General features: G+C 46.5%; 4 protein-coding genes and 1 non-coding gene across 5 annotated transcripts; 4 read left to right on the top strand and 1 right to left on the bottom strand.

Moving 5' to 3' along the window:
* Nucleotides 1-44322: 44322 nt before the first annotated feature.
* On the bottom strand, nt 44323-44429 carry LOC125997660 (U6 spliceosomal RNA). Its single transcript, XR_007491699.1, has one exon. It is a non-coding gene; the product is annotated as a U6 spliceosomal RNA (small nuclear RNA).
* A 1216-nt stretch (nt 44430-45645) lies between these two features.
* Nucleotides 45646-56770, top strand: THEM5 (thioesterase superfamily member 5). Its single transcript, XM_049765950.1, has 6 exons — nt 45646-45768; nt 48461-48668; nt 52210-52348; nt 55302-55412; nt 56489-56613; nt 56727-56770. The coding sequence occupies exons 1-6, from the start codon at nt 45646-45648 to the stop codon at nt 56768-56770; spliced, it is 750 nt and encodes a 249-aa protein (XP_049621907.1).
* A 14633-nt stretch (nt 56771-71403) lies between these two features.
* On the top strand, nt 71404-72314 carry C2CD4D (C2 calcium dependent domain containing 4D). The gene has a single exon (XM_049766001.1). It carries the CDS (start codon nt 71418-71420, stop codon nt 72312-72314), a length of 897 nt encoding a protein of 298 aa, XP_049621958.1. The 5' UTR covers nt 71404-71417.
* Nucleotides 72315-78009: 5695 nt separating this feature from the next.
* Nucleotides 78010-111061, top strand: RORC (RAR related orphan receptor C). Its single transcript, XM_049766000.1, has 17 exons — nt 78010-78163; nt 79041-79142; nt 83499-83528; nt 87997-88061; nt 88126-88238; nt 91892-92043; nt 93106-93162; nt 95538-95560; nt 97409-97522; nt 97796-97937; nt 98860-99360; nt 99494-99615; nt 101520-101652; nt 101806-101913; nt 102049-102159; nt 104935-105044; nt 110533-111061. The coding sequence occupies exons 1-17, from the start codon at nt 78010-78012 to the stop codon at nt 110707-110709; spliced, it is 2214 nt and encodes a 737-aa protein (XP_049621957.1). The 3' UTR covers nt 110710-111061.
* Nucleotides 111062-112379: 1318 nt separating this feature from the next.
* On the top strand, nt 112380-117156 carry LINGO4 (leucine rich repeat and Ig domain containing 4). Its single transcript, XM_049765917.1, has 2 exons — nt 112380-112708; nt 115371-117156. Exon 2 carries the CDS (start codon nt 115384-115386, stop codon nt 117154-117156), a length of 1773 nt encoding a protein of 590 aa, XP_049621874.1. The 5' UTR covers nt 112380-112708; nt 115371-115383.
* Nucleotides 117157-126951: the final 9795 nt, after the last annotated feature.

Here is a 126951-nt window from a genome sequence, read left to right as displayed (position 1 = left end):
ATGCCAGGGATAGAACCCAGGTCTGTCCTGGATCAGCATGTGCAAGGTAAATGCCCTACCACTGTGCTATCACTCTGGCCCCAAGAGTGATAAGTTCTAACTATCATTGTCATAATGGACCTTTCTCTACTCTAATGACACCTCTCTCTTTTTTTTTTTTTTGTTTGTTTGTTTTTCGGGCCACACCCATTTGATGCTCAGGGGTTACTCCTGGCTAAGTGCTCAGAAATTGTCCCTGGCTTGGGGGGACCATATGGGACGCCGGGGGAATCCAACCACGGTCCTGATCCTTGGCTAGCGCTTGCAAGGCAGACTCCTTACCTCTAGCGCCACCTCGCCGGCCCCAAATGATGACACCTCTCTTTATGGCAAGCTTCCTACCATGGGTTGGTCCTACTGTCCCCCATCACTATTGTCTCTGGGTATTATTATCATTCTGCTTCTTATTTTAAAAGTTTTTATTTCTACGGTAAGAAATACAGTTAGATCCTATAGCAATGGACACGCCAAATATGTTGTGCTGAATGCCAGGTCTTAAATCCCAGTGCCATTTTGACTTTTTTTTTTTTGGTAGGGTTGCTGGTGATAGAACCTAGTACCTAATACGTGAAGTTTGTTCTTTACACTGAACCACACCCCCAGGTTGAGCCCTGCACTGTTTCCATTTGTGTATATGTATATTTATTTACCATTTTAAACATAGGTCCAACTGTTATTTCTTACAGCAAGGTTTGTCATCATGGGAAAGAATCTATATTCACTTCCTAGCTATCTTATCCTTTTGGGGTACTATAACAACCTACCACAACCAGAGAAGCTTTTTTGTTTGTTTGTTTTGATTTGGGGGGGCCCACACCCAGTGATACTCAGGGGTTACTCCTGGCTAGGCACTCAGAAATCACTCCTAGCTTGGGCGACCATATGGGATGGCAGGGGAGTCAAATCGCGGGCTGCCCTATGCCAGCGTGTGCAAGGCAAACACCCTACCACTTGCACCACCACTCCGGCCGCAGCTTTTTTAATTTTTTTTTTTTAATGAAGTTGGAGAGATAGTACAGGAGGACCTATGTCCCTTGGTGCAGATGGGTAAGGTGCTTGCCTTTCAAGCAGCCAGCCCAGGTTTAATCTCTGGCACCCACATGGTACCAGGTGCCACACCAGAAGTGATCCCTAACTACAGAGCCAGAAGTAAACCCTGAGCACTTTTGGGCATTCCCCCTCAAAAAACAAAGGCACTTGTTGACCCAGGTTTTTCTTTAAAAAAAAAATTGATTAATTGATCAATTGGTTGTTGGGTCACACCCAGCAGAGCTGAGAGCTACTCCTGGCTCTGCACTCAAAAATCAACCCTTGCAGGCTGGGGGACCATATGGGATGCTGGGAATTGAACCGGGTCCCTCCCAGGTCAGCCACATGCAAGGCAAAGGCCCCACTGCTGTGCTATCTCTCTGCCCCTTCTGACCCAGGTTTGACTCCCCCAACACCACATCTGGTTCCATGAGAACTGCCAAGAGGCCTTCTAGAAAAGCACAGCCAGAAATAGCCCTTGAGCATCTGTGGATGTATTGCATAAACAACAACAACAACAACAACAACGAAAAGTTATTGATCAGTTATGAAGCTATAAAGCCCAAAATCAAGGAGTCTGTGTGGTCATCGTACTACCTACTAACTGGTACCTTCTCAGTGTATATTTACCTGAGAGAAGGGTTTATAGTTTTACCTGGAACGTCTTTTATAAAGGTGATAATAGGGATTTTCTCACTATTAAACACTTTCCAGAGATCTATGTACTAGAATCACATTGAACTCTGAATTTTAACATAGAAATCTTGGTCAAACATTGAGACCACTTCTATAAGGCTTCATACACAACGTTCCACCCACTAGAACTCACTGACTCAAGAATTGTAAAAGCCAAAAGACCAAAAGATCCCTCTGAAGACACCAGGAAACCGTCTGCCTTCCCCCCTCCGAGTGCCACAGAGACTCCTGGCCCTTTAGATGTGTCGCACATGGCATGGCTTTATGAGTTTCCTATCAACTCTCCGCATTGCATATTAAGTACGCCAGTCCTATTGGTAGGATTTGCCTTGATAACCTCATTTTAAACTTAATTACAAGTATAAAGATCCTTTTCCCGGGGCCGGGAGAGATAGCACAGTGGCGTTTGCCTTGCAAGCAGCCGATCAGGACCAAAGGTGGTTGGTTCGAATCCCGGTGTCCCATATGGTCCCCCGTGCCTGCCAGGAGCTATTTCTGAGCAGACAGCCAGGAGTAACCCTGAGCATCGCCGGGTGTGGCCCAAAAACCAAAAAAAAAAAAAAAATCCTTTTCCCAAATAAAGTCCTGTAGATGGGTGTGAGGGCATAAAGGCTTTAGAATTACTTTTGTAGGGGGACATAATTGAATGCATAGTAAGAACCTTAGAGCTGACAGGGATATGGCTCAGTTATGAGCATTTGCCTTGCATGTATAGAGCCATGGATTCAGTTCCCGGCACTGCATACATGCACAGTTCAAATTTATTCACACATACGCATGAAAGTTAGACTATGAAAAATGCTTTAAAAGAAGAATGTTCTAGGGGCCGGAGAGATAGCATGGAAGTAGGACGGTGGTTGGAATCCTGGCATCCCATATGGTCCCCGGAACCTGCCAGAAGTAATTTCTGAGCCTAGAGCCAGGAGTAATCCTTGAGCACTGCCAGGTGTGACCCAAAAACCAATTAAAAAAAAAAAGAAAAATGTTCTAGAACCGAACTTTAGAAACTGTGATTCCTTCATAGGTTTTTGAAAGTGACTGGGGTTCATGAAAAATTTTTTCAAATAAAAAAAAATAATAAGTTTAGGGGACTGGAGTGTAATAATACAGCAAATAAGGTCTTTGCTTTGTATGCAGCTAATAGGTTTGATCCCCAACATCCCATATGGCCCCCCAAGCTTAAAAGGGATTCCTGAGTACAGAGCCAGGAGTAAACCTTAGTGTACAGCCAAAGATTTAAAAATTATTTAGGTGCTAAAGAGAAAATATAGCAGATAATGTGCTTGTCTTACATGTGGCTGGCTCAGGTTCAATACCTGACACTCCATATGGTCCCCCAACCCCCTCCTTTGAGAGTGATCCCCCCCCCCGAAAAAAAAAATAAAAAAGTGATCCCCGAGTGTAGAGCCAAAAGGAAGTCTGAGGATTGCCAAATGAATGATCCCAAAACCAAAAATTATAACAATTTAATAATTAAAATAAATGTATGTTTCCTATTATTTGGTTTGTTATCATTAAATATTATTTGTCTTGTAGACCTATTTTATATACTTGAGCTCACATTAAAATTTCTCAGGGACAGAGCCCGAAAGATAGGTAGGGCATTTGCTTTGCATGTGACCAACCCAGGAAGGGACCTGGTTTAATTCCTGGTATCCCATATGGTCCCCCAGCCTGCCAGGGGCAATTTCTGAGTGCAGAGCCAGGAGGTAACCCCTGAGAGCCGTTAGTGAGGCCCAGACACCAAACCATCAATCAATCAAAGTTTAAAAAAAAAATAGTTCTTAGGGTCAGAGCGGTGGCACAGCGGTAGGGCATTTGCCTTGCACGCAGCTGACCTAGGGTAGACTGAGGTTCAATACCCCGGCATCCCATATGATCCCCCAAGCCAGGAGCAATTTCTGAGCGCATAGCCTGGAGTAACCCCTGAGCGTCACCGGGTGTGGCCCCAAAAGAAAAACAAGCAAAAAATTCTCAGGGAAGAGAGGGTCATGCATGGAACAAGTTGAAATTCAAGCCTGTGCTTGACAGCAGGCTGCTTGCCAAAAGTGGACCGTCAAGTCAGACTCTTTGGGCTTCAGGTTCTTGCTTTCCTTTCCCTATGTCACAAATGTGTCTGAATCATATGACACTGGAAGGTCATAATTGAAGCATGCTGACAGTTTCCTACAACACAATCTGATGACTCTGGGATAGTCTGTGGTACCCTGCACCAGCTGTTTTCTGAAGCCAGATCAGCTAGATTTCACTGCCACAGCAGTGAAGACTTATTTCTAGAAAGTTTTGTTTCAAGCCCACCTGTATTTCCTAGATAGGAAGACAGGCCCCAGCTGATGGACCACTGCAGCAGTGAGATTCGAAGGCCCTCCCTGGAAACTTGGAACAGTTGAATGTAGCCGACACACAGCTCTGCAGTTATTCATGTAGCAACCAGTCTTATTTCCACAGATCCTGAAACTATGGATCTCACAGCTTGCTTTTCATAGGCACTAAGTGTGTGTGTGTGTGTGTGTGTGTGTGTGTGTGTGTGTGTGTGTGTGTGTATGTGTGTGTGTGTGTGTGTGTGTGTGACCAAAAGGTTAAATAAAACAGTGCAAAGTAATAGTACAGTAGGTAGGATGCTTGCCTTGCATGTGGCCAACCCAGGTTTCATCCCCAGCATCCTATATGATATATGATCCCCCCCAAGCACTGCCTGGAGTAATTTCTAATTGCAGAGCCAGGAGTAAGCCCTGAGCATCAGCAAGTATAGCTCTCCCAACTCAAGAAAAAAATGTGTTAAAAAAAAAAACAACACTCCTGCATGGATAAAGAAGAGAACCTTTTCCTCTAAAGATTAAAGTTTAGAACTCTGGAAGATCAGCTACCAGACTTCAGCTTAGCTTCTGTCCTCTTCCACACCTTTCATGCAAACTCCAGTTTGTTTATCATTCCTACAGGTAGGCCCTACTTCACCAAGGAAACCTCATATTTCAGATAACACAGGGGAGAGGAAGAGAGGGTCAAAAATGTTGCCTGGCCTATTGTATGCCTCAGTTGGATCCCCAAGAGCCATATAAGGATTCTTGAGTACTTATGGATGTGACTCCCCCAAAAATAATAAAATTAAAATAAATTCATCAGGGCCCGGAGAGATAGCACAGCGGTGTTTGCCTTGCAAGCAGCCGATCCAGGACCAAAGGTGGTTGGTTCGAATCCCGGTGTCCCATATGGTACCCCGTGCCTGCCAGGAGCTATTTCTGAGCAGACAGCCAGGAATAACCCCTGAGCACCGCCAGGTGTGGCCCAAAAACAAAAACAAAAACAAAACAAAACAAAAATTCATCCATGATTAGAGGGGGATAACTTATATGTTTTTTGATGGACTACCTGGTGGTAGTTCTTTGCTTCCTGAGTGTACCAAAAATTTTAAAATGTATTTCAAATTTTGAGATTATTATCTGAGGCAGGGAACATTCTAGGTGTGTGGAAATGCAGTTGAGCAATGACAATTTGTGGTCAGGGACTTTGGGCGAGTTTTTGGCCATGTCTCAGTCTTTCTGTGGTCCCAGAGAGAGGCTGGATGTCATGGGCAGAAGCTGCTCTGGGGCTGACTAATATTACAAGTTTTCCTCCATAATTTCTCTCTATGGTCAGATATTTAAGTTAGTAGGCAGGAATAACCTACACTCATTATACCTTTTATCCTTTTCTTTATTTGGCCATTTTCCCCCTTGGGTCACACTCGGCAGCGCTCAGAAGTTACTCCTGGCTCTGTGCTCAGAAATCACTCCTGGAAGACTCATGGAACCATATGGAATGCCTGGAATCGAACCAGGGTCCATCCTGTGTTGGCCACATATAAGGCAAGTGCCCTACCACTGTGCTATCTCTCCAGCCCCATTTTTTAATTTGGGCTTTTTGCTAGTGTGGGATACCAGCCTAGCAGGAGAGGAACCCAGGAAGGAAGGTGTCCGCTTCCTCCTGCTTGGCCCACTGGAATCTCTTCTGTGAAATGTCTGAGTAGGTCAGGACTGTAAAATGCCACATAAGTTCCTGAGAGGTGCAGACCTCACAGGCCAGATCCTAGTTTATCAGGTTAATTATCCATTCTCACAGAAAAGAATATCCAAAGTTAGTGGTGCAAAATACCTTTATTTAGTAGCTAGAGGCAAAGGGAGAATCCTCTCAAGTAAAAAGAGTTATGGTAAGTGTGAATACAGATAACCACTAGTTGGAAATCTGTGCCATAAAGTACAGAAAGTACCCAGCCCTTATGGAAAACAATATGGAGCCTGAAAATTGAGTTCCCATCTGATCCAGCTATACCACTCCTAGGGATATACCCTAGGAACACAAAATCACAATACAAAATCCCTTCCTCACACCTATATTCATTGCAGCACTATTCACAATGGTGAATAGTTCTGGAAACAACCGAGATGCCTTTCAACAGATGAATGACTAAAGAAACTGTGGCACATATACACAATGGAATAGTATGCAGCTGTCAGGAGAGAGGAAGTCATGAAATTTTCCTATACATAGATGAACGTGGAAACTATTATGCTGAGTGAAATAAGTCAGAGGGAGAGAGATAAACGCAGAATAGTCTCACTCATCTATGGGTTTTGTTTTTTTTTTTAAAGACATTGAAATAACTCCCAGAGATGAGGGCTGGAAGGACGGGCTCAAGAGAGTGGTAAGTGCAGATGGAGAAAGAACTACACGGAAAACTACCATAACAATGTCATTTAGTGAGGGATGTAGAAAGCCTGTCTCGAATACAGGCTGAAGTGGGGGAGAGAGGAGTTGGGGGCATTGGTGATGGAAAGGTTGCACTGGTGAAGGGGGGTGTTCTTTTGATGACTGAAGCCCAACTACAATCATATTTGTAATCACAGTGTTTAAATAAAGGTATTATTTTTTAAAAAAGTATAGGAAGAGGTTGTATACCCAGAGTCTGGGATATGAGAATTTCCCAGGAGAGAGCGTACCCACGTGCCTTTGTGAAGCTTTTTTTGAGGGACAATCCCTATCTCTGGAGCTTAGGGATCGCTCCTAGTGGGGCTTAGGGGACCATAGAGGGTCCCACAGACCATGTTAGCTGTAAGTGAGTCAAGTATAGCTGCAAGTGAGGCAAGTAACCTACCTACTATACACTATCACTCTGGCCCTTTGCAAAGCTGGGTTCCTACACCTTTTCCAAGTTGCCCTGGCTGGGGGCTTTCCATGAGTATGACAATCTGGGTATAGCTGTGCTAGGGCATTGTTGAAAGTACCTTTCTCCTTTTGGCACTCATCTTTCAGGCTTGTCAGGGCATTTTATGCCTGAGGGATTATGCTTCTAGACTGTCCAACCCTCTTAGGGTGGACTGCTCCCATTCAGAGTCTTCTCAGGCATGGATTCCCTGGAATCATCTGCAAAGGCCATCTAGCCTTGGGACTCCTTCAGGTCATGTTTTCTGCCTTCTTTTCTAAAGTCTTTGCCAATGGGGCACACACACACACACACACACACACACACACACACACACATACACACACACCTGCTATTTACTTCAATAGGATACACAAAATTATGAATATAACTTAAATCTTATCAGAGATATGGTGCAGATTTTAACCAACAATCAGAAAGTTAATTTTCTAATATTTCTCCCAGAAAAGCTAGAAGGTCATCTATAGAAATAATTTGATGGGGCTGGCGCAATAGCGCAGCCTTAGGGTGCACATGGCTGACCCAGGACAGACTGGGTTTGATCCCAGACATCCCATATGGTCCCCCAAGCCAGGAGCTATTTCTGAGCACAGAGCCAGGAGTAACCCCTGAACATCACCAGGTTTGACACAAAAAACAAAAACAAAAACTTGGTTTCTCCTATGATTCATTAGATCATACTAAAAGAAGATTATGGTATGCATGTATATATGTATTTATAGTGGCCCATGTTTCATCCGGGGAACCTGTAAGTATATTTAAGTTAATACAGTCATACAGTGTCCCACACCCACTAGTGCATATTTGCCACCACCAATATCTCCTATTTTCTTAGAAGCACAGAAACTTCTGAATTTAATGTAGTCCCATTTGTTTATCTTTGCTTCCACTTACTTGGTCAGTGGTATTTCAACCTTGTAGATGCCTTTAGTCTCATTGTAATGGAAAGTTCTACCTATGTTTTTCTTGGGTACCTTATGGTTTCTGGTTTGATATGGGCTTTTCTGTTTTGTTTTGTTTTTGTTTTGGGGTCACACCCAGCAGCGCTCAGGGTTATTCCTGCTCTATGTGAAATCACTCCTGGCAGGCTCGGGAGACAATATGGGATGCTGGGATTCGAACCTCCATCCTTCTGCATGCAAGGCAAACACCCTACCTCCATGCTATCTCTCCGGTCCCTGATATGGGCTTTTTTATACATTTTTGGTCCTTTTTTCTTTTTAAAATCTTTGTGTCAAGGGTTATTCATTTGTTTATGTGTGGGTTTTGGGTCACACCCTGCAGTGCTCAGGGGTTCCTCCTGGCTTTATGCTCAGAAATCACTCCTGGCAGGCACAGGGGACCCTATGGGATGCTGGGATTTGAACCACCGACCTTCTGCATGAAAGGCAAACACCTTACCTCCATGCTACCTCTCCGGCCCCGGGTTATTCATTTTTATTTGACTTTTGTGCGTAGCATTAAAAAGAGGTCTGAGTTCATTTATTTGCATGATCTGTTTTCCCAACACCACTTGTTGAAGAGGCTTTCCTTGCTCCATCCACTTGGTATTACTTGCTCCTTTATCAAAAGTTAATAGATCATATACTTGAGGTTAAAGTTAGTAGAAGTGATACCACCCATTTTCTTTTCCCAAGAAGGTTTATTGCTTCATCTGGATTTCAGGAGTGCTTGATCTATTTGTTTGAAAATGTCACGGGTATCCTAGAGGCATTGCATTAAATCTGCACAATGCTTTGGTGAGTATTGGCATTTTAATGAAGTTAGTCCTCTCAACCCATGAGCAAGGGATGGATTTCCATTTCCATGTCCCTTTCTTTCTTTCTTTCTTTCTTTCTTTCTTTCTTTCTTTCTTTCTTTCTTTCTTTCTTTCTTTCTTTCTTTCTTTCTTTCTTTTCTTTCTTTCTTTCTTTCTTTTCTTTCTTTCTTTTTTTTTCTTTCTTTCTTTCTTTCTTTTCTTTCTTCTTTCTTTCTTTCTTCTTTCTTTCTTTCTTTCTTTCTTTCTTTCTTTTTCTTTCTTCTTCTTTCTTTCTTTTTCCCTCTTTCTCTTTCTTTTTCTCTTTCTCTTTCTTTCTTTCTTTCTTTCTTTTTCTTTCTTCTTTTCTTTCTTCTTTTTCTTTCTTTCTTTCTTTCTTCTTTTCTTTCCTTTCTTTCTTTCTTTCTTTCTTTCTTTCTTTCTTTCTTTCTTTCTTTCTTCTTTTCTTTCTTTCTTTCTTTCTTTCTTTTCTTTCTTTCTTAACTATCATTCTTTCTTTCTTTCTTTCTTTCTTTCTTTCTTTATTTCTTACTTTCTTTCTTTCTTACATTTCTTTCCTTACTTTCTCAATTTATTTATTTTTGGGCCACACCCGGTGTCGCTCAGGGGTTACTCCGGGCTATGTGCTTAGAAATCGCTCCTGGCTTGGGGAACCTTATGGGACACCAGAGATTGAACTGTGGTCCATCCTAAGTTAGTGCATGCAAGGTATACGTCTTACCGCTTGTGCCACTTCTCCGGCCCCATGTGTCCTCTTATTTCTTGATTCAGTTCCATAGTTTTCTTCGTATAGGTATTTCACCTCTTTAGTAAGTTGATTGTGAGGCATTTGTTTTTCTGAGGCACAATTGTAAATATGATTTTTTAATACCTCTTTCTTCCCTTTCATTATTTGTATATAGGAAAGTCATGGAATTTTGCACATTAATTTTTTTATACAAATTTCTACTTTCCTATACAAACCTGATAATTAGTATCCTCATTCTCATTTGGTTCTTTTTGTTTTAATAATATTTTTATTTAAGCACCATGATTACAAGCATGATTGAAGTTGCGTTTCAATTCTAAAAAGAATACCTCCCTTCACCAGTGCAACCTTTCCATCATCAATGCCCTGATCTCCTCCCTCCCCCACCCCCTGCCTGTATTCGAGACAGGCATTCTACTTCTCTCACTCATTAACATTGTCATGATAGTTGTCAGTGTAGTTATTTCTCTAACTGCACTCACCACTCTTTGTCATGAGCTTCATATCTTGGATCAGTCCTTCTAGCCCTCATCTCTGTTGTCTCTGGGCATTATTACAATAATGTCTTTTATTTTTCTTAAAACCCATAGATGAGTGAGACTATTCTGTGTCTATCTCTCTCCTCTGACTTATTTCACTCAGCATAACAGTTTCTATGACCATCCAAGTATAGGAAAATTTCATGACTTCATCTCTCCTGATGGCTGCATAATATTCCATTATGTATATGTACCACAGTTTCTTTAGCCATTCATCTGTTGAAGGGCATCTTGGTTGTTTCTAGAGTCTGGCTATAGTAAATAGCGCTGCAATGAATGCAGGTGCCTCATTCTCATTTGTTTCTGAGAATTTTTTGGTTTTCTCTTTGATTTTCTCTCTGACCCATTGGTTGTTCTTTAGTGAGTTATTTCTTTTCCAGGTGGTCCCCTGAACAACACCAGGTGTAACTCCTGAGTGCAGAGTAACTCCTGAACATCACTGAGTTAGACCAAAAACACAGAAAAAAAATTATATTATGTAACATATACTGAAAACAAGGTAGGAAGAGATATGTGATGATAGGGGGGAAATTATCTTCTAGGAACCAGAGAGATAAATACATTTGTTTTACACGCAGCAGAACACAGTTTGATCTTAGCACTGTATCTAATACCCTGATCAGGAACGATCCTTGAACACAATGCCAAGAGTAACCCCTGAGCACCAACATGTGTGACCCCAAACCTAACATATATACGCTCTGTCATGAGAAACTTAATTTTTAAATAAATAATATCTTTATTTAAATACCGTGTTTACAAACATGGTTGTAGTTGGGTTTCAGTCATAAAAAGAACACCCCCCTTCACCAGTGCAACATTCCCATCACAATGTCCCCATCTCCCTCTCCCCCCACCACCTGTATTCGAGACAGGCTTTCTCCTTCCCTCACACATTGACATTGTTATGATAGTTCTCCGTGTAGTGTCATGAGAAACTTTATTGGCAGAAGAAAGCCAATATGTTGAGAAAGTGCTTAACCCAACCTATGAGTTGTAACTCTAAGGAGCTAGTGTCATCATTCCCAATTTTTATTCCCCTAAAATGGCTCAAGAGAACAAAAGTTCTGGGGCCAGGGAACCTACCATAAGCTACCTCATACCTGGGTGGATGAGATCCCAATCTAATAAAAATTTGCTGCATGGCTACTCAGTGTCACATGTCTGCTTTTTCAACAGGCTCAACCAGAAATCAAGTGCCAGTTGCCAGCTAGGTTTGCTCCCCCTGGACCAGCCAAGGCTAATAACAATGTTTGTAGTTCCCTAGGACTCCACTTTCTCTCAAGGACTCCACCCTCCACATCTACAGTTGGCAGTTACCTGGCATCAGCAGTGCCAACAAAGAAGCTGGCTTCACTCCTCTTCAGTCCTTCAAGACTAGCCATCACATTTTTAAACCTCTTTATTGAGGTACTGTAATTTATATTCTTTTAATTATGCTGTTGTGCATACATCCTTGCAACACCACACCCATCACCACCAGTGCCTCATGAACCCATCCCAAACATTCCCCTCCTATGTAAGCTCAATTCTAGAGGCAAAAATCTTCCTTTCTTCTGGGCACTTGCCTTGTTCATGGCCAACCTCACTATGATCACCAGCATCCCATCAGGTCCCCTAGCCTACCAGGACTGATCCCTGAGCTCAGAGGTAGGGGAAAGCCTGAGTACCAGTGGGTTTGGCTCTCTCAGAAAACAATCTTCAGGGGCTAAAGAGATGGCACAGCAGTAGGAAATTTGCCTTGAATGCAGCCAACCCAGGAGGGACCTGGTTTGATTCCCGGCATCCTATATGGTCCCCCAGCCTGCCAGGGGTGATTTCTGAGTGCAGGGCCAGGAGGAACCCCTGAGTGCCGCTGAGTGTCAGCCAGAAACCAATCAATTTATAAATAAGTTAATAAATAATTTTTAACAAAAAAACAACCTTCAGTTCTGATGACTTTGAGCATTTGCTGTTCCTCTACTGTATTTCTTTATATCTCTTATATGAGAAGTGTGTGTATAGATGGTGAAAACCTATACACATACCAATGACTCTCGCTAAAATACTGAAATTCCCAAAATTCCAAGTCAACTAAAAGTTGGTAAAGGAAAAAATCTTTCAAAAACTATATATCTTTTTATAAGTCTAAAAAAAAAAGTAATAGTATAAAAATTTCTATGTTGATGCATCTTAACAGGTTTTATTTGAAAGTATTGAGGAAGGGGAGGCGAGGATAAGAAAGGAAGAAAATAAGAAAGCTCTGTAGTGTACCTATCTGAGACCCTGGATCTAGGTGTAGCTACCTGAGACCCACCCATTTCTGGGAGGGGTCTTGGGAACTGAATATTAGGTGTTACCTTACCTGCAAGACCCCGTCCATTCCTGGGTGGGGTCTTGGAAAAGTTAGATAAGCCTTGGACCGAGGGGATTCGGGCTTTTTCTGCGCTGCTGGGCGTTCTGGCTTTTGGGTCTCTGCGTTCTGGTCTTGGACCAGCATGGAGCCCAAAGGGAAGATGGCTGAAAGAAGTTTAGATGCAGGGCCAAGAATAACTAGTGCTTGAAAGGTTATGAGTAGGCCACACACATGTGGTAAATAGGGCATGAATAAAGTTAATGCTTCCTGATGCCTGCCTGTGAGTGAGTTCAATACCCGTCGCTTTCCTGGACCCCAGACCCGCTGGTTGATGGGGGTTGCGGAATCACGTGGCCTGGGATGGCAAAGAGAAAGATCCATCAATCCAGCACCTTCTTTATTTATTTAATTCAACAAGCTCAAGAGAGAATATGAGTTTCTCCCAATATATGAGAATACGAGTAGAAACTACAGCCTAGCAAGAGAGTAGAAATGTCATCTCTGAAAGGGCGATATGAATAATAGGTGCGTGTGAGCACTATGGGTAGAGGCCCAAGGAGCATATGTGTATTCTAATGCATATTTAAATCAACATGAAATAGATAAATCTTACTAGTATACAATTTGGTAAGAGTTAGGCAGGCAGAACTAAGAAAATCTCAAGAGAAAACTTGAATAGGCCTGTAAAAGTATTCAAGTTTATTTTTAGGGGCCTGAGCAATAGGACAGAGGGTAAGGCACTTGCCTTGCATGTGGCCAAACTGGGTTCGATCTCTGGCATCTCATATGGTCCCCTGAGTACCACCAGAAGTGATTCCAAGGTGCAGACCAAGGAATAACCCCTGAGTATCCTTGGGTGCCACACACACACACACACACACACACACACACACACACACACACACATACACACACACGTTTTATAGTAAAAGGGGAATATTGACTTTATGTTAGAAACTCTCATACATAAAGCTTAAATATCTGCTTACTAGTTAAAAGCCTGTAATAAAAATATAAAGATACCAAAAATCATCTGAATACACCACTAAATATATATGGAACATTAATTCATGATTGGAGAATTATAAAATCCCTTAGCAAGCTATAGAGATATTTCTTTTGTATATAAGTTAAAAGTCTAATTAACTTATTATATGAGGTTATGAATAAACAAAATGAAGGGAACAGCTATGAGAGTAGTGAGTTACAATTTGGGGGAACTCCTAAGCAGTGCACAGAAAGCCTGGGTACCCAACAATTCGTAGTTGAAGGGGTCCTAAGATTCTGTATTCCTCAGGTCTTGGGGGGACTGAGAATAATCTTGACCGTTTTGACAGTGCTGAGAATACTCCAGGGGCTGTTCAAAAAGATCTTTCTTAATCTGGTAACCATAAGAGGCAACTACAAGTACCAAGAGCGAGTGCCTTACTCAATGGCGAAGTATCCAGAAGTTTGTCTTCTCTTTTAAGAACTCCTTTAATAGTCTTGCAGAACTGGTTTCAAGACTTCGAGTCCCCTAAGTTGCTGCCTGTTTTTCAGATATGATAATCTAACTAGATAGCATATTCTTGGGGAGGTGTACATTTCATTGAGTTTTTGTATGCCACCCATCCATTCTATTCTGGCTTGTTAAGACTCATTGTATAGATCTACTGTGAATCTTACAGGCTTTCCTTTGTATGCAAAGTTCCCTTTCTGATCTTGCTGTGTTCAATATTCTATTTTTGGTTTTATCGCTCTGATCATATGTGGCTTGGCATTTTTCTATATAAGTAAGTCAATTTTTTTTTCTGGGTCTCTTCTGCCTTTTGGGTCTCAGTGTCTGTATTCTGAAAAATCGTTCTTTATCAATTTTACCTTCCTGTTCTTTGGGGACTCCAGTGATTCTCTTTTTGTTTTTTTGTTTTTTTTTATGATTCTCTTTTTAGGGTGTGGGGGTTACTCCTGGGTTTCTTCTGGCTCTGCACTCAGGATCACATCTGGCAGGGCTCCAAGGACCATATGGAATCTGGGGATCAAACTTGGCACTCCAGCCAGCCCCTCCAGTTATTCTTTTTGTTTTGTTTTGGGGCCACACCCGGTGATGCTCATGGGTTTCTCCCTGCTATGTGCTCAGAAATCACTCCTGGCTTGGGGGACCATATGGGACACCGGGGATCAAATCCAGGTCCATCCTGGGTCAGCCATGTGCAAAGCAAATGGCCTACCACTGCACTATGGCTGCGGCCCTCCAGTGATTCTTATATTGTTTCTTTAACCTCATCCATAGCTCTCTAACATGCTGTTGATTTCCTATCAAAAAATTTTCCATCTTCTGTTGTTTCTAGAGTTTCCTGAATCTCATCTTGGAGCACCTCAATATTTTTCTCAGCTGCTATTACTCTGCTGCTTAGAACTTCTATTGCAAAATTTTGGGTTGGGCCATACCTGGCTACGCCCATAATTCTAGCAGGGCTCAAGGACCATACAGAAAGCTAGGGGTCCAAGGGATGGGGGACAGGGTAGCAGGGAAACTGGGGAATTTTGTTGGTGGGAAATGTGAACTGGTGAATAGAATTATACCTTGCATGAATGAAACTCAATCATGGACAACTTTATCTGTGAAAAAAATAAAACCAACTGTATTATAAACCTTGCATCTACATTTTTAATGAAATCATCTATTTAAAAATAGAAAACAATGATATCTAATTATGAATAACTATGAATATGAGTAAATATAAATCATGGTGATTTAATCAGATTTTTAGAAAGAGAAAAAATAAAATAAAATCATGGGGGTGCTACATAGCCACATCTGAGGATCTGTGGAGCTGGTTTGATAAGCTCAGCTGGTGACAAGTGGTCGGTAAGCCTGACTACCAGGACTTCTGGAAGTATAGAGACACAGGGAGGTGGTAGGAGGTAGAAGAAGGGCCACCGTTAGAGATGCCAGCCACAAAATCAACATACTTGGAAGTTTGGGCGACTAAGAGTCTGCCCAGATTAGTGGAAAAGCAATGAAGCTGGACCACTGGTGTGACTGCAGTTGTAGGGTCCTAACCCTCATTTAAAAAATTTTATTCTTGCTGAAATCTCTAATAATTTCAGAAAGAGAAAACAATAGCTTATACACCTATCAGTCCCCCCTTTCTGATTTTCCTTTGACTTTTTTATTGGAGAAAAACTGTTAAGCTCCACACGCTATGATCCAACCCAGGGGAAAAACAGGTCTGAAGCAGGGGAGCACCAATAATTAATAATTCAAGCCAAGGGCCAGTGATAGCAATGGGGTAGGGTGTATGCCTTGCATGCAGCCAACCCGGAAGGGACCCAGGTTTGATCCCCAGCATCCCATAAGGTTCCCCAAGCCTGCCAGGAGTAACCCTTGGCCACAGATAGGTGCAGCCCAAAAACAAACAAACAAACAAAACAAAACATTTCAAAAGCCTTGGGTTAAGGGCAGAGGAAGTAGGGGCGGAAGTCTTTGTATTATTGGAAGAAAATAAGGTGTGACCTAACAGGAAACTTTTCTGAGTCCTCTCACTCAAGGCATATCAGCATGTGTTGGTCTTGTTGGTATTTATGGCCAGCCTGAGATAATTTAAGCAGTAAAAAACAGAAACCTCCTTGTTTTGTGATATCCCATTGTTCCCCTTACCTCAAGGAAATGGGGAAAACTTGGGTGGGGGCCTAGAGGCCCAGTCACACGATGTGTCAATGAGAAAAACAAAAATAGGAGAGTCAGAAATCTGCATTACTGGTCACTGAAGAGGAAATATAGAGAAAGACAAGTTCTCTGAAAATTAGTGTTCCAAATCTTATCTCAGAGTTGGATGATTCAACAGAGACCACTGACAAGCCATTGAGAGTTTCAGAGATGTCAAATACCTCTCATCTTGAGTTAGCTGTTACCAGGTTTTGAATTGTGCACTTCCTGGTGCAGGGATTGGGTGACCTTCCTGATTCTTTCATGGTCGCCATACTGTTCACTAAAATAAAATTCCACTGCATGAGAGGGAAATCTATTTCTGAAGTTACTTCTCACTGAGAAAGAAATGAAAGGAGTTCAATTTGATTGTAACACACACACACACACACACACACACACATTCTATGCAAACTTTGACTTAATACCATTTTGACAGGTGGGCCATTCTGTATAGAGAAAACTTTTTCTTTTTTTTAAGGAATAGAAGGAGATAATGTATTTATCAGTTGGTGAGTATTTTCTAGTTCTCAGCTTCCTGGTTCAACAACAACAGACGCATTTTGAACTTTGGGTTTAATACAAATAATACACTTTCAACGTATGTGGAAAGGGAGATGAGAGATAAGTTTGTCATTAGGGACTTTAGGTGGACATTTGGCCAGCTCTCAGCCTTCCTGCTGAGGGGAAGGGCAAAGGCTGCCTTGGGGCTCATTAATAAGATATTTGGGGCCCAGAGAGATAGCACAGCGGTGTTTGCCTTGCAAGCAGCCGATCCAGGACCAAAGGTGGTTGGTTTGAATCCCGGTGTCCCATATGGTCCCCCGTGCCTGCCAGGAGCAATTTCTGAGCAGACAGCCAGGAGTAACCCCTGAACATTGTCGGGTGTGGCCCAAAAAAACAAAAATAAAAAAAAAACAAGATATTTGAAAAATTCACCTATTCCCAAGTTTTACTGCACAGAAGAAACAAGCCAGTACTGCAGTCCAGATTCACTTGACAGGTAGAAAGAAGCTTAGGTGGTTTTTCTTTTTCTTTTTTTTTTTGGGTTTTTTGGATCATACTCAGCGTTACTCAGGTGTTACTCCTGAATGTGCCATCAGGAATTACTCCTGGTAATGTTTTGGGGATCGTATGAGATACTGGGTATTGTACCTGAGTTGGCCACATGCAAGGCAAGTACCCTCTGCACTCTATTACTCTGACTCTGGGAAAAGAGAGGTTTAAATGGTGAAGGAACTTTTCCAAACTTTTCCGAACAGGCTTGAAAAGACTGAAGTGATAGCACAGCAGGTAAGAGGTGTAGTGTTAAATAAATAACGATGGGGCTGGATGGCGATGGATGGAGGCCTTTGTGCTTAGGCCCCAGCCACGTGGCTTCATCCCCCATGCAGCCGGCGAGTTCCAGGCCCAGGTGAAACGCGAAATGACTCACTCACAGGCAGGCTTCAGGAAGAATCATCTTTATTTAGGCCCTAGCCACCACATGTGTGTGGCCTACTCATAACCTTTCAAGCATACAGCCATTCTAGGCTTGCCCTGCGTCTTATCCTCTTTCAGCCATCTCCCTCAGAGAGCCCAGCAGGGCCAAAAGGCAAAAGCCCCTAATCCCCTGGCTTCCGGGTTTATCTACCTATTCCAAGACCCCTCCCAGGAATGGGCCGGGCTTTGCAGGTAAAGTCACACCTATTATCCGGTTCCCAAGACCCCTCCCAGAAATGGGTGGGTCTCAGATAAGTACCCTACAAGAGGGTTGCCTTGCATGTGGCCATAACCAACCTGAGCTTGATCCCCGACATCCCGTATGGTCCCCTGAGCCTCCCAGGAGTAATTTCTGAGTGCAGAGCCAACAGTAACTCCTGAGCACTGCTGGTGTGGCCCATAAATCACACAGACACACAAACAGCATATATAGATACACACTATATATATTTGTGTGCATATATGTTTATATATATATATATATGTTTATATATATATTCAGAGGGGGGTTATTCTAGGCTCTGTGCTTCTGAGATGCTCCCAGAGATTTTTTTATCATTACCTAGAAAATAAAACTTGCTAAATTTTTGGTATCTGTTGGCCAGAGCTGGACTCCATACTCATGTCAGAAGATGCATAAACCATGAACCCCACTGCTGATCATAGAGGTTGATAGTGATCGGACTTTCTCAGTTACCCAAGAGGGAAGTGATCGAACAGCCTGAGATCTGCTGTAGAGCCACAGGGAAGCAAACAGAGCCTAAAGAACCTCAAAACTAGAACTGGGCGCAGCCCCAGTTGTATAGTGGCCTCAGAGCACCCCATGTCTTTATCTGTGAAATGGAAGTGTCACTTATTGAAAATCACCCCCACGCGCCATATCCCTAAACCCAGGTGAATTAGGGCCTGAATTAGGGTCATGCATGAAATAATCCAAACCAGATGAGGATGAAACGTGTATAGTCTGGCAGTCTTCTACCTTGTGTCTCCTCCAGCTGCCTGCCAGAATTGCCACTTTTATTGAGTCCAGAGACCACCCTTGGTTGGGGGTAGTAGTAAGGACAGAGTAAGGACAGAGAGCTCAGCTATCCTGAGCTAGTCCCACCTAGGTTTATAAGTAAGATAATCTCTGTTTTGGGGTCAATCCAAGCTGTAAACAAACATACAAAGAAACCAGGGATGATCTTGGTTTTGGGTAAAATAAGGTGTGACCTAACTTCCTCAGTGATCTTGGGTGCAGGAAACAAAGGGAGAAACTCAGCTTTGCTCTTAAAACTCTTCACTTTGCCCACTCTGGCTGGAACTCTGCCTGCTCACTTGAACTCAAAAGACTCAGAGATGTGCCAAGAACCTAAAGCATAAATATTAAAGAAGCAGAACAGGCGTCCAGGAACTTATAAACCAACAGGAAATATGCTCTACACCCTGACAAAGAAGTGCCAGGAAGGAGTTAATACAGTGAAACTCTTTCCCAAGAGAACTGGCCTCTTGGGTCTATTGGGGGCCCCTTTTGTCTTGCAGAGTGGAATCTTGCCTAACGGGTAGAGGCACAGGCACAGGGGAGGTGCATGTAGCCCCATAATTAATAATTACTGCCTTGTGGAGCTGAATCTGTGAATGCACAGGTGGAGATAAGCTGAAAAGATTTTGGGGGGCTTTTTATGACAAAGCCATTTCTGAAATGTTTTATAGGACCACACCTGAGCAGCAGCATTAGGGATTGAATTCAGGCTCTCTCTCTCTCACACTTACCTAGTATCTGGGCTATCTCCAGACTATCTCTCAAGCTCTAATTATTGATTTTGGGGGTCACTCCCAGTGTTGCTCAGGACTTCCTCCTCATTCTCTGCTCAGGGGACTTTCCTGGTGGTGTTTGGGAACCATAATTGGTGGCAGAAATTGGGGTCAGTCACATGCAAGGCAATGCCTTACCCTCTGTATTGTCTCTCTGTCAATGACCAAACTTTTCATTGGTGGCTGACGTGCCCCATGGCCCTAATGGGATGCAGTGGAGGTAGGCTGGAGTTGGAGAGAAAGATGTTTGTGCAGGCAAGACCAGGAAATGACTGGAACCCCAAATTGGGCCCTTTTGTTTCTTGTATCTGCCATCCCAGAAGGAACACAAGGGAATAGTGCACCATCATAAAGAGCAGATGGGGAGAGGCATGTCTCACTTTAGGAGGAATAATTTCCTCCTGACCTCTCCAGAACTCAGTGAGTTGCTGGAGAGAGAGTACAGAGGTTAAGATACTTGCCTTGTAGATTTAATTTCTCCCAACATACATAGTCCCCTAAGAATGATTCCTGAGCAACAGTCAGGTGTAAAACTTGAGCTCCACCATTGTAATCCAAAAATCAGAAACAAACAAACCAAAGGGGAAAAAATAACCCACTGATGTCATTCATTACTTCCAAAAATCAAGGGGCATCTAGGTAGCCACAATGAGGGAGGAAGTCAGGGTCAATGAAGGCAAACTCAGTACTCAAAGAGAACTAAAAGTATGTGGGTGTAGCAAGAGTGACCTTGCACCCCTTCCTGCAGTTGTCCATCTTCTAGCTCAACCTCCTTGGGGCTAGAAGTCTTGTTTCTTGGGCTTCCCAAGATACGGTTGTGGGTGGAGGAGGACAGGCGGAGAGAGACCCTGGGTTGGGTGAGTTGTAACTTTTTTGCCTGCACAGCTTAGGGGGACTGTTACCACTGTCATATTCGACCCATATGCACGTGCTAAATACGCACCACCCCCTCAACATTAACTCCCTCCATAAGCTCCTTGGCACTCTTGGCAAGGTGCCTACCAAGTCTGGCATTCTGGCCAAGTTCAGAGGTTGGGAAGAGGAGATCAAAAGCTGAGGACTGTCAGCTTCCAATGGCCATGATTTGGCATTCTTAGAATCTTCTTGACTTGGGGCCAGAGAGATAGCACAGCAGTAGGGCATCTGCCTTGGATGTGGCCAACCTAGGAGGGACCTGGTTTGATTCCTGGCATCCCATATGGTCCCCAGCCTGCCAGGGCTGATTTCTGAGTGCAGAGCCAGGATTGACCACTATGCACTTCTGGGTGTGGCCCCCAAACCAATCAATTAATGAATAAATAAATAAAGTTGAATAAAATAAGAATCTTCTAGACTTGAGCACACTGCAAGGAGCTCTTCAGCTAGGAAGGTTTTATGTGCTGAGTTGGCTCAGGGAGGAAACAGCCTGCAGATGAGTTATAAGGGCCTTGTGCATTTTTGTGTAAAAAGAAGATAAAAAAAAGGGGCCCCTAATCCTTCACTTGAAAATTTGAAGCCTGTTGAAGTACAGGTATTGTGAAAACTATTGCTCAACGTAGCAACTGCTGTAGACGCTCCTTTTCCAGACATTATATAAACACTAATTGCCTCACCTTAAAAGAGGTGAGGCCCCCCAAAATATAATCTTCCTTTTTTGGTTTCTGGGTCACACCCAGCAGCGCTCAGGGGTTCCTCCTGGCTCTACACTCAGAAATTGCTCCTGGCAGGCTCGGGGGACCATATGGGATGCCGGGATTTGAACCACCATCCTTCTGCATGCAAGGCAAATGCCCTACCTCCATGCTATCTCTCTGGCCCCCCCAAAATATAATCTTTAGTTCTTTGGGGGGAAGTCATACTGAGCTATTCTCAGCTCAGGGTTTTGGGTGCTCACTATGATGCTCAGGGATGGAATTCGAGCTACATAGAAGTTGTGCTCAGGTCTCTTAAATATCTCAGTTTACAAGTGTTCAAAATGGGTGATATTAAGTTTTCCAAAATCACACTGCCACCTTAGGAATTATGGGGTACCTTTTCATTCCATTTGACAGGCAAGGAAGCCTTGAACCCCAGTTTTCAGCATCAGGACTCATTGTTTTCCTGTGATTATAAAGTAGGCAGAGAAGAGCATAAAGAACATGAAGCCTGAAGTGTTGAACTTGTCTCTGGCTTACGGCCATACTTTTCAAACTCAGATTTTGGAAACTTCCTTTTATAAAGAGTAATTTCCTGGGGTCTGAGAGATAGCACAATGGGAGGGCGGTTGCTTTGCATGCAGCCAACCTCGGATGGACAGTGGTTCAATTCCCAGCATCCCATATGGTCCCCAAGCCTGCCAGGAGCGATTTCTGAGTGTAGAGCCAGGAGTAGTCCCTGAGCGTCACCAGATGTGGCCCAAATACTAAAAAATTAAAAAAAAGAAAGAAAGAAATCCTCCAAGCTCAAACAATATTACATAAGACCCAACTAACACTAACAATTTTTTAAAAATTTAATTAACTTAAAAAATTAATAAAAAATTTAATTTAAAAAATTTAAAATTAAATAATTAAATTATTTTTTTAGAAGTTCAATTAATTTTATTTTTTTTATTTTAATTATGACAACAAAGATGCAAAGAAAGAGGACAGGGTAAAGTTACAGTGGAACGACAATCACCCATAACATAATTCTCAGAAGTCCCCTTGCTGATATCTTAACTTTGAACTTTCAGCCAAAGAACATTAAGAAAAACAAAACTGAACCCATGTACAATACAATTACTTTGTCCCTCAAATCCCCAGTTGTAGTACATACTATTTCTTAGCAGCACACCATATAATCTAAAGACATTAGCCTTATGTAACTCCTTAAACATTGAGGGCAAAGTACATTTATCTAGTTCCATGCACATGCTTACTAGTTTAAGTTAACCTCAAAAGTCTTAGTGGGTTGTTTTTCTTAAGGATTGGAGTCAAGGGAACATAGTAAAAAACGGTATTAAAGTGGCATTTGTTTGCATAGGCCCACCAAAACATAAGGACATGGAAAGAAAAAGTATGGTCTAAATACAAGGAGACCCTACCCCTGAAGTTTCCTGGCACAGGACTGACTCTAGGCTCCAGGCAAACTAGTTTGTCCAATTCAAGTCATCGTCTGTAGTGGCAATACACCTCCATTCCTCACATAGTCTCTGTTGTTGGTATCATGCTTCTGTATTAAAGATCCTGGAGTCTGCATATCCCATATTGCAGTCAGGATGGTGCAGAGCATCCTCTCGTTTCACCTCACACTTAAGGGGCAATAGAGAGAACCATGTCCTGTAGAGCAGGTCATTGTGTGGCCCAAAAAAAACAAAACAAAAAAAATTAATTAATTAATTAAATAAAATAAAATAAAACTGCTTCCACGAGATCACCCAAGTCCTTGGTACAATTTTCCTCCAAGCAGGCTCAAGCTTCTGTCTGAAATGTTTAAAATTCCCAATAGAAGCCAGAGCAATAACAGATAGAGCATTAGCCTTGCAATGTAGCCAACCCCACTTCAATTCCCAGAATCCCATCTGGTTTCTCCAGCACTGCCAGGTGTGATTCCTGAGTTTATTGCCAGGTATCACCTCTGAGCATTGTCAGGTTAGGTCCCATCTCTCCTCCCAAACCAGAACATCAAATAAGGGCTTCGAGCCACAATATGTAAGTCACTCACAAAGCTCAGCAACCAAAAAAAAAAAAAAAAAATCCTAAAACCCCATCAAAAGGAGGGGAAGGATAAAACTAGACTCTTCCCCTAAGAAGACTTATGAATAGCTAGCAGACATCTGAAGCTCATCTTCACTTATTATTATTTTTAAACTTGATTGATTGTTTGATTGATTGATTAGTTTCTGGGCCACAGTGCTCATGGATCACTCCTGGCTTTGCACTCAGAAATCGCTCCTGGCAAGTTAGGGGACCATGAGATGATGGGAATCGAACTGTGTCCCTCCTGGGTTGGCCCCATGCAAGGCCAATGTCCTACTGCTGTGCTATCTGTCCAGCCCCATCTTCACTTAGGATTAAGAAAGTGAAATCAAGACAACAATGAGACATCACCTCATACCAGTGAGAATAGGATGTGAAAAAAAGACAATAAGTGTTGGCAAGCTTGTGGTGCTAAAGGAACCATCATTCACATGTGAGTTCCAATGTCATCTGGTTCAGGCTCTATGGAGCACAGTATAAAGACCCTCTGACTCTTAGCACCTACCCACAAGGTACAAAAACATTCATTCAAAAGGATATAGATAGATAGATAGATAGATAGATAGATAGATAGATAGATAGATAGATAGATAGATGATAGATAGATAGAGATAGATAGATAGATAGATAGATAGATAGATAGATAGATAGATAGATAGATAGATAGATAGATAGATAGATAGATAGATAGATAGATAGATAGATAGATAGATAGATGATAGATAGATAGATAGATAGATGATAGATAGATATATCTCTACATATATACCCCTATATTCATTGCAGCACTTATTACAATACTATAATTTATTATAGGACCAATGTAATACATAAGAGATCAATGGACAAAGAAGTTGTGGTACATATATACAATAAAATGACAAACACTTGTGACATTTATTTATTGTAACCAAGTAGATTCAAGCATTTAAACAGTTAAATTTTCTGAATTCTATTCAGAAACATCTCAGGATCACCCATGAAATGGGAGAAACTATTCACACAACACCCACCAGATATGGGACTAATATCTAAGATATACAAGGTACTGACAGAACTTAACAAGAAAAAAATCTTACCCCATCGAAAAATGGGGAGAAGAAATGAACAGACACTTCCACAAAGAAGAAATATAAATGGCCAAAAGGCACATGAAAAAATGTTCCATACATGATACCAACAACAGAGACTGTGTGAAAAATAAAAGTGTGTTGGCACTACAGAGAATGTCTTGGATTGGACGATCTAGCTTGCCTGGAGCCTAGAGTTGGTCTTATGCCAGGAAACTTCAGGGGTAAGGTCTCTTTGTATTTAGGCCAAGGTTATTTCTTTCCATGCCCCTCATATTTTGGTGGGCCTATGCAAACAACAATTGCCACTCTAACACCGTTTTTACTGTGCTCCTTTGACTCTAATCCTTAAAAAAAAAACTCACTTAAAATTTGAGGTTAACTTAAGCTAATATGCATGTACATGGAAATGTAAAAAATACTATGCCTCTAATGTTTTTTTTATTGTTGACAATAATATTTTAGGTACATATTTACATAAAATCAGGGGGGATTCCCATCACCAAATTGTCTTCCCTACACCTCCGTTTTTGTCCTACCTCCCATATCCTCTTCCCTCACCCCCAGGGTTGCTAGAATATGTGGTCTCCTCTGTATCTAGCCTATTGCTTAGTAGTCTTGCACCTGTTTGGTCCTGGTGCCTCCCTTATTTCCCCCTCTAACTGGGGGGGGGGGGCAGGACTAGCTAGTTCAAGTTACGTGGTTTTGTTTGAAGGAGAGAAAAGTAATAAACTGGGGTAAAAGTCTAATACGCAGAAAATAAGCAGAATTCTTCTAGAGTATGCCTCTAATGTTTAAGGAATTACGTAAGTTTTATGGCTTTAGATTGCCTTGTGTGCTGTTAAGAAATATTATAATGTGTTACAATCTGGGGACTTGAGGGACAAAGTAATTGTACATGGATTCTGTTTTATTTATCTTAATGTTCTTTGGCTGAAAGTTCAAAGTTAAGATATCAGCAAGGGGACTTCTTCTGAGAATTATGTTATGGGTGATTGTCCTTCCACTGTAACTTTACCTTGTCCTCTTTCTTTGCATCTTTGTTCTCATAATTAAAAAAAAAAAAATTAAGAAAGGGGCTCCCTGTGTGTGACACCAGGCGGGGAAAATCCGCGAAAGTACACCGGCCCAGTGGGGCTCAGCTGTGAAAGACTGTGAGTGTGACCTGTCTATGTCTGTCTACTGTCCTCTTGCGTGAAACTCTTGCGAGTGGGGCAAAAAGAGCCTCCAGAAACCTCGCTCGCCCAGACGCCATTTTCAGGGAGGGACTTCAGAGCATAAAAACCGGCTATCCTTTGCAAAAGCTGGCTCCCTGTGTGTGACACCAGGCGGGGAAAATCCGCGAAAGTACACCGGCCCAGTGGGGCTCAGCTGTGAAAGACTGTGAGTGTGACCTGTCTATGTCTGTCTACTGTCCTCTTGCGTGAAACTCTTGTGAGTGGGGCAAAAAGAGGCTCAGAGGAACACGGCCGCTCCGCTTCGCTACGCGGCCGTGCACTCTTTCTAAGGAAAGAACTCCATTGCAACAAGAAGGAAAAATCACACTAAGAACGGCGCTATATCACAGAAGCAAACATTTCTCTCTGGACTGTCTTCTCTGTTGCATGCTCGGGCCTAAGATTTGACCCAGTGTGAGGCTTCATCCACGGAGGACTCCCCTCCCTTAGAGGCAAGTCAGCCCATCCAGAAAGGGAGGAGCCAGAGGAGTGTGCTGCCTACATCATATAGACAATGAATACCACCACAACACGTAGAAAAACCCACAATACAAGTGTGACAATGGGGAAACAACGCAGGCCAGCATCAGACATAGAGAATGAAGATGACAATTCTGAGGACCAGATAATGACTGAACAACTAATCAACCACTCAGATAAGGACTTTAGACTAGCAATATGGAAGGTGCTCAACAGACTCCAAGAAACCATGGATCGAGTTGAACAGAACACTAATAAGAACCAAGAAAATATGAAGGCAGAAATGACAAAACTCCAAACTGAAATAACATGTCAACTAACAGGACTGAAAAAGTCAGTAAACGAAGTGAATGACAAAATGGATAAGCTCTGGGACAGGGTATCAGAAGCTGAGAATAGACTTGGTGCTGTGGAAGATGAGATACATAACAATTCCATACAGCAGGAGAGATTGGACAAAAAACTTAAAGCAAATGAGCAGACAATGGAAAAATTAGTCAAAGAATGGGAACAGACGAAAATAGAAGTCTATGATAAGATCAACAGAAACAACTTAAGAATCATTGGAGTCCCAGAGACCCAGGAAGAAAATTTCCAGGAAGAATCAATGGTCAAGAACATCATTAAAGAGAAACTTCCAGAGCTAAAGAATATATGTGATCAAATCCTGCATGCCCGAAGAGTACCAACCAAAAGAGACCCCAGAAAAACCACCCCAAGACACATCCTAGTCACAATGACAAATCCCACAGATAGAGACAGAATTCTGAAAACAGCAAGATCAAAAGGGGAAATCATGTTCAAGCAAGCTTCCCTGAGATTTACAGCAGACCTGTCACCAGAAACGCTCAATGCCAGAAAGCAGTGGTGGGATATTGTGACAAGACTGAATGAAATGAATGCTTCACCCAGAATACTATACCCAGCAAAACTCACTTTCCGGTTTGATGGAAGAATACATGGTTTCACAGACAAAAAACAGCTCAGAAACTTCACAGACACAAAACCAGTCTTAAGAGAAAAACTGAAAGACCTAATCTAAGACAAGACTACCCAAAAGACACACCAAATTTTGAAATAAAGATGGCGTTAAATCCCAGGACAATTCTTTCTCTCAACGTCAATGGACTAAATGCACCAGTTAAGAGACACAGAGTGGCTAAATGGATCAAAAAACTCAATCCAACCTTCTGCTGCCTACAAGAAACGCACCTGAATAGTCAGAACAAACATAGACTCAAAATAAAAGGCTGGAGAAAAGTTATCCAAGCAAACAACACCCATAAAAAAGCTGGAGTGGCCATACTAATATCAGATAATGCAAACTTTATACTCAGGAAGGTTGTAAGGGACAAAGACGGACATTTTATATTAATCAAGGGGTACGTAGAGCAGGAAGAATTCACTCTCCTAAACATATATGCACCGAATGAGGGGCCAGCAAAATATTTAATACAACTGTTGACAAATCTGAAAAATAATATCAACAACAACACAATAATTGTGGGGGACCTTAACACGGCTTTGTCAACACTGGACAGGTCAACCAGACTGAAACCCAACAAGAATATACTAGACCTGAGGAGAGAAATGGAAGAAAGAGGCCTAGTGGATATATATAGGACACTCCATCCCCAGAAACCTGGATACACATTCTTCTCCAATGTACATGGGACATTCTCCAGGATAGACTACATGCTGGCACATAAAACATACCTCCATAAGATCAAGAGGATATAAATTTTGCAGGCTACCTTCGCTGACCACAAGGCTCTGAAATTATTTGTGAACTCCAAAGGGACTCAGAAGAAACACTTTAACACCTGGAAGTCAAACAGCCTCATGCTCAATAACCAGTGGGTCCGAGATGAAATCAAGGAGGAAATCAAAAGGTTCCTGGAAACAAATGACAATAAAGACACAAACTCTCAGAACTTATGGGACACAGCAAAAGCAGTACTGAGAGGAAAATTTATAGCTTTGCAAGCACACATCAGGAAGGAAGAAGGAGCTTACCTGAGTAGCTTAATGACACAGCTAATAGAACTAGAAAATGCTCAACAAAAGGACCCAAGAATAGGAAGACAGAAGAAAATAACAAAGCTGAGAGCAGAAATCAACGAAGTGGAAACTCAAAAAACAATCCGAAAGATCAACGAAAGCAGAAGTTGGTTCTTTGAAAAAATAAACAAGATTGATAGACCACTGGCAAACCTAACAAAGAAAGAGAGAGAGAGAAACTTGATAACTCGTATCAGGAATGAAAAAGGAGAGATCACTACTGATATGACAGAGATTCAAAGGGTAATCAGAAACTACTTTGAAAAACTCTACGCCACTAAAAATGAGAACCTGGAAGAAATGGATAAATTCTTGGACTCTTATAATCTTCCACGGTTGAAGGAAGAGGATGTAGCATATCTAAACACCCCCATCACCATTGATGAAATTAAAACAGTAATCAAATGTCTGCCGAAAAACAAAAGCCCAGGTCCAGATGGATTCACTAATGAATTCTATCAAACTTTCCAAGAGGAACTACTGCCAATCTTGGCAAGACTCTTTCATGAAATTGAACAAACAGAAACACTTCCAAATAGCTTTTATGAAGCCAACATCACCTTGATACCTAAACCAGACAGAGACGCTACCAAAAAAGAAAATTACAGACCAATATCACTGATGAATGCAGATGCAAAGATCCTCAACAAAATCCTGGCAAATAGGATTCAATGCCTCGTTAAGAAGATCATCCACTACGATCAAGTAGGTTTCATCCCAGGAATGCAAGGCTGGTTTAACATCCGAAAATCTATCAACATAATACACAACATCAATAACAAGAAAAATAAAAACCACATGATCATATCAATAGATGCAGAGAAAGCATTTGATAAGGTCCAACACCCATTCTTGATCAAAACTCTCAGCAAGATGGGAATGGAGGGAACCTTTCTCAATATAGTGAAGGCCATCTACCACAAGCCAGTGGCAAATATTATCCTCAATGGAGAAAAACTGAAAGCCTTCCCTCTAAATTCTGGCACAAGACAAGGCTGTCCTCTCTCACCACTCCTATTCAACATAGCACTGGAAGTACTTGCTATAGCGATTAGGCAAGAAAAGGATATCAAGGGAATCCAGATAGGAAAGGAAGAAGTCAAGCTCTCACTGTTTGCAGATGACATGATACTCTACTTAGAAAACCCTAAAGACTCTATCAAAAAGCTTCTAGAAACAATAGACTCATATAGCAAGGTGGCAGGCTACAAAATTAACACACAAAAATCAATGGCCTTTCTATATACCAATAGTAATAAGGATGAAATGGACATTAAGAAAACAACCCCATTCACAATAGTACCACACAAACTCAAATATCTTGGAATCAACTTGACTAAATATGTGAAGGACCTATACAAAGAAAACTATAAAACTCTGCTCCAAGAAATAAGAGAGGACACACGGAAATGGAAACACATACCCTGCTCATGGATTGGCAGGATTAACATCATCAAAATGGCAATACTCCCCAAGGCATTATACAGATTTAATGCCATCCCTCTAAAGATACCCATGACATTCTTCAAAGAAGTGGATCAGACACTTTTGAAATTCATTTGGAACAATAAACACCCTCGAATAGCTAAAGCAATCATTGGGAAAAAGAATATGGGAGGAATTACTTTTCCCAACTTTAAACTGTACTACAAAGCAACAGTTATCAAAACAGCATGGTATTGGAATAAGGATAGGTCCTCAGATCAGTGGAATAGGCTTGAATACTCAGAAAATGTTCCCCAGAGATACAACCATCTAATTTTTGATAAAGGAGCAGGAAATCCTAAATGGAGCAGGGAAAGCCTCTTCAACAAGTGGTGTTGGCACAATTGGATAGCCACTTGCAAAAAATTAAACTTAGACCCCCAGCTAACATCATGTACAAAGGTAAAATCCAAATGGATTAAAGACCTCGATATCAGCCCCAAAACCATAAGATATATAGAACAGCACATAGGCAAAACACTACAGGACATTACAGGCATCTTCAAGGAGGAAACTGCACTCTTCAAGCAAGTGAAAGCAGAGATTAACAGATGGGACTATATTAAGCTGAGAAGCTTCTGCACCTCAAAGGAAATAGTGCCCAGGATACAAGAGCCACCCACTGAGTGGGAGAAACTATTCACCCAATACCCATCAGATAAGGGGCTAATCTCCAAAATATACAAGGCACTGACAGAACTTTACAAGAAAAAAACATCTAACCCCATCAAAAAATGGGGAGAAGAAATGAACAGACACTTTGACAAAGAAGAAATACAAATGGCCAAAAGACACATGAAAAAATGTTCCACATCACTAATCATCAGGGAGATGCAAATCAAAACAACGATGAGATACCACCTCACACCCCAGAGAATGGCACACATCACAAAGAATGAGAATAAACAGTGTTGGCGGGGATGTGGAGAGAAAGGAACTCTTATCCACTGCTGGTGGGAATGCTGTCTAGTTCAACCTTTATGGAAAGCGATATGGAGATTCCTCCAAAAACTGGAAATCGAGCTCCCATACGATCCAGCTATACCACTCCTAGGAATATACCCTAGGAACACAAAAATACAATACAAAAACCCCTTCCTTACACCTATATTCATTGCAGCTCTATTTACCATAGCAAGACTCTGGAAACAACCAAGATGCCCTTCAACAGATGAATGGCTGAAGAAACTGTGGTACATATACACAATGGAATATTATGCAGCTGTCAGGAGAGATGAAGTCATGAAATTTTCCTATACATGGATGTACATGGAATCTATTATGCTGAGTGAAATAAGTCAGAGAGAGAGAGAGAAAAACGCAGAATGGTCTCACTCATCTATGGGTTTTAAGAAAAATGAAAGACACCCTTGTAATAATAATTTTCAGACACAAAAGAGAAAAGAGCTGGAAGTTCCAGCTCACCTCAGGAAGCTCACCACAAAGAGTGATGAGTTTAGTTAGAGAAATAACTACATTTTGAACTGTCCTAATATTGAGAATGTATGAGGGAAATGTTGAGCCTGTTTAGGGTACAGGCGGGGGTTGGGTGGGGAGGAGGGAGATTTGGGACTTGGGTGATGGGAATGTTGCACTGGTGATGGGTGGTGTTCCTTTTATGACTGAAACCCAAACACAATCATGTATGTAATCAAGGTGTTTAAATAAAAAAAAATTAAAAAAAAAATAAATAAAAAAAAAGAAATAAAAAAAAATTAAGAAAGAAAAAGAAAAAATGTTCCATATCACTAATCATCAGGGAGATGCAAATCCAAACAACTATGAGGTACCATCTCACACCACAGAGCCTGGCACACATCACAGAGAACAAGAACAATTAGTGCTGGCATGGATGCAGGGAGAAATGGACTCTCATTCACTGCAGATGGGAATGTCATCTAGTCCAGCCTTTCTGGAAAACAATATAAAGAATCCTCAAAAAACTTGAAATTGAGCTCCCATATGATCCAGCTATACCACTCCTAAGGATATCCCTAGGACCACAAAACAGAACACAAAAAATGCCTCTGGACACCTATATTTATTGCAGTGCTATTTACAATAGCCAGAATATGGAAACAACCCAGATGCACCTGACAACAGATGTATGGCTAAAGAAACTGTGGCACTATGCAGCAGTTAGAAAAAATAAAGTCACAAAATTTGCTTATACATGGATAGATATGGAGATTACTATGTTGAGTGAAATAAATCAGAGGGAGAGAGATAGACACAAAATAGTATCACTCATTTGTGGGATTTAAGAAAAATAAAAGACAGTATAATAATAATACCCAGAGACAATAGAGATGAGGCCTGGAAGGACCAGCCCATGATAAGAAGCTTATCTCAAAGAGTGGTAAGTGAAGTTAGAGAAATAATTATACTAACAGCTTCTGTGATAGAGAAAGAAATAGAATGCCTGTCTTGAAGACAGGTAAGGGATGAGAGAGGAAGGAAATGAGGGACAATGGTGGAGGGAAAGTTGCACTAGTGAAGGAGGGGTGTACGTTTTGTGGCTGAAACCCAATTATGAACATGTTTGCAATTATGGTGCATAAATAAACGATATATAATAATTATACATTAGAAAAGAAAGATCTCGGTATTAAAATGATGAAGGGAGCAGCTAAGCACTGCAGTACCCCCATTTTGCACCTACACATCAATCTCACCCTCATAGTCAGTGGGAGACAGAACCATAAAAGGAGGAAATGTGGGCCAGAGCGATGGCACAGCAGTAGGGCATTTGCCTTGCACATGGATGACCCAGGACGGACCTTGGTTCGATCCCCCAATGTCTCATATGGTTCCCCAAGCCAGGAGCGTTTCTGAGTGCATAGCCAGAAGTAACCCTTGAACATCATCGGGTGTGGCCCCAAAATTAAAAAAAAAATAAATGAAATGTTTCTGTCATTGGCTTCAAGAGTTCACATCAAGGGGCCAGAACAGGTAGGGTGTTTGCCTTGAATACAGCCAATCTGGGTTTGATCCCTGTTATCCCATGCTCCACTGAGCCTGCTAGAGTAATACAGAGCCCAGAGTAAGTCCTGAATATTTCTGGATGTGACCCCCAAAAACAAACAAACAAACAAACAAAAGAAAAAGGATCCATACATGTTACCTCTCCCCCAACTTGTTGTCTATCTTACCTGATGGTCAGACCAGCCCATTGCTGGGTGGGGTCTGTTTTTGGTAATTAAGGCCTGGGGGAGGAGGAAGAGAACAAACGCCTAAACAGGAGGATGGAAGATAGAGAGAGGAGAGACAGGATAGGTGCAGAGAGGCTGGTTAGCTTAGGAGCCATGTAAGATATGCACATGGCAGTTAGGGCCTTAGAGTAAAGCTTCATGTCTCCTGACTTCTACTGACTGACTGTGGCTCATTTTCTTGCCATTTTCCTTAACCCTTAAACCCACTTGCCTAAAGGGACATCAGGTGCCAAGCCAACTCCATACAACACCAAGGACTATATAATTAATATTTAATACAACAATACCAGACTTGGATACTCAATCAATGACAAGGACCCCCACACATCTGTAAATGGCATGAACTTTATAACCTTCTTGGCAGGTAGATATATGAAGGTTGTGCCTTGGAGATCTTTTGCAAAATAACCACTCACTGTGGGATCCTGTCTTTGAAGCGGTATATAATGTACAAGTATTGCAATATCATATCACCCATTGCAATTGAGAAACATACAAAAGCAAAAAAAAGATTCCAGGAATGAATCAAGGCTTGGAATATTAACCAGCCTCCACTCTCCCCCATATAATTTCCACATGCACAGAGCAAGGCCAACTTCAGTGGATGCAAGAGAATACTTGCTACGTGTCAATCTTCCAGCTCCAAGTATATAGAGAGGCATGTTTCACAGAAATCGGCTTCATGTGGCAAGGCTGTGATGAGTCTTGTGGAAAGGGCTGCTTCATCCACATGTATACTATGGAAATGAAGCTTTTAGGGAGACTATCAGCAACTCAAATGCACAGTGCTTTCTTCTGCTGTAAAGGCAGTTCAGGGAGCTCCCATGGGGGAAAGGGGTACAGGAGGTATGGAGGTACCTCCATAATGAAACCTCAGAGTGAGCTGCCCTGAGTAAGACATCTTCACAGGGGGGGATCCCCCAGAGCTATATCTGTCTATTCCTCCAAGACAAAGCAGGCCAGTCTGGTCTCAAAGCAGCCTGCCTCTATTGGGGTTCTGCCCCCATGCCAACCTCTGTGTTCCCCCATCTCTCTTTAAAGTGATGCAATTTCTTTCCATCTCTCTGCCAGATCCTGTGAAAGATAGGACATGGAAACTCCAGTTACAGCCACTGGAATCATTCGCCATGGCCAAACCCTGGATTTGCTTTGATTTGATTTTGAGTGAAGCAAGGTCATTTTTCATGGAAATTTCTTTAGAAAGTTAGGAGAGAGCGTGGGAGAAGTGTATACTCAGGAAAGAACCCAGGGGATGGCACAATAGTACAATAGATAGGATGTTTGCCTTGCAAAGTGCCTGAGGGGCCATATGTGGTGCCAGGAATTTGAGCTGGGTTCATAGGAAGCAAGGCAAGAGAATTAACCCTTATAGTATCCCTCCAGTATCCAAAGATCTTATTTTTCTTTGTTTTCATGGTGGCTTTTAAAAAAAAATCATGATAAACACAAGTTCATACTAAGAGATTGGAAAACAATTCTGCAGGCTAATGATGGGGGGAAAACAGGGACAGCCATACTAGTTTCAACCCAAATAGCATTCAAACTAGAGAAGATGATAAAAGACAGGGGCAATAATAGGGGCCAGATTGATCATACAACTGGTACAGTGTTTGCCTTCCAAGGGGTCAACCTGGGTTCAATCCCCAGCATTCCATATGGTCCTATGTGCATTACCAGGAGTAGTTCCTAAGTGCAGAACCAGGAGTAATCTTTGAGTGCAGAGCCAGGAGTAATCCTTGAGCATTGCTGGCTGTGTTTCAAAACCAAAATCAAATTTTTTAAATGGGGCGTTATAGACATTGATCATGAAGCCTTAACTCTCATCAACTTATATGTACCAAGTGAAGTGACAGCACGGTTTGCAAAGCAACATCTAAGAGACCTAAGGAACTATGTTGATGGCAGAACAAAGTGGTGAGACTCTCATTATCGGACATATCAATGAGACAAAACAGCAATAAAGAAGCATGAGCTCTGAATAAGGAACTGGAAAACTTGGTTTACTAGATATAGTCAGGGCCCTCCATGTCCCCAAAACTGAATATACATTCTTCCCCACTGCACATGGAATATTCTCCAATATATCACATGCTAACACACAATTTAAACAGTCACAAAATCACAGAAATACTAACCATACCAAGAATCTTTTCAGGCCACAAACTACAAAGGTAGAAAATAATGGAAAAACCTTTATGGAAAGCGATATGGAGAGTCCTTCACAAACTGGAAATTGAGCTCCCATATGATCCAGCTATACCACTCCTAGCAATATACCCGAGGAACACAAAAATGCAATACAAAAATCCCTTCCTTACACCTATATTCATTGCAGCGCTATTTACAATAGCCAGACTCTGGAGACAACCAAGATACCCTTCAACAGATGAGTGGCTAAAGAAACTGTGGTACATATACACAATGGAATACTATGCAGCCGTCAGGAGAGATGAAGTCATGAAATTTTCCTATACATGGATGTACATGGAATTTATTATGCTGAGTGAAGTAAGTCAGAGGGAGAGAGAAAGATGCAGAATGGTTTCACTCATCTATGGGCTTTAAGAAAAATGAAAGACATTTTTAACAGTATCTCAGAGACAAGAGAGATGAGGGCTGGTAGGTGCAGCTCAGACATGAAGCTCATCACATAGAGTGATGACTGCAGTTGGAGAGATGACTACACTGAAAACTATCATAACAATGTGAATGAATGAGGGAAGTAGAAAGCCTGTCTTGAGTACAGGGGTGGGGAGTGGGGAGGAGGGAGATCTGGGAAATTGGTGGTGGGAATGTTGCACTGGTGAAGGGGGGTGTTCTTTACATGACTGTAATCATACAACTATAATCATATTTGTTTTTTTGTTTTTTTGTTTTTTTGTTTTTGGTTTTTGGGCCACACCCGGTAACGCTCAGGGGTTACTCCTGGCTATGCGCTCAGAAGTTGCTCCTGGCTTGGGGGACCATATGGGACACCGGGGGATCGAACCGCGGTCCGTCCAAGGCTAGCGCAGGCAAGGCAGGCACCTTACCTTTAGCGCCACCGCCCGGCCCCTATAATCATATTTGTAATCATGGTGTTTAAATAAAGACAATTATAAAAAATAAAAAAATAAAATTAAAAAAAAAAGAAAAAAATAAATCAGATGTAATTTTCTTTTTTTTTCATATCAAATTTTTTTTATTTAAACACCTTGATTACATACATGATTGTGTTTGGGTTTCAGTCATGTAAAGAACACCACCCATCACCAGTGCAACATTCCCATCACCAATGTCCCAAGTCTCCCTCCTCCCCACCCGACCCCCGCCTGTACTCTAAACAGGCTCTCCATTTCCTCATACATTCTCCTTATTAGGACAGTTCAAAATGTAGTTATTTCTCTAACTAAACTCATCACTTTGTGGTGAGCTTCCTGTGGTGAGCTGGAACTTCCAGCTCTTTTCTCTTTTGTGTCTGAAAATTATTATTGCAAGAATGTCTTTCATTTTTCTTAAAACCCATAGATGAGTGAGACCATGTATTGCATTTTTGTGTTCCTAGGATATATTCCTAGGAGTGGTATAGCTAGGTCGTATGGGAGCTCGATTTCCAGTTTTTGGAGGAATCTCCATATCGCTTTCCATAAAGGTTCAACTAGACAGCATTCCCACCAGCAGTAGATAAGAGTACCTTTCTCTCCACATCCCCGCCAACACTGCTTGTTCTCATTCTTTGTGATGTGTGCCATTCTCTGTGGTGTGAGGTGGTATCTCATCATTGTTTTGATTTGCATCTCCCTGATGATTAGTGATGTGGAGCATTTTTCATGTGCCTTTTGGCCATTTGTATTTTTTCTTTGTCAAAGTGTCTGTTCATTTCTTCTCCCCATTTTTTGATGGGATTATATGTTTTTTTCTTGTAAAGTTCTGTCAGTGCCTTGTGTGTTTTGGAGATTAGCCCCTTATCTGATGGGTATTAGGTGAATAGTTTCTCCCACTCAGTGGGTGGCTCTTGTATCCTGGGCGCTATTTCCTTTGAGGTGCAGAAGCTTCTCAGCGTAATATATTCCCATCTGTTAATCTCTGTTTTTACTTGCGTGGAGAGTGCAGTTTCCTCCTTGAAGATGCCTGTAATGTCCTGGAGTGTTTTGCCTATGTGCTGTTCTATATATCTTATGGTTTTGTGTCTGATATCGAGGTCTTTAATCCATTTGGATTTTACCTTCGTACATGATGTTAGCTGGGGGTCTAAGTTCAATTTTTTGCAAGTGGCTATCCAGTTGTGCCAACACCACTTGTTGAAGAGGCTTTCTTTGTTCATTTAGGATTTCCTGCTCCTTTATCAAAAATTAGGTGATTGTATGTCTGGGGAACATTTTCTGAGTATTCAAGCCTATTTCACTGATCTGAGGGCCTGTCCTTATTCCAATACCATGCTGTTTTGATAACTATTGCTTTGTAGTACAGTTTAAAGTTGGGGAACGTAATTCCTCCCATATTCTTTTTCCCAATGATTGCTTTAGCTAAAAAAAAAGAAAAAGAAAAAGAAAATAATGGGAAAAAGTGACTAGAAGATTAACTACTTTTTGTCTGAAAAGAAAAGATAGCAAGTATGTGGCTAACGTAGATTTAATCCCTGACATCCTTTGGTTCCCCAAGTACTAACAAAGGAGTGAGTCCATGGACACAACAAAACACATGGACACAGTAATAAAGAGAAAGTTTATAGCTATTCAAGCATGCAACAGGAAGAAAAATAAATGATCTAACCTCTCAACTAGAGAAACTAGAAAAAAGAATAACAAATAAACCTCAAAGCAAATAGAAAGCAAGAGATAATATAAATTAAAGAAGAAATTAATAGTAGAGAAAAATACAGAACCCATTAGACCAAAAATTTAGTCTTTGAAAAAGAAAAAAAGACTGATAAATCTTTAGCTATACTTGCCAAGAAAAAAATAATAGAGGAAAAAATAGGATCAGAGACAACTGGAGAGATATTACAACAGACATTTCAGAAATAGAGGAAATCATAAGGAGATATTATGAACCACTTTATGCCATCAAGCTCAAGAAGCTAAAAGAAAGAAATTCTTAGAACCCTCAAGATTAAACCAAGAGGAAATAGAAAACCTGACTAGACCAATCTTGAGTAAAGAAATGGAAACAGAGAGATAGCATGGAGGTAGAGCGTTTGCCTTGCATGCAGAAGAACGGTAGTTCGAATCCCTGTATCCCATGTGGTCCCCCCGAGCTTGCCAGGAGTGATTTCTGAGTGTAGAGCCAGGAGGAACCCTTGAGCACTGCCAGGTGTGACACCCCTTAAAAAAAAGAAATTGAATCAGTAATTAATGATCACCCCAAATCAACCAGAAATCAACCGGTAAATCTCAGACAATGACTTCAGTAACACCATTGTAAGATATAACAATGATCACAAATTTACTTTTGCTCACCTCAGTTTTGATCATTTCATTTACTCTTACGTTGTAACAAACAATATGAATTTTTTTGTGCCCTCAAAAAAGCAGACAAGGGTAGAGGGTGGAAAACTGGAGATATTGATGGAGGGAAGGTCACAGTCATGGAAGGAATGGTGTTGAAACATTTAATGCTTGACACAACTCTATTATGAACAACTTGGTGAATTAAGTTGGTTATAATAAAATGTTTTAAATATTTTTTAAAAAACAAATCAGAATCTTCCCAAGAACAAAAACCCAGGTCCAGATGGAGTCACTAATGAGTTCTACGAAAACTTCAAAGAAGACTTAGTACCCAAAACCTCATGCTCTTTCAATATAGAGATAAAAAAGGAATCTTCCTAAATAGCTTCTATGGAATCATTATTACACTGGTACTTAAAACAGACAGAAACTGAAAAAGAAACTTCCAGAACAACGTCCTCGCTGAACATGAGTGCAAAGATCCTGATCAGAATCTGAGCAAACCAAATCCAGCAAAATATCAAAAGGTTTATATGCCATGATTGAGTGGGGTTCATCCTAGGAATGAAAGAATGGTTCAATATATGTAAGTCAATTCACATAATACACTGTAAAAAAAAAAGAAAAAAGAAAGAAAGATAAAGTCATACGGTCATATCATCAGGTGCAAGAAGGCTTTTGGCAAGATCCAATATCCATTCATAATTTTTTAAAAAATGTTTCATAAATTAGGAATAGAAAGAACATGTCTCAAGTTAGTAATGGTCACTTACAACAAAACAAAACAAAACAAAAAACCCTGCAATCAGGCACAAGGCAAAGATTTCCACTGTTATCACTCTTATTAAGATATTTTGGGGCCCGGAGAGATAGCACAGCGGTGTTTGCCTTGCAAGCAGCCTATCCAGGACCAAAGGTGGCTGGTTCGAATCCCGGTGTCCCATATGGTCCCCCGTGCCTGCCAGGAGCTATTTCTGAGCAGACAGCCAGGAGGAACCCCTGAGCATCGCCAGGTGTGACCCAAAAACCAAAAACCAAAAAAAAAAAAAAAAAAAAAAGATATTTTGGAAGGCTGGCAGCTGAGCCGGGAGGTCCTGCCAGCATGGTGTTTGGCAGCCCTCCGCCATGCCAAAGGCTGCTTTAACCAGGCCTAGGAAGGGGGTGCGGGACATGGGTCACCCCAGCACCCCCCTACCTCCTTCCTCCGGTACTTCAGGGCTTTGCCTGGCCACATGGCAGGGCAAACCAGCGAGGTGGGTCCCTTGGAGGAGTTTATTGGTTTATAGGTTCTGTCATTAGGACTTATCAGGGAAGTTTCCTTATTAAACCTGTCCATTGCAAAACTGCGTGGGGAACATTATAAGAAATATATGGATATCATTGTGTTTCATCTGCTTGCCATTATCTGAACGCCGTCCAAGTGCTCGTTTTATTCCTTTACTCCCTCACTCCCATCTCTTGTTACTACATATTTAACCATTTTCTGTACTAATGATTTTTGTTTTGGCCAAGGTGGGTTACATATCTTTCACAGTAATTTTTGTGTGGAGTCTGAAGCTTCAGTAGGCAATGCGTCACGGCAAGGTTCCATGCTGTAGGCTTTTTGGCCAAGATAAGGTGAAGATGCAGCCTGGGTTTTCCCCCACAGCCTTCTCTCTCCTTCCTCCCCGTCCCAGGGTTATTCCTGGACACCTGCTCAGGGTCCCAGCAAGTGGGTTCCAGTGAGGTGCAATTTAAAAGAGACCCCAGGCTTCCTTGTTCCTGCAAGGGGCTGGGAGGGGACTGCTGAACTCTCAACTTCCAGCAATTAGGAAGCAAAAGCCTCTCGGGGAGTCGGAAGCTTCAGCAGGCAACAAGTGGAGGACATGGCTCCATGCTCTCTTCGTTTGTCCAATCACAGACCAAAGTGGTGTCTCGGAAAAAAAACCCTCCCTCTTGACTATTTCCAAAACATAAAAGGGTCACGTGTATCTCCTTTGTATATCTCAGATGTATTCCCTTAACATCTATAACTCTTTTCGAATATCCTCATATAGTGACAATTTTGCCCACTGGATTTGTTATTTGATTGTTTGATTTTCCCCCTTTGAGATCTGTTTTATAAGCAATACTGGTAGAAGAATATCTCTGTATAGATTTCATGTTTGTACCAAGTTACGGGGAATGTTGGGCTTTATTCGTCAGCCCCCAGATGCATCAACAATATCTTGTGGCATTGCTTCTCTTTTGCATAGGCACATTAAAATGGGGGAAATAATACATATGCAAACAAGTTCTTATCTAATAGAGATGGGGACACAAATTTGGTAATGTAGTTAGGCCTTTTACCCTGAACATTGGCATAATAATTTGGCTCAGGCCTCAGAAGAATGGGCATCGCCCATACACACCTGAACAATGGATACCCTCTATGGAAACAACCACAATTGTCTTCAACATTACCAGGATCCAAGCCTCTACCAGGGAAGACCTACCACTGCTCTGGCATTGACTTACTCCAAAGAGTGCTCCCAACACCCAGACGACTCAGCAACAGTCTGCATGCAGGGCAGATCGCTCCGCATTGAATGGTATGCTGAAACTAGAGGATGCTCCACATCAGCCTGACATCAATGAAAGAAATGTACAGAATCCAGAGTCTTTAAATATAAGAATCTGATATCAACAACAGCTAAAGTGTGAAAAAGTTTCACCGGGACCTTGAGAATGACTGGAGTTGGATGGACTGGTTTGCCTGGAACCCAGAGTCTGTTTTATGCCAATAAACTGAGGTGAGGCCTTTTTGTAATCAGGTCAAGAATTTTTTTTTCCATTTTCTCCATTTTCCTGGACCTATGCAAACAACAGTGATTGCTACTATCACACCTTTACATTTTTTTTTTTTTACTTTTTTCCTTTAAGGAAAAAAAATACAACTTACTGAACTTAAAAACAATTGTAGTAGAATGCCTGTCTCGAATACAGGCAGGGGATGGGAAGGGGGAAGGGGGTAATGTTACACTGGTGAAGAGGGGTGTTCTGGTTATGACTGTAACTCAAAAATGATCATGTTACTTAAAAAATATATTAAAAAAATAAGAATGAATGAGGGGACTGGAAAACCTGTCTAGAGTACAGGTGGGATGGAGGGAGATTTGGGACATTGGTGGTGGGAATGTTGCACTGAAGATGGGAGGTGTTATTTACATGACTGAAACCTAATCACAATCATATTTTTAATCAAGATGTTTAAATAAATAAAAATATTATAAAAAAAGATATTTTGGAAGGGGCTGGAGAGATAGCATGGAGGTAAGGCATTTGCCTTTCATGCAGAAGATCATCAGTTCAAATCCCGGCGTCCCATATGGTCCCCCATGCCTGCCAGGAGCAATTTCTGAGCATGGAGCCAGGAATAACCCCTGAGCACTGCCAGGTGTGACCCAAAAACCACACACACACACACACACACACACACACACACACACAAAAGATACTTTTGGAAGTCTTTGCCACAGCAATCAAGCAAGAAAAAGATATAAAAGGGATTCAAGTTGGAAATGAAGAAGTCAATCTATCACTATATGCAGACTGCATGATACTATATATTGAAACCCTAAGAATTCTACCAAAACTACCCTTAGAATTAATAAACCGGGGGCCGGGCGGTGGCGCTGGAGGTAAGGTACCTGCCTTGCCTGCGCTAGCCTAGGACGGACCGCGGTTCGATCCCCCAGTGTCCCATATGTTCCCCCAAGAAGCCAGGAGCAACTTCTGAGCGCATAGCCAGGAGTAACCCCTGAGCCTCACAGAGTGTGGCCCAAAAAAAAACAAAAAAAAAGAAAAAGAATTAATAAACCACTATAGTAAAGTAGAAGGTGACAAAATACTTGGAAGAAAACATCAGCAGAGCTATCCAGAATATTGACCATAGAGGTATCTTCAATGAGATGACCACAGAGGCAAAGACAGCAAAAACAAAAACAAACAAACAAAAGAAAACGAATGGGACCACATCTGTAGTTAAACACACAGAGCTTACACCTGCTTTTCTCTAAACACACAGAGCTCACCATCTACTTTTTCCTAATCTGATTGGCTGAGACACATTACATAATGTATGAGGCACATATTTTGTATCTATGACTCATATTATACTTATAATGTGACAGTCCCTACTCTGACCTAAGATAAACCAAATAATCTTCCCGAAGTTAGTCCCAGATGGTTTGAATCTGAAAGCACTCATCCTTGTCTGTCCCACCCCATGCTAAGCCACCCAATGCGAACTTGCTCAGAGTCCAACATCACCAGTGTCATCTACACCACACCTAGTGCCAAAACAGGAACCTAAGAACAGGGACCTCAACACAGGGCCAAAAACGGTGAGTGAGGTAACAGGCTTTCTGGGTTACTGGGGAGATAACAAAACCAGAGAGTGGAGTGAGCCCATATGCAATGGACCAGGAAGAATGACTGGATCCACTCCGGGATCATCACCATGGTGGTCATTGGGCGTTGGCTAACATGACCCTCCTTCTCCTGACCAGCCACTTCATGCTGCATTTACTTTTTCTTCCCCATTCATCTGGAGGAAAACCTTATAAAGGCTTGAAGATGGACTCAGTAACTTTAAAAAGGCCTGTGCTGGGCCCGGAGAGATAGCACAGCTGTGTTTGCCTTGCAAGCAGCCGATCCAGGACCAAAGGTGGTTGGTTCGAATCCCGGTGTCCCATATGGTCCCCCGTGCCTGCCAGGAGCTATTTCTGAGCAGACAGCCAGGAGTAACCCCTGAGCAGCACTGGGTGTGGCCCAAAAACAAAAAAAAAAAAAAAAAAAAAAAAAAAAAAAAGAAAAGAAAAGAAAAAAAGGCCTGTGCTTCATATGGGCCTATGCCTCTTATTATAATGAATACCATACAGGCTGGAATAAAAGTGCACTTTGGATCACCCTCCCAAGATTTTCATGTGTTGCTAGAAACTACCTAAGATCTTCTCAATACATACAAAGGAAAATGTGGTTCAGTGATGAGGCCCAGGCAACATTCCACAATGTGGACCATTCTGGGAGAACAAATTTCAGGATTTCTGACTTATGAGATGGTAATAGGTGAGGGAGGGAGAGGGGCAGGATCCCCAAAAGCAAGCTACCTTGCATTGTGCTGTTTTAGCTAATGTCCATGAGGCAGCAGGCAGGCTTGGGAGAAGATTGTTGCTGTATTTAAAGGAAGTTACACAAAACCTTTTCAGGGAGTCTCCGAACCATATGCAGAATTTATTGGGAAACTGAGGGATGAATTCAGAGACAGATTAAGTATGAAGAGATAACATCTATTGAAACAATTGGCTTGTGAAAATGCTAATAAGGACTGTCAGGCTATCTGCAGTGTCTCATTAAAGAAAGGAGTATATTATGGGATACTTATTTCCCTAAACCCACAGAGATCACACCCTACTTTTCCTAATCTGATTGACTGAGGCACATTATAAGTAGTGCAGTCTTGCCTAAAATCAACTGAGTAATCTCTCTGAAGTTAACCCCAGATGATTTTAATCTTTAAGCATTTGTCCTCTGCTGTCCCACCCTACTCTAAACTGCCCAATCACGAACTCATCTGGAATTCAACATCACTGGCTTCATCTACAACACAGAATGAAAAAATTTCCATGCAGCAAAAGAAACTTAAACTCAAGGCCAGAGCAATAGTATACTTTGTGGGCACTTGTTTTGCATGTGGCTGACTCTCATTCGATTCCCAACATCCCAAATAGTCCCCCAAGCCAACCAGGAGTGATTTCTGAGCACAGTGCCAGGAGTAACCCCGGAACACCACCAGGTGTGGTCAACAATAAAAATAAAATAAAACCAAAAAAAAGAAACTCAACCCCTAATATAAAAAAAAAGATACCATAATGAATAGTAGAAAATACCTCAGATCAAGGTATCAAGATCTATAAAGCACTCACAAAAATATCCCCAAATTTGGAGGCCCCATGCCGGAGGCCTTCTCCCTAGCCTAGGGAGTGCTGGGAGGCTTGGCAGGCCCCCAGCCATCCTCCTTTTTCTTCCCTGGACTCCAGGCCTTCCCTGGGCTCCGGTCCAGGTGGACTCTAAAGGGGTCATCAGGCTTTCCCCTTACCTCTCCCTACACTAATGGGAATGCACTTTGGGAGGAGGGTGAGCCATTCTAGCATTGGTTTATGTTGGGACAGTCACTGGAAATTTTTTCTCCTTGGTCTCCAGTTCAAAAACCATGCGGGGGCTAGTGCCCCCACGCATACAATATATATTGATAGTATTATATGCATATAGTTTATATATGCATAATATCCATCTTGTATTGTGACCTTGATACTGCCCTACAAAGCTCATTTCTAATCTTTTTTTTAATATGGAACGCTTCACGAATTTGCGTGTCATTCTTGCGCAGGGGCCATGCTAATCTTCTCTGTATTGTTCCAATTTTAGTATATGTGCTGCCGAAGCGAGCACTTATTTCTAATCTTTTACTGCCTCAGTCCCAACCATTCTTTCCCCCACTTACCCATGTAGGTGCAGCTCATGACATGAAGCTCACCACATAGAGTGATGAGTGCAGTTAGAGAAATAACTATACTGAAAACTATCATAACAATGTGAATGAATGAGGGAAGTAGAAAGCCTGTCTCGAGTGCAGGTGTGGATGGGGCGGGGAGGAGGGAGATCTGGGAAATTGGTGGTGGGAATCTTGCACTGGCGAAGGGGGGTGTTCTTTACATGACTGTAATCATACAACTACAATCATATTTGTAATCACAGTGTTTAAATAAAGATAATTTTAAAAAATATCCCCAAATTTGATGCAGAGATTAATGTCTACTTTCCCAAAAGAGACATACAGATGGTCATGAGCCTTATTTTTTAAAAGAGCTCAGCATCACTTATGATTGGGGAAATGCAACTCAAAACAACATTGACATATCTTACCTCAGTGAAGATGACACATCAAAATTCTGGAGACACCCAGTGTTGCCAGGGTGTGGTGAGAAAGAAACCCTCATAGACTAATGGTGAAGTGTTATCTGGTTCAACCTCTATCCAATTTTAAAAAGGAATAAAATTTAAATTAAAAAAAAAGAATAAAACTCCCATACCAACTACCAATACCATTCTTTGTATCTATCCCCAAAATGCAAAAACATTCATTCAAAAGGGTACATGCATACCTGCATTCATCACAATACTTGATGCAATAACCAATCTGTGGAAACTACCTGCCTGCTATTCTCTCTGTTCCTCCCTTTCTTTCTGGGGCCAAAGCGGTAGTAAGACAGGTAAGAGGGCACTTGCCTTGCATGTGGCCCCCTCTGGATTCAATAGCTGGCTTCTCCAGGAGTGATTTCTGAGTGTAGATAGTCAGGCGTAACCTCTAAGCATGGCTGGGTGTAACCCAAAAAAACGAATTTAAAAAATAAATTCTTTCTTCCTGATGATAGGCGAGATAGGCTGTGCTTTCATGCCCAGACAGCTTAGGTCCCTCCCCAACACTGGGTGGGGTGAGGCCCTGGGTAGAAAAACCCCAGCGTGCTCCCAGCCAGCCCTGTCTGGTCTCTGTGTTCTACTTGCAAGGGACTCCAGCAGCCAAAGCAAGAAGGCCTGAATAGAGCCTGAACCCCTGGCTGGAAAGCTTTTCCTGATTTGCTCAGCAGGGAACCTGCAGTTGTGAGACATGTTAAGGAAGAGCTTTCAGGTGGCAGCAAGACTGGTCCCTCCCCAGGCCCTCCCTGGAGCCTTCCGCATCCTGCCCAGAGTCATCCCTGCCTCTGCCTTCGGATCTTCCCCAGATGCCTTGGTGAGTCAGCTCAGAGCTGGACAGGAGGCTCCTTAGACTTATTCAGAACCCCAACTAGAGGCCAGAAAGATAGCACAGTGATAGGGTGTCTGCCTTGCATGTGGCCAACCTAGGAGGGGCCTGGTTCGATTCCTGGCATCCTATATATCCCCTAGCCAGCCAGGGGCGATTTCTGAGTGCAGAGCCAGGAGTAACCCTGGAGCACTGTTGGGTGTGACCTCAAAACCAATCGAAAAAGAGCCCCAAACTTTAAAGAGTGAGTGACCTGAAGAGCTGGATATATGCTAGGCATGCAGGAGATCTGGTTTTATGACTGGCATCATTTTTTTTTTTTTTTGGTTTTTGGGTCACACCTGGCAGTGCTCAGGGGTTACTCCTGGCTCTATGCTCAGAAATCGCTCCTGGCAGGCTCGGGGGACCATATGGGATGCCGGTATTCGAACCACTAACCTTCTACATGCAAGGCAAACGCCCTACTTCCTTGCTATCTCTCCAGCCCCATGACTGGCATCATATGACCAAAGTACCCCCAAAGAATCACTGGGTGCAACCCTAGAGAGCCCTGAACCCTATCAAGGAGGCTGGTGATTTCCTGCAACACAGCATCCAAAACAACACATCTTGGTTCTGTCCTTTGCATTGGGCCACCAGTCCCATGACTGAGAGATGTTGGGAGGGACCCCTAGGTCCATGAATAGATCTTGGGAGAACCCCACACTTAAAGTTAAATTTGAATGTGGGGCTGGAGCGGTGGTGCAGCGGTAAGGCATTTGCCTTGCACGCATCTGACCTAGGACAGACAGTGGTTCGATCCCCCGGTATCCCATATGGTCCCCCAAGCCAGGAGCAATTTCTAAGCACATCGCCAGGAGTAACCCCTGAATGTCACAGGGTGTGGCCCAAAATCCAAAAAGGAAAAAAAAAGTTAAATTTAAATGTAAAAAAGCACCCCAAATTTCCTCTTTCCAGTTGCAGGTAGGGGCATGGGGCAATGTGGAAAATCAGGTTAACAGCAAGAAGATGCTCTACAGAGTCAGGGAATTGGGGATACTTGGGTTTGGGGTTGGTTTGGGTTTTTTTGGGAGACACTTACTCCTGTGTCTGTGCTCAGCGACCATCAGTCCTGGTGAGTCTCAGAGAGTCATATTGGATATCAGGGATCAAACCTGGGTCCTGGGCATGCAAGATAAGCATCCTGCCATCTTATCTATCTATCTATCCACTTATCTATACATCTTATCTCATCTGTACTATCTCTCTGGCCCCCTCAGAACTTTTTTTTTTATTTGTTTTTGGGCCATACCTGGTGACGCTCAGGGTTTCCTCCTGGTTCTGTGCTCAGAAATTCCCCCTGGCTTTGGGGACCATATGGGATGCCGGGGGATCAAATCGCAGTTTGTCCTAGGTCAGTCATGTGCAAGGCAAACCCTGTACCACTTGCACCAGCGCTCCAGCCCCCGCTCAGAACATTTTGATCCTGGTCTCACCATATATTCCTCAGGTTCTCTCCTCCTCAGGTACTTGGGCCAATGCCCAAGTTGGAGCAACCATTCATGGAGGCTTCTCCATGTGAGAACTCAACCGTATCTTCCTCTCACAGACCTTGCAAATTCCTCATCCCACAGAGGGTGCCACACTTCTAGGGCTCCCCAGACAGGTTCCAGAGGTGCCATCTTGCCTAGGCAGGCCTTCCGTGTCCTGTACAGAATAGGACTTGTCCCTGAGGGAGGAACCATGGAGGCGGTATTCCACATCACAACACCCGACTACAACTGTCTCGGAGAAAGCTCAAGGATGTCCATTAGGGATGGAGAGATAGCACAGCGGTAGGGCATTGGCCTTGCCGACCTGGGAGGGACCCGGTTGAATTCCTGGCATTCCATATGGTCCCCCCAGCCTTCCAGGGGTGATTTCTGAGTGGAGAGCCACTGAGGACCGCTGGGTTGGCTCCAAAACCAATCAGTCAATCAATCAATCAATATGTCCATCCACTATCCTGCTCAGAGCTGCCCATCTTAGCAACGTCCCCATCGCCACCTGTTCCTAGGGCCTGATGTCATCTCTAAAAACTTCTCAGAGGTCCAGAGCAATAGTACAGCAGGTAAGGGGCTTGCTTTGCAATGAGTTAACCTAGGTTTGACCCCCAGCCTCCCATAGAGTCCCCCAATCCCCACCAGAATTGATCCCTGAATACAGAGCCAAGAGTAAACTCTGAGTACTATGAGGTGTGCCCCCCCCCAATCCAAAAACCTAAAAATTGCTCAACATCTCTCAAAGTAAATCATCATCCTGGATGGTCACAGAGCAGCAGACTTTTGTCAGCCCCAATTCCTTTTTTTTGGAGGGGAGGGCCACACCCAGTGATGCTCAGAATCTCAGAGTTTACTCCTGGCTCTGTGCTCAGAAATTGCTTCTGGCTGGGGGGGGGGGGCATATGGGATTCTGGGGGATCAAATCCCAATCCGTCCTAGGTTATCAAGTGCAAGGCAAATGCCCTATCGCTTGTGCCACTGCTCCAGCCCCGCAATTCCTTTCTTCTGAGAGAAAGACAAGTCGCTTCTCTCAAGTTAACACTCACCAAGACTTCTGAGGTGTCCAAGAGGCCTGGACCATACAAGACTGGGGGTCCTGTGGGCACAGCCACTGACACCTCCATACCTGTCCCATCTCCCTAACCACCATTTCTGCTCAGGTGGCGAGATTCTGTGTGGAAAGACCAGACACGAAGGACTATGCGGTGCCCAATGCCAGCTGGTGTCCCGACATGCTGAGCCTATACCAAGAGTTCATGGGGAAGACCAAGGGGGAAGGCTGGGTCAAGCTGCCTTCCTTCAAGTCCAACCGGGACCATGTGAAGGGGCTCAAGCTCCCCTCCGGGCTGGGGTGTGAGGATGCCTCAGGTAAGGCCCAGCCTGAGTGGGGCATATCTCTCTCTCTCTCTCTCTCTCTCTCTCTCTCTCTCTCTCTCTCTCTCTCTCTCTTGCTCTCTCTCATCTTTCCCTCTTTATTCCTCTTTCCTATCTTCCCCTCTATCTCTCCCTCTCTGTCTCCCTCTCTCTCCATTTCCTCCTTCTCTCTCCCCCTTTTTCTCTCCTTCACTCTCACCCCTCTTTTCCTATCTCTTCCTCTCTCCCTCTCTCTGTCTCCTCTCTCCTCCATCTCTTCCTCTGTCCCTCTCTGTCTCTCTGTATCTCTCTGTCTCTCCATCTTTCTGTCTCTCTCTGTCCCTCTCTGTCTCTGTCTCTTTCTCTCCTCCTCTCTCTCCCTCCCTCCCTTCTTCTCTCTCCCCATCTTTTCCTCTTTCTTCCTCTCTTTTCCCTCTTCCCATCTATCTCTTCCTCTCTTCCTCTCTCTGTCTGTTTTCCCCTTTCTCTTTTCTCCCTCTCTCCCTCTCTCGTTCCCTCTCCTCTCTCTCCTTCATCTCTCCCTCTTTCCCTCTCTCTGTATCTCTGTCTCTCTTTGCTCCTCTCTGTCTCTATCTCTGTCTTTGTCTCTTTCTCTCTTCCTCTCTCCTCCTCCCTATCTCTCCCCTCTCTATCCCTCTCTCCTCTCTCCCTGCTGTCTCTCCCTTCCTCCCACTCTTTCCTCCTCTATACCTCTCTCTCTTCTCTATTTCTGTCTCTCCCTCTCTCCTCTCTGTCTGTCTCTCTCTGTCACTTTCTGTCTCTGTTTCCCTCTCTCTCTTCCTCTGTCTCTCTCCCTTTCTATCTCTTCTTTCTTCCCCTCTCTCCCTCCCTCTCTGTCTCTCTCTATCCTCTGTTTCTCACTCTTTCCTGTCTCTCCCTCTCTCTGTGTGTCTCTCTAGCTCTCTCTCTGTCCCTCTCTCTTTCTGTCTCTATCACTCTGTCCCTCCCTCCCTCTGCACTTCTGGGAAGACCTGGTTTCGGGACAGCTTTTGCTTCAACCCCAAAGGTGGTGGGAGGCACCCCTGGAGAAATGCCAGCTCTACTGCCTGTCTCTTCTCTCCTCGGAGCTGGTGTCCTCCCCACCCCCAGTCCTCCTCCCTTCACCCTTGGGCAAATGCAGGCTTCCACATGCCATCCCACTCAGCTGAACCCAGAGGAGCTCTCCAGACACCCCTGTAAAGTCACACTGAGGCATTTTTCTCATATATGTGTGTACGTAGTATGTAGTTGTTGCGGCTGTTTTCTCCTTTCTCTCATTTATCCCTACTGATTTCCTGCTCATAAGGATTGATGGAACAAGAACCAAACCAAACTCAGATGCACCACATAGAACATCAGGGGAGAGCCAGAGAAATGGTAGAAGAGGCTGGAATCAGTGGGCCCAGGCTCAAGGCCAGGCCCCACTTGGTGGTCTGTATCACCAAAGTACTCTGGGGAACCCCAACACAGGAATAGTCCCCTGAATAATATTTGAGAGATTATTATGATCCTCCCCCAAAAAAGGAATGGCAACAAAATTATGTAGTTTGTTTGAGCTTGGGGTCATACTCAAGCAGTCCTCAGAGCTTACTTCTGGCTCTGCACTCAGAAATCACTCCTGGAGGGGGGGGGGGCACGAAGCAATAGCACAGTGGTTGGACGTTTGCCTTGCATATGGCAAACCCAGGACAGACCCAGGTTTGTATTCCTGGCATCCCATATGGTCCCCCGAGCCTGCCAGGAGTGATTTCTAAGCACAGAGCCAGGAGTAATCCCTGAGCACCACCCACCGCCAGATAGATTAGATAGATAGATAAATAGATAGATGATAGATAGATAGATAGATAGATAGATAGATAGATAGATAGATAGATAGATAGATAGATGATAGATAGATAGATAGATAGATGATAGATAGATAGATAGATAGATAGATAGATAGATAGATAGATAGATAGATAGATAGATAGATAGATAGATAGATGTTTTTAAAAAAAGAAATAATGGCTGGAGAGATAGCATGGAGGTAAGGCGTTTGCCTTTCATGCAGAAGGACGGTGGTTCAAATCCCGGCATCCCATATGGTCCCCAGTGCCTGCCAGGGGCGATTTTCTGAGCATGGAGCCAGAAGTAACCCCTGAGTGCTGCCGGGTGTGACCCAAAAACCAAAAACCAAAAACCAAATATATATATATATGTATATATATATGTACGTATATATATATATACATATATATATATACATATATATATATATCTCACTCCTGGTGGTACATAGCAAACCATATGGGGTTCCTGGGATCAAACCCACTTTAGCCACCTCATGGCAAGCCCCCTACACACTATTCTACCTTCCCCATCCCCAAATAATGTTGTCAAAGGATTTTGTGTCCATTCAAAATTAATGTAGTTGCTATACTCCTTGTAGGCAAAACTCAGAATTTTGGAGGACTTCTCGATAGACATCTTATTGTTTAAACTCGTCATTTTAAATGACATGTAAATAACCAATGGCTTTTGTTTGGCTTGGTGGTTGCACCCAGTGGTGCTCACAGCTAATTTTTTTTTGTGGGGGGTCACATGCAGCAGTGCTCAGGGGTTACTCCTGGCTATGCACTCAGAAATCGCTTCTGGCGGCCACGGGGGACCATACGAGATGCCGGGATTCAAACCACCATCTGGCCTGGATCGACTTTGCACAAGGCAGACACCCTACCACTGTGCTATCTCTTTGACCCACTCACATCTACTCCAAGTTTAGTTTTTAAGTGTTGCTGCCAGCAGAAGACCAAATTCTAATCCAGGCCTCTCTCTTGCAAAGCCTGTACTCCAGTTCTTTGAGCTCATTCCTGGCCTGGGAGTTTTGTTTTTGAAGCAAGTTAGTTTTTACTGAATGGAATGTATTTCGAAATATTCCAGGAAGTAGAAAGAAGGAACAGAATGTTGTTCAAGAGAGAATACAACTTGAAAGAGTAAGCAAGGAGCTGAGAGACAAAGACAGAGACACGTAATGAGGGGAGAACATGAGCTCGAAGAGTCAGAAGCCAGTGCGATTTTATTTTACTGTGATTTTGTTGGGTTTTGTGTCGGGGCCGTACGCAATGGTACTCAAGGCTTTCTCCTAGCTCTGCACTCTGGAATCACTCCTGGCAGGCTTGGGGGTCCATCTGGGATGCCGGGGATTGAACCTGGGTCAGCCTTTGCAAGCTGAACACACTGTGCTGTTCTGGCCCCAGAAGTTTTATTTTTGCATTCTGATGTTTAAGATCCATTTCAGGTTTTGACTCAGTTCTGATACTTTCTGCCTGGGACCTTCCCTCAGATTTGAATGAATGCTCCTTGAGGAAGTGCAGTACCCCTTCCTTAGAATGAAAGACCCCAAGGGTCAGGCTAGATCCCCCAGATCTCTCCTCACCCTGTGCCTGAGACAGAACTCAGTCTGTGATCCTAGATTAGCCACAAGGCCTGGATAAATAAGCCCAGGCCCCATGGCTTGCACCCCACTTCCCAAGACCTCACCCACCACTGCCTTCTCCACCCTTCCCTTCTCTTCCAGATAACAGTGACTGGCGCATTTTTACGCGCTGCATCCCGCAGGAAGGACAAGGCTATGAATATGTCATCTTCTTCCACCCAACCGAGTTGAAGTCTGTCTGTCTTTTCCAGCCGGGCCCCAACCTGGAGGGGGCCCCAGGGTAAGGCAAGCAGCAGGACTGAGCCAGGCATGTCCCTGGCTGCTTCTGTGCCCAGCTCAGCAGGTATGGGGCTCAGCCACGCTCCCCAATCGGTGTGATGGACATGCAGGACACAGTATCTCGGGTCTGAAAGGCCCTTCTGAGCTATCTGGTCTCCTCCCAGCTGTGTGAACACAGCAGAGATTATATTTGAGATCTGGGAATTTTCTGGTCACCGGAGATCTCAGAAGCCACATTGTTGAGAAGAAAATTTGGAAGAGGGCAAGATGGAAATTAGGGAGTCAATTAGGTTTTTGGTTCTACTCTGCTACTCACTACTGATCTTGGAAGGAAAGGAAAGGAAAGGAAAGGAAAGGAAAGGAAAGGAAAGGAAAGGAAAGGAAAGGAAAGGAAAGGAAAGGAAAGGAAAGGAAAGGAAAGGAAAGGAAAGGAAAGGAAAGGAAAGGAAAGGAAAGGAAAGGAAAGGAAAGGAAAGGAAAGGAAAGGAAAGGAAAGGAAAGGAAAGGAAAGGAAAGGAAAGGAAAGGAAAGGAAAGGAAAGGAAAGGAAAGGAAAGGAAAGGAAAGGAAAGGAAAGGAAAGGAAAGGAAAGGAAAGGAAAGGAAAGGAAAGGAAAGGGAAGGGAAGGGAAGGGAAGGGAAGGAAAGGAAAGGGAAGGGAAGGGAAGGGAAGGGAAGGGAAGGGGAAAGAGGAAAGAGGAAAGAGGAAAGAGGAAAGGAAAGGAAAAGAAAGAAAAGAAGAAAAGGAAAGGAGAAAGAGGAAAGAGGAAAAGAAAGGAAAGGAAATAGGAAAGGAAAGAGGAAAGGAAAGAAAAGAAAAGAAAAGAAAAGAAAAGAAAAGAAAAGAAAAGAAAAGAAAAGAAAAGAAAAGGAAAAGAAAGGAAAGGAAAGGGGAAAGTGGAAAGAGGAAAGGAAAGGAAAAGAAAGGAAAGAAGAAAAGGAAAGGAAAAAGAGAAAAGAGGAAAAGAAAGGAAAGGAAAAAGGAAATAAGAAAGGAAAGAGGAAAGGAAAGAAAAGAAAAGAAGGAAAAGGAAGGAAAGGAAAGGAAAGGAAAGGAAAGGAAAGGAAAGGAAAGGAAAGGAAAGGAAAGGAAAGGAAAGGAAAGGAAAGGAAAGGAAAGGAAAGGAAAGGAAAGGAAAGGAAAGGAAAGGAAAGGAAAGGAAAGGAAAGGAAAGGAAAGGAAAGGAAAGGAAAGGAAAGGAAAGGAAAGGAAAGGAAAGGAAAGGAAAGGAAAGGAAAGGAAAGGAAAGGAAAGGAAAGGAGAAAGGTAAAGGAAAAAGGAAAGGAAATAAAAACAACCCATTTTCTCTTTGGTCTTCAATCTCCTGTCCCAAACCCAGGAATAATAATGCTTGCAGGTAAGAAGAGGAGCTGAGGGGCCCGGAGAGATAGCACAGCGGCATTTGCCTTGCAAGCAGCCGATCCAGGACCAAAGGTGGTTGGTTCGAATCCCAGTGTCCCATATGGTCCCCCGTGCCTGCCAGGAGCTATTTCTGAGCAGACAGCCAGGAGTTTCTGAGCAGACAGCCAGGAGTAATCCCTGAGCACCGCCGGGTGTGGCCCAAAAACCAAAAAAAAAAAAAAGAAGAGGAGCCGAGGAACAGAATATTCTGGCTTTATATACATGACAAGTTCATGAGTCATAGCTTATGGCAGACCCAAGATATTTTGGGCCTTCCTTGGCCAGATGGAGCCCCCAGGGGGCAAGTGACTCTTGTTCAAAACTCATAGTCAAGGTTAGACTTGGGCCCCTGATCCAGAAGTTTGGAATCTAAACTCATTGCTCCATGTCCTGCCCTCTGCTACCTCCAGACTTGAAAGTAACCTAGTGCAGAACTGACCGTTCTTCCCACACTGTCCCTGCTGCAGCCTCTAAAAGCTAGTGGTCATGTTTGATTTTTGAGAGACAGAGAGATGAATCCACTGCAATCCAAAACAATCTGGGGTTTTCTGCGTGCTCAGATCTCTGCTGCTAAGGACTCAGGTAGCTCCGTGTCACCAGGGTTACCCCAGGGGACAACAAGAGCACGGACTTACACTGGAATACATGCAATCATGGGGCCTTGTTAGCATTCTACCCAGGTCTTAGAGCCTCACCGCCCTGTTGAGGAAGTGTACCCCAGCATAGGATAGGGTATGGCTATTTTTTATTCAGGGTTCCTAGAGGAGAGACAGAGGAAGATTTTTAGACACAGAGGCCATGGAATAAGGGGGTTCAGGAAAGAGATTAGTACCTGGCCAGCAGTAAGGTTGCCAGGTAGCTGGAGGAGTAGAAGTCTTTGAAGAATCAAAGCCAGGAGTCTCTGGGTTCACAGCATGGGTTGGAATAACATGTAATAACATGGGCATGTTTGACACCAATTTATTTTATAACATGGGTTGGAGGCGAGGAATTGGTGATGTCCAGGCTTTACTCCTGGCAAAGCCCATGCTCAGTCTTTTGAACAGTCTCTCCTGTCAAACACCAATTTCTTTTGTCCTCTTTTGATCACTGTGAGGGTGACAGCAAACCTGCTGCCACTCAACCTCCCCTCAATTAATGCAATGCAGGAAGAGTAGATTTTTAGTTTTTTGTATTTTTTCACAATTTCCTTAGGAGAAAGTTTTGGCAGGCCTACAGTGATATCTAGCAGGCAAAGCATGCATTGCCTTGCACATGGCCAACCCATGTTCTATCCTTGATTCCCCTAATGGTCCCCAGAGAGCAGAGCCAGAAGTAAGCCCTGAACATCACTGGATGTGGCCCAAAACAATCAAAAAGAAAGTTACAAACAGAAATATTCATATCAGTTGTTGCAAAGATGGACTGAAGGCCAAGACATTGGCTCGAGGGCAGCTAATTTCTTCCTTTCTGGGTTAGCAGGTCTGGGGAAGGCAGAGAGAAGCGTGTCCCACTCAAGTCTGGGAGACCATGGAGCTATGCCCCTGGCCTCAACCCAGCCCCTGCCTCCCTCAGGTATGCACATGGAGGTTCTCTGACAGCCTTGATAGACGAGACCTTCTCCAAGACCGCCTACCTGGCAGCAGAGGGACTCTTCACAGTGAACCTAAACATAAGGTTCAAAAAGTAAGTGTACCAGGGCCGGAGCAGTGGCGCAAGCGGTAAGGCGTCTGCCTTGTCCACGCTATCTAGGACGAATCACAGTTCGATCCCCTGGAGTTCCATTTGGTCCCCCAAGCCAGGGGCGATTTCTGAGTGCATAGCTAGGAATAAACCCTGAGCATCACTGTATGTGGCCCAAACAATCCAAACAAACAAACAAAAATGTAGAGGCTGGAGTGATAGCATAGCAGTAGGGTGTTTGCCTTGCATGCAGCGGACCTGGGAGGAACCTGATTCGTTTCCCAGCATCCATATGGTCTCCAACTTTGCCAGGGGTGATTTCTGAGTGCAGACCCAGGAGTAACCCTGAGCACCTCTGGCTGTGGCCCCCAACCCAATCAATAAATAAAGTTTAAAAAAAAAAAGTAGGTGTAGATCAGAGCAATAGTATAGTGGGGAAGGTGTTTGCCTTGTATGCAGCTGACTCGGATTTAATCCCTGGCATCCCATATGGTCTTTTGAATACCACCAGGAGTAATACCTGAGGGGCTGGAGCAATAGCATAGTGGGTAGGGCATTTGCCTTGTACACGGTCGACCCAGGATAGACCAGGGTTCGATTCCTGGGCATCCCACATGGTCCCCCGAGCCTGCCAGGAGCGACTTCTGAGTGCAGAGCCAGGAGTAACTCCTGAATGCTACTGGGTGTGGCCCCAAAACATAAATAAATAAATAAATAAATAAATAAATAAATAGTAAATAAATAAATAATAAATGTTAAAAAAAAAAGATGTAACCCTTGAATACCACTGGCTGTGAATCATAGAACAAAAAATAAAAAGTAAAGTCTGGCAGAGGTCAAGCCATTTTCATCTCAGGGGCGGTCATCTTCAGCAGCTGGGGCCTTACCCAGCCTGTTTCCAAGCCACCCCCTCTGCTCCCCGGCCAGGATAGAATCTCTTCTGCCTGGTCCCAGAGCACTTGATGCTCAAGACAGGGCTGGAGGAAGAAGAGCCTGGGGTGGAGGCGGGGTGGAAGGAGGTGATGAAAGGTGGTCACAGATCTGCCCAGGTGGGTGGGCTAAGTTGCCTCCTGTCGCAGCCTCATCCCTGTTCGTTCTCTGATTGTACTGAACGTGGATGTGACCAAGACTGATGAGCAGCAAGTGCATTTGTCCTGCATTGCTCAGAGTAGAGACGAGCAGACAGTCTACGCCAAATGCTCAGGTAAGAAGGTTCACCCTGAGCCTCTGGGTCATCCCAGCCTGATCCAGGACAGGTGGGCAGGACTAGAAAGTGGGTATCTGGGGCCTAAAAATCAGACACCCCTTCTCTTGCAGGTGTTTTTCTTCAGCTTCCACTTGAAGAGGAGGAACCCCAATAACATGGCGCCATCTTCAAGGGACAGACTGGAGCCCCAGGAATTGAGGAGTAGGAGAACCTCGCTCTGAATAAGTAATCCCACAGTTCAATGCTCAGTTCAAGATGGAGCTACATTGGAATTCAAAATTGATCTAGGGCATATGTGTTCCTTGGGTTGATGCATGATGCCCGCATGTACATGTGGCCCTCCTGAGATGTGAACTTTCTTACTTTGCTGGGTGTGCACTCTCCAGCTTTGGAGACACCCACATTTTCTCTTGAACTTATTACTCTCTTCCTTTCTTCTCTCCTCCCTCCCTTTCCTCAGTACCTTCCAGTAACACCTGTTTTACTTCCAAAAAATAAGTTTGTCTAGGTGGGGCTGAAGAGAAAGCACAACAGTAGGGCATTGGCCTTGCATGTGGTCAACCCAGGAAGGTCACGGTTTGATTCCTGGCATCCCATAAGGTCCCCTGTGCCTGCCAGGGGCGATTTCTGAGTGCAGAACCAGGAGTAACCCCTGAGCACCGCTGGGTGTGACCCAGAAATCAATCATAAATAAATAAAGTTTTTAAAAAATTGGTCTAGGTTCTGTGTGTCTGTCTCCATTTTGCACACACAGTTGCAAACATGCATATAAGCACACAAACACACACTTTCCCAGGCCTTCCTGGGAAATTTCACATTGATGTGAAAATGCCATCAATGGAGGCCACCCAATGATGACATCCACACAGCTGTGGGTCTTGGGCAATGCTTCAGAGGCCCATCTACTCCCAGGTGCCACAAACACAAAGTCTTTCTCTGTGTCAGTGCTCAAGAGAGACTAGCTCAAGTCTTAGGTGGGAACCAGGCAGGCCAGGTGGGGGAACGAAAGGTCCTCAAGTTAAGGGGAGAGTTGGGGTAGGGGCTCAGAGAGAGCAGGGCAGATTTCTTGAAGAAGACCATGGCGTTGAGTGGATAAGAAAAACAGGGAAGTAGGGCCGGAGAGATAGCACAGCGGTAGGGCATTTGCCTTGCATGCGGCCAACCCAGGATGGATGGTGGTTCGAATCTCGGCATCCCATATGGTCCCCTGAACCTGCCAGGAGCGGTGTCTGAGTGCAGAGCCAGTAGTAACTCCTGAGCACCAACGGGTGTGACCCAAAAACCAAAACCAAAAAGAAAAACAGGGAAGTAAATAGAACAAAAGCAGGAGAGACCAGGCCAGGAAATCTTCCTGGATCCCTCTGAGAGTTCAAACTTCATCTTGTAGGCAAAGGGGAGTTTTTCTAGGGCTTGGCCAGGGAAATGACTTAAAGTTTGGAGTTTGGGGATGAAGCATTTGGGGGTAGTGAGATCCCAGAAAGATGGCAGGTGGGAATTTGGGTAAGGGAGCTTCTGAGGCATGATGAAAGAACCTTAACCAGGTAGAGCAGTGAGAGAGCAATTGGTAGAACAGAAAAAGAATTGGGCTATTAGTTCATTGTGGGACATGAGGGCTTGAGGTTTAAGGGAAGCTGTTGAGGATGGGTTTGAGTTTCTACCTTGGGGTTTCCAGCTGGCCTCACAGGGAGTAGAGAGGGACATGTTTGACAGAAATAAGCAGCTGCACCTCACAGGCCCCTTCAATAGCTTGATGCAGCCATGGAACTTCCAACCTGTGGCAAGCACTACAGGAACCCAGATATTATGACTTAGAACTGCAAATGGATGGGCCCGAGAGATCGCACAGAAGTAGGGCATTTGCATTGCATGCAGCTAATCCAGGACAGATGGTGGTTCGAATCCCGGAATTCCATATGGTCCCTTAGCCTGCTAGGAGTGATTTCTGAGGGCAGAGCCAGGGATAAGCCCTGCCTGAGAGCTGCAGGGTGTAACCCCCCCAAAAAATAAAAACAAAACAAAATAATTGCAAATTGTTGACTTGAACCACTGAGTCTGCAAATCATCAGTCTGAAGACAGAGTGGGATAATATAGAGTGAAAGGGGGGAGAGTGCAGCCACCTCAGGTTGGGGGGGGGGGGGGAGGACAAGGAGAGGAGCAAGAAACAGAAACTTCAGCCACTCTAAGACTTAAAGTCAGACAAGAAGAACCAAGTCCCAGGAAGATGCATTCAGCAGTGTCCAGTGCTGAGGAGAAGACGAGGAAGAGACATATCTCCAAAGAGCTGGCATCAAAATCTACATACTGCTGAGGGAGACACGAACATCAACCCTAAGAACAGAGATGTGGAGGTTGAAGCTAGAGTACAGTGGGGAGGGTGTTGGCCTTGCATGTGACTGACACCACCCCGTCTAGCATCCTTTGTAGTACCCTGAGCATCATCAGGAAGAATTCTGATGCCGAGCAAGGAGTAAGCCAAGAGCATCGCCAAGTGTGCCCCCTTCCTAAAAAATATGTAGAAATGTGTCTATTGTGGCTTTTTTGAATAATAGTTGGGGGTCAAAGGACCTGCATGAAGGGACTGGAGCATGAGTTCTACATGGAGATGCCTGGCTTCAATCACTAGCACGCCATGATTTCCCAGAATCACTGGGTGTGCCCCCCCCAAAAAAAAACAAATAGGAGATTTGAGTTTATTTATAACTGTTTTTTGTTTGGTTTTTGAGCCACACCCAGTGACACTCAGGGGTTCCTCCTGGCTATGCGCTCAGAAATTGCTCCTGGCTTGGGGGACCATATGGGAGCCAGGGTATCAAACGGCGGTCCATCCTAGGTCAGCGCATGCAAGGCAAATGTCCTACCGCTTGCATCACTGCTCTGGCCCCTATTTATAACTTGTTTTTGAAGGATCAGCAGAGAGAAGCTAGAAGGAAAAAATGACGTGTCACAGAAGAGCTACATGGCCTGACAGGGATCAAGAGCCCAAGCAGAGACAGCTCACAGGACAACCTCTGAGAATCCAGGGCAAGAGGAAGGAGGTGGCATGGATTAGGGAACAGGATGGGGTGAGTAATTGAGGGGTAAGCACGATACTTTCAACTTTCTCAGTGACTGGGCAGCAAGGCTGTTTGTTGAGAAAAAGAGGAAGGACATGGATTTGGTTCAGGAAAACATATCAACCACGCCTGTGTGGGAAAAGACCCCACTGCAGGAGAGAGACAGAGATAGAGAGTGGCCACAGGAAGATGTGACTCAGTGGACAAAACACTTAGTAGCAGTTACCAATGACATGGGTGAGGTTAGTGGCAAAAGAATGAAGAGCAATCGGGTTGACACCTCTTTCTGAGAAAGAAAAATTTGTCAAGAGACAGCAAAGCACAGACATCTTAAATTGAATTTGATTCTCACTCCCATAAAGGCCAACTCTTGGAATCTAGAAGTCATTATGCAAGTTGGCTGATAATATCTGTCATCTTCAACATACGGGTAGTGAGGAAGGTCCAGGGTAAGGAGTTTATCTTACATGTGACTGACCTGGATTCAGTCTTCAGCACCCCATATGATCCGCCAAGCCCTGCCAGGAGTGATCCCTGAGCACAGTCAGAAGCCCTGAGTACCTGCTAATTGTGGCCCCAGAATAAACAAAAATATCACTCTGCCCCCCCACAATTTTAATTTAAAATAAGACTGGAGAGATTTACAACAGGTAGGGTTCAACCCAGGGCATCCCATGTGATTCAATCCCCAGACATTCCCTGAGCTCTACCAGAAGTGATTTCTGAGTGCTGAGCCAGGAGTAACCCCTGAGCATCACCAGGTGTGCACAAAAACAAACATATAAATAAGTTTATGCAGACATTGATGTCCGGTAGCCAGGGGAAGGAAGAGAGAAATCACAGCAAAGGTATTAGAGCCTCAGATTGTTCAGGAAGGAAGTTGCAGGGGAGAACTCTTTCCCTAAGCCACACCACACCACAGGGTTTGAGTACAGGTCATAAACAAAGGGAAATTTGAGTTTGGGGAGAGTTACCAATATCGCCTTAGCTAGTGAAAATTGCCTCTGGAAAGTAAAGGATGAGTTCTGAGGTCTGGGTTGGTTGATGCTGGGGGATTTAGGGAATCAGAGAATAAAACTCTTTCTGATAAGGAACAGGATTGGTAAGCAAAACATAAATGTGGCAGTGATGCAAGATACTGTCCACTTGGGGAATACGCCTCTAAATCATCCTATACCCAAAATCTGATTGTCCTTTATTCATGAAGAAAGGTAGTATCTTTATTTCATCTGTCCCAAGAGACCAAGAGAAGGGTTTCTTGGTCTTGGATGAGGAGATAGTGCAGCGGTCTAACTACAGGTTTAATCCCCAGCATTGCCTAGGATCCCCCAAGCTCTATCAGGACTGATTCCTGAGGTATAGAGTATGCACCCTCTCCCCCAAAAGAATAAGAGAAATATATTCCCTCTAGACTAGACAGTCAAGAAAAGGAAGAAGACAGATAATTGTACTTGAGTTCTCAGGCTAAAATAAATGGGGGGCAGGAATGTTGTCTGGTTCAGCCTCTATGGAAAGCAATAATCAAAAAAATATAGAAATATATGGACCAGAGAGATGGCACAGCTGTAGGGCATTTGCCTTGCATGCAGCCAATCCAGGACAGATGGTGGTTCAAATCCCAGCATCTCATATGATCTCCTGAGCCTGCCAGGAGTGATTTCTGAGTGCAGAGCTAGGAGTAAGGCCTGAGTGCCACCAAGTGTAACTCAAAAACCAAAAAAAAAAAAAAAGAATATAATTTTCATAATACCCAGTGATATCATTTCTTGGCGTCTACCCCCCAAACCATGGACATTAATTTGCAATGACATACACACGTGTACAGTCATTGCAGAATTTAGTATTAACAGCCAAGATAGGGAAACCACTGAAATGCCCAACTACAGATGACTAAATCACAAAGTTCTGCTACATACCACACAGTGGAATACTATGCAGCTCTAAGAAAGAATAAAATCGGGCCGGGCGGTGGTGCTGGAGGTAAGGTGCCTGCCTTGCCTGCGCTAGCCTAGGACGGACCGCGGTTCGATCCCCCGGTGTCCCATAGGGTCCCCCAAGAAGCCAGGAGCAACTTCTGAGCGCATAGCCAGGAGGAACCCCTGAGCGTCACAGGGTGTGGCCCAAAAACCAAAAAAAAAAAAGAAAGAAAGAATAAAATCATGACATTTGTAGTGACATGAATAGAACTAGAGGATGCCATGCTGAGTGAAGTCAGTCAGAAGGGAAGGGATGGATACAGAATGACTCATATGTAGGAATTAATGATAGCAACGAAGGACCAAAGACAACACAATGGAAGAAACTAATCTACCAAACTGAGTTTTGCCAAAAGGCTGAATTTGAAAGGAAGAATCAATTGGAGAAGAGATGGGTACACTGGTGATTCGTGTGGTGTTGGAATTATATATATGGGAAATCATCATTAAAAATATTGTAAGCGGGGCCAGAGAGATAGCATGGAGGTAAGGTGTTTGCCTTGAATGCAGAAGGTCATTGATTCTAGTCCCGACATCCCATATGGTCCCCCCAAGCCTGCCAGGAGTGATTTCTGAGCATAGAACCAGGAGTAACCCCTGAATACCGCCGGGTGTGATTCAAAAATAATAATAATAATAATAATAATAATAATAATAATAATATTGAAAGCATGGGGCCAGAGTGATAGCACATTTGCCTTGCACGTGGTTGACCTAGGTTCAATCCCCAGCATCCCATGTGATCCCCCAAGCCAGGAGCAATTTCTGAGTGCAGAGTCAGGAGTAACCCGTGAGCATCACAAGGTGTGGCCCCAAAACCAAAATAATAATTAAAAAAATAATAGTAACAATAACAACAATAATAATATTGTAAGTCACAGAACTTCAATTTTTTTTAATCAAAGTCTTTTTAAGATAATAAGCAAGGGGACCAAAGAGATAGTTCTTTATATCTATATAAATATAAATATAATAAATGTATAATTTATAATATAAATATAAATATATAATTTATAATAAATATAAAATATATAGCTTTATTTAAACAGCTTGATTACAAATATGATCGTAGTTGGATTTCAGTCATGCAAAGAACACCACCCTTCACCAGGGCAACATTCCCATCGCCAATGTCCCAGATCTCCCTCCTCCCCACCCCACCCCCACCTGTACTCTAAACAGGTTTCTACTTCCCTCATTCATTCCCATTGTTATGATAGTTCTCAATGTAGTTATTTCTTAGAGAGATAGTTCTGAGCTATCTGCTTTGCATGCAGGATACCCAGATCCGATCCCATGAACTGGCTATGGTCCTCCTGAGCACCACCAGAAGCTGCATTCAAGGATAATGACCACGTAGTCTCTGAACACTGCTTGTCTCTAGTACCCAAACCCAATATCAACAGACCACAACCCCATCCAAAGAATGCACCCCTGCATTCCTCTCGTGGGGTTAAGTTTCAGACCCAAAAATAGGCTGGAGATGCCCAACTCTTGAGCAAGGCTTCCTTCCCAGCAGCATCTCCTCATAGTATCCGGGAATGTCCATGGTGTGCTAAGAGCAGACTGGCAGGATGACAGGGACTTTGGTGAGGGAAATGAGGCCACCAGATTGTAGAGCACATCTCTCATGTCAAGGGCCTGTAAGGTGACCATCATTTACCAGGAAGCCCTGACAGCTTCTTTGCAGGATCCAGAAGCTATTTCTGCCTATACACTTGTTTGCACAGAAGGCAGCACTGGCTTGAGGAGAAGGGCAGATGCCAGTGGCAACTTCTCTGACTGGTAGCAGAGGGCCTGCAGTATACAAGAACCTGCAAAAAAGCATCAGGAACAGGGGCTGGATTGGTAGCACAGCGATAGGGCATTTGCCTTGCACATGGCTGACCTAGGACGGACCTCAGTTCGATCCCCTAACATCCCATATGGTCCCCTAAGCCAGGAGCAATTTCTGAGCACAGAGCCAGGAGTAACCCATGAGCATCACTAGGTGTGGCCAAAAATAAAAAACAAAAACAAAAGGCACCAGGAATAAACAGGGACTGAGCCAGGTGAAAAGTTTGTGCAAGTGCAAACTTTTCAAAATGCACCAAGGCCTCTTTGGAACTAAATCTACAGGTAAGATCATGGTCCAGGGAGGAGCCAATATACTTCTATGTGCAAAGTCATGTATATCTTCCAGTAACATCCACTCCTGGTACATCAGGGACATCTCAGAGCCAAGTATTCTGCCTGAGGCAGCTAGGTGGGGTCACAAGGGAGAGAACAAAGTTCAAGGGCAGACATCTTGTAGCAACTCTCCTCCTTCTTGAAAGATCTCCCTGGGTGTTGGTTTCCTGGTCCTACCCTAAACAATATTCATACTCCTCCTTCGGGTGTGATCTGGTGATGGGATATTGATTATTCCCTACTTGGTATTTCTCTACCACCCTAGGGTGGGACCTGATTTTTATCAATAAAAGCAGGAGTCTGAGGAAGGCAGGAGCTCATTCTTTGATCTTCCTCCACTACGCTGCTTCTCTTCTTAGGAGCAGAAAGTTTGTGCGATTGGATTTCTTGCTTGAGTGTCTGCTTTTCTTCTTAGGAGCAGAAAGTTTGTGTTGTTGGATTCCTTGCTTGAGTGTTGAATTTCCTGAACCGGTTGTTGTGCCTCTTCATGGTGTGTGGACTTTTCCTGCATCATTGTTTGCTTCCAGGCCTACATCTCACCAGATCTTCATTTTGAACCTCGAGGTTCCACTAACACCTGGGTTCTGTCTCTGCCCCTGGCTTGAACCCAGAAGAGTAGACTGTCCCACCCAATGCTCTAACTGTCCTTCTCACAGCATTAAGGAAAAGAAGGACCAAGCTCTTTGGTCTCCTGTTACGTTTCCAGGCCATAGTAGCAAAGGCGCCAGGAGAGAAAAAGTAGAAGTACTTATGGGCTAGGTTCAAAGAGTTGTTCTGGGCATAAGACACCTGAAGAACCCAAGATAAGCATTTCTTTGAAACTAAACCCTAAAATTTAGGGTCAGGGAGGTAACTCATGTGGAAGAGCACACCCCACACATTTTCAGTATGGTCCTAAGCACCACCAATAGCAGCCCCTATTACAAAAAGAATCTTGGTTCCCATCTCAACTCTGTTACTGATTATTTTGTTTAATTGTTTAGGAGGGTGTTTGTTTTGGGGTCACAACAGAAGTTACTCCTGACTCTGCGCTCAGAAATTGTTCCTGGCTTGGGGGACCATATAGGATGCCAGGGGATTGAACAGTGGTCCGTCCTAGGTCAGCCACGTGCAAGGCAAGTGTCCAATCACTGAGCCACTGCTCTGCCCCCTGTTTGGTTGTTTTTGTTTGTTTATTTTGATTTGGGGACATCACCCAGTGATGATCAAGAGTTACTCCTAGCTCTGCACTCAGGCATTACTCCTGGTGGGGCTCAGGGGACCATAAAATATGCCAGGGATTGAACCTAAGTCAATCTCATTCAAGGCAAATGCCCTATCCACTGTACATAATTCTGGCCCCTGCTAGTTTCTTTTTATTATCCCATCATGATTTACCAAGTTGTTCAAAGTACAGTTATTTCAGGCCTTCAATGTCCCTACACCAATCCCACCACCAGTGTGACTGACCTTCCTTCCACCAACCAGTTTTCTCCCCAATCCCCAAGTCTTCCCCCTCAGTGGGCACAAAACAATTGAATTTATATTGCTTGTTACTACCTAAAGGCAAATGGAATTATTAAAGCTTAAATCAATAAAAGTCAATTTGTGATTATGGTTATTTTTATCTCACCGTTGTTTTACTAAAGACTTTATCTGAGGACTTAATCAACCCTGCTCCTGGTTGGCACATTTTGGCAGGGGTGGGAGTGCTATTTCCTGCTCAGTGGGTAGATTAGACAGGCTCCAAATTTCTTCCAGATCTAACACTCATTGTCCTAATTAAATCCACAGTTGGCCACCCAATGCGAGAGTCGCCAGCCATTTTCAAGATGGCGCCTAGAGCATAGCCCTCCCCTACTCTGCTTCAGACTGCAGAGGGGTGAATCTATGGACCACCTTTCTCAGCTACCTCTGTCCCCTCTGTCTAAGAATCTGGGAAATAGTGGATTATGGGAAGTCAGAGAAGCAAAGGTCTTTCCATTGCTTTGCGTCCGGAGCCACCTCCAGTGGTTGTGACCCCCAGAAATAGATGTTGCTGGCCAGCCTCTCTATCCTCCCAGTTGCCCTGTTTTGTTTTGGGGAAGGAGCACAGGATTATTCCTAACTCCATGATCAGAAATCCCTCCTGGTGTCTCAGGGATCAGCCATAGTGCTGGGGATTGAACTGAAATCACCCACATAGAAGACAAACATCTTAACCCTGTACTTCTATATATACACACATGCATACCTCTATTTTGTTTTTGTTTTGGGGGGTGCACACTGATGTTCAAGGAACCATATGAGCTGCTGTGGATCGAACCTGGTGGGTGAGCCATGTGCAAGGCAATTGCCCTGCCCACTGTACTATTCCTCCAGCCTTTCATTTGCCTTTTTTGTGCACCTTCATAATTAATCCTATGCGTTAAACTCCCCCAGTTGAACCATTTTCCTTTGTGCTATTTCCCTTTGCTTCATCTGTAATCCATTTCTGATCCTGAGGAAGATAAAGCAACCCCCAATTTAGCATCCACCAGAAGCCAATGGAGAGCAAAGAAAGAGAACAGGTAATAATTGGGCAAGAGGGGCCAAAGAGATGACACAGTGGTGGAGCTTTTGCCTTGCATGCGGCCAACCCAGAAGGAACCTGATTTGAACCCTGCTATCCCGTATGGTCCCCGAAGCGTGCCAGGGGCAGAGCCAGGAGTAACCCCTGAGCACCACCGGGTGTGGCCCCCAAACCAATAAATAAATAAAGTTTAAAATAATAATAATAATAATTGGGGGCTGGAGAGATAGTGTGGAGGTAGGGCATTTGCCTTGCAGATAGAAGAACGGTGGTTCAAATCCCGGCATCCCATATGGTCCCCCGAGCTTTCCAGGAGCGATTTCTTTTTTTTTTTTTTGGTTTTTGGGCCACACCCGGTGACGCTCAGGGGTTACTCCTGGCTATGCGCTCAGAAGTCGCTCCTGGTTTGGGGGACCATATGGGATGCCGGGGGATCGAACCGCGGTCCATCCTAGGCTAGCACAGGTAAGGCAGGCACCTTACCTTTAGCGCCACCGCCCGGCCCCACCAGGAGCGATTTCTGAGCGTAGAGCCAGGAGGAATCCCTGAGCGTTGCTGGGTGTGACCCCAAAACCAAAATAATAATAAAAGTAATAATAATAAGGCAAGAACAGGGTAGAATAGGAGGCTAGAGCATAGTATAATGGGTAGAGCATTTGCCTTACCCACTGAGTTTGATCCCTGGCACTTCATACGGTCCCCTGAGCCCGCCAGGAATAATTTCTGAGTGCAGAGCCAGGAATAACACCTGAGCACTGCCAAGTGTGGGCAAAAATAAGAAAGAAAAAACTGGCCAACTGCAGGCCTCTGCCCATTGTCCTCTCTACAGCATAGGGCCGGAGCATGCTAGAGATGGCACATGTTACATCCTGCATGCATGTGCATGTACATGTGCATGTACATGCCTGCTCCAGCTCCACTTCCAGGTCATCCAGCCGTGGCGCTGCTCACCCATCCCTTGGCAACAGCCAGAAGAGGCACTCAGCCCTAATCCCTACATCCTGACCTTCTCTCCTTGTTCCCACTCTCAGGAACTGAGTGGCCTGTCCTCAGTGCTGGCAAAAGACATCCCATGATGTTTCTTTTTGTCTCTCTTTGTTTTGTTTTGGGTCACACCAGATGGCGCTCAGGGGTTCCTCCTGGCTCTGCGCTCAGAAATCACTCCTGGCAGGCTCAGGGGACCATATGGGATGCCAGGGATCGAAGCATCATCCTTCCTGGGTCAGCTGCGTGCAAGGCAAACACCCTACTGCTGTGATATCGCTTCGGCTCTGGCCCCTCTTTTTGTCCCTTGAGGAGCATTCCCACAGCACTCTTCCTTTCTTCTGAATTAAGTTTCTACCTTTCTTTAAAAAAAAAAACTTGATTGATTGATTGGTTTCTGGGCCATACTCAGTGGCGCTCAGGGGTTACTTCTGGCTCTGCACTCAGAAATCCCCCCTGGCAAGCTGGGATGCCGGGAATCAAAACGGGTCCCTTCCTGGTCAGCGGCATGCAAGGGAAATATCCTACCACTGTGCTATATCTTCAGTCCCTGGTTTCTACCTTTCTATTGCATCTTTTCCTTCAGCTTTCAAACATGCCATTATATCTGTCATTTATTTACTTATTTTTGTTTTGGAGCCACGCCTGGTGATGCTCAGGGGTTACTCCTGGCTCTGCACTCAAAAATCACTCCGGGCTCAGGGGACCATATGGGATGCCGAGGATCAAACTCAGGTTCATCCTGGGTCAGACTCGTGCAAGGCAAATGCCCTACTGCTGTGCTATGGCTCTAGCCCTATATCTGTCATTTAAAAAGAAATCTTGGGGCTTGAATGATGGATGATACAGCTGGTAGGGCATTTGCCTTGCACACAACCGACTCAGGTTTGATCCCAAGCACCCTATATCTCCTGAGCTCACTGAGTCCTCTTTCTTTAATTTTTATTTTGGCCAAAGTGGATTACAAATCTTTCACAGTAGTATTTCAGTCCATAGTGACATTGAATCAGGGGCATTCCCACCACCAATGTTGTCCTCTCTCCACCCTGTTCCCAGCATGCATCCTATATCTTTTTCCTTTGCACCCCCAGACTGCTAGTATAAGTGGGCCCCCTCTGCGTCTAGTTTGTTGTAGATTGGGTGTTGATTCTGTTGTCATTGGCTTTGGATTTGGTGTTTAAGCCTGATCATTTTTTTTAATTCTACTTAATGTTCATATGACTGTCTAGTCTTGGTCCCCTCCATTATTTCCCCCTCAATTTGTGAGGTGAAATAAGATGGTTCAAATTATGTGGTTCTTTTGAAGAAAAGAAAAATAAAAATGGGGCAAAAGTCAAACAAGCAAAAAATGGGAGGAGTCCTTCTGGAGGCTATAAATATAAGTTTAAGAAAAGAAAGGGAAAAAGGGAAGAACATAACAACAATACTAAAAATAAAAGTTTAAAAATCAAACCAAAGGGCCTGGAGAGATAGCACAGCGGTGTTTGCCTTGCAAGCAGCCGATCCAGGACCAAAAGTGGTTGGTTCAAATCCCGGTGTCCCATATGGTCCCCCGTGCCTGCCAGGAGCTATTTCTGAGCAGACAGCCAGGAGTAACCCCTGAGTGCTGCCGGGTGTGGCCCAACCCCCCCCCCAAAAAAAATCAAACAAAAAACTCGAAAAGCACCACAGCCATAAAGACATCAACCACACAATAACAAGTCTTGAAATTAAAAAAATAATAAAATAAACAAAGCACACACACACAAAAAAAAAAATAAACAAGCAACAAATAATAACAATAGCAAAACCAAAACAAATGTGAATTTGTGCTTCTCTCTCTTTTTTTCTTGCATAGGCACAGTAAATATTGGGGAAATTCAAAAGGGAATTTCCTTGGCCTAAGAGATACAGGGTTTCTCTGCCCTTGAAGTATACTGTCATGGGAATAACTACAGGCTCCATACATGTTCTTTTATAAGAGTCATTTTTTAAGTGCAGAATCAGGAGTAATCCCTGAGTACTGCCTGATATGACCACCACCATCACCCCTAAAGAAGGGGATAAAAAATATCAAAAACCTGGGGCCAAAGCAGTAGCACAAGCAGTAAGGCATTTGCCTTGCACACGCTAGCCTAGGATGGACCATGGTTTGATCCCCCGGCGTCCCATATGGTCCCCCAAGCCAGGAGTGATTTCTGAGCACATAGCCAGGAGGAACCCCTGAGTGTCACCGGCTGTGACCCCAAAACCAATAAATCAATAAATAAACAAATAAATAAAATCAAAGACCATTTCTCTCAGGAATGACTAGTGCAATATTCAGAGAACTGCAAATCCTTCTGTCAAAATTTCAGCAAGGAGGATCTGGCACAAGGCGCATTTGGGGGTGATTCCTTTGGGCTTCTGCCAGGCCACTGTCCTCCTAAGGCCGCTCCTCCTTGCTGCATCCGGGGCTGGTGCCCAGACTGGCAGCCCAGGGCAGGCCGGTAGCTAGCAACCTGGCTCAGGCTGGAGGAAGGACTTAAGATCTGGGCTGGTGGCCAGGGAGACGGAGCGGTGTTTGTCCAGGAAAGAGAGTTCGGACGTAGGCACGGCAGGCACTGCCAGCTCCTCCCCAAGCACTGTGCCAGGTCAGAGAGCAAGCTGGGAAGGAAACGGCCCCTTCGGACTTGACCAAGCCACCTGCCCCAGGGCAGGGTCCAGAGGCTGCCCCCAGGTAAGGTCTAGTTTCCCCAGTGCCCCCTCAGAAATCCAGGCTGGCAGAGAAGGAGTGGCACTGTGGGGTGCAGTTCGGGGCAGAAGGAATCAAAGCTGCCTTTGTACTGGGAGATAGAGAGAACAGAAAGAGAGAAAGATAGAGAGGAGAAAGGTGGAAAGGAGAAAGGGAGAGGGGAGAGAAAGGAGAGAGGGAAGAAAAGGAGAGAGAAGAGAAAGTGAAGAGAAAGAGAGGAGAGTGAAGAGTGGAAATGAGAGAGAAAGAGTGAAGAGAGAGGGGAGAGAAAGTAAAGAGGGAGAGAGGAGAGAGACAGAGAGGAGAGATAGAAGAGAAAAGAAGATAGAGGAAGAGAGAAGAGAGTGAAGAGTGAGAGGAGAAAGAAAAGAGAAAGGAGGGAAGAGAGGAGGAGGGGAAAGAGAGACAGTGAAGCAGAGAGGAGAGAAAGAGAAGAGAAAGAGTGAGAGAAGAGAGAGAAAGAGAGGCATGAGAAAGAAGAGAAAGTGAAGAGAGAGAGAGGAAAGAGAAAGAGGAAAGAGTAGAGAGGAGAGAAAAAGAGTAAAAAAGAGAGGAGAGAAAGTGAAGAGTGAGAGAGGAGAAAGAGTGGGGAGAGAGGAGAGAAAAGAAGGAAGAGAGGGAGAGAAGAGAGTGAAGAGTGAGAGGAGAGAGGGAAGAGAGAGGAAGAGGGAAGAGGGACGAGAAAGTGAAGCATGAGAGAAAAAGAGTAGAATGAGAGAGAGAGAGAGAGAGAGAGAGAGAGAGAGAGAGAGAGAGAGAGAGAGAGAGAGAGAGAGAGAGAGAGAGAGAGAGAGAGAGAGAAGAGCCCCGGGATTCCTGCAGCAATTCCAGCTTCGCAGGTGCTGCTGTGACTTTGCTCCTGGTCTGGGCAGAATGCAGGAGAAGCAGGAACAGTTAAGCAGGAGGGTTCCAGGAGTCTCTTTGGGCAGCTGGCACCTAGGGTGACTCCAGTCCAGGGGGCACCCAACCCAACCCAAACCAAGCCAACCCAAGCCCTGGAGGGAGCAGCCAGCTAGGTGTGCAGAAGCAGGGGGGACACAGGGCTGGGTCCCCACTGCCAGGGATGGAGAAAAACATGTCCAGGAGAACTGGATCCCTTCTCCCTTAAATCTGGGGGTAACCTGGGCGTCGTTCTTTTTTTCCGAGCAGGATTTGGAGGTGCATTGGTGGACACCCCTGGGGTCTCCTCACTGTCATCTTGAGCATCTTGAGCACCGGGGAAGCCTAGTCCTGAGCCTAACCCCAAACCCAAGCCCTCAGCTGGCATGTAACGGTTCTGGGGGTCTCCTCCATCCTTTTGGGGGGCCCCTGGTGCGTCCTGGGGCAACTCTGGGGGCATCCCCTGCACCCTAACTCCAGCCCCTTCAGGCTGCATATGTGGCTCTTGCAAAAATCCAGCTGCAGGGGGGCTCCCCGGGGACCCCAAGCCTGCCCGCAGGTGCTCACCCCGGAGCGCATCCCTCCTTTCTGCATCCCTCCAAGCATCCATCTCCAAGAACCTGGTGGGACCAAACCCCAGGGCCTCCGTAGCCTCCCAGCAGCCTGCTCGCTCCCACACTTAGCAGGCCGAGAGGGCTGCCCCTTCCTCCCCGAAAGCCCCCACACCAGACGCCGGGAGTCCCTATTCCACGCGCCCCAGGCCTCCCCAACTGGATGCACCGTGATCACATCGCGCCTGCACTCCTCCACCCCAGACCTGCGCCTGTGTCGCGCCCCAGAAGAACATCAAGAGGACCAGGAGGATCTGGGTTGGTGGCATCCCAGCCAGGGAACCCCGCTGTTCCACCCCGACGTGCCACCCGCGCCCCTGTGCCCCACGCGCGAGAGCCTCCTGCGCCTGGCACCCCGCGGAGGGCACCTAAGGTTGGCAGCTGAATACCAGGCGGCGTTGGGGAGGTTGCGACTTCGCTTGGTGAGCGTGGAACACCTGCCCCACTGGCGACCGGGACCCACGAGTGGCGGTGGGGGCTGCTGTGTGGAACTGGGGCTGAGACCCCGCAAGCGGGCACGTCCCGGGAGGCAGAGGAGCAGGGCGGTGAGGCGTAGTGCCAACCCCATCTTCAACGAGGACTTTGTGTTCGATGGACTCTACCCACGCGAGTTGGCTGTCCGAAGTCTCCGAGCTCAGGTGCTGGACAGGGGTGCTGGGCTCCTGAGACGGGACGTGGTGCTAGGGGAGTGTGAGACCCCCCTGCTGGCCCTGGTGCCACCCCCCGAGGGATGCCCGGGGTCTTCTTGGGCATCCCTGGCATCCCCTCATCTCAGCTTGTAGCTACCTAGAGTCTCTTTTTCCACCACTGGGCAGGCCTGCATGCATTTCAGGCTCCATTCCATTGCCTGACTTCTATTTATTTTTGATAATAAAATGCTTGTCTGTCTGTCTGTCTATCTGTCCAGTTCCTTCATCTATAGCCTTGACCCCATCTCTTGCTTGCTTGGGGCCATGCAGGCCGACTCCTCCTCCACACCAGAGTCTCTTTTAAATTGCACCTCACTGGAACCCACTTGCTGGGACCCTGAGCAGGTGTCCAGGAATAACCCTGGGGAGGAAGGAGAGAGAAGGCTGTGGGGGGCAACCCAGGCTGCATCTTCACCTTATCTTGGCCAAAAAACCTACAGCATGAAACCTTGCCGTGACGCATTGCCTGCTGAAGCTTCAGACTCCACACAAAAATTATTGTGAAAGATATGTAATCCACCTTGGCCAAAACAAAAATCATTAGTACAGAAAATGGTTAAATGTGGGGTAACAAGAGGTGGGAGTGAGGGAGTAAAGGAATAAAACGAGCGCCTGGACGGCATTCAGATAATGACAAGCAGATGAAACACAATGATATCCATATATTTCTCATAATGTTGCCCCCGCATGGTTTCGCAATGGACAGGTTTAATAAGGAAACTTCCCTGATAAGTCCTAATGCCAGAACCTATTGTGACCCATGTCCCGCACCCCCTTCCTAGGGCTGGTTAAAGCAGCCTTTAGCATGGCAGAGGACTGCCAAATGCCATGCTGGCAAAAGGCCGGGAGGTCGGAGCCCCCCCTCCCCAGACCCCAAGATGGAAAGTTCTTAAGCTTAAAAGGACATCATGAAAAACATCACACACCCTGGCTCTGCCATCAAACACAGACTAGCTCTAAACTTGGGGTAACACAGCTGATTGCGAGGCCACTTGCCTTGGACCTGGCCCCACTGAGGTGAGGTTCGATCTTCCAGCAGAACTGGCTGGGGAAATCCTGGGGTTCCTGTGGAACAAGCCCCACCTCCTCAAGGGGTTCTAGCACTCACTGAATTGCTCCAGGAAAAGCTGTGACCCAAAATGAGATGTGCCACCAACCTCCCTCTTGCTTGGAGCCATGCGGGCCAACTTGGCCCCCTCTCCTCCCCACTGGTGTTCCTCTACATGGGCCACTGCTTGGAACATGCTTCTTCCTTGAAGGTGACATGTCTGTGACACGGGAGTGGGTCAAACGATGTCAGTCCCCCCAAAGTGACTTTGGGTGTCTTTTTGTGCCCATCCCTTGCCCATTTTGAGGCCAGAAGAGATGGGAAGCCAGAACAGAGGAATAAAATCCCTGGGGTGGGGTCTGGGGTACACAGAGCTCCTCAGGAGTGCCAGGAGAGCTGACACCAGGGAGTGGGGGAAAGGTGGAAGAGGAGAAATGTAGGTCAGGCGGTGTCACTCCTACCTGGAGGGCCCTGACGTCAGCAGTGACCTTCTGCCACCTTCCACCTTCTTCCAACCGGTTTCTCTTGGCTCCCTCAGGCCTGGCTTCAAATAAGAAAAGAGGGAGGGAAGGAAGCATCGGGCCAACTGGTTCCTGTCTCTCTTCTTTTCAGTCCTTTCTCATTTTCCGGAGTACTAGGTCCCGTTGGATCCTGAGGAAACCTCAGCCTGTCATAGACACAAACATGCAAACACTTGCCAACACACGGAAACAAAAACACACTAATCCAAGTGCATACATAGGCATACAAATGCACACTAATACATACAAACACAGAAGTACACAGAAATACAAACACACCTATATACAAATGACTCTGCTAGTGGCAGGAATCATAGCCTTGCCTTGCATGTGGCAAATCCAGGTTCCATCCCCCACATGGTCCCCATAACACCCAGGAGTGATTTCTGGACATGGGACCATGATTACAATAATGTCTTCTCTGTTTTTCTTAAATCCCATAGATGAGTGAGACTATTCTGTGTCTATCTCTCGCCCTCTGACTTATTTCACTCAGCAGAATAGATGCCATGTTCATCCATGTATAGGAAAATCTCATGACTTCATCTCTCCTGATGGCTGCATAGTATTCCATTGTGTATATGTACCACAGTTTCTTTAGCCACTCATTTGTTGATGGGCATCTTGGTTGTAACCTCTAAGCAAAGCCTAGTGTGACCCAGGAGGGGGGGGGGGAAATAAAAGGACTCCCTGTTTCTCCCCTAATCTCTCTGATTAGGCTGGAGGGTTGGAATTGAGGGGCATATCCAGCAGTTGCATCCATCATAGAGATAGAAGGAAAACTATGTGGCCAAAAGTGAACCCCAGTTTTGCAGCTTGCTAGTGCCTTGAGCTCAGCCCTCACTCAAGCCTTGAGGGCAGGGAAGTCTTCCTCCTGATGTCCACTAGTGGGCAGCATTGACCAAAAGAAACTGAATCCTGATACCTGCACACACGCTAGGGCACTGGAAGAGCCCTGCAAGGCTCAGCTCACACGTTTGCCTTGTACCTCTGGTCATTCTCCTGAGGGTGGTGTCCTATGACTGTCCAGTGTGACCTCGAGTTTTACTCATGCTGTGAGGAGTGGATCTAAGATTCTATTGCAGAGCTCCTGGGTTCTTCGATGTTATTTTTGTTTTAATTTTGGTGCCCTTCCCCCAGAGTCCCATATGGTCCCCTTAGCCAGGAGCAATTGCTGAGCACATAGCCAGGAGTAACCCCTGAGGGTCACCGGGTGTGGTCCCAAAAAAAAAATGTCTAATATTTAAAACTCATCTCAAGGAGGGGTGAGTGCAGTTAGAAAAGTTACAACTACCATGACAATGTTAATGAGTGAGAGAAGCAGAATGCCTGACTCGAATACTGGCAGGAGGTGTGGGTAGAGGGAGATGGGGTGCATTGGTGGTGGGAATGTTTCATTGGTGAAGGGGGGTGTTCTTTTTGTGACTGAAACCTAACTACAGTCATGTTTGTAATCATGGTGTTTAAATAAAGATATATATATATATATATATATATATATTATATACACACACACACACAGTTGCTCGCAATGTAAAAAAATATTTTTTGGTAGCCTCACCAAGTGATGCTTAGGGCCTACTCCTTGCTCTGTGCTCAGGGATCACTCCTGGCAATGCTCAGAACACCCTGTGGGGTTCTGGGGATTGAACCTGAGTCAGTCGCACATGAGATAAAACACCCTACCCGCTGTCCTGTTTGGGGCTCAGTCCTTTATTAGGTTTCCTGTGCTCCCCTGGGCTATCACAGTCAACCTCATGCTCAGGAAGATTGGGACTGCGATGCCAAGTTGCTGAGGTGGCGGGAGATGGATCCTAGAGGCAAGGGCTGAGAATATCTCCACAAAACTCTAGGACCTCTTCAGAAGAGACTCATTGAGTCCTTGGCTCCATAATAGCTCAAATGTGTTCTGGGACCCAACTCACAATATTCTCAAGCCAACAACCCAGATCACTCCAGCACAGCTTTCGACAAAGCCCAGGCTGATTGTATAGGGCAAGAAGAATGTGAGGCGTATTCTGTGTGCAGGATATTCCAGGCATCATGTGGCCAGAACCTTCCCTGAGGATGGACACAAATCAAGCCACTTTCTCCCTCACATTGCTGGACTCCATGAAGCCCAGCTCTTGGAATAGCCTTGCTTCGTGGAGTTCTAACTCCAAAAGTAGGCGAGGCTACCAAGACTAGCAGTCACCAACAGACAGTTCAAGGCTGAGACCTGGGTTCAGGTGGCAGGAAAGACACCCACCCCTTCTCTCCACCCACCTTGGCTCTCCCTCACATTACTGGCCTCCATGAAGCCCATCTCTTGGAATAGCCTTGCTTCATAGAGTTCTAACTCCAAAAGTAGGTGAGGCTACCAAGACTAGCAGTCACCAACAGACAGTACAAGGCTGAGATCTGGGTTCAGGTGGCAGGAAAGACACCCACCCCTTCTCTCCACCCACCTTGGCCTTTGGGCCAGGACAGGAAGGACAGAGATAGCATGTGTTTATAGAATTGGAATACCCTGTCTTTTTTTATATATTTAGTTAAGCATCATGATTACAAACATGATTGTAGTTGGGCTTCAGTCATAAAAAGAACACCCCCCTTCACCAGTGCAACATTCCCACTACCAATGCTCCCGCCCCTTGCCTGTATTCGAGACAGGCATTCTGCTTCTCTCACTCATTAACATTGTCATGGTAGTTGTTAGGGTTTTATTTCTCTAACTGCACTCACTCTTCTTTGAGGTGAACTTCATCATGAGCCAGTCCTTCTAGCCCTCATCTCTATTATCTCTAGGCATTATTACAATAATGTCTTTTGTTTTGTTTTTTTAAACCCATAGATGAGTGAGACTTTTCTGTGTCTATCTCTCTCCCTCTCACTTATTTCACGCAGCATAATAGATTCCATGTGCACCATGTCTAGGAAAATTTCATGACTTCATCTCTTCCTATGGCTGCATAATATTCCATTGTGTAGATGTACCAGTTTCTTTAGCCATTCATCTCTGGAATTGTTTCCAGAGTCTGGCTATTGTAAATAGCGCTACGATGAATATAGGTATGAAGAAGGCATTTTCATATTGTGGTGTTTTTGTTTTGTTTTGTTTTTGACCCTAGGGCATATCCCTAGGAGTATATCCTGTCTTTAATGGCGGTGAGGGGGGTTGGGGGGGCATGCATAGAGACTCCCAGGGAGTTGAGCCTAGAGAGTTGATCAGCCCTTCCTGGTAGGGTGCCCATAGGAGTCAAACCAAGAGAGACCCTAAGTATGGCTCAGCTTCCTAAGGGAAGGCCCTGGAAGAATAGGCCCTGACACACTTTCCACCACACCCCCAAGTCCTACCCTCTTGGAAGAGTTTTAAGTGGTATTTGTGGTTTGGTATGGGGGAGGGAAGAAAAGAGAAGTCAGTGGCTTTCTCCAGCTTCAAGTTGCCACCACACTCTCTCCCTACAGGCTGCTCCCTCGCTCTCTGACCCCTGTTTTGTGATTCCCAAGTCTGATAATGAGATGGGTTTGTGGGGTGCAAGGTGAAACAATTTGGCTCTCAGTCCCTCTTAGACTCTTCCCATCACCAAGTGTCATGCATGCTGTATCTGGAAAGCTTCAGGCCCATATGCTCAGGTCCATGGGCCCTTCCCAACCCCCACATTGTGTCCATGGTTGAAAGTAAGAGGGGCGACTCAGGCCCAGGGTCACGGAAAAAGAGAGGCTAATAACAGGTGAGACAGAGAGGGGAGAGCTGGAGAGGCAAAGGACAGAGACAAAAAAAAATCCAAACACAGACCAAAGAGAGGCTGTCCAAGATCCCCAGGACAGCCCTATACCCCAGCCCTCTGCCAGGAGACTTTGCCTCTTTCTCTAGGCATGAGAGTTCTTGAGCAAATGGGTGTCCTGTTCTTTGCAGGCCAGCATGCAGAAGGGCACAGGGCATGCACCCCTTCAATCTGGGCACACGAAGGGGCCAGAGATCTCCTCTTCCCTCCTCCCTTCCCTCCCTCAGAGTTAACTACCCTTGTCCCTAGGAGCTGGAAAATTCATCCCCACTGCTAAACTTTGACCCTCAAGCTGCAGGCTGTCACAACTGGGGGGAGGCGGGGACAATTGCATGCCATCCAGGAATGGAGGTGCCAAACAAGAGTAAATGGCCAGTAGGGCACAGGAGGAGAGGGGGTGAAAGGGAAGAGCAGGAGAGGGGAGGAACAGTGGCTTGTCCCATCCACGACGGATGCCATGTGCAGCAACTGGGGGTGGGGAATGGGTGAATCACGAGGCCGTGGCGTGGCTGGCTCCTGTTGCTGTTTACCAGCTGGGAGAGAGACTAAGAGGAGGTGCCAGCACCTCCTCATTGCTGCCTGGGCCCCAGCCAGCTGGCCTCTTGGGTAAGCAGGAGAGCCAGTCCCAGCTAATCAAACTCTGGGCCCAGGCGTTGCAAGAGAGCAGAGGCAGAAGGGTGCATGGGAAAGCTTATGTGAGATCCTCTGCAGGATACCTCCTTATTTTGGGGGGCTCTGTCCTCCTCTACCCTTCTGCCTCTGTCTCTGAGTATCTCCTCCTGACTGCCTTCTGGAGTTCCCAGCAGAGCTGAGGGTGTGAAGGCGATGGGATGGTTAAGCTAAGGAGTTCTATAGTAGAATTCAAGCAGACTGCAGCCTCCAGAGGCTAAGAAAATGCTGGAAGGAACTGAGCTTGTCCTAAAGAAAAATGGAATCCCCCCCTGAGATGGTCCCCTTCCCCATCTGTCTCTGCCTGCCTCTCCTCCACCACCCCAATCTTGTTATCTTTTTATTTTGGAGGCACAGGAGACTTGGGCTGCATTTCCAGTGCCACCACTGACTGAAAATATTTGAGCATCCCACAGCTTATGGGAAAATCTGTAGGCACCCTACTTGGCACAGTGTCAGTTGGAAGATCAAATAAAATCATGCACATGGAGGGTGGTGGCAGCAAGGGTTGCTGCATGGTAGAAGACCTGCCTTGCACCACCTGTAAGGCCCCAAGTTTGACCCCCAGCATTGCAAAAAGTAAAATAGTCACAGACTAACATAAACTTCCTGAAAAAGAATCCAGCATATAGAAGGTGATGGCCTGTCGCTACAGCTCTCTCTGTCCTTTCTCCTCAAAACTCCGATCTCTGTCCTTCCTGTCTCTCCTTTTGTCCCCTCCTGGTGCCAGGACACTCTGCCAGCCACTCCTCTCCCCTGCCTGCTGGTGGCCAGGTGCTCCGTCCCTCCTCCTCCTCCTCCTCCTCCTGCCTAGGGCCCTGCTCCCTGCCCTCCTGGGCAGTCAGGGCAGCAAGGACAGCACCCCGGGAGCTGCCCATGGACAAGACCCCCCAGAGACAGCACCAAGCTTCACAGGGTAAGAGACTTGGGCACTGCAGGCAGGTGGGAGCTGAGGCAGTACCGGGGGGGGGGGGGGGGGAGGTGAGGTTTGGAGGGGGGTTGGTTTGCACTGGAAGGAAGCCCAGAATGGACATATCTTGTCAAAGCCAAGGAAAAGCAGGAGGAAATGCCAAAAGGGGGGGGGGAGAAGGAAATATCAGAGAGAAATGCAGGCAGGGAGGAGGAAAGAGACATGTGAGCATGAGACAGAGACGCATGCACAGAGGGGAGTGGAGCGAGCCCTGGGGGAGATGCAGGCATGGCCTGTCATGTTTATGCTGTCCAGGATCCCCAAGGCAGGTTCCACAGCTGCCCTCCCCTCCCTTCCCTCCCTTTCTGCGTCCATTCATTCAGGAATGGAAGAAGGAGCCTTTTAGGCCATCATGTTGATCATGCAGTCCAGCAGGGCCCTTCTTTCTGCAGAGAATGGTGCATGGAGGGGTATGTGTGTTGGTGGGAGCAATGAAGTCAAGAGGAATGCCTGTCAGCCCAGACACAGAACTTCAGAGAGAGAGAGAGAGAGAGAGAGAGAGAGACAGACAGACAGACAGACAGACAGACAGAGAGCGAGAGACAGAGAGAGACAGAGACAGAGACAGAGAGACAGAGAGACAGAGAGAGAGAGCAGGAACATGAGTGAAAGCTGCCCACTCTGGCTGGGCACTTGGCACAGAGCAAACTCCACCTGCAGGTCAGCCCACAGAGAGCCTGGCTCGCCAGAACTGCCGTGAGGTGCAAGGCTGCAGGCCTGGGAGGGTGCCACGTCAGGGAGGAAGCTGGAGGGAAGTAGGAGGGACCAATAGAGCTATTCTCTGGGCATCCCCCCACCACCACCACAGTACAGGGGGGTAATGGGGAGAGTGCATGCGTGTGAATGCAAGTGGCAGGGATGGGGTGGGTGGAGGCAAGTGGATGTGTGAATGAGCAAAAGTGGTCACACGTGTATGTGAGTGTGAGAATGTGTGACTATGAATGTGTGAGGACCTGAGCGTGTCTGCATGTGCGTCTAAGCGATTGCGTGTGAAAGTCAAAGTGTGTGTGAGTACATATGGATATGTACATATGGATATGTGTTGTGGGTGTCCCTGCCGGCAGGGACACCCATGAAGGTGTGGTTATTCTTTCTTGGAGGGAGATGGTGCAAACACAAAGACAGACACGGAGACAGACAAAAGTGGGAAAAGGATTCCAGCCAAGTCCAAATCCAATTCCATTTATTGAAACTCAAGGCCTGCCTTCTATACTTTTCGTGGGCACAGTTCTGCTTGTAAATATGTCGATCGGAAATAGATACATAGAACAGACCCTATTGTCCAGATAGCAGGACCCATCAGCAAGTAGGATGGAATGGACAGGCAACAGGATCTGTCTCTAACAGATCAGGGATGCACTGATAATGGAAACCATCTCAGGCAGGTCGGAATGTACAGATAACAGGGACCTCATAATTTAGACTCAGTTTTCCAGGAGCAAAATTCTGTGCTTTCTTTGTTTTTATACAAGCCTTAAATTTTAAATGTCGGGGCCAGAGAGATAGCACAGCGGTAGCCCGTTTGCCTTGCAAGCACTGACCCAGGACCAATGGTGGTTTGAATCTCGGCATCCCATATGGTCCCCTGTACCTGCCAGGAGGATTTCTGAGCAGAGAGCCAGGAATAATCCCTGAGCATCGCCGGATGTGGCCCAGAACCCAAAAATAAATAAATGAATAAATAAAATAAAATAAAATGTATTAAATTTTAAATGTTTATTTATTCCTTAAGGCTGCCTGCTTTTAGCATAGCTCTCTGCTTGTTGCCTTTCTGTGCCTTACAAGCCTTAAATCTTGAAAGTTTACATTTATTCTCAAGGCTGCCTGCTTTTAGCAAAGTTCTGTCTGTGCCTGTCACAAGGCCCTTCGTTTTAGCTAAGTTTTCTGCCTGTTCTAAGGGGCTCCCTACAATGTGTGAATTGATGTAGGAGAACATATGTATGACTGAGTATAGATGTATCGAGCTTATGAGTATGTGTGTGTATGTGAGGGGGTGTGAATAAATGTAAATGTGGGGGATCTGTGATTTTTGGGTGTGTTTGAGTATATGAGAGTGGGGGGTATATATCGTATGTTAGTAGGCGTGGTGTGGAAAGTCAATGTGTGATTGTATGAATGTGAATTTACGGTTGTGTGAATGTGTGGGTTTGGTGCTGTGCTTCTCAAATAGTGGGGTGCACCCCCTAGGGGGGTGTGAAGCTCTGTAAAGGGGGGAGCATTTAACCTCAGCAAACACCGTCATAATAAGCTAAGCCCCGTGTTTACGTCTCTGTATGTCTCTGGAGCTGAGAGTTGCTGTGTCCCGCTTCAAAGCTATGAATTGCAAAACATGCTCATTGGAGCCATTCATCCAGACATCACCTCTGATTAAAAAATCAGCTCAAGGGGCAGGAGAGATAGCATGGAGGTAAGGCATTTGCCTTGCGTGCAGAAGGTCAGTGGTTTGAATCCCAGCATCCCATATGATTCCCCCCTCCCCCCCCCCCCAGCCTGCCAGAAGGAATTTCTGAGCCTGGAGCCAGGAGTGACCCTTGAGTGCTGCTGGGTGTGACTCCCAAAAAAGTCAGCTCAAGTTATTTTTATATATTTTTGTTTGGCAGGTTAAAGGTTTTTTTGGGTTTTTTTTTTTGTTTGTTTTTGTTTTGGTTTTTGGGCCACACCCGGCAGTGCTCAGGGGTTACTCCTGGCTGTCTGCTCAGAAATAGCTCCTGGCAGGCACGGGGGACCATATGGGACACCGGGATTCGAACCAACCACCTTTGGTCCTGGATCAGCTGCTTGCAAGGCAAACGCCGCTGTGCTATCTCCCCGGGCCCTAAAGTTTTTTTTAATAAACATTTTTTTTGCTCAGGGGAGGCACTAAAAATGTTTTCTTCTTCCTAGGGGGGCATGCCAGAAAATAATTGAGAAGCACTGGCTTGGTGTATGCGAGTGTATAGATATGTGATTATGGGTTGTGAGAGTGTGGAGACGTAAATGTTGGGGTGCATGTGGCTGTACACCTCATGGGAGTACAGAGAAACACAAGCAGAGGTTGATGAGACACTTGGGGCATGAGGCAGTCTGTGTCTTCCTGGCCCAGAACTCCCGTGCTGGGCTCTGGGGAGCTGGAGGAACTGCACCAGGGTCTAGCAGGAGAAGCTGGGAGTTTTGTGGTGCCATAATATAGGAGGAATTCCTCTGTGAGTTGCTTAATACGTTTGAGAAACATTCACACACACCCCAATGGGTCTGAACAACCCCAAGAGTGCTCTAACCAAAGCTTTCCCTCAGAGGCCAGTGCATTCCCCTCGAGTTCCTCTGCACAGCTCCCCTGGGCCAACCCCCAGCATCAGAAAGGGGGTTCCTTTCTTCCCTCTTCCCTCTTTCTTTCTTCCCTCTGCCAAGGGTCCTGCACCATAACCCTGGGAGAAGGGGGTGAGGGGTAGGCTATCTCTGTGTTACTGTGTCCCCTCCTCTTTCTCCTGATGTCCCCATCTACCCAGCACATGCCCATATTCAGAACTCTCCAGTGCAGGAGGCTAGGAGCCTAAGAGATTCACCTGTGATCCCACTCCCCCAGAGAGTCCCCCCTTTCTACAGGCCAGGCTCGGGAAATTTCTGGGTGCAAGAAGTCAGGCTCATTCCCAGAAGCACAGGACATGAGCCCACTATCCCATGGGCAGTGACACAGTACTAGTTGGAAATCATAGGAGTAGTGCTGGAAAGATAGCACAGCGGTAGGGAGCTTGCCTTGCATGCAGCCAACCCAGGATGGACCTGGGTTTGATCCCCGGCATCCCATATGGACCCCTGAGCCAGGAGAGATTTCTGAGCACAGAGCCAGGAGTAACTTTGAGCACCACAGGGTGTGACCCAAAAACCAAATAAAAAAATAAAAAAAAAAAAGAAATCACAGGTGGGAGATGGGAGGCATTGGTGGTGGGAAGCTTGCACTGGTAAAGGGGGGTGTTCTTTTTATGACTGAACCCCAACTATAATCATGTTTGTAATCATGGTGCTTACATAAAGATACTATTTAAAAAAAAACTTAAAAAAAATAAAAGATATACAGGCATATTTCCAAGTACGCACCAGGGCAGAGAAAAGGGCTGCAAGCTGGAGAAAGACACCACTTGAGACTTGAAGGGTAAGAAGAGTCAGCTGGATGAATGGGGTGGAAGGGAGTCCCAGGGTTAATGGGGAGCCCCACTGAAGTGTGGGCCTGTCTGCTTGCCCAGGCCATGTTATGCTGGGCAGGGATGTGGAGCCTGAAAAGTAGTGGCCTACAGCCCTTGGCCCTGATCTCCTGTCTCTTTACAGAACTGCTGGCTGCAAAGAAGACCCACAGCTGTGAGTAGAGGCACAGGGACAAAATGGGAGGCAGGTGGGAGAGAAAGGGACACTCACAAATACAGCAAGGGCTGGAGAGATAGCACAGCTGGTCAGGCGTTGGCCTTGCAAGTAGTCAACTAGGGTTCGATCCCCGGCATCCCATATGGTCCCCCCGAACCTGCCAGGAATAACCCCAGAGAGCCGCTGAGTGTGACAAGAAAGAAGAAAAGGAGAAACAGAGCAGCCTCTGGAAGAGTTGGAGCCTCAGAAAACACTCAGAAAGGGGTGAGAGGCGAGGAAACTTCAGGGTGGAAGCAATGAGGACACTGAAGAGAAAATAGGGAACTTCACTTAAAAATGGAGAATGGGGGCCAGAGCAATTGCACAGTGATAGGGCATTTGCCTTGCATGCAGCCAATCCTGGATGGACCCGGGTTCAATTTCTGGTAGTCCATATGGTTCCCTGAGCCTGCCGGGAGCGATTTCTGAGCACAGAGCAAGAAGTAGCCCCTGAGCACCATTGGGTATGACCCAAATACCAAAAATAAATAAATATGGAGAATATGGGAGCTGTAGTAATAACACAGTGAGTAGGCATTTGCCTTGCACATGGCCACCAGGATTCGATCCCTGGTATCCCATATAGTCCCCCGAGTCTGCCAGGAGTAACCCCTGAGCATTGCCAGTGGGAGAATTGCCCCCCCCCCCAAAGAAGAATGAGCAGGTAGAGCGATAGGATGCTTGCCTTGCATGTGGCTGACCTGGGTTTGTACCCCAGTATCCCATGACCCTTGAGCGCGCGCGCGCGAACACACACACACACACACACACACACACACACACACACACACACACACACACACTCCAGATGTGGTTCAAAACCAACCAAACAAAAAAGAAACAAAACAAACTAACAGAATTTTAGTCCTAGAGCCTAAGGCCGCAGTGAGGGTAGGAGGAGAGGGGAGAGCAGCAAGGGGGAGGAAGAAGGTGAAGGAAGAGGCAGGAAGAGTCGATCCCTGAGCTGGGAGAAGGGAGGAGAGAGGGGAACAACAGCATGACCTCTGGAAGCCTGGTCAGGCTTTGTGGCAGGCCAACCCGGGTTTGGTTTTCTTCTGTGTGGTTAGCACATCCTGAGGTGTGAACAGCCTTGTCACCAGCAGTGCAAGACCAGCTAGAGCCAGGGAGAACGAACCATCTTAATCTGTGCAAGAAACTACACACACACACACACACACACACACACACACACACACACACACACAGGTACGCGTGTTATCACTTAGACACTCAGGAGCTCTGAGTTTGAGGCACCACTCATGTCCCAACAAATTATTTTATTATTTTGATTTTGGGGCCACACCTTGTGACACTCAGGGGTTAGTCCTGGCTATGCACTCAGAAATCACTCCTGGCTTGGGGGACCATATGGGACGTCGGGGGATTGAACCACAGTCCGTCCTAGGATACCACGTGCAAGGCAAAGGCTCTACTATTTGCGCCACTGCTCTGGGCCCCCAACAAAAGATTTTTTTTCTAAGCCAGAGGCTTAGAAAGAGACTAGAGCTTGGGAAGAGCTTTCCAGGCTACTAGTGGCAGCATCTCATCTTCCTCGAGTTTGACTGCGGGAAAGACCAGTCCCCCCAGAAAAAGCAGCAGATCCTAGATGCCCACTCTGGCCTCTCCCCACCAATTTAGAGCCAAGGATCCCTGCATCACCTACACTCACTATACACAAATGCAGCCGAGGTTCCTCCTGCTGGGCCACAGGGCAGCCTAGTGGTTGCATCCTGGCTCAGCACAATCCTCCCTGTTGGTTCACCAGCCTAACCCTTATCCACAGGGCCCCCACGGAAGTGCTGAGTGAGGCTCTGAAAGAAAATCGGGTCGAGGAGTGACGAAGATGAGCAGGGGGAGGAGAGTCTGGGACCTTAGGGGGGCATTCGGAGTGGCGAAGGTAGCCTCACAAAGGGGCCTGTGGAATGGACTGTCCTCCAGACACAGGCCGAGAAACTCTATAGAGGGGCCAGAGAGAGATTGTAGGGATCAGGGTGTTTGCCTTGCATGCAAGAAACCCAGGTTCGATCCTAGGCACCACTTCCTGAGCCTGCCAAGAGTAAGCCCTGAGCACAGTCAACTATATCCCACCCCACCACAGAGAGAGAGAGAGAGAGAGAGAGAGAGAGAGAGAGAGAGAGAGAGAGAGAGAGAGGGAGAGAGAAAGAAATATATTCTATGTAGAAGGGGCTGGAGCCATAGCACATTAGCACAGCGGTAGGGTGTTTGCCTTGTATGCAGTCAACCCAAGATAGACACAGGTTCAATTCCCAGCATCCCATATGGTCCCCCAAGCCAGGAGCGATTTCTGAGCGCATAGCCAGGAGTAACCCCTGAGTGTCACCAGGTTTGACCAAAAAAAGAAAGAAAGAAGAAAAAGGAAGGAAGGAAGGAAGGAAGGAAGGAAGGAAGGAAGGAAGGAAGGAAGGAAGGAAGGAAGGAAGGACGGAAGGAAGGAAGGAAGGAAGGAAGGAAGGAGGAGGGAAGGAAGGAAGGAAGGAGGGAAGGAAGGAGGAAAGGGAGGGAGGGAAGGGAGGGAGGGAAGGAAGGAAGAAAATAAGGAAGGAAGGAAAGAAGGAAGGAAGGAGGGAAGAAAGAAAGAAAGAAAGAAAGAAAGAAAGAAAGAAAGAAAGAAAGAAAGAAAGAAAAGAAAGAAAAGGAAAGAAAGAAAGAAAGAAAGAAAGAAGAAGAAAGAAAAGAAAAGAAAAGAAAGAAGAAAGAAAGAAAGAAAGAGAGAGAAAGAAAGAAAGAAAGAAGAAAGAAAGAAGAAAGAATAAGAAAGAAAGAAAGAAAGAAAGAAAGAAAGAAAGAAAGAAAGAAAAAAGAAAGAAAAAGAAAGGAAAGAAAGAAATGAAAAGAAAGAAAGAAAGAAAGAAAAGAAAGGAAAGAAAGAAAGAAAGAAAGAAGAAAGAAAGAAAGAAGAAAGAAAAGAAAGAAAGAAGAAGAAAGAAAAAGAAAGAAAGAAAGAAAGACTCAAAGATCTGTGGCCAAAGTGTCTTGTTTGCACCCTGACAGCCCTGTATCTACTGATGACTTGGGACAAATTACTGCCCCTCTTTTGTCACTCACTGGCCTCCAAAATGGAATCAGAATGATCCTTACACCCTAGATAGAATCTGTGGGGATTAGCACAACCACAGAACACACTCTACTTTTTAGCAGGCAGGACAGCGACGGCCACTAACCCCACCATCATTGCAAATCAAATTTGATTCCTATGACACTTTCTGGAAGACAGTCCTGCTGTCTTCCAGGAATGTGAGCTTATGTCTGACGCTAGCCCGGACCCAGGACATATGTGTTTGCAGGGAAGACATGCTTATGGAGGCATGTGCTCCATGGTCTGGCAGCACGGTACTGTCCTGGGCAAACACATCATCTGGAAACACCTTTACCCTGTAGCAATGGCCTGGGTCTAAAATTGGGCTGATGGAAGGGAGCAGAGAGGAGAGGATCCCCAAGCTCCTGAGTACCCCCAGCCAGTAGAGTGGAAACAGCTTTGACTGTGGCTGTCAATTGTGGTTTTGGAATTTTCCTACACCCCCTGTGAAGAGTTACCCCGCCCTCCCACTCTGCCCCCGGCCCCAGATTGGCCACTTGGGGCGCCTGTCATCCTGCCACTGCACCCCAGGGGGTGGAGTTGGGGGTGTCACTAGGCCACCTGTGTAGAGCAGAGCTCAAACCCCCCCCCCTCGCAGAAGCGCTGGGAGAGACCTAGGTACAGAGCTGTGGGTTGAAGTGACACAGAGAAGACCTCACCCCCACCCCACTGCCACCTGCCTTCCATCCCTGGACCAGTCTCTGCTGACAAGGACAGGGAGTGTCCAAGCTAATCATGAGAAGTAAGTGACGGGGCCACTGGAAGCGGGGTACCTGGCCCTGAACCCTATGGAGAGGCAGAAGTCTTGGGAACAGAGTGAGCCAAAGCTGGAAGCTCTTCCGGGTCAAGGTGAAGGTTAAGGGTAGCCAGGGGGCTATGGGGATCTCATCTCCTGGACAGACAATTTCTCAGAGCAATTCTCTTTTGAAGCAGCGGGCCTAGTGAGGGACACCCCGAGTTCTGAGTTCCAAAGGTATGTGAGGGCCCTAGAGTCCTTCACTGCCTTATTCCACAAAGAGGTAGAGAATAGAGAATGGAGAATGGAGCTGGTGGACTTGGATGGACTGAGATAGCCTCCAGGACCTACATCATTCCCTGTTATCTGCCTCTACCATGCTGGAGAGAAGATGGGAAAGACTAGGGGAGCACGGAGAAATGGCTTGGGGTGACCAGGCAGAGGGAACAGAACTCTTGGCCTCCGATCTCCCGAGCAAATGCTGAAACCAATGGGATACATGAAGTGCTGTGTGTGATTCTGTGCACGAATGAGCGTGCTTGCATGTATGCATATTCGTGATTTTCCTGGGTCCCCTTGCCCGTTCCCTAAAGGTACTGGGGTACTGAAGAAGAAGGGAACACAGACCCTCCAGCATCAGCACCGCCATGGGCCGACAGTGGGTAGGCCGATGTCTGGGGTTCCTGTACTTTCTCCTCATGAGCACGCCTGTTTTTCTGTAGAGAAGCCAGAGGATCTGGGCTGAGGAGGAAAAGGGAAGCTTTGTGCCCCTGTGGCCTGAAGCCATCCCAGGCCAGCTCAGGGCCTTCCCACAGACCACAGAAAGGGGGTCCTGGTGGGCCCTGGAAAGACCCACGAGTTTCTGGTCACTCGGCAGCTGTGTCACCTTGACCGCCCCGTCAGATCCTGCTCTCTTTCCCTGTAGAGCCATGAGGTTGATTTTATTTCAGTTTGTTTAATTTGGGGCCACACTCTGTGATGCTCAGGAGTAATTCCTGTCTCTGCACTCAGGAATTACTCCTGGGATGTTTAGGAAACCAAATGGGACGCTGGGGATTGAACCCCAGCTCAGTCACATGCAAGGCAAGTGTCCTACCTGCTGTACTATCTTTTCAGCTCCACGATACTGAATTTATTTGAGAATAGGGGGGTTGGGGCCACACCCGTTGATGCTCAGGGGTTCCTCCTGGCTATGTGCTCAGAAATCACTCCTAGCTTGGGGGGACCATATGGGACGCTGGGGGATCAAACCGTGGTTCATCCTAGGCTAGCGCTTGCAAGGCAGATGCCTTACCTCTATCGCCACCACTCCTGCCCCACAATGTTGAATTTAAAGTAAAAACCAACAGCAGAAAGACTCATGGTTCCATGAGCCCAAAACGCAGGAGAGCCCTATTCTGGCTAGGTTCCCCAGACAGGGGAGGAAGCTCAGATCTCCTGGGAACAGGGAGACACCCCTCTGGGAATCGATCTTCATGGTCCACCTCACCCAAAAAAGATGCCAGAACCTGCACAGGGCTGGGTGAGAGGAACCAAATGAACGCAAAGGGTTCAAGGGCCGAAGTTCCTCCCATCTTCTTCCCTCAGCAAACACACCTCGACAACAGGCCTTCCAGAAATGGTCCTGGTATCCCCTGTCCACCTTAGGCAGCCATGTCTGGGAAATAGAGTCTGATGAGAACTGAGGGACATCTGGGGTTGTGCCTAATCCCTTAATCTGGGGGTTCTACCCCATGCCAGTGGGCAACAGAGGTGTCTGTCTCCTTTCAGCACAGGCCTATCCCACCTTGCCTGGTGAGGCCCCACCATAATAATGTCCCTGCCCAAGGCTGGTATAAACTAGAGTTCCTGGGGCTTTATGCTGCTGTAGTCTTAGAGACCAAGGTCACACACATACAGCAAAAACAGGCCCAGAGATCCAGAGAGAAGTAGAGTTCACTCTCAGCCAAGGGCAGGGAGAAAGAGGGAGAAAGTAGAATGGAGTGGAGCTGGAGAAAACTCCCAGGCACCAAAGCACTAAGAGGAGCCCCTGGGGAACCAAGGTGGGTAGAGAGAAGGACGAACAGGAATGGAAACTGGCAGCCCAGGAGAGCCAAGAGAAGGGCCGGGAGGGCCGGGGTGGCAGAGGAATGAAGATTTGGATGCTCCCTACACCCTGACCTAGTGTGCCCAAGTGATAGAATATCTACAACCCAGATAGACTCAGAAGTGACAGATGAGGCAGTCAGGGTGAAAGGCAGGGGCATCAGGGCCTATCACAGTGCTGGATAAAGAGGCATGAGGGGTGGTGGGCCCACAAATGCCAGGGGCTCTTTCCCCTCCCCACCCCTTCCCCTATACTTCTTTTACTCCAGGTGGTCCCAGCACCCACCCACCCCAGGACAAGGCACACTTCCTCAGGCCCTGGCTCAAGCAGGAAGGCCAGACTTGGTTCCCTAAGCTCTTTCCAAGAACGTCAACATAGGCTCTCAGGTCCCCAATAGTGTCCCCTTTCTTTTCTGTTTTTGTTTTACGTTGTTTTTGTTTTGGTTTGGTTTTGGGTCACACCCGGCAGCACTCAGGGGGTTACTCCTGGCTCTACGCTCAGAAATCGCCCCTGGCAGGCACAGGGGACCATATGGGATGCCGGGATTCAAACCACTGACCTTCTACATGCAAGGCAAATGCCTTACCTCCATGCTATCTCTCTGGCCCCTTTCTTTTCTTTTGTACATACTTCTTATTGTGACCAATGTGAATTAGAAGTCTTTCACAGTTATATTTAAGGTATAAAGTGACAGTGAAACAGGGCCATTCCCACCACCAGTGTAGACCTGCCTCTGCCACTCTTCCTAGCATACTTCCACCATTCTTTCCAGTATGTATGCCATACCTCCACCCTTAGCCCCCTGGACTGCTAGTGTAACAGGTCCCCTTGGTGTGTAGCTTGTTATAGATTGGGGGAGTCTTGATTCTCTTGTCGTTGACTTTGGGTTTGGTGTTTTGGTCTGATCATTTTTTATTTCCATTCAATGTTCATGCGACTGTTTGCTCCTGATACCATCCACTTCTTCCCCCCCCCCTCAATTTGTGAGGCAAAACAAGATGATTCAAGTTCTATGGTTCTGTTGGGAATAAAGGAGGGAAGAAAGGAGAGAAAGAAAAAAAGAGAAGAAAGAAAGAAAGAAAGAAAGAAAGAAAGAAAGAAAGAAAGAAAGAAAGAAAGAAAGAAAGAAAGAAAGAAAGAAAGAAAGAAAGAGAAAGAGAGAGAAAGAGAGAGAATGAAAGAATGATAGAAAAAAGAAAGAAAGAAAGGAAGGAAGGAAGGAAGGAAGGAAGGAAGGAAGGAAGGAAGGAAGGAAGGAAGGAAGAAGGAAGGAAGGAAGGAAGGAAGGAAGGAAGGAAAGAAAGAAGAAAGAGAGAAAGAAAGAAAGAAAGAAAGAAAGAAAGAAAGAAAGAAAGAAAGAAGAAAGAAAGAAAGAAAGAAAGAAAGAAAGAAAGAAAGAAAGAAAGAAAGAAAGAAAGAAAGAAAGAAAGAAAGAAAGAAAGAAAGAAAGAAGAAAGAAAAAAGAAAGAAAGAAAGAAAGAAAGAAAGAAAGAAAGAAAGAAAGAAAGAAAGAAAGAAAAAAGAAAGAAAGAAAGAAAGAAAGAAAAGAAAGAAAGAAAGAAAGAAAGAAAGAAAGAAAGAGAGAAAGAAAGAGAAAGAAAGAAAAAAGAAAGAAAGAAAGAAAGAAAGAAAAAAGAGAGAAAAAGAAAGTAAAGAAAGAAAGAAAAAAGAAAGAAAGAAAGAAAGAAAGAAAGAAAAAAAGAAAGAAGGAAAGAAGAAAAAGAAAGTAAAGAAAGAAAGAAAAAAGAAAGAAAGAAAGAAAGAAAGAAAGAAAGCTGGGAGGGGTCCATCTAGGCTAGGGGCTCAATATCAATTTAGTGTCCCCTTCCTTTTTTTGTTTTTGTTTTTGGGTCACACCCAACAGTGCTCAGGGCTACTCCTGACCATATGGGATGCTGGGATTCGAACCATTGTCCTTCTGCCTGCAAAGCAAATGCCCTACCGCTGTGCTATTTCTCCGGCCCCCATAGTGTCCCCTTTCAAAGTGCAAAGCTCCAGAGCTCCTACAGGATACAGTGAGCTCAGAAGGAGGGGATATCTATGTTTATTTTGGGGTGAAGAGGCAAGAAAAGGCTCCTTGGCACAACTGGAGGTGGGCAGCCCTGGAGAACAGCAAGATAATGAGCATTTCGAGGCCATGCTACCGGCAGGCTGAGGAATCAGACTGCTTCTCTGGCTTTTGGGGTTCACCCTTCATGTTTCCTCCTGTGATTCATCTCTCCCCATTCAGGCCTGTTTTTTGCCCAGTTCTGCTATTTCCCTCCCTCCTGCCATCCCGTCCCAGACTGTGGGGGTGGTGGGGGCGACAGGAGGGGGTTCTGGTGACTGGCTGTCTTTGATGCTTTTTCAAAACCCCAGACTGTCCCTCGCCCACCTGAGTTTTAGCTTTTCTGCTTTCTCAGCCCTGGGATCTGGCATCTCAGCAGAAAACAGAGCCGAGCTGGGCTGGGCTGGGAGGGACGATCTGCCCCTCTTGGTCTCCCACCCCCGAACTGGCAGCCCCCCCTGTGGTCTCTGGGCTTGCAGAAGCTGCGGGAACTGAGGAAGGAGCGAGGTTGGTGGGAGGCTGGGGTACACAGGGCCTGTGGTCTCTGTGGGGGGGAAGGACTGAGAGTTGGGGCTGTGGTGAGGGGCCCCAAGCTAAGAAAAGAGATGCATTCCTCTCTGCCTTGCTCCCCTCAAGGAGACCAGGGCGTACCCCAAGTTGTGGGCAAGCTCTTCCTCCAGGGCCTTAAAAATCTGCACGGACCCCAGTAGAAAGGAAGGGAGAGAGGCACAGACATAGTCTCTGTAGTCAATCTACCTGATTTTAGGGGTTTCCCCGAGCCCCCTTTTTAGGAAAAGCCCCTCTCTTTTTCATGTTCCCCCTCTCCTCTTATCTCACAATTCTCAGTGTGTTTTGTTTGGGGCCACACCCAGTGTTCAAGGCTTACTCCTCGCTCTGTGCTCAGGCATCACACCTAGCAGGATTTAGGGGCCAATGGGGTGTCAGAGATGGTACTTGGGTCTGCCACATGCTGGCAAGCACCCTAACCACTGTGCTATATCTCCAGCCCCACAATTTCCTATCTTTTGTGGAAACAAGATAATGTATTAAGCAATCATCTTTTGGCCATACTCGGCAATGCTTGAGGCTCTCTCTTAACTCTTGGGGTCCCCCGTGTGATGCTGAAGACGGAACCCGAGTTGGTTGCAGGTAGAGCCAGTGCCTGCCTTTCCCACTTTCCTATCTCCGGGTCCTCCTTGCTGCTACGTTTGGCCAACTCAGCTATGTAGATTATTGACAGAAAGGGACTCTGGCATTTGATTCCAAGACAAAGGTGCCACCTAGCTGAATAACCTTAGTCCCCACGTAGCTCGCTCTGTCATCTCCTGCATAAAACAGGGGCCCCTCACTGCCCTATATTCTCTCATGATGGCCAAGTGGAAAGGGAGTGAAAATTGGAGTCAGAATGTGACCCCTTCCGTGAGTGCCCACTGGAGAAAAGAAAGGACAGAGAAGGAGGCGAGGTGGAGCTAGAAACGGCGAGAGTTCCTCTGTTAGGAACCTACCTCTCTGATGCGGGGGGTTGAGGAACCCCTCGAGTTGCTCTGCCACTTCCGCTCTGTGGCGCAGGGCACCTGGACGGGCCTCGAGCGGGCTTCCCCAGCTGGGAGCTGGCCAGGCCTGGAGGCATTCACAGAATGCTATCAATGGATCTCACAGCTGCAGCGGTGTCACAGAACCACACATATGTACATGTTTACACACACACACACACACACACACACACACATGGGACACCATATGCATATACAGGATACCACATGCATTTACACACAGGACACCACACACATGCACACATTCATGACACATGGGACAGCACACACCTACTAAACATGCAAAGACACACATATGCTCACAAATACACTCCCATGCCTTCCCTCTACTATATTTCCTCACAGAGGAGGTCCCTCTTGGATCCTCTCCCCTCCCTGGGAATCCTTCAAGCTTGGAAGCAAGTAATGGATGCAATTCTTCTCCCCAGAGCTGAAGAAGGGCCAAATGTCCCTGGTGACACTTTGTGAAATGACAAAGGAACAAGGGAAGTCATACTAGGAGCCACCTGGTAGGGGAGTCCTTCTCTCTACTGGAAGTGCATCTGAGGCCTACTCAGAAAGTCTCGCAAGTGAATGGCACCCCAGATGCTGACAGAGACAGGGATGGAGCCAAGTGGGCATTGGCCATGTCAGGAAACAACCCAAGCCCCAAGCCATCTCCTCTCCTTTGGACCTAGAGTTTCCTGCTCTGGGCTTCAGGACCTGAAAGGGAGTGAGGAGGAAGAAAGCAAAGTTGTCTCCCAAAGAAAGCGACGAGAGCCAGACTCAGGGTTGAGGCAGACTGCTGTGGGAGCCCCAGAGGCTGAGGGGAGCCCAGAGCTTCCTGACCTTTGCTTGGTTCGAGTTCCTGGCACTGGCAGGCCCATCACTGCTAAGTTCCTGGCAGGCCAGACTCCCGGGCCACGGTCTGAGTAATCCTGTGATTACTCAACTTCCCTCCCACCCTGAGTTCCCACCAGTGGCTGCCTGCCTCCAGGGCCCGGGAGCTCCCTCCACAGATGTGAGACGGCTTGCTGGAACATTCTTGCTCAGTTCTGGGTAGAGAGCAGACAAGGGGGCACAGGTGGCAGGGAAGGAGAGAGGCAAAGGATATGAGGGCTTGAAAGTGCAGGCAACCAAATGGAAGGTTCAAGGACAGAGGTCAGGGTTAGCTTCACTTAGGGAAGATGGAAGAGCACAGAGTGCAGGCAAGACCAGGGATGGAGTGAGGGGGGGGGGGGGGTGCCAGGGAGCCAAGGAGAACTAAGATGGAGCTACTGGCAATGGGGAGGGTGGGGCTGTGTGTCCCAGTACCCACTATAGATATAGAAGTCCAGACCATTGATGCCATCATCAGGGGCCAGCTCACTTGTGCTTGAGTCTGAAGGACGAACCCCCAGAGCTTCATATCAGTGGTTTCTTTGTTGAACCCCCTAGAATCTCAACCCTTTTTCTGATTCTCTTCTAGTCCTTACAGAGCAGCAGGAGGCCTCCCCACAAGGAATACTGGTGGGGGACCTAGGCAGAGTTGAGGGTGCTTATCATTCTCAAAGATTTTCTGTTCCCTGCTCTTCTTGGCAGCAGGAACTGAAGGAGAGTTTGCCTCACCTCCATTTTATTCCCTCCGCACTATGGTCTGAGAAAGCAGCAGACTCCATTCTTCTAAGGGCTTTGCGTAGTCTAGCCCACTGCTTTCCCAATTTTGTGCCCCGAAACTATCACTCCTCAGGCTGTCTCTTCTAGGGGTACCTGGAAGCCTCCATCAGAACTCCATCGTTTCCTTACATGGTCAAACAAGTGAGATGGGAGAAGAGAGGGAAGTCTGGAAGAGAAAGAGAACCAAGGGATTGAATTGGGTACCTGGCAGAAGGTTGAGAGAGCACCCACAAATTTCAGCTTGTTCAGCTTCTTTGGTTATCTTTTGGTTCTGGGGCCACACCTGGCGGTGCTCAGGGATTACTCCTGGCTCTGCACTCGGGAATCGGGTTTGGGGGACTTTATTGGGTGTTGGGGATCCAACCCATGTTGGCTACATGTGAGGCAAATGCTCTATTCACTGTGCTATCAATCCGGTTGCTTTGCTCAGGTTATTTATGTCTCTGTGTCCTTGCCTGGGTCATCAGGGGGGATCAAAGTCGTGTGGCCTGTCCACGATGATGGATGCACATGGAACAATGTGACTTGTGCCCCACCTGAGCAGTGGAGCAAGACCATGAAGCTCACAGCTGCCCACGATCCTTGGTGGAAGTATTGGGAACTCACAGAGGCTGTCTTTGCCTCTCCCCCACCCTTTCCCCCCAGCCCTGGAAAGTTTTTCTTCTTGGTAACCCTAAGAGCAAAGAGGGGGGGAAACCAACCTGGGTCACCCCCCAAAAAGAAGCCGGGGGAGGAGATTAGGCCAAGCCGCAGTGGGAACTCAGCCTCCCAGCCAGCAGCCAACCACAGGCCTACGCCTGTTCCCATCTCCAGGACCCACATCCGTGTGCGTGCATGTAAGCACGCCGACCACATGCTGGCCTGGACTCTGGCTCTGTCCTACACCTGACCCATGGCCTGCAGCCTCGATGGCCAATGTGACCAGTCAGGGAGGGCCACCTGCCATTGTGGAGCTGTAGGAGGATCCTAAAATAGTGGTCTGGAGTCAGTCAGAAATTCCAAGACCAGAGAGATAACACAGTGGTAGTGCTTTGCCTTGAATGTGACAGGCCCAGGAGGGACCTGGTTTAATTCCAGGCATCCCATATGGTCCCGATCCTGCCAGGGGTGATTTCTGAACTCAGAGCCCTGGGTGCCTCTGGGTGTGGCCCAAGAACCAATCAACCTATCAATCAGTCAATCAATGAAGTTTAAAAACAATTTAAAAAAAGAAAGAAAGAAAGAAAGAAAGAAAGAAAGAAAGAAAGAAAGAAAGAAAGAAAGAAAGAAGAAAGAAGAAAGAAAGAGAAAGAAAGAAAGAAAGAAAGAAAGGAAGAAAGAAAGAAAGAAAGAGAGAGAAAGAAGAAAGAAGAAAGAAAGAGAAAGAAAGAAAGAAAGAAAGAAAGAAAGAAAGAAAGAAAGAAAGAGAGAGAAAGAAGAAAGAAGAAAGAAAGAAAGAAAGAAAGAAAGAAAGAAAGAAAGAAAGAAAGAAGAAAGAAAGAAAGAAGAAGAAGAAAGAAAGAAAGAAAGAAAGAAAGAAAGAAAGAAAGAAAGAAAGAAAGAAAGAAAGAAAGAAAGAAGAAGAAAGAAAGAAAGAAAGAAGAAAGAAAGAAAGAAGAAGAAAGAAAGAAAGAAAGAAAGAAGAAAGAAAGAAAGAAAGAAAGAAAGAAAGAAAGAAAGAAAGAAGAAAGAAAGAAGAAATGAAAGAAAGAAAGAAAGAAAGAAGAAAGAAAGAAAGAAAGAAAGAAAGAAAGAAAGAAGAAGAAAGAAAGAAAGAAAGAAAGAAAAGAAGAAAGAAAGAAAGAAAGAAAGAAAGAAAGAAAGAAAGAAAGAAAGAAAGAAAGAAAGAAAGAAAGAAAGAAAGAAAGAAAGAAATTCCATGGCTTCTGAGTTGTTTTGTGGCGATACTCAGGGATTACTCCCGGCTTTGTGCTCAGGGCTACTCCTGGCAGGTTTGAGGAACTACATAGGAGGCACGGAATCAAATCCAGTTTCTGAGTGAGGGGGAACGAAAGATCTGAGACAGACATTGTCAGCCAGCAGCGAAGGACAGGCCACCACACCTCTGGGAGAAGTGTTTTTTGGGAGGTTCGAGGCCAGAGGTTAGGGTCAGCTTTTCTTCCTTTCCGCTGGCCACCTGTTGGGGGTGTGCCATATCTTCTCACCAGTCCCTCAAGTCTTTGGGGGAGTGGAAGTGGGGGGGTGTAGAGGAAGCCCCAGTGGCGGGAAGCAGGTGTCTGAAAAGAGGGGCTCCCAGTCCCTCACGGTGGTAGGGAGGCGATTGGAGCTTTTCAACTTGCAGGTGTCTCCCAGCAGCTGCCTTTGCCGCCTGAAGAGCACTTGCAATTACTTCCCCCCACCAAGAAAACGGCCCCCACAAGAAAACTTGCCCCCCCCCCCAAGAAAAAGGCCCCCACCTTCCATTTTGCAAGAGGAAACCAGCAAGTAGGGGAGGAGAGTGTCCCCAAGTCCCCAAACCTAGCCCACAGGCCTCACTCTTTTTGTTTGTTTTTGTTTTTTGTTTTTGTTTGGGGGTCACACCCAGCAGCACTCAGGGGTTCCTCCTGGATCTGCGCTCAGAAATCGCTCCTGGCAGGCTCGGGGGAGACTATATGAGATGCCGGGGATCAAACCCAGTTACATCCTGGGTCAGCTGCGTGCAAGGCCAGAGCCCTACCACCATGCTATCTCTTTGGCCCCATAAGCCTCACTCTCGTTCCTTCTCTCTTGCAGCCCAAATTGAAGTGATCCCTTGCAAAATCTGTGGAGACAAGTCGTCTGGGATTCATTACGGGGTCATCACTTGTGAGGGGTGCAAGGTCAGTGCTGTATGCATGGTCAAAGTTGGGTTTGGTGGCCCTGGGAGACTGGAGCCCCATCATCGTGTGTGTGTGTGTGTGTGTGTGTGTGTGTGTGTGTGTGTGTGTGTGTGTGTGTGTGTGTGTGTGTGTGTGTGTCTGTCTGTCTGTCTGTCTGTCTGTCTGTCATGGGGCGGTGATTGCTATCAGATCACTGTGAAACGGTGCGACTGGCACAGGCAGGTGGGCCTCAGTTGAGGCTCCATGACGTGAGGTGTCCATTGCCCCCCACAGGGCTTCTTCCGCAGAAGCCAGCACTGCAACGTGGCCTACTCCTGCACGCGCCAGCAGAATTGCCCCATCGACCGAACCAGCCGCAACCGATGCCAGCATTGCCGCCTGCAAAAATGCCTGGCTCTGGGCATGTCCAGGGACGGTGAGGCCAAGGATGGGTCCTGGGGGCATTCCCAGGGTGAGAGTTCCCCCAAAGTTCTCGCCCCACTCCGACAGCCTGGAGTCACTTTCATCTCCTATTACCTTCAGGACAAGCCCTCTTCTTCTGTCTCTGGGCAGCCCCCTGCTTGGGGCTTTCTCTCCCCAAGGCCCCCCCCCAGATGACCTCTTAGACCTTCCTGCCTCTGCACCCCTCCATCTTTCCCCTCTGCCCACACCTTTCTGCTCCCGTTTTTATTTGGAAGTGGAGCTGAAGCTGGGGACCAGTGAGACAAACCAGGAGGCCTGCAAGAAGGCCTGAAAGGGGGACTGCGACCATCCTGATGCCTTCTCAACCCCCACACCCCCTTTCTTCCCCTCTCCTGGTGCAGCCTGCCCCCTACACCACCACAAAGGTGGGGTTGGGGGGAGGCATGAGGGGAGCCAGAATGAGGGAGTCAGCACTTTTGGGTGTCCAAAAATAACAAGAGTGAAAGGAAACACGCAGGGGCTGTGCACCCCACACCTGGGAGGAGGGTGGGGGACCCAAAAGGCAGGAAAGAGAGCAGAAGAGGATGTTAGGAGGCCGCGCAGGGTCTGGGTTGGGCTGTGGTGAGTATCTAGGTCAGCAGGATCTTGAGCCTGACCACAGGGAGACCTGTATGCTCAGCGTCCCTCTTCCTCCGGCCCTCCCAGGCTGCCGAGGTGACCCCAATACCTCTGGGGGACTCCCTAGGCGACCACCCCAAGCCCTCCTGGCAACAGGGGTGCAGAGGCTCAGCACAGACTTGCTGCCCTAGTTACGATTCTAGTGGGAATCGGTAGTTGGGGGACAGGGCTTGCGCTACGCACGACTGGGTCTTTGTCAGCACCCCTCGCCTGCCCCTTGGGCCTCCCACCCCACCCCTGCAACCTTCCTCTTGCAGCTGTCAAGTTCGGCCGTATGTCCAAGAAGCAAAGGGACAGTCTGCATGCCGAGGTGCAGAAGCAGTTGCAACAGCAACAAGAACAAGTGCACAAGACTTCCGAAGCAGCCCTCCAGGGAGCGGCCCCCATCGCCTGCACCCTGGGGATCCCCGATGGCCAGATGCCCCTGGGATCTTCTCCTGACCTCCCCGAGGCCTCTGCCTGTCCCCCGGGCCTCCTGAGGGCACCCAGCTCTGGGACTCTCTACGCCCACTGCTTGGTCAAGGCCGGGCTCAGTCGAGGTCCCTATTCCCCTGAGTACAGCCCCGAGCGGGCCAAGGCAGAGGCCAGGGAGCGTCTGTACGGTGGGGGCCACCAACTGTCCCCCGAAACTTGCCTGCCTCACTTTGAGGTGCCCAGACTGGCAAGGCACAGCGAGGCAGGGCAGAGCCCGGGGAGCTACTGCAGTGCCAACTTGCATAGTGCCCCAGAGGTGCCACTGGCCTCCTTGACTGAGATGGGTGAGTGGTGGGTGACCCTGCACAAAACCAGAGGGGACCCAAGGGGGTCGAGAGATGCTGGGTGGGGTGCCAGTGCGGAGGGGTCACAGGGGGCCCTGCAGGGTCTGGCCACCCCCTCTGTCCCCCTGCACAGAGCACTTGGTACAAAATGTTTGCAAGTCCTACCGGGAGACGTGCCAGCTGCGCCTAGAGGACCTGCTGCGACAGCGCCCCAATCTCTTCTCCAGAGAAGAAGTGGCCGGCTACCAGAGGCAGGTGAGGAACATAGGGGCCCAGGAGGGCCACCTCCACCCGTGTGTAGGCAGGAGAGGGGCACAGGAAGGGGCTCGGGGACACAAGTCTATGCCTACTTCTGAGTGTGTAGAGGGGTGGAAACTGAGCCCTGGAGGGTAGTTGGAGATTTCTTCTTCTTCTTCTTCTTCTTCTTCTTCTTCTTCTTCTTCTTCTTCTTCTTCTTCTTCTTCTTCTTCTTCTTCTTCTTCTTCTTCTTCTTCTTCTTTCTTCTTCTTCTTTCTTCTTCCTCTTCTTCTTTTCTTCCTCTTCTTCTTTTCTTCTTCTACTTCTTTTCTTCTCCTATTCTTCCTTCTCCTCCCCCTCCTCTTCTTCCTTCTTCTTCCTTCTATAATATCTCTCTTCTTCCTTCTTCTTCTTCTTTGTCTACTTCTTTTCTTCTTCTCCTTCTCCTCCTCCTCTTTCTTCTTTTCCTCCTCTTCCTTCTCTTCATCTTGTCCTCCTTCTTCCTCTTCTTTCTTCTTCTCTCCCTCTCCCTCCCCCCTCTCGCTCTTCCTCTCCTACTTCTCCTTCTCCTCTTCCTCTTCTTCACCTCCTCTTCCCTCTCCTCCTCCCTCTCCCTCTTTCTCTACTTTCTCCTCCTCTTCTCTTCCCTCTCCCTCTGCTCCTCCTCCTCCTTTTTTTTTTTTTTTTTTTTTTTTTTACGAGCACCCAGCAATGCTAAGGAATTACTCCTGGCTCTGTGCCCAAAGGACCCTATGGGATGCCAAGGATCAAACAACCCAGGTCCATCCCAGGTCAGCTGTGTGCAAGGCAAATGTCCTACTGCAAATGTCCTATTGCTCCAGCCCCCAGGAGCTTCATCTGGGTCCTCCTTCCCTCTTCCCCTTCCCCTCTTCCTTCTTCACCGCTTTCCCCTCCTCTGCCTTCTCCCTTCCCCTTCCTCAATCACCTCTCCCTCTCCCTCCTCCCCTTCCACAGACTTTCCCTTCTCCAATCTCTTCCCTACTCATCTTCCCCTTCCACATGTTTGTCCTCTTCTCCCTCCTTCCTTCTTCCTCCTCTTCTTCCTCCTTCTCCCCCACTCTTTTCCCCCTTCCTCCCCCTGCACAGTACTATATGAAATGATGCTAAATGCTTTATTTCAGTCATCCCCATCCTTAGGATTGCTAAGGCCTTACTTGCTTCTATTTCTTGTGCAGGGAAACTGAGTTGGGGTGGTTAGCATCAGACTGACCCTACCAGCTCCAGGGCTCTGGATCTTGACTCCCCACACACACTCGGAAGCCATGACCGGCCACCCCAAAAATGTGCTTGGCTTTGACCTTTTCTTCTTATGGGCTGAGGAGACTTCTTGGGTAGAAGAGTTCAATGGGTGGGGCCACCTCAGCAAGATGCAAACTTACTCTTTTAGAATTTGGGGGTTGGGGCCACACCCTGCAGTGCTCAGGGTTGACTCCTAGTTCTGTGGGCAAGGATCACCCATGGTGATTCAGGGGACCCCTGTGGGGTGCTGGGATGGAACCTGGGTCATATGGGTGCAAGGTAAGCATCTTCCCCACTGTCTGATCTATCTCTCCAACCCCAGTTGCAAAATTTGGGGGGCAAAGTTGACTCTCAAATGAGTTTTCCTCCACACACCAAACAGGTCACAGGGCTAGAGAGATAATTCAGTGGGTAGGACATTTATTTGCCTTGCATGTAGCTAACCCAGATTCAATTCCCAGGGTCCCCTAGGGTCCCCAAGCCAGCTGGAGTCATTCCTGAAATGCAAAGCCAGGAATAAATCCTGACTTGCACCAGTGTGGCCTCCAAAGAGAAACAAACAAACAAAACAGACTTCTAGCAGCCAGTCTCTGGGTGTGGACAGCTGGGGAGCCTCCAAGGCATGGGAGCCACAGCGGGGGGGCCTTCTTGCTTCTCTGCAGTCCATGTGGGAGATGTGGGAACGCTGTGCCCACCGACTCACCGAGGCCATCCAGTACGTTGTGGAGTTTGCCAAGAGGCTCACGGGTTTTATGGAACTCTGCCAGAACGACCAGATCGTGTTGCTCAAAGCAGGTGCTTAGTGGGCTGCAGAAGTTGGACTGGGCTGGGCTGGGCCAGGAGGGTGGCAAGAGGACACCAGGACCCCCCCCCCCGGGGTTGGGGCGCAGACATAGAGTCCTGGCTTGATCTCACAGGGGCCCCCCTTTTTTCACCCCTGCCCCCCAGGAGCCATGGAAGTGGTGCTGGTACGAATGAGTCGAGCCTACAATGCTGATAACCACACAGTCTTTTTCGAAGGCAAATACGGTGGCACGGAGCTGTTCCGAGCTTTGGGTGAGAGAGGGAGATGCATATGCCCAGCACTGACCACTGAGCACCCTCTGCTCAGGCAGAGGGTTTGAGATTGCCTCCGAGAAGTGGGGGTGTCTGGCACCCTGACCCAGCTCAGCATGCCTTTCTCCCCGGCAGGTTGCTGCGAGCTTATCAATGCCATATTCGACTTCTCTCAGTCCCTGAGTGCTTTGTGCTTCTCCGAAGATGAGATTGCTCTCTACACAGCCTTAGTCCTCATCAATGCCAGTGAGTGCCCTGGGGGAGACACCGGGATTGGGGACAGAGATAAATGGGGCTGTCCCAAGTGGTCAACTCTGGGGAATTGATTTAAAGGACACAAGGAGAACCTGGGGTGATAGTAGGTAGGGTCAGGGTAGGGCACTAGCCTTGCATTCCGCCAATCTGGGTTCCATTCCTGACATGCCATATCCCTGCCATACCATACCAAGCCCATACCATACCCAAGCCCTGCCAGGAGAGAGCACAGAGCACTAAGCATAACAGGATATGGCCACAAAACTTTTAAAAAAAATAAGTAAATAAATAAATAAATAATATAAAAGGAGGGGCCAGAGAGATAGCACAGTGGTAAGGCATTTGCCTTGCATGTGGCCAAACCAGGATGGACCCAGTTCAATTCCTGGCATATGGTCCCCTGAGTTTGTCAGGAGCTATTTCTGAGCACAGAGTCAAAAGTAACCCCTGCGCATTGCCGGGTGTGGCCCCAAAACCAATAAATATATAAACAAACAAAATTTTAAAAAGAAGCTCAATGGTTCTTCCACCTCCATCCAATATTGCTATAAAATGGAATTACATGGTCGGTCCAGAAGTACACAAGAGAGGAAAAGGGGTGCCTGGGGGCTGTGGAGAAGGGGCTTGAGGTGGGGGAGAAAGCCACTTCCCTGAGAGAAATGAGGTTCTGTATGAGACCAGGGCAGCAACTTCATCATGACATGGGGTGTCAATTGTGTCAAAAGCTTTCCCACAAATGTCATCTGTGTCCTGCTTCCACACGCTCAGAAATCGTCTTTTTTTGGGGGGGGGCACACTCATTTGCTGCTCAGGGGTTACTCCTGGCTAAGCGCTTAGAAATCGCCCCTGGCTTCGGGGGACCATATGGGATGCCGAGGGATCGAACCTCGGTCCTTCCTTGGCTAGCGCTTGCAAGGCAACCTTACCTCTAGCGCCACCTCACCGGCCCCCAGAGATCATCTTTCTGGGTGTCCCAGATCAGAGATCTTCACTGTCTGTTGCACAAGATGAAACATCCACGTAGGGGACTGATGCAGTGCATCATAAGATCGCTAGCTGGGTGGCTGGAGAGATAGCACAGCAGCATGGCGTTTGCCTTGCATGCAGCCAACCCAGGATGAGCAGTGGTTTGAATCCCGGCATCCCATATGGTCCCCTGAGCCTGCCAGGAATGATTTCTGAGTGCAGAGTCAGGAGTGATCCCTGAATGCCACTGGGTGTGACCCCCACAAAACAAAACAAAACAAAACAAAACAAAACAAAACAAAACAAAAAGATCCTTAGCTGGAAGTCCATAGTAATGGCATAGCCAATTAGAAACTTCCCTTGCAAAGTGCCAACCTACATTCAATCCTTATATCCTATATGGTCCATGAAGCTGTCTTTTTTTTTTTTTAATAATTATTACTTTATTCTCTGGTAATATTTATAAAAAAAGTTTTCTATGAAGTTTGTCTATTTTTTAATTTTTAAATATCTTTATTTAAGCACCTTGATCACAGACATGATTGTAGTTGGGTTTCAGTCATAAAAAGAACACCCCCCCTTCACCAGTGCAACCTTCCCACCACCAAGGTGCCCCATCTTTCTCCTCCCCCAACCCCACCTGTATTTGAGACAGGCTTCCTACTTCCCTCACTCATCGACATTGTTATGATAATTGTCAATGAGTTATTTCTTTTGTTTGTTTTTGGGTCACACTCGGCAGTGCTCAGGGGTTCCTCCTGGCTCCACGCTCAGAAATTGAAATTGCTCCTGGCAGGCTCGGGGGACCATATGGGATGCCGGGATTTGAACCAATGACCTTCTGCATGAAAGGCAAACGCCTTACCTCCATGCTATCTCTCCTGCTATCTCTCCGGCCCCCAGTGTAGTTATTTCTCTTTCTATGGTAAAGTCCTGAGGTCCAGCTTTTAATGGGCTTGTGAAATATCAGGTAGCAGGTTGAAGGAAATGTGGACTTGAAAGCTTGGAAAGAGTGAATTCTTCCTTTCTTCCCTAGCTTTCTTTGGGTTAGCCAAGCCCAAAGCACCCAAGAATCTGCTGTTATCAAACCAAGTTGCGCAGGCGCGCGCGCGCACACACACACACACACACACACACACACACACACACACACACACACACGCACGCACGCACGCACGCACGCACGTACAAACACCTACATATACACATGAGAAGTTTTCTATCTAGTTCAAATGTTCAAAAATGCACACCACTTGGCGATGTCCATCTTTTTTCTTCCTTCCTTCCTTCCTTCCTTCCTTCCTTCCTTCCTTCCTTCCTTCCTTCCTTCCTTTCTTTCTCTTTCTTTCTTTCATCTTCCTTTCTTTCTATTTCTTTCTTTTTTTCTCTTTCTCTTTCTTTTCATTTTCTTTTCTTCTTTCCTTCTTTCTTTCTTTCTCTTTTTCTTTCTTCCTCTCTTAGTCTTTTCTTTCTTTTTCTTGTTCTTCCTTCCTCCTTTTCTTTTTCTTTCTTTCTTTCTCTTTCTTTTTCTTCCTTCCTTTCTTTCTTTTTTTCTCCTTTTTTCTTTTTCTTTATTTTAATTCTTTCTTTTTCTTTCCTTCTTTCTTCCCCCCCCCCTTGGTTTTTGGCCCACACCTGGCAATTCTCAGGGATCATTCCCTGCAGTGAATTCACAGTGCCAGGGATAGAACCAGAGTCAACTGAGTACAAGGCAAGGGTCTTATAACCTATTTTATTTCTCTGCACCCCCCTCCCCATGGTTCTTTCTCATTCTCACAATGGTCCCATTCCCTCCCCAAGACCGCCCAGGACTCCAGGAGAAAAGCAAAGTGGAGCAGCTGCAATATAATCTGGAGCTGGCCTTTCACCATCACCTCTTCAAGACCCATCGCCAAGGCATCCTGGCAAAGGTAGGCACAGTCCCAGGGGTAGGAGAGGACAGACTCTGTGCCAGATTTGGGACACCAGGGCTTGTGCCTGCCAGGGTCTGAGGGTGCCAGGGGAAAGAGCTTTTGAGGTGCATTGTCAGCAAGCTCGCAACAGCAGTTGCAAGCGAGGGAATGATCAGTCATTTCCATGCACAGGGAGATGGAAAGTGAGGGAGCCCGAAATTGGGAGAACCTCCAGGGAACAATTCAGTTTAATATAGCCGACACTTAGCCGGCACCTGCTAGCACAGGCACTATGAATGGAAAACTACAGAGATGCACTCAGGGCCCACACCAAGTTTCGTCGGTGTTTTTGTTTTGTTTTCATATAGTAGGAAAAGAGACATTTAGCCCAATAATTTTATTATAGAGTGAACTGTGATAATGATGATATAACTCTAATGCAACTATCAAAGTGTGCTTGGGAACAGGAAATGGGGCTCCTAAGGCCGGAGCAGATGCTCTGTGTGAGGAAGTCCTGACTACACTAGCTGGCAGAGTTCCTCCCCCCCTCCAGTACTGCAGGCATGGCCCCAAAACAAACAAACAAAGAAGATGCTTTCATAAGAGATTCTTATCCTCAGGGAAAACTGTGAATAAGACAGACATCATTTCCTATAGCCATAAAGTAACTTAAATGCTTGTCCAAGTTTATGTGATTCTTACATGATAATAAATGCAAGATGTAATCCAAGTTGCTCTTTCTACTGCATCCCTGTGCCCAGAATACATAATATAGAAGATATGTGATATATCTTAATGTATGTGTAGAAGATATATTCATCTTAACACATTGCATATACATGTAACAGTTATGATCACAAATATTGAGGGAATATGACAAGTGCATAGAACAAGTTTTAAAAATAATTTAGGGGGACCAGAGAGATAGCATGGAGGTAGAGTGTTTGCCTTGCATGCAGAAGGATGGTGGTTCAAGTCCCAGCATTCCATATGGTCCCCCGAGCCTATAAGGAGCAATTTCTGAGCATATTGCCAGGAGTAACCCCTGAGCACTGCTGGGTATGACCCAAAACTCCCCCCTAAAAATTTTAGGGGGCTGGAGCAATAGCATAGCTGGGAGAGCAGTTGCCTTGCACACAGCCAATCAGGGTTCAATTCTTGGCATCCCAAATGGTCCCTCAGTGTCGTGTTGGTGGTATAGTGGTGAGCATAGCTGCCTTCCAAAGGGTCCCCCAAATGCCAGGCATGAGCCCTAACTTCAGATCTAGGAGCGCCACTGGGAGTGGCCCAAAGACAAAACAAAAATAATAATAAAAATAATTTGGGAGGTGAAAGTAGTTCAGCGTAAACACTTCCTAAATGTGGCATTTATAGCTGGCTATGAATCGTGCAAGAGTGTTAACCCTCATTCATCAGATGGGGCAACCACTCCTTTCCAGACATAATAGCAAATATCAGGAGGCAAACTGGTGCGAATGTGGAGCAGAGCTGCTGGTATACTGGGACTCAGGAGCAACTCAGAAGCAGGAAGAGCTTGAGGGCACAAGACATGCTTGAAAAATTAGGTCAGGTAGCAAATCAGAGAGGACTTTCAATGTCAGAGGAAAGAGTTAAGGCTTTATTTTTAAGTGACTGCAAGCCCCAAAGGTCTGAAGAGCAGTATCATGAGAGCTATTACACGAGGCAATTAAATTTGGTCGCAGGGTAAAGGAACCTTTTATGTAATCGCCCAAGCCTTGGACCCTTGCTGGGATCCAGAAGTCATTTAAACAGCTGCCTCCACCCTGAAGAGCTGTAGGCCTGGCAGGAAAACTTGGCAGGACACGCTTGGATTTACTTGGGAAAGTAGCTGGCAAGCTATTGGGGTTGGCCGTGTCTTCAGAATACCTCCCTCCCTCCCCACCGTCATCCCCACATTATAAGAGGGTCCTCAGTGAGCTTGGAGAGGCCTCCCGCCTAGCCCCTACCCCCTATATCTCTGCTGCTAATCAGATCTGGAGTGTGTCATAATTCTGGTCTCCTCTCACCTCTTCTTCCCTCTTCTCCTTCCAAGTCCCTCCGCCGCCTGGGCTGGCAGCCCTCAGCCCTCAAACTCTTTGTGTCTTGGGGTTTTTGTACCCTCTGTTCCAGCTCCCTGCAAGTTCTTTCTGCTTGTCCCAGTGGCACTCCATTTTGGAGGGGGTTTTCCTAACCACCCCAAGGCCAAAAACAAGCAAACTTACAAACCCAATAAATAAATAAACCGTCTATCTCTCACTCTGATTGATTTTTCTTTTTTCTTATTTTTTGTCTTTTATTTTGTTGTTGTTGTTGTTGTTTGTTTTGGGGCCACAGCCAATGATGCTCAGGGGGTTACTCCTGGCTCAGAAATCGCTCCTAGCTTGGGGGACCATATGGGACGCCAAGGAATCGAACTGCAGTCCGTCCTAGGTCAGATGCGTTCAAGGCAAACGCCCTACTGCTGCGCCATCGCTCTGGCCCCTTTTCTTTTTTGGGGGGTGAGGCATTCCCAGTAGTACTCAAGACATATTACTGGCTTTTTGTTCAGGGATTACTATTTGAGGTGCTCAAGGGACCATATAATGTGCTGGGGATCAAACCCAGGTGGACTATATACAAGGAAAGTGCCCTACCCACCTATCTCTTCATCGCCAATAAAGGCAGAGATTTTATTTTATTTACGAGTCCATCACGGAGCTAGTCAAATAATAGATATTCATGGAATGAAGGGTTGGATAAATGAACATGCGACATTAGCCCCAACTCAAAGTAATGCATGAAAAATGACAAGGAGTCAAATACAAGAGGTGGCAAGGAGTCCACCAATGTGCTGCTCCTCCCTGGTGATCCCCTTTCTTGCAAGCTCAGTTGGGGAGAAGTTCAGTGAGGCCTGGTCCTTTTATTTATGTGTTTATGTATTTGGTTTTTGTTCAGGACTTATTCCTGGCTCTGCGCTCAGGAATCACTCCTGGCAATGTTCAAGGGACCATATGGAGTGCAGGAAATTGAACTTGGGTCAGACACATGCAAGGCAAGTGCCCTAACCACTGTACTATTATTCTGGCCTGGAGCTGGGACTGTTTTTATTTTTTAATTTTTCTGTGTCTGGGAGTTTTTGTTTTTGTTTTTGGCCACACCTGGTGGAACTCGGAGGTTATTCCTGGTTCTGCATTCAAGGATCACTCTTGACTATGCTCACAAGACCATATAGGGTGCCTGGAATTAAACCCAAAGGTCAGTTGCCTGCAAATCAAATGCCCTACTCTGAACTGTTGCTCTGACCTCAGGTTTGGTCCTTTGTTGGTTGGTTGGTTTTGGGGCCACACTCAGTGATGCTCAGAGCTTACTACGCCTGGCTATGCACTCATGAATCACTCCTGGTGTTTCTCAGGGGATCATATGTGGTGCCAGGATCAAATCCAGGTCAAGTATATGCAAAGCAAGCCCCCTACCCACTGTACTATAGCTCCAACCCCAGACTTGGCCTTTTTTTTTTTAAATAAAATCTTTATTTAAGCACCATGATTACAAACCTGATTGTAGTTGGGTTTTAGTTATAAAAAGAACACCCCCCTTCACCTGTGCAACATTCCACCACCAATGCCGCCGCCTCCCTCCTTACCAACCCTTGCCTGGATTCGAGACAGGCATTCTACTTCTCTCTCTCATTAAAATTGTTGTGATACTTGCTAGTGTAGTTATTTTCCTAACTGCACTCACCACTCTTTGTGGGGAGCTTCAGATTGTGAACCGGTCCTTCTGGCCCTCATCTCTATTTTCTCTGGGAATTATTACAATAGTGTCCTTAATTTTTCTTAAAGCCCATAGATAAGTGAAACTATTCTGTGTCTATCTCTCTCCCTCTGACTTATTTCACTCAATATAATAGATTCCATGTACATCTATGTATAAGAAAATTTCATGACTTCATCTCTCCTGACGGCTGCATAATATTCCATTGTGTAGATGTACCACAGTTTCTTTAACATTCAACTGTTGAAGGGCATCTTAGTTGTTTCTGGAGTCTGCTTTTGTAAATAGTGCCGCAATGAATAGGCATTTTTTTGTTTTGTGTTTTTGTGTTCCTATCCCTAGGAGTGGTATAGCTGGATCATATGGGAGCTCAATTTCCAGTTTTTTTTAGAAATCTCCATTATGTTTTCCATAAGGACTGGACTAGACTAGACCTGGCCATTTTAAAGGGCCTTCATTCCTTTGCAATAGTCCAAATGGTCTTCTAGGTTTTCTCCACTAGCTCTGCCTCTATCTCCTATGGGTCTTTCAGCCGTTTTTATTCCCACTTGCCTAGGACTGCTTGACTACTTATCATAGCAAGTACTGAAGATTCAAGTTGCTTAGGTTATGATTATTGAATATTTTCAGGAGCCAAGTATTATGATGGGGCCTAGGGGAAGAGAGAGAGAATCTAGGGAGGAAAAGCAGCTGAAATAGGAGGGCTTCCTAAAATGGGGTTTAAGTGTAGGAAGCCTAGATATGGCCAAGGAGTTAAAGATACCCAGAGGAGGTAACACTGCAGGGAAGTCAGAAGAGGAAGCAAAAATAAATTGGAAAGATTAAAAGGTGCTGGAGCAATAGTATAGTGAATAGGGTGCTTACCTTGAACGCAGCTGATCACGGTTCAATCCCCCACACCCCATGTGGTCCCCTGAGCACTGCCATGAGTAATTCCAAAGCCAGGAGTAAGCCCCAAGGACCTCTGAGAGTAACCAAAAGGTATATATTTATTTTTATTTAAAAAGGATGGGGCTGGAGAGATAGCACAGTCGTAGGGCATTTGCCTTGCATATGGCAGACCCGGAGGGTCCCAGTTTGATTCCTGGCATCCCAGATGGTCCCTCAGCCTGCCAGGGGTGATTTGTGAGTGCAGAGCCAGGAGTAACCCCTGATAGCTGCTAGGTGTGACCCAGAAACCATCAATTAATCAATCAATAAAGTCTAAAAATAAAAATAAAATAAAATAAATTTAAAAGGGGTCAGAGCAATAGCACAGTGGGTAGGGTGTTTACCTTGTACATGGCCAACACAGGTTCAATCCTCAGCATCCCATATGGTCCCCCAAAGCTACCTGGAGTAACTTCTGAGTGCAGAGTCAGGAGTAACCCCTGAGTGCTGCTGTGTGTGGCCCCAAAACCTAAATAAATAAATAGTTTAAAAAACAGGAAGCAAGGATGAACTGGGAAGGTACAAGAATGAGAGAAAGAACGGCACTGGGCCTCTATACCTAGTGATAGTCTCAGAGCCTTGTATCACCACAACCCTGCAAGTGAGTGAGGGTACCTAATGGTGTGAATTTGAGATATAATGGGGTCCAGACTAGGGATGGGGATCATGTCCTTCCCTGACTCTGGTAGCTGAGTGCTCTTGGGGGGGGGGGGGAAGCAAATGAGTTGAGAAGAATCATGAACTGCACATAGCAAAGATGTCTTTGTTTTGGGGGGAACTGGAAGTGATTCCTGACCCTCCTTTTCCATGCGCCTATCTCCAGCTACCACCCAAGGGGCAGTTGAGGAGTCTGTGCAGCCAGCACGTGGAGAAGCTACAAACCTTCCAGCACCTTCACCCCATCATGGTCCAGATTGCTTTCCCGCCACTGTACAAGGAGCTCTTCAGCACTGAGACGGAGGCCCCCATAGCCTGTTCGGGGGACCGAGCGATGGAGTGACCCAGAAAAAGTCCCCTTTTCTTCCTTCCAGCCTTCTTGGACCACTTCAGCCCTGCCCAATCCTCATCCTCAATCTCCTTTCTTCTCTGTTCTGGAAACTGAGCCAAAGCTGTGCCTGGCTCTCTGCCCACAGGGGTGTCCGGCAGGGTGGGTATGTACCCCACTTGCTGCCTCAGTGCTGTCCAATTCCTGGGCTCAGCTCTTCCTCCACAGCTACAGAGTGGACAAAAGGGGACTGAAGAGGACTAAGGGACCCTCAAGAGGGGATCCAAGGAACCCCGGAGGAATAGAACTCAGCTCCGGACTCACAAGCTCAAAACTGGCCTTTGAAATACCTCATTGCATTTCCCTTGGGGGGCTGCGGCAAAGAAGGGACAAGGTGAGGGGGGGCAGATGCAGCTCAGAAACTGGTGCCTGGAGCCCAGAAAGACCTGGAATTCCTGCTATCTGGATCATCATGTCTGCCCTCCCCACCTCCCTCTGGGCTCAGCAAAGAGGTGACTGGGCACAAGGCCCATTTCTCAGTGTCTTAAAAAAAATAATCAAAAAAAAAGGAGGATAAGGAGGGGTGGGGGTGAGGAATTGGGAGTCATGTTTTTACAGTAGTGGGGTTATAACAAAAGGGTCCAGTAAAAGCTGAGGACATGCTAGACAGAGTACGAACTCAAAGCTCTCATGTGCACTTTAAAGACGGACTGGAGGGGCAAGGGGAAAGGGGGGGGCAAGGGAAAAATAACAGATGGACTAGACAGACAGATAGAACAGGGGATAGGGTGTTTGCTTTGCAGACAACCAACCTGTATGGAATCCCAGTGACCTAATGGGTCCCGGAGACCCAGCAGAATTGATTCCCGAGTGCAGAGTCAGAAGGATGCTGATGTGGCCCCAAATGCCAAATAAAGAAGGATTTGAGAAGTTTACCAACCCCAAACCAGGTCAAACACATCCACACATGTGGACCAAAGTCTTCGCAATGACAGTCTTCCTCTTCTTAAGGTCATGGGGTCACAGCAGCCTTGGGCTGTGGCACTGAAGGAACCTCTGTGTGGGGTGGTCTGTCCACCCATCTCACTCACAGGGGGTGGGAGTCCTAGCTCTATCCCCAAACCTGCAACTGGAACCCCAATAGCCTCTCAGGAGAGACAGACAGCTGCACAGACACGGGGCAGCTAAGCCTAGCCATCCTCCATGCAGATGGGGGTCCCATCTCTCTCTCTCTTGGCTTCTAAGTGTTGTGACCCCTCTTTGCAAGGATGAAGAATGGGGAATAGAGTGTCTTGTAAGGGTGCACATAAACCCTCCCCCAACTTATGCCATTCTTTATAAAGCAATTTTCAAGGCAAGAAGACCCTTGCATCTTGTTGGGGGGGGCACATTGGGGACCCGAAGTCTTAACTAGGACACCTGCAAGGATACTCCCTCCTGGAGACCCAGATCTCCAGCCCCTTTGCAGGCAGCAGAAGGCGCTGCAGCACCCCCATCCCTCCAGATCAGAGGCACCCCGGGGGGGGGGGGGGGCCTGAGCCGCAAACTCAAAGGGGAGAATGCTTTAAGAACTTTACCCATGCAGGTCCCCACGGGCACAGGTCCAGAGAGAGGTGGCAAGGGACTGCATGGTTTCTGGGGGTGAAAGGCATCTGGGGGGTGCCAGCACCAGGCTTCAGCCGCTACCCGCAATAGTCTCCTCCATCCTGGAGCCCCGGAACCGCGCTTGCTGCAGCCTGCCGGTGTCTTTTATTTATTTATTTTGCACCAACAGGGTTGCTGCAGACTCATTCTCAGCTGGTTTAAAAGCGAGGAGGGAGGCCAAAAAAAAAAAAATAGAGACACGCTTCCAGGCTCTTTGCCTTTCTGGCCCAGGGTCTTGCCAGCCGGTGGGGGTTCCTGGCAGGGGGTGGCCACAGAGGCCACAGAGGGGGAGACGTGGGGACCTGCAATGCCGCGGGAATGGGACCGTGGATGCTGCCCTCCAACTGGATGTCGCCCTCTGGCCCCTCCGGTAAGTGCGCCCCTCTCTCAGTGCTGGTTTGGGGGTACCCCAGTTTAGGCTGCTGTGGAGGCAGGGCCTGGGGACTTTGAAGGGACACAGTCCCAGACCCTCCCCTTGGGAAGAAAAGAGAAGGATCTCTCTCTCTCTCTCTCTCTCTCTCTCTCTCTCTCTCTCTCTCTCTCTCTCTCTCTCTCTCTCTCTCTCCCTCCTCTGTTTCAGGGGGGTATGCACCACCAGAATAGGAGGGAAAAGTCTTCCTGCAAAAGGGGGTACACCTACCTTCCCACAAGGGGCAAAAAAAAAGGAGGTCTGACTCTCTTTGGGCTTCCTATTAAGTGGCCTGTGACCATGGGGATAGGGATGGGAATGGACACGGGAAGTTTGTTGATTGCTGCATGAACCGCCTCATTAAATAGAAGCCATATGTCCCCCACTTCCCCTCCAAAATCTAGACATCCCCCCGCCCCATCACTGGGCCCACAAGTGCTGGGAACTAAGAGGAAGCTCGCAGGAGTGGGAAGGAGGCTGGTGGCTGGATGACATGAGAGCCGGTGACAGGGGAACTGAGTGTCAGGAAGTCTGGGCGAGTCGGGGGATGTGGGGGGCTGATGGGTGATAGGGACTGAGTGAGAGGGTAGCTGGTGACAGAAGCCTGGGCTACAGGGGGCTTAGTGGCAAGAGACTAGGTGACAGAGAGGTTGGTGGGTGCCATACCTGGGTGCCAGGTGTCATGGGGGATGATGAATGACTGGAGAGCTAGTGGGGGGCATGGTGGTCCCGGTGATAGGGGCTCAGCGACAGAGGACTGGGTGACAAGGAGGGGCCAGGTGATAGAAGCCTGGTGGGTGATGGGGCAGAGTCACTAAGGGGGCTGGTGACAGGAGAGCTGCCAAGCCAGAAGAATGAATTTGAACTGCAGCACAGTGAGAGCAAAATGCTAGGTGGACTTACTGGAAGAGACAGTGGGAGAATGGGGACACTGGGACATGTCTGGCACCGTCCCTTGACATTCTCAACTTGCTCCTTGGCCTGCTAAGAGGGACATCTCCTTCTTGTCCCCACTCCTCTCTTATTCGCCTCTCCTGGGGTGTGTGGTCTTTAGCTCCCAGTCAGCAGCCCTCTGAAGTCATTCCAGTTCTGTCATTCCATGACGATTCTATCCTTCTAGAATGGGTAGAACAGTGATCCCCAAACTATGGCCTATGGATCACAGATTATATTTGTTCTCATTTTATTTCTTCATTTTAAAATAAGATCTATGCAATATGCATAGATCACAGTTTTTGTTTTTACTAGAGTCCAGCCCTCCAACCATCTGAGGGAGAATGGACTGGCCCCCTGTTTAAAAAGTTTGAGGACCCCTGGTAGAGTTGCAGGGCAGGGGGAGAAACTCCCCACTGCTTCCACATACAACTTCTATGTATCTCATGTAGAGAGACACATGGCCTGAAACTTTGAGTCCTCTCCTTCAGGACATCAGGCAGGGGCACCTGCCTCTAGGGCAGTAGCTGGCCATGTGTGTCTCTCTTCTTGGGGGTCCTCAGGGGCATTAACTAGGGCAAGTCAAGGCACACACCCTGCAGACCCCAAGCCTTGGCACCTCAGAGATCTGCAGTGGTTAGCCAAGTAAGTGCTCTCTGGTGTCACCTAGGCGCCTGGAAGCCAGAAACTGACTTCAAGTTGACAGGCACTGTTCATTGCAGTGTCCATCCAAGTCCTCCTTGCACCCTACAATGGGTTCCCCCTCTGGCCTTACATACTGTTTGGGGATTTAGGCAACTGAAGACTAGGGGGTTCAAGTTGTACTTCAGATGGGTTTGGACTACAGTTCCCTGGAAAGAAAGGAGGGAGAAGCAGGCAGTGTAGACCTCGGGGCAAGACCAAAATCAGAACCTGGCAGCTCTGTGCATCTCTCACCCCCTGCAAACACTGAGGCTCTCTAAGGGACACTCGAATACCTTGTGCCAGTGCCACGACCGATAAAGCTAAGCTCTGGGACGCCTAAATGACAGCAACAGAGTGACAGGAAGTGGGGACTGAGGGCCAGAGCTGAGCTCTGCAGGTACCCCAGTTGGGTGACCCTGGGATATATAGTGTGTAGTCAGTCACAGGTGAATAATATAGGGGAGCAGGATTGAAGGGTGTGGGTGGGGTGTGACTGCAGCTGCCACGGAGAGGACTTAAGTTCCTAATCTCATTGGTTTAGGAAAAAACAAACCCTATTGAGGAGAGAGAAGTCACTTCTCCGCTACCTCCTGCCAAGTTCCCCCAAAACTCCCCACAGAAACCGGGTCAGGCCATACCCTGGCACATACTTGGCCTGTTTTTCAGGGCTAGAACAAGGAGAAGGGCTGAAGTTACTCAAGAAGGAGCCCCCAAAAGGTGTGGGGGAGTGGGTCCCCCAGAATACCCAACGGAGGGGCAGATCGATAATACATGCATGTGCCTTGTATGCAGCTGACTGGGGTTCAATTCCCACATCTTATATAGTTCCCTGAGCACTATCAGGAGTGATTCCTGAGTGCGGAGCCAGGAATAACCCCTGAGCACAGCCGCATGTGGCCCTCACACCAAAACAAGCCAGAATTCCCACTAGATAATGCATGTTCACCCAATCCTCCATCCTTCGAAGCCACTTATCCTACAAGATCCTGTCCCCATCTATTTCCAGGGTCCATGACAGGATGGCCCCTACTGCAGCCCTGAAACTAGCTTGGCCCCCGTGGCTGCTGCTTCTGCTTCTCCTTCCAACCCACGGCAGTGGCGGCTGCCCAGCAGTGTGTGACTGCGCCTCCCAGCCCCGGGCAGTGCTCTGTGCCCACCGACGCCTGGAGGCCGTGCCAGGGGGCCTCCCTCTGGACACTGAGCTTCTGGATCTGAGTGGAAACCGCCTTTGGGGCCTGCAGCGGGGCATGCTCTCCCGCCTGGGCCTGCTCCAAGAGCTGGATCTCAGCTACAACCAGCTGTCCACGCTCGAACCCGGGGCCTTCCATGGCCTGCAGAGCCTGGTCAGCCTCAAGTTGCAGGGTAATCGCCTGCGCATCATGGCTCCTGGGGTCTTTGCAGGCCTGTCTGCCCTGACACTCCTGGACCTGCGCCTCAATCAGATTGTCCTCTTCCTAGATGGGGCCTTCAGGGAGTTGGGGAGTCTCCAGCAGCTGGAAGTGGGCGACAATCACCTGGTGTTTGTGGCCCCGGGGGCCTTTGCAGGGCTGGCCAGACTCAGGAGCCTCACCCTGGAGCGTTGCAACCTCAGCACCGTGCCCGGCCTGGCGTTGGCACAGATGCCAGAGCTGGTAGCTCTGCGACTGAGAGAGCTGGATATCTGGAGGCTGCCAGCAGGTGCCCTCCGGGGTCTGGGCCAGCTCAAGGAGTTGGAGATACACCACTGGCCATCTCTGGAGGTTCTCGAGCCAGGCAGCCTGCAAGGACTTAATCTTAGCAGCCTGGCCATCACTCGCTGCAACCTGACCACGGTGCCCTTCCAGGCGTTGCATCACCTCAGTTTCCTCATCGTTCTAGATCTATCCCAGAACCCAATCTCTGCCATCCCTGCCCGCAGCCTCAGTCCCCTGGTGAGGCTCCAAGAGCTGCGTCTTTCGGGCGCTGGCCTCACCTCCATCGCGGCCCAGGCCTTCCACGGCTTAACAGCCTTCCACCTGCTGGACGTAGCTGACAATGCTTTGCAGACCTTGGAGGAAACGGCCTTCCCTTCTCCAGACAAGCTTGTCACACTTAGGCTGTCTGGCAACCCTCTCACCTGTGACTGTCGCCTTCTCTGGCTGCTCCGGCTGCGACAACGCCTGGACTTTGGCACGTCCCCTCCTGCCTGTGCTGGACCCCAACATGTCCAGGGGAAGAGCCTGAGGGACTTCTCTGACATCCTCCCTCCTGACCACTTCACCTGTCAACCGGCCCTGATCCGAAAGTCAGGGCCACGGTGGGTGACAGCCGAAGAGGGAAGCCTGGCTGTCTTTTCCTGCTCCGGAGATGGAGACCCCGCTCCCACTGTGTCTTGGAGGCGACTTCGGGGGGCCTGGCTGGGCCGGGCTGGGAGAGTTAGGGTCCTGGAAGATGGCACCCTGGAAATCCGCTCTGTGCAGCTTAGAGACCGGGGGGCCTACATCTGCATGGTAAGCAACGTGGCCGGCAATGACTCCTTGAGGACCTGGCTCGAAGTCATCCCTGTGGAGCCAATCAATGGCACACTGGACCCCAACATCACCATGCCAGAGATCCCCAGACCCTTCTTCCTGGATGGCAGAGGTGTGGCCATGGTGCTAGCTGTTGGCTTCTTGCCCTTCCTCACTTCAGTGACCCTCTGCTTTGGCCTCATTGCCCTCTGGAGCAAGGGCAAAGGCCGGGTCAAACATCATGTGACCTTCGACTTTGTGGCCCCTCGACCCTCTGGGGACAAGAATTCTGGGGGGAACCGGGTCACCGCCAAACTCTTCTGACCCAGCCAGACTCCCTTCAGGTCCTGAAGGCACAAGAAAGAATTGAGGGGAGCAGAAGCAAGACAGGCTGCACAGAGACCATCGTTGCCTGCCTGCTGGCTCGTCCCCTCCTGTCTATGACCTGTGCTTTGCAGTAGCATGATGATGGCTTTGCATCTCTCCGCTGTGAGGGACCCTCCAGAACTTGGGGGTTCACCCAGCCCCACACGGCTGCAAACAGACAACCCAGTGCTCCTTCACTCACCCCTTTGATCACCAACCCCAAGCCAGACACACTTCCAAGGGGGGATATGTCACTTCCATCTCTTCTGCTCGGCTCTAGGGGTTCAGGCTCAGAAGAGGAATGGGGGGGGGGGAAGGGGAGGGCAGGGCAGGGTATATACTTGTCTGCATGAGCCCCACCACCACCATTAAACCTGTGGCAGAAACACCCACAATCAAACAGAATTCGGGACTTTGACTTCCAATTTTTTCATTCTCACCTCTATCCAGTTTCCTCCTTCTTTCTGCCCTTTTCTGTCAGTACCTGACCCAGGTCCCCAAGAGACCTTGCCTGAATTTTGACAGCATGACCAAAGGAGGCTGGGGATATGGTCCAGGGAGATTAGCACACACAACCCCTTCTGTTTTGTCTGGGGCTGAAGGGGCTCAGCCATTGGGAAGAGGTCTCCTCCCAACCACCCTTTATCTCCTTTGCTCAGACCCTACAGGGACTAACTCGGGGCACCTGGCCTTGCTCTGGGGCCCCCACATCCGGGATACTCAGGGGGCCTGTGTTGATGCCAGTGGTGTTCCCCAGTTGAAGGAGCCTCAAGAAGGGAATCTGCCACTCGATCCAACTCTGCCACCTAGAAGAGCTGGGGAAATCCAGAACTGAAAAGGGGATGTTGTGAGCCTTTTCCTTGTAGGAAAAGAAAGTCAATTTTAGATTTTCCCCATGCCTTCTAGGTCTTTGGCCTTTCCCGCTCAGAAAAGAATATCAGAAGGAGCCAAGCAGTAAAGTAAAAATGGACTTTATTTGGAAATTCTAAGAGGAAAGAGAGAGAGGGTAATATGCTCAAGAGACTTGAAAGGGACTTCTCGAGCATGGAGTCAGAACCCCAGTACACAACCCAGAGTGAAAGTATGCAAAAGGCCGTGTCTCAAGAGTTGTGTCCTGGGCCCGGAGAGATAGCACAGTGGTGTTTGCCTTGCAAGCAGCCGATTCAGGACCAAAGGTGGTTGGTTCGAATCCCGGTGTCCCATATGGTCCCCCGTGCTTGCCAGGAGCTATTTCCGAGCAGACAGCCAGGAGTAACCCCTGAGCAATGCTGGGTGTGCCCCCCCCCCAAAAAAAAAGAGTTGTGTCCTATGGGGCTGGAGAGATAGCACAGCAGTAAGGCATTTGCCTTGCACGCAGTTGATCTGGGACGGACCCAAGTTTGATTCCCAACATCCCATATGGTCCCCCGAGCCTGTCAGAAGCAATTTCTGAGCACAGTGCCAGGAGTAACCTCTGAGTGCTGCCAGGTATGGCCCAAAAACAAAACAACAAAGAGAATTGTGTTCTGGCAACACATATGCACAAAAGGCACATGTATGTGCTTCCTTTGTTTTAAGCTCACTTATATAATATTTCTCCCAACCTGCCCTACATGGGGCTTTCTACTTAGGAAAAAGTCCCTTGTTGGTGGTTCCTTATGGCAAGGGCTGCAATGGTCTTTTTTGACCTTTCTTTCCAGGCCTTTGTTCCTGCTCAAATTTTTCTTATTAAGCCTTGGTTCCTGCTCGAATTTTTCTTATTAAGCCTTGGTTCCTGTATCCACAAAGTGGAACTTGGGAGTCTTAGAGCTAGTGACAGCAGTGATTTCTTCAAATTCCATCTCTTAGTTTTAGGGCATTCCAAGAACTCATTGCCATGGGGGGGCCCCTTCCCTATCTGCCTGTCTGCCAGCTTGAATGTGGTGCCACAGATTGAGAAGGGATGGCATCCATACCCCCTGTTTGACACCAACTCATTTAGGTCAGTCTTTTTCTTAGGGACAGGAGAGATAGCACAGTGAGTAGGGCATTTTTGTCTTCTTTTTATTTGTTTGTTTGTTTGTTTGTTTGTTTCTGGGCCACAGTTGGTGGCACTCAGGGGTTACTCCAGACTCTGTACTCAGAAATCACTCCTGGCGAGCTGGGGATCAAACCCTCAAGGCAAAGGATCTTCTCCAGGGCTACCACTCCAGCCTTAGGCATTTCTGTCTTTTGTTTTGTGGCCCAGATTTTAACCTGACATCCCATATAGTCTTCCGAGTATGGCTAATTCCATCCTGCATGCAGAACCAGGAGGGGCCTCTGAGCACTACCGAGTGTAGCTCCAAAACAAAACCAAAAATGTTATTCTTCATTTGAGGTGGGAGGGCAGGTATCTGCAGGAACCCAGTCTGGAAATGGGAAGCCACAAACCCTCCCTTTCTTTTTTGTTTTGTTTTGTTTTTCGGTGACACCCAAGGATGATCACGGACTTCTCTGCACTCAGGAATTACTCCTAGAGGGACTACATGGGATGTCAGGGATCAATCCTGGGTGAGCACATGCAAGGAAAGCATTTCACCCACTTATTGTTTCTTCAGTCCTTCTTTTTCTTTTTTTTTTTTTTTGCATCAGATTTCTGCACCCACAAGGGAAAGCAAGAAGGAAATGCCCAGGGATGGACCAAACAGAGCCAAACCCTACAGACCCCAAGACTAGAGAACCAGGCAGGCAGTCTTGCAGAGAGTGGGGGGGGGGGGGGGGAGGCACAGCCTGACTGCCAAGTGATTTTCCACTGGCTCCCCTATTCTGAAGCCAGCAGATTCTCACAAGATGTCATTCTCTGATGGAGACCACCCCCCCACAGTAGAGAGGGAGGAGGAACTGAGTGCAGTAAAGAGAGGGAACAGTAGAACCAGAAAAAGTGGATGCCAGAAGCTTAGGGGACAGGACAGCAGCAGAGTGGAAGGAGAGGCAGAGAAGGGGAGAGTCACGCGGCCCCGGGAAGCCAGGCTGCTGCAGTCTGCAGATCGCCCTCAGGTCCCCTTTAGAAGAGTGCCCCCCCCCACTTCTACTATCAGCAAGCAAAGGAATCCCGGCTCTCCTAGCACTTGCTGTCCTTGTCCAAGATGACTCCATTCATTCATTAGAAGCTCTCTGGTTCAAATTGAGCAGCGAGAGTAAATGGGCTTCAGGGCTGGCAAGCTGGGAGTGGGGATACAAGGGCAATGTGAGCCCAATGATTTGGAAAAGAGGCTGGAGAAATATAGGAACCCCAACAACCTTCTCCTGCATCCAGGCCCCAGAAAGGTTTCCCAGGGCACGGCTCACAGGCCCTCTCCAAAGTTTAAAACCAGCAGTTGATGATTTGATTGGGATTTGGGGGTCAGATGTTCGAGGCGAGGGTCTCACTCTAGTTGCTGACTGCAATGCAGAAAGGGGCCTGGCTGCTGGGGAACGGAAACTTCCAGCCAAGCCCCCCAGGAGGCAAGGAACAGATAGTGTCTCTGGAGCGGCATCTCCAGTGTGGCATTCACTGTCCAACAGGCATGGCATGAGACAGATACCCAGGTCTAGCATCTCATCAAGAGGACATAGAGACAGGGGACAGGTTCAGTGGGAGAGGTCCCGTGTTTCTGGGTTCCATCCACAGCCCCATGAAAAGAAAAGTCAAAAAGAAGCAAATACAGTGCAGGTTCATACTTTTATTTTGACCAATGGACTCTATTATTTACATATGTCAATATAAAATTGATCAGCAAGACAGTTGTGGTTTTTGTTTGTTTGTTTGTTTGTATTTTGGGTCACACCTGGCAGCACTCAGTGGTTACTCCTGGCTCTGCACTCAGAAATTGCCCGTAGCAGGCACAGGGGACCATATGGGATGATAGAAATCGAACCACCATCCGTCCTGAATCAGCTGTGTACAAGGCAAATGCCCTACTGCTGTGCTACCTCTCCCAGCAAGACAGTTTTAATAACTTTTGAATGCAGTGTGAAGTTTGCATTCACAGTATGCCTCAATTTGATCATGAAATTTTCACCAGGCATGTCTAACCTGCGTTCAGCTTTCACAAAATTCCATCCTGAAGCAACTGACCCACTCATCCAAGTAGTCTAAAATGTGAAGTGTTTTCTGTGCTGGTGTCATCATACAGAGAGTAAAAAGTGTTTGCCTCGAATGTGGCCTCCAAACAAAAACAAATGGCATCCATTTCAATTTCCAGAATACAAAGCTTAGCATAATTGCTCAAATCCCAACACTGCATATGTGGTTCTGAGAACCAGCAGGGATGGCCCCCCAAAAACAAACAAAAGTCCAATCTTAGGGATACTAGACTCCTTGGAAGTGTGGAATAGTCACATGTGGTTGTGGCTGCAATCAGGAGAGCAAAGATCCCAATTATTATGACCCTGGACTGGGGTTTCCTTGGCAGAGTTGGGCCAAGTATCCAAGAAGTTTCTTCAACCTATAGAAATGCTTGTAGGATGACCCCACTCTGCCTTCTTTATCCCTTCTTGGTTTTGTTTGGGGCCACACCCAACAGTGCATAGGAATTACTCCTGGCTCTGTGCTCATGGATGATTCCTGGAAAGTCTCAGGAATACGATAAAGAAATGGAACCCAGATTGGCCTCCTACAAGGCAAGTGCCTTCTCCATTGTACACAACTTTTTCAGAATTTAATTTTGAGGGGGTCAAGCTTATTAAACTAAGCTTACTGGAATGACCCCTCCATTTCCATCCAAGTCACCATGAAGGTATAGCTCAGGGGTAACTGTGTAGTCTGGTGTGAGTATATGTGTACAATAAAAGATACATGCAAATGGTACGTGTTCACATGTGGAGGATGTTTGAACCCCACAAAATTAGGGGTATTCTGATGGAGGTGAGTCCCAGAGTAAAACACAAGTGGAGAAAAAGGTTAAAAATCTTAGGGCTGGAGTGATGGCGCAGCAGTAGGGTGATTGCCTTGCACGCAGTTGACTCAGGACAGACCATGGTTCAATCCCCCAGTGTCCCATATGGTCCCCCAAGCCAAGAGTGATTTCTGAGCACAGAGCCAGGAGTAACCCCTGAGCGTCACCAAGTGTAGCCCAAAAAATAAAAAATAAATAAATAAAAGATTAAAAGTCTTGAGGCCATGTTCTTCTTAATTTTTTGGTTTTGAGGGTTTGTTTGTTTGGGGGTCACATCTGGTGATGCTCAGAGATTCCTCCTAGCTCTGCACTCATGAATCACTTCCGACAGGCTTGGGGACCACATGGGATGCCAGGAATTCAATCGTAGACAGCTGCTTGCAAGACAAGCTCCCTACCTGCTGTACTATCTCTTTGAACACTTGATGCCCTCCCTCTTCTATGTTCAAGTTTCATATACCTTAAATTCCTTCATCACTTGCTTTAATACTGTCTCTCCAGGGTCTCTGAAAAAAGGTCAGATCGAGGATGAGCCTCTGCTGAACACCTCAGAACACATATCAGGTTTCTCACTTGCCTTCATCAATCTATTGTCCCTGATTGAAGAGACAACAGGAAGCTGGTTAGGTCACTCCATCCCCTTGATCTCCCTTCATGTTTGTCTCTGCCCTCAAGGACTTGCATAAGGGAGAAAGAATCCCCAAAATCATATAGACCTAACTGCAATTTCTGGCTGCCAGGAGAAGCCTCTCATGAATGACAACAGAGTCTTCAAATTTCTTGGGACCTTTTAGGTCCTGTTTTGGTTTTTTTTTTTTTTAAAGTAATATCTTTATTTAAACACCATGATTACAAAAATGATTGTAGTTGGATTTCAGTCATAAAAGGAACACTCCTCTTCATCAGTGCAACATTTTCATCACCGATGCCCCCCCATCTTCCTCCACACCCACCCCCTGCCTGTATTCCAGACAGGCATTCTACTTCTCTCACTCACTGACATTGTCACCATAGTTGTCAGTGTAGTTGTTTCTCTAACTGCACTCACCACTCTACTTCACCGTCTTTCTGGTAAAGAGAGGCAGTTCAGGAATCTCAGGACCAGAACAACAACCCAGGAGCTGATTCCACTTGGGGGAAACTTTTGATTCTGCTACCCATACTCATTCAGTGCAAACCTGATCCAAAATCAGCCTGAACCAGCTGACAAGTTTTGAAACCAAAAATGCAAGCATGTCAGCTCACTGCATTCTGGTCTTGGTGATATTCTTTGGCTAGTTTCTTTATTCCCTATTAGGACCCTGATTGGGTTTTTGTTGTTGTTGTTGTTGGTTGTTTTGTTTGCTTATTTGGACCACACCCAGAGGTGCTCAAGGATTACTCCTAGCTCTGCACTCAGAAATCACCCCTGGCAGGCGTGGGGGTCTATATGGGATGCTGGGATTCGAACCACCATCTGTCCTGGATCGGCCACATGCAAGGCAAATGCCTTATTGCTGTGCTATCTCTACAATCCCTTGGACTCCAATTAAAGAGAGGGAGGAAAGTACCACAAATAAATTATCCTCTTTTTTTTTTTTTTTAAGTCTCAAATCCAAGAACTCCTCTGAAGGTAGAAAGTTCCTACATTGCCAACAGTCCTCCTGCAGCTCTCTCAGGTTCCACAGAATGAAGAACAAGATCTCTTGCAGGCCACGGTGATATTACAGCAGGGAGGGCATTGCTTTGCATCCCAGTATTCCATATGGTTCCTCAAGCATGGCCAGGAGTGATCTCTGAGCACAGGTTAGAAGTAAACCCTGAACACCACCACGTGTGGCTCCAATCACAAAATCCAAAAATCTCTGCCATGAGAAGTCTCAGGTGGTGAGGGGGGCAGCTGAAGGCACATATCTGTGTGTGTTGTGTGTGTATGTCTGTGTGTGTGTCCTTTTCCCCATTAGAAGCAACAAAACAGCAGGAAAAGAGTGAAGGAGAAGTTAGACTCTGGGAGCAAACACTCTCTTCGACCTCCTTCTCTCCTCCACTGTGTCCCCCCACAGCATCCAGCTCTCAAGGAAAGGTGGGGGAGTGAGGAGATTCTTGTTCTATGCAGTAAGTGAGGTCCCCGGTCCTCTTCATCCAAGAACTGGATGGGAACAACTGGAGAGATTTAGGAAAGTGTCTTGGGCTGCTAGCCACCATTCATCCATCAGTCTCACCATATGACTCAGCAGAGGCGCTGGATACAGATTTTTTTTTCTATTTTATACTTTCCTTTTTTTCCTGAACTCACCACTCTTTGTGGCAAGCTTGAAATCAAGGGCTGGACCTTCCAGCCCTCATCTCTATTGTCTCTGGGTGTTATTACAATAATGTCTCTTATTTTTCTTAAAACCCATAGATGAGTGTGACTATTCTGTGTCTATCTCTCTCCTCTGACTTATTTCACTCAGCATAATAGTTTCCATGACCATCCAAGTATAGGAAAATTTCATGACTTCATCTCTCCTGATGGCTGCATAATATTCCATTGTGTATATGTACCACAGTTTCTTTAGCCATTCATCTATTGAAGGGCATCTTGGTTGTTTCCAGAGTCTGGCTATTGTGAATAGCACTGCAATGAATATAGGTGTGCAGAAGGCATTTTTGTGTTGTGTTGGATAGAGATTTTTTTCCCTGAATGTGGGAGGCTCTGGGTTTGCTCCCCAGCATCAGTGTACATGTCATCATCAGTGTACACACAGACACAGACAAAAGGACTATGAAGAACAGCATCTGCCTCATCCCTTCCAGCAAGCCCATGTGACTCAGTTTATCTTAGAGATGAGAAAAGTGACGACAGAGGAAGGGGAGACACTTTTCTTTCATTTGTTTTTGGCTCATACCCAGCAACACTTGGGTTATTCCTGGCTCTGTGATCAGGAATCACTACTGGCAGGTTTGGGGGAAGGACCATATGGGATGCTGGGGATTGGACCTAGGTCAGCCATGTGCAAAGCAAATAAATGCCCTACTGCTGTGCTATATCTCTCCAGCCCCACAGAGGGTAAGTAAGAAATGAGTATTTTCCAGACACTTGGTTGTACAGCATTTGCATGGACTACAATTTGAATTCTTACACAGGGAACAGGGTGAATGGAGAAATCCCATTTCCAGGAGCCAGAGCGGTGGTACAGGGTGTAAGGCGTCTGCTTTGCCTGCGCTAGTCTGGGATAAACCACGGTTTGATCCCCCCGTGTCCCATTTGGTCCCCCAAGCCAGGAGCAATTTCTGAGCGCATAGCCAGGAGGAACCCCTGAGCGTCACTGGGTGTGGCCCAAAAACAAACAAACAAACAAACAAAAAAGAAATCCCATATCCATACTGAGTTCCAAATGACTTTAGAATGGTCTCCATGATGGGGCTGGAGATATAGCATGGAGGTAAGGCGTTTGCCTTGTAGGCAGAAGGACGCTGATTCGAATCCTGGCATCCCATATGGTCTCCCGAGCCTGCCAGGAGCGATTTCTGAGTGTAGAGCCAGGAGTGACCCCTGTGTGCTGCCAGGTGTGACCGCCCCCCCCAAAAAAATGGTCTCCATGTAAAGTTTCTGGAGCCAGAGGAGTAATACAGCAGGTAAGGCATTTTCACAGAGTCATTTTGGATATAATATCGGGCACCCCAAGTGGTCCCCAGCCCTGAACACTATCAGATATGGCCCCAAAACCACACCCATACAACAATAAAATCAAGAAATAGGTGTTTTCTATATTACATGAATGTTAAAATGTTTCAGTTTGGGGGCAGGGGTAGAACTTAATGGAAGAGTATATTTCCTAAATGCATTTTGATCCCCACCAAAAAAACTTTTCTATTTTTGCTGGAACATCCAAAACTTAAACACTTTTATAGAAAGATTCTATGTAGGGGCCGGAATGGTGATGTATCGGTTGGGTGTTTGCCTTGCAAGCGCTGACCTAGGACAGACCGAGGTTCGATCCCCCGGTGTCCCATATGATCCCCCAAGCCAGGAGCAATTTCTGAGCTCATAGTCAGGAGTAACCCCTGAGCATCACCGGGTGTGGCCCAAAAACCAAACCCAGAAAGATTCTATGTAATAAACATGAATGTCCCTGGAGTAACCTAAAATTATGTGATTTCAAATAAAATAACAAAATCTAATCAAAAGGTAAATTGTGTTGGGCTGGAGTGATAGCACAGCGGGAGGGTATTTGCCTTGCACACTACCGACCTGACTGGACCTGGTTCGATCCCTGGCATCCCATACGGTTCCTGAACTTGCCAGGAGTAATTTTACAGTATAGAGCCAGGAGTAACCCGAGCATCGCTGGGTATACCCCAAAAGTAAAAAAAAAAAAAAGTAAATTTTGGGGGCTTGGGATTTCATTCACCAATGTCTTGCATACATGAGGTCCAAATCTCAGAATCGTCAAAGCAAATGTTGACAAATTCAATTTTTCTACGTAAAAATAAAATATATTTTCAGTGCATAAAAAGAGTCACAAAGGGGCTGGGACAATAATTCAATGGAGGGCCCGGAGAGATAGCACAGCGCCGTTTGCCTTGCAAGCAGCCGACCCAGGACCAAAGGTGGTTGGTTCAAATCCCTGTGTCCCATATGGTCCCCCGTGCCTGCCAGGAGCTATTTCTGAGCAGACAGCCAGGAGTAACCCCTGAGCACCGCCAGGTGTGGCCCAAAACCAAAAATAATAATAATAATAATAATAATAATAATAATAATAAATAATTCAATGGATAGGATGCTTGCTTCATATGCAGCCAACTCAGGTTCAATCCCCAACATCCCTAGCAAGGCCAGTAATATTTCCTGAGTGCAGAGCCAGGAGTTACCCCTGCACATGGCCATGAGTAGCCCCAAAACTGAAGAAAA

The sequence above is a fragment of the Suncus etruscus genome, chromosome 19 (genome assembly GCF_024139225.1).
Source record: "Suncus etruscus isolate mSunEtr1 chromosome 19, mSunEtr1.pri.cur, whole genome shotgun sequence".
NCBI lineage: Eukaryota > Metazoa > Chordata > Mammalia > Eulipotyphla > Soricidae > Suncus > Suncus etruscus.
This window is presented reverse-complemented; position numbering and strand designations above follow the sequence as displayed.

Coding starts and splice junctions, on each gene's coding strand:
- RORC (XM_049766000.1), top strand. CDS start 78,010: ATGCCATGTGCAGCAACTGGGGGTGGGGAATGGGTGAATCACGAGGCC. Junction 83,529..87,996: donor TGCAAAGAAGACCCACAGCT/GTGAGTAGAGGC, acceptor CGTTCCCTAAAG/GTACTGGGGTACTGAAGAAG. Junction 101,653..101,805: donor GATCGTGTTGCTCAAAGCAG/GTGCTTAGTGGG, acceptor CCTGCCCCCCAG/GAGCCATGGAAGTGGTGCTG.
- LINGO4 (XM_049765917.1), top strand. CDS start 115,384: ATGGCCCCTACTGCAGCCCTGAAACTAGCTTGGCCCCCGTGGCTGCTG.
- C2CD4D (XM_049766001.1), top strand. CDS start 71,418: ATGTGGCTCTTGCAAAAATCCAGCTGCAGGGGGGCTCCCCGGGGACCC.
- THEM5 (XM_049765950.1), top strand. CDS start 45,646: ATGTTAAGGAAGAGCTTTCAGGTGGCAGCAAGACTGGTCCCTCCCCAG. Junction 45,769..48,460: donor GATCTTCCCCAGATGCCTTG/GTGAGTCAGCTC, acceptor ATTTCTGCTCAG/GTGGCGAGATTCTGTGTGGA. Junction 55,413..56,488: donor CTAAACATAAGGTTCAAAAA/GTAAGTGTACCA, acceptor CTCCTGTCGCAG/CCTCATCCCTGTTCGTTCTC.